Raw genomic sequence first — 121896 nt, forward strand, 5'->3', positions numbered from 1 at the left:
TTTAACACCATCAAACAACAATATCTGCCTATCTCAGGTCCTTGGGAAGAACTCAATAGGTGGATTAAAAAGGCCAAATCCAGTCTAAGCACCTAGCTGACTGTGCAATCCACCATAATAATCAATAGAAGCTATCTCTCAGGTGCATCGAGAGCTAATAAAGCTGCACTCTAGTGAACCTAGAGATAAATACGAGGTTCTGTTGCTGAGATTTCTATAACCTTTAATTCTTTTTTCCTTTTAATCAAATTAGAGAAGCTCCTGGATTTTTAAAAAATTTATACTTAGATAGTGAAAATATAAGTAATTAGAATTGTTTCTTATTAGACATTTCTAAAAATGCTAAGATTTCTTTTGGGGGAAAGTGCCAACTTTCCTAGTGTATGATTTTCTATAAGAACATGTTTGCCCATCTTTTTTCCTCTAAGTCTATTTACACCAGGCATATTATAATATGATTGTCCCATAACAAACACCTTTCAGACACCAATTCCAATTTTCATTTGCTGATCTTTGCTCTATTATAAGCATATGTAGATAACTATAGCTGAGATGCTAAACAGACAGCTTATTCATGCAGATAACTGCTCAAAAGTCTTCTGTGAATAACACAACATACAGTATACTATATGAAATATGAGGTAGTATCTACATGGATAAAAAGTTGGCAAATAACTAGGATACATTCTAAAGGATATACTTAATAGATCCATAGAAATGAATTCTAAATTTGTAAACAGGAGTAAGAGTTCAGTATATCCAATGATTTTAAAATATCCACAATTCAAGAAAACACTTAAAATGGTTTTGTAGAGAAATTAAAAATAAAATTAAAAAAAAAAATAAAAAGCTATAAAGAGCCAATAGCTGCAACTCTTTGTGAAGTGTCAAATATCTGTTGTCTAACCTTAATGTTAACAGCTCCAAGTTCCTTGTGGAAAGAGATGCCCTGTTATGCAGAGACAGCTGTTATTCATGGGTTTGTGATCTTTTGCTTAGCTATTCTCTGCTGGAGTTATTTTGTCTCTTTTATCTACAGCAGTAGGATGTTCTTCCTTAGGAGAATAATAATCCTTCTCCTCCTCCTCTTCCTCCTTCTCTTCTCCTAGCTGCTGAAAACAACTGAAATAGCATTTTCTTCTGTGCTTTTCCATCAATTTCCCATTATTGTGATCCCAATCAGTAGGCATGTAAATATAGTAACAAGATCTGAGCACTGGTATCTATCTGGTCAGTTCCTATATGATTAGATTTAACAGCACAGTCAGCTCTGAGTGCCACTTCCTGCATTTTCTAATGGCTGATCATTGCCTGCCAAGCAACATGTATCCTAGTACAACAGTAGATCAGAATCTGTAGCCCTGTTTGCTCTTCAAACCATAGCAAACATAGCCAGTGATGGAGATATGAGCTGCTTGTTATTTTCAAATTTTACCCTGATCCTAGGGAAAGTGATCTTTGCCAGGTTTATTTCTACATGTGCCATGCCAGTATTACAGCCTATAATGTACAATACCATTTCAGGGCTTGCTACTAAAGGAAGAAAAGAGAGGGTAGTGGATAGATTGAAGATTAGGAATTAACAGATTCAATATGTAGAGAAAAGAGGGGAAATCAGGGGACAAAGGGAAGAGACTTAATCTTATCATATCCTTCAGTATACGGGGAATGGAATCCTAGTGTGATTTGAATAGAATGTTATTTTCTGACATGAATCGGAGCTGGAGAGGGAATAGCTAAACTTAAATCAATTCATTTCAAGCATAAGAAGGCTTAAATATTAAACTATCAAATTATCATTGTGGGGAGGGACGAGATATTGTATGCATATGTTAGTTTTATCTTTTTTCATTTATTTGTTATTTTTGATGGGGCCATTACTATTATAGCAAGTATTCCAATCTTAAACAAGTTGCATATTATTAGAGCCAAATTGTTAAATGATAGTATAGTGGCTAGAGTGAAGGGCTATTCTGAAGCCTGAAAAGATTCAATTTCAAATAATGTTTGGGAAGGCAATCTAAGCAATATTCTCCTGAATTGTTATAGCAACGAATACTATGTCTCAGGAACAAAGAGGTCAGATCTCTTTCAATGTTAATGTGGATAGTTGGATGTCTCACTGTAATAAGGAAGAGAGAACAGTCTGGCTGCAATATCTGTTATAAGTTCTAGACCAGCTTAGTCATGAAAGCTAGCTGGGTGATTGTGGGCCAGTCACATTCTCTCAGCCCAATTCACTTCATAGGATTATTTTTGTAGGGAAAATAGAAGGAGTTTGAAGTATGCTTGCCACTGAGAGTTATTTATAAAAATAATAAAGGCAGGATAACATTTTTAAAAAACAGTTCCTCTGCTAAAATCTCCAAACAGGCTCAAGATCCATTCCATTGTAACAAACTCTTTAGTTTCTGGTATGTCTCAACAGTATCAACTAATACATCTAATCAACAACCTCAGTAGAACAATCCTTTGTATGAAATGGCATAATATTTGAAACGTAATCAGTCACTCCTCTGGGTGCCGTTGGCCAAACAATGTTGACTGGCGGCCCCCAGGGGGAGAGCCTTCTCTGTGGGGGCACCTACTATCTGGAACGAGCTCCCCCCGGAGATACGGAGGATCCCGGATCTGCGCACCTTCCGCCGCGCTCTAAAGACCTTTTTATTTCACCAGGCGGGCCTGGCCTAACTTTCTCCCTCTTTTTAAACTATTTTAATATTTTAATATTTTTAATCCTCAAAGTTTAAATTTGTTTTAAATTGATTGGGGTTTTAATCTGTGTGGGCCAAACTATTTAATTCAATTTTATTTCTGTTTTTTAAATTTTGTATGTATGTATTTTACTGTTGGCTGTTCACCGCCCTGAGTCCTTCGGGAGTAGGGTGGTATACAAATCAAATAAAAGTAAAAAGTAAAGTAAAGTAATATTAATTAATAAATCAATTACAGGATCTTTAAGAAAGTGGGTTCAACTGCCAGATAATTTTCTCATTTTCAAGTTAGGCCCATGACAGCTGGACTTATCGTCAATAGAACCAAGCCATACAAAGTCTTCCAAGGATGTTGCTTTCATATATGTTCTATAAAACCTGAATACAGCTTTGAAGAGAAAAGGGCATACGCAACATCATCCAAACAGAAAACAAGATGATTTCTCTCCTAATTTGTTTCTGCCAAGAACCCTGAGCAGGTGCTGAAAACAAAAAAATTATTGAAGCACCTGATAAACATAATTTAGACTGTATGTGCCTACACATGCCACACATACACACACGTATACATGCATATATGCATGATGGGCTTGTTTGCTTTCATTATTCCATGGAATCTTTCCAAGCCACTGTCTAAGGAAGGGAATACAGTCTGTCAAAGGCCAGAATGAGTGAATTACGTTCTGTTCTACATTAACCTGAAGTTCATGCATGACTGATTTTTCTCCTCTCCTAATTGAAAATCAGCCATTTATACTATTTATAATTAATTAATCTGACAAGGATGCATGCGGTAAACAAAAGGAAGATTAAATTGAATAAAGTGGTTCAACAAATAGTAATTCTTTTATTAAAAAGAAAGTCAAAGCCATTTTTCATATCGTTCAAGATCATTCTGTTTTTTTATTGTTTCTATGACTACAAAGATGGTGGGATGGAAGGAATGCCAGAAAAAACTACTGAGGAATTAAAGCCATCACAGAGTAAGATAAAATAAAACAAGTATGAGAGCAGAATATGGAAGAATATACCCATGTGTCTTATTCCATTTTTAAGGTTACCCTTTATTGATCTTGGAAGCTAAGCAAACTCTGGCATGGATAGTATTAAGCAATTCTCCAGCTAGCAGGAAAGCATCAGTCAGGATGGGGGATACGCCTCCGTCTAGCGTATGACCGAGTCTTGCATTCTTTAAGGCTCTGCCCTTCCGGTTGTCCCAGTTCTTCGACTCGGTCTACGCGTGACTAGACGTGTCTTCCATCGCTGATCGCTTTCGCTGGATTCAGAGACTGGTCCTGAGCCTCAAGGCGCCTCAGTGCAACCTCCACCGCCTCCCCCCCATCCCACTTCTATGACGGATTCCTTGGAGGCTCTCATCGTATGAGCTATTCACCAGAGCCTAGCTGAATGCCTACAACAGGCTCCTTCCACCTCTGCTCAGGCGACTTCCGCCGATCCTCAGAGGAGTTCCAGGGTTGACTCTCGTTTGGATCAGGACCGCATAGATTTTCAGTATTCTACTGATCAGGCTTCGGTCTCAGAGGCTGACGATTATCAGGACCAGGCTTGGTCTGATGACAAAGGATTGGGGCCCGATCAACCCTCGTTTATTGGGCTCTTCAAGCCGCAGGTCTTCCATTCCCTGCTTTATAAGGCGATTGCCATAACCCGCTTGGGGGTTCCTCCTTCCTCTGCTTCAACTTCCGCTTCAGACGATCCGGCAACAGCCATGTTTGCAGAACCCACTATTGATCCGGAGACCATCCCGGCGCCCAAGTTATTCACGGACGTCTTGCAACATCAATGGAATCTTCCCGGGGCGGGTCCCAGCCCAAATGGGTTGGACAAGTGTCTCTATAATTCCACCACTCCTCTCGTGGACCTCTTACAGGTCCCCAAAGTGGATCCTCCCATAGTGGCCTTAATGGATTCGGCTCATCCCACTGGCCCAACAGAAGACTCCCTTCGGCCGGAGGACAAAAGGGTGGAAAAAACACTTCTTAAAGGTCACCAAGCTACCGCTTGGGCCATTCGTGCATCCACCTCAGCTTCCTTTTTTAACAGGGCGGCCTTGCTTTGGCTTAAACAGCTTCAGGCTCGGCTGCCCCTGTCTGATTCTCGGTCCCACCAGGACTTGAATAAGATCGCAGCAGCTCTGGAATATTTGGCGGATGCCACACTGAACTCTACAAGATTTTCGGCCAGGGCATTAGGATCCAATGTGACATCTTGCCGCCTGTTGTGGCTTCGGAACTGGCAGGCCAACATGTGCAGCAAGTGGCAATTCGCTTCATCGCCCTATTCAGCGGGAACCCTGTTTGGGTCGGCCTTGGACCCTCTCCTGGTCGAGACCAGAGATCGTCGAAAGATTCTGCCTCCTGCTACCCGTCGAGGGGAGTCACGGTACCCTTCTTCATCTAGGTACCAGTCCTTTCGAGCCTCCGGTGCTTCCTCCTTCCAACCTCGTTCTCAGCGTCCCTACTCCTCCAGACTACAGCAGGAGTCCCAGGTCAGACAAGGGTCTAGATTCCCCTCCCGTCGTTCCCCCCATGGAGGGAGGGGAGGGCATTTTCCTCATAGGTCAAAATAGGGGGCCTTCTGACACGCCCATTGGTGGCCGTCTCTCATTGTTTCTCTCTCAGTGGGAGTCCTCCACCAACGATCCCTGGGTGCTCAACATAATTTCTTTTGGCCTCACCCTAGAATTTTCTTGTTCCCTGTCCTGTTTCCCAGGACAACTCAAGAGGGACCTTATTTCAGCCGCAATTGAGCACCTCCTGGAAATTGCAGCTATTGAGCGGGTCCCCCCATCTCAACAAGGTCACAGGTTTTACTCCCGTCTCTTTGTCATACAAAAGTCCTCGGGGGGGGGATTGGAGACCCATTTTGGACTTAAAATCCTTGAACTGGCACGTTAAGTACCGTCGGTTCAAGATGCAATCCCTTTCCTCGATTCTAGAATCGGTTCACCCCTCAGATTTTCTGTCGTCAATTGATTTAACGGAGGTTTACCTCCATGTACCCATTTTACCCGCTCACCGTAGGTTCCTCCGTTTTGCCTTCAGAGGCTCTCATTTCCAATATAGAGCACTACCCTTTGGGCTGTCCTTAGCCCCCTGGGTTTTCATGAAGATAATGGCCGCCTTGGTGGGCCACATCCGCTCTACACCCCTGCGCCTCCAATTTTATTTGGACGACATTTTGGTTCTTTCTCCTTCCCTTTGGGAAGCTCGAGCTGATTTGGCCACGGTCCTGAATTCCCTACAGACACATGGGTTCTCTATCAATTGGTCCAAGAGCCACCTATCTTCCTCTACCCGCATCCTCCACTTGGGGGCCCTAATTGACACTGTCTCCTCCATGGTGTCTCTTTCCCCTAAGCGCCAGGCCAGCCTGCAGGCTTTAGCTCACAAGTGTCTAGCTTCTGGCTCCGTTTCCATCTTATCCCTGTCACGTCTATTGGGGATGATGGTGTCCACCTTTGGCATTACTCCATGGTCCCGATTACATAGCAGGGACCTTCAGTGGCTGCTGCTTCCCTTTCAAAGGTCACTACAGGACACTTCTCCTCATCGCATTCAACTGCCATGTCAGGTACTCCGCTCCCTTCGTTGGTGGGCCTCAGATGCATTGTCCCGCGGCTCCTGCTTCCAGGAGCCCCTTCGGGTTCAATTGACTATGGACGCCAGCCTCTTGGGCTGGGGTGCCCATTTGCTTCATCATATGACCCAAGGTGATCCGGAAGCTCCTCGAGGAACGGGCACAACTTCTCTTGATTGCCCCTTATTGGCCCATGCGCCTGTGGTTTGCGGACATGATGACCCTATCGGTCTCTCCGCCATGGCAAATACCAACCTCCAAGGTTCAATTGCCTCAAGGGGCTCTCTTCCACCCAGATCCAGCCTGGCTTCGCTTGACCATCTGGCGGTTGAGCAGTTCCTCCTGACCGCAGCTAAGGTTCCACCTCCGGTCATTTCAACTATTCAAGCCGCTCGCTGTCCTTCTACGGTTCAGATTTATGAAGCCACCTGGCGCGCTTTTGCTTCTTGGTGTGCCTCGGTCCCAGTCTCGCCAACATCGGCCTCCATCATTCATGTACTGTCCTTCCTCCAAAGTGGTCTGGACAAGGGCTTGGCCCCGAATACCCTGCGACGCCAAGTGGCCGCCATTGCATCTGTCCTGGCCTGCGGTTCGACTGATTCCATCACTCGCCTTCCCATCATTCGAAACTTCCTGCGGGGCACAACTAACTTACGGCCCCCAACCATACACCGTTTTCCTTCCTGGAACCTCAACAAGGTCCTTATGCTTTTATGTCTCCTCCCTTTGAGCCTCTCCATTCTGTCTCCCTCCAGTTCCTTTCCTTGAAGGTTGCCTTCCTAGTGGCAATTACCCAGCCTGCCGCATTTCAGAACTGGCGGTGTTGTCCATCCGAGTGGACCTATGCATTTTTCATAACAACAGGGTGGTCCTTTGCCTGGATCCGGCATTTCTACTCAAGGTTAACTCATCTTTCCACAGGGCGCAGGAGCTCGTGCTCCCGGACTTCTGTCCATGTCCTTCACATCGACTAGAACGCTTGTGGCACACACTCGATGTCTGCCGGGCACTTAAGATATACATCAACTGGACGGCAGCTCATCGCAAGTTGGAGGCTCTTTTTGTAGCCTTTCACCCCACGTCCATTGGATCCCGTGTGTTGGCATCCAACTTGGGTCGCTGGATCAGAGCCATGATCGCCTTGGCTTACCGTCACTCAGATGCGGTCCCTCCGTGCAGGATCACGGCTCACTCAACCAGGAGCACTGCAACATCCGCGGCCTGGTCGACACAGGCGTCACTTGAGGAAGTCTGTCGAGCTGCCACCTGGACTACCATCAGTCCTTTCATCATACATTACAGAGTGGACTTGTTTGCTTCGTCCGATGCGGCGTTTGGCAGAAAAGTCCTCCAAGCGGTCCACCTTGCCTGAGTGACACCGGAACCGTTTTCGCCCTTTCTGGTGACATCAAGCTTTGTTATGTCCCCATTTTGACTGACGCTTTCCTGCTAGCTGGAGAATGGATGTTGGACTTACCTGATACGTACGTTCTCAGCATGAAGAAAGCGTCAGTCAGCCCCACCCTTCTGGATCCGGTCCGGTGGTGGCTGGGGAGGTTGGATTTTAATTTTTTGTCATTGTAGGAAGACACATCTCACGAGTCTGCACCTTCGCCCTCGACGAAGAACTGGGGCAACCGGAATGGCGGAGCCTTAAGGAATGCAAGACTCGGTCATACGCTAGATGGAGGCGTATCCCCCATCCTGACTGACGCTTTCTTCATGCTGAGAACAGACGTATCAGGTAAGTCCAATGTCCAGTCTATGAATGTAAGGGAAGATTAGACTGGAAAATTGTAAAAACATCCTTTAAAAAGGAAATATAAAGCTTTTTCATTTTGTTGCTATGAACACTACGTATATTACATATTCATGAAGTCCCCAGGAGTCAAACTCATCCTGAAGAACACTTTACATTTCCATTATTTGAAAGGGTGTTCAAATCACATAAAATTTTAAAGAAAAAGAATCCCCCAAAGTAAGTATGAACATAGGAAGTGTCCAACGGTAGTATTGCACAGAGGGATTTCCATTTCACTTTAGGCAATTTCTAATTATTGTTTGAGGAACTTGATTATTTATTTACTTAAAAGATTTTTTATTGTCACCTATCTTAAAACGCAACTCTGGCCAGCTCAGAACAGTAAATGTATGTATACAGTTAGTCCCCATTTTATGAACACAATTGGGACTAGAATTTCCATTGCTAAGCAAGGCAGTTGTTAAGTGAACTGTGCCTGATTTTATTACCTTTTTTGCCATATCTTGTTAAGCAAATCACTGCAGTTGCTAAGTGAATTATGAGGTCGTTAAGCAAATCGGGCTTCCTCAATTGGCTTTGCTTGTTGGAAACCAGTTGGGAAGGTTTCAAATGGTGATAACATAATGCTAGGACCCTACAATCATCGTGCATACATGCCAATTGCCAAGAACCTGACTTTTGACTGTGGGGATGCTGCATTAGTTGTAAGTGTGAGTAAGTCACTTTTCTCAATGCTCAACATTCAAACTGCTGCTAAATTAATGGTTGTTAGTAAAGGATTACTTGTATTTACTATAGACTGACCATTCCTACTGTCAAACATTGTTTCTACTGGGAGGGAAGTATATCCTGCTCATCACCCACAAAGTATAAGAAAGTTACTGATGGAACAAAGACTCCAGAAATCAGTATTGTCAACTGCTATCATAATCATCATACACTTTATTTCATTTCTTTTATGCATTAAAGGTCCAACAATTTGGTTACCCCATTGTGCTCTCACAGGTGACTCTGGATGGCATGCCTAGCCCTTCTGGCTGTAGTAAAATCTGTCATTTGCGTAGATATTAGAAGGAATGCTTCCCTTTATATCAAATGATTTGATCTCAAAGACTGCATGTCTCATGGAGCAAACTGGACCCAACCCTCCCTCTCCATGTGTGTACCATCAATTCAACACTTCATAAGATAACCCTCTATGGCCTGGGTTCTTCTCTAGCTGGAAAGACACATGTATAAGTTCATATTTCAAATATTATGCTGAATTCAGAATTCGTGAAGATGCAACAATAGCCCATTCTCCCATCACTGTGTTGAACATTATTAACAGTTAACAAAGCCATTAATCATTAATGACTTTAAGCTGGGATGGGCAGTAGTAATAGTAGCAATAGTAAGACTACTACTGTACTTCTAGCATTTTTTAATTGAATCCTTTCAAAATCCCAAGAATTATTTTTTTTAAAAAAATGTCAACCTATACACATTCTTATCAGCAAGAAAAAAAGGAAAAGCTGAGAAGGCTTTCATTAAAAAATTATCCATTTGAGATTCTTGTTAAATTTAATACTGCATTTGAGCAAATAGCAGCTTACAGACAATATAACACAATTTCCTCATTTAGCATTTGGTCTTGAAAAGTATATTGGTATGCTTTTTACATCAAACTCTCTGGATGGCTGAGCACTGACTGATTAGTTACATTACTTTGTCAGAATATTTCAGAAAATTAATATGAGCATGAGAGGACACTCAAACAACAGGAATGCCTGCTGATCTTCTATTAGCATATTAAGTGAAATGTTTATGTAATAAAGTTTAGAAATAGATCTTAATATGGCTCAAAGAGAGAACTACATAAAATGGTAGGACTTTTAAAATTAATTTTAATGTGTAATAGCTTTCTAGAAAGTTATGCAACTCATATACATATATATATACCCCATTGCCCCTTCTTTCTTGTTCTTTCTTAGTTTAGTGACATATTCAATATAAAAGAGCAGTAAATAGAGATTGGTCAAAATTACTATATATAAAGAAGAGGTTACTATATATAAAGAAGAGGGCACATGTCAAATTTCTATGTATACTGTAAGACTATAGCAGCTTTGATAAAAGACAGGCAGTAGATCTCTTCCACTAAGGCTAGAAACTAGAGCAGGAGGACGTTACTCAGATATTATATAATCATGCCAAAAGAATCTGCCAATTATTCTATTGGTCTAAGAAGCTATAACCCAATGGTAATAATTGCCTGACTTTTTCTTTTTTTTTTTTTATTGAAAATGTTTTCAAATACAAATTTTCCCCCCTTTTTTCCTTCCCCCCCTCCTCCCTAACCCCCCCTCGCCACCCATCCCCCCGTGACTTCTTCACACCAAAAACCTAATTCATAACAGATTACATAATATTTTACCATCACCTTACTCCCTCCTCTATATACTGACCCTTACTTACTAAAAATATTATTAATATTGTTACTTTCCCCTTTTACCATACATTTCAAAAAAAAAGCAGTCTGCTATAACATTGTATGATAACTTCTAGTTTAGCATAATATTATTATAACTCCCAATTTAGCAATAATCTGCCCTTTTTGTCCTCCCCAAAATTTATATCTATGTATTATTACAACATTTCAAAGCAACCTTCCACTTTAAGACTGTATAATAGATCCTACTTTAACATTTATTCTTTGTGTATATTAATATAACATTTCAAAGCAGCCTTCCCCATAAATCCTAATTTAACATTTATTCAACTCTATCCATTTCCTCCACTACCCTAAATATATCACTTAAACATCCCTTTTCTTAAGCTAATCCATCAGTAGACTAACATATTTCCACCCACTTTCCTACAAAATTACCATGCACAACAATTCTTAATATCTTCAATCCACTGCCCACTCTGCTAATATATATATATATATATATATGTATATATTCCGTTATTAAAAAAAAAAAGACAATAACTTTAAATTTATAATCCATATAATATCTTCTTTGATGTCTTTCCACTGGATTGTTGAGTCCCTCATCCATAATTGGGTAACGTAGCATCCTGGTGCAACAGTTTGTTCAAAGTCTTCAGTCATCATCTGCCCCCATCAGTAATGAATATCCTCATATATATATAAAAGTAAAAACAACCACCCGAGTGACATTATGATTATATTCCATATAGTTGTAATTGTGGCTTTCATCAGGATTATTAATTCCCATCATCGTAATGGGTAACAACCAGATCTTCTGCATGCCCCAACGTAGCTCTCTTGCCTTGTAGCTCAGAATAGTTATAATATATTTATCAATACAAGAAAGAAATCCAAAATAGATAATTCAAATCCAACAGTTTAAGGCTCTTTTCACATCCCAAAATTACGGCATTGCAGAGGTCTGTCACTGTCCTCAGGATGATATTAACCAATACTTCGCCTCCACTATCTTTTCACATATTCATTCATTTTTTTAAAATCACTGGCTTCACCGTTGCTTAATTTAGAAATTTCTGTTTTTATGAGACCTATTTCCTTTTTTCTTTTCTTTTTGTGGGTTTAATTTCCATCCTGTTTTCCTTTCTACAAGTTGTATATCAACTGATCGGTTTTCATTCTGCTTTATAAGTTGATCTTGTTGGTTTTGTTTTTGTATCTCATATTTCTTTTTTGCCAATTGTATATCAGCTAATTGATTTCCATACTTGTCTTTAACTTGGTGAATCATCACGTTGAAATCAGATGCCGCTTCTCTCATATTTGTAGATAATCCAGCTGGGGTATCGAGAGAATCCAAAGACAATTTGTCTACCGCAACCTCTGTAATTCGATGTTTTCCCTTTATTTCCAACTCCTTCTGCTTATCCTGTATTGTGCCTATAGATGTTAAGTTCATTTTCAAAATTTTTTGATAAAATTCTTCCACTTTTTCAACAGTATCTAATTGGTATCTTTCTCCTTGATATCTCAATATTATGCCAACTGGGGCATCCCACCTAAATGGAATATTTCTGTATTTTAACTCAGTCACCAGAAAACCAAATTTCTTCCTTTCCATTAACATCTTGGGGGGGAGCTCTTTGTAGATCCATATCTTTCTTCCATACAATTGCAAAGTAGAATTGAAGGAATTTTGCACAATATTATTCCTAATTTCTTTATCTGTAAAATAAATCACCACATCTCTAGGCAATTGCCTTTGCTTTGCAATCCAGGAGTTTATTCTGTACACTCTGTCAATCCTACAAAACACTTCCTCAGGTTGAACCTTTAAAATCCCAGCCAGAATTTCAGAAGATATTTTCCTTAAATCATCTCTGTTATTTTCCTGCAAACCTCTGAGTCTGATCGCATATTCTGTAAAATTGTAATGCACCATTAGGACCTCTCTTTCAATCCGTTGTTGTAAATTTTCTGCATTACAAGACTTTTGTTCAACCTCCATTTTAGGTTTTTCTTCTGAGCTATTGTCTTGAATGTTTGTCAAATCATTTTCAATTTTTTGTATTTTATTATCCAAATTGTCCTCAATTTCTTCCACTTTAGACTCTAATAAGTTAGTATTTTCATCCAACTTAATCATAAATCCTACAAAACCATTAGCCATTTTTATAATCTTTCGATCCAGAATATCAAACTTTAATTGCACTAATTCTTTAATTTCCTGCTTAAATTTTTCAAAGTTCTGATTCACAATCTCATCCCTTCTTACAATCTCCTCCAAAAGAAATTCAATTATATTAAAATCAGGTTTCTGAGACTGGAGCTTTAAAACTTGGTCACGTAATTTGTTAATGGGGGAATCCCCCCCCATTGCTTGTTTGTCCGGCTTTAATGCCATGTTTCAACACAGACAAACTATTTTTTTAAAAAAAAAGAAAAGAGAGGCAGCAGAGAAAAAAAAAAACTTCTTTCCAACCAAGATCAATATCAAATCTCCAGGAAGAGAAAAAACACAAAAGTAGAGCTTTATTTTCAAGTGTAGCCAAAAATATTTATTCAGCTACTTTGTATCTCAATAGGAAACGGAAGGACTCTCCCTTTCAGCCCCTTCTCAAGCCTCGGCAATCGCCCTTTTTAAAGATTCTTTTTTCCTTTTCCTTTTCCTTCTTCAATAATTGTTATAAAATAAGTGAGATACTTGCAATTCAGGGTCACAGGTCCAGCTCAAATCCCTTCAAATGTAACCAGGAGCATTTATTCTGCTACTTTGTAACTTAATAAGAAACGGAAGGACTTTCTCTTTTCAGCTTCCCTGCTCCAGTTTCGGCAATCGCCATTTTAAAAGGTCTTTTTTACTTTGTTGAATATCCTTTGCGAAATAAGTATTAATACTTGCAATTTAGGGTCACAGGTCCAGATCCAAATCTCATCATCTTTAGTTAATCTGTTAAATATCTTAAAAAGCTTGTCTTCGTAGCCTTGTTCTGCAAAAAGGCAGAAGTCTCCCAACGCCCGGAGCGGGCGGCGAGTGCCTGACTTTTTCAAATAGAACAATGGAAATAGGTATTCTGAGCCAAAACCATCTATTTAAATCTATTCTCTTTCCTAACATGCCAGTAAGTCTCAGAATATGATCCATCTCCATGTTCTCAAGAACTGGGTATAAAACTGGGACATGTATAATACTTGAATCAAAGAAGTAATCCTACATATTCCAGTTTTTCAACCTAAAATTAAATTTGCCTGGGTTTTGTATCTATCCAGAATACTTTCCCAGACTTCATGGTCAGAAACAGTTTGAATATTAATTATCAGTGATTATTTCAAGCAAAAAGTTTGGAGAATGTGTGCAGAATTATTGTTTCCAGCAGTGATATTCTCAGATGGTCTGCAACTCACCCTCTAGATTTTTATTAGTGCAAGTCATGGTTTAGTTGCCTTGGCACAAAGGTTTTAGCTTCAGCCACCAGTGATCGAGAAAATCCTCAGAGCTTATAGGGGCTTCTAGGCAACACTGATATGGTCGGTCTTGATATTTGAAACCAGATTTGCATATGGTTTATTTAACAATTATTTCAGTTTAATGCATGAGCATCTCTCTCTCTCTCTCTCTCCCCCTCCCTCCCTTTTGTCATTGTCATTTAAAATAACCCTTTTGCCTTATGGATATTGGTTTAAAGTATTATTTCTATAAACTATAAAATAATTTCCTGACAATAAATATACTTATGCAGAATATAATCTTTGAACAGCAATTATGACATATTCTTCTTCCTCTTAGTAATTAGGCATCCCAGAAAATTCTTAGTAAACCTTTCCAGGGTTAGTAAGCAGTTTATCTCTGAAGCATAATCGCTTACTAGCATCTGTTAAAATAAATTCCTATAGCTTCAACCATATTTTCTCCATAGGAAAGTTTGGAGTATGTATGGAACTCTGAATTTTTGCTCTTAAGATTTTTCAGACATCTGTGAAGTGCAGATCTGATTTTTAATACATCTTATATATTGTATAATCATTTCTAATCATGTCTAAAAAATAAACAGTTCTTGACTATCATTTATTATGCTTTTTGATTAATTTGACTGCCTAAACCCATAGTCAAAAGAAGAGTCTTTTGCAAAAGAAAAACGACTAATGATTCTTCTAGCCATCATGTTTCCCAGCAAGTCGAAGAAGAGAAATAGGAGGATTGAATTCCAGACTTTTATTATTAGCTCTTCTGGTCTAGCACAGCAGCAGCAGGTGACATTCAGAAAGGAGGAAAGGGAAGTGACAGGCAGATGTTGTTAGATTAGTTTATATCCCCCCACTTAATAACATTTTCTTTTGATTTGTTACGGTCTGCTTTTCATCTGTTTTGTTCATTTTGTGGCACAGAATTTTTTATTTTTCTGTGACATGCACAAACAGGCAGATTTTGTCTTCTCTTGGTTTTCCATATAAAGCATTTTCTCTAAGTTTGAAGACTAGATGGAGTTTTTAATTTTACCAATGACTCATTTCATCCATCATTGACTAGAACTTTATATCTGAATTTACTCTTAGATTGCACACCTCCTTTCTTATAATGTGGTATATAGCTAATATAGAGCCCTGTACAGTGCTCTTCAGTAGGTTTTAACAAAAGACTGGTTGTACTTCAGAGTCCATTTATTTAGTGGGTGGTAGTTCAGCAATAATTTATTATTTTATTTATTCAATTTATTGGTCACCAATCACCATTTATTGGTCACCAGTAACTCTAAATGGCTAACAATATTAAAAAATAAAACTATATAAATAAAACACTACAAAAGTATAAAAAATAAGAATACAATAAATGATGTAGAGGGAGGGAGTAGGATGAGTGTGTGTGTCTGGGGGGGGGATCTGATATTAATCTATCAACCACCCCCAACAAGAAGCCCCTCCTTTGGAGCCCCAAACCAGTTGGCAGAGCCAGGTCTTTTGGAAGGTCAGGAGGGTTAAAGCAGACCTCACTCTGGTGCCAAGATATTCCAAAGGGCAGGCACAACAGCAGAGATGGCCCTTCTCCTGGACTATGCCAGTCAGAATACCATGACTGATGGGCTAGCAGCATGCTTCCTCTGCTGAAAGTGGATCAGTGGTGGGATTCAGCCAGTTCGCACCACTTCGGGAGAACCGGTTGTTAACTTTCTGAGCAGTTTAACCAACTGGTTGTTGGAAGAAATCATTAAGGCAGAGAACCGGTTGTTAAATTACTTGAATCCCACCACTGGAGTGGACCAATCCTAATGGTATGAGACGATCCCTTATGTAGAGGCTATGAGATGGTCTCCCAAGTAGACATGCCACATAGGGCTTTAAAAAGGATTACCAATACCTTGAATTGCATATGGAAGCAAATTGGCCGCCACTGCAGCTTGTGCAGTAGTGGGGTGATATGGGCCATTCTTGGGGCCCCAAGAACAGCTTGTGCCCAAGAACATTCTGTATCAGTGGTAGCTTTCGAATGTTCTTCAAGAGTAGCCCCATATAAGATGGCATTTAGACCCAAAAAAACTAGCCTGTATGTATCCAAATTTGCAACCTAAGTGCTGGCGATGTGAGTGTGAAGATGCTACATATTTTCATATATGGTGGACATGTAAAAAAATTAAGGCTTTTTGAATAAAAATATGGTGGATTATTCAAAATATTTTAAGGAAAAAAATTAAATTTACACCACAGTTCTTTCTGCTGGGAATAGTTACGGATTGTACTGTAATAGAGATGAAATTGGTTTTGAATTTAATAACAGCTGCCAGGTTACTGGTGGCACAGTACTGGAAGAAGGAAGATCCACCCACCATTGAGGAATGGACACTAAAAGTTGTGCATTTGGCTGAGATGGCAAAAATTTCATCATATCTTAAAGGCCATTCAAATGAAAGATACATATCAGAATGGAGAAGATGGATTGACTATATACAAAAGAAGTATCCAAATAAGAAGATTCATATAGCCTATAAATGAAATATTTTAAGTAGTTTATGCTTATAGTTTTTTGAGTTATAAGGAGTTAAAGATCTAGGGAAAATATGAATGCAATAATTTGTTAGCATATTTTAGTTTTACGTTTGTGAATGTCTATACCCTGTGCTTGTTCTGGGAAGTCTAGGGAGGGGGGTGGGGGGGAGGGGGGGGAAGGGGGGTGGGGAGAAAGTGTTTGCATTTCTTATAAAACTTTTCAATAATAATAATAAAAAAGACTAACCCCATATAAAGTGGATTGCAATAGTCCAAACACAAGACAATTAGGTCTTGAATGACTGACTGCAGGATTCCTGAGCATGGAAAGGCCACAACTGGCACACAACCCAAAGTTATACAAAGGCTCTCCTAGCCATGACTGCCCTCTACCCTTTGAGCAGGAGTTGTGAGTCCAGGAGAACCCCCAAGTTGTGGATCAGATCCCTCCGGGGTAGTGCCACCCCATCTAGCAGTAAATATCTCAAAATTATGGATCTTGGAGCTCCATGCCCCAAAGCCATTCAGTCTTGCCAGGGTTGTTAAAGCACAACCATTATCACCTTACAATAGTTCACCCATGAGGTGACTAGATAATCCCCTTGCTGAGGAACCTCTTATTTTCACACTATTTTTGGATACTCACTGAACAATATTTAAATTGAAGGAATACCCTTTTTGTTGTTTGATTTGGTTTTAATAAAATCTGTACATATTGTTTGCTCCACTGCTTTCTTGCTGTAAACTTCAGAAAACAAAGTCACTGCAGTTATATCTTTATTCCACAGGTAAAAATATATAGGGAGAAAGAAAATAACCATAGAAATTAGGACATCAAAGACTTAAACAGCACACATGTGTCTGAATCATTCTAGTTATCTGGAATCCTCCAGAATTTGGGACAAAGCCTGCCTCTGGCTGGAACATATCCACTGCAAGGTTTTCTGTTATTATGACAGAAAATATACAAAAGAAAAAAATGGAAACAGAATTGTCCTGCTAGTAATTTCAAGAACTGAAAGCTTAATAAAAGACAGAAAAGAACAGATTTTTGACACTTCAATTTTCAAAATCTCACTTTAGTGTATAGCAGTGATGGCTAACCTTTTCTGGGCCGAGTGCCCAAAGCACGTGCATGCCCGAACCCCCAAAATGCAATGCACGTGTGGCCCCTGCACATGAACCCCATCCACCCATGCATGCACGTGCAGCCTGCACACACCTCCAGCCCCCCTGAGCATGCATGCGGGCCCCCTGCATGCACCCCGCCCCTGCACATGCACACGCGGCCCGTTTCCATGTGCTCTGCCGTCCCATGCATGCGCCCCATCCTGTGGCCGGTGGGAAGTGTGCACGCATGCGTGGCGGAGCTGAACTGGGGTGACAGTTCGTGTGCCCACAGAGAGGCGCTGCCTGTCACCTCTGGCACACGTTCCATAGGTTCGCCATCTTGGGTGTATAGCAATCAGAGTAGCTGTAGAAGAATTTACAGGAACATTTTAATCCAAGTTTATATTTACTGCACACCCTGCTTTAGCACCAATGTGGGGTAGCAATGCATACTAGAGGCATGCTTCTGCAGTATCATACTGTCTCTGGTGTCTACACATATTTCACTAAACATTTTCTCTGGCAATATTGCTTGAACCTGATGAAGAACATTTCAGAACAGATCTCTGGTTGTTCTAATATGATCGAAGGCCATAAAATATTACACATGACCAACTGGTTCGTGTTGAGTTTTGTGGTTCACTCAGTAACTTTTCCTCTGTAGTTTTGCTTCTGCATCTGAACTGATTCCACAGTAAGCCAAAGATGGTTGGCACATGTGCCAATAATAGGAGAACTCATACAAGTATTAAATATTTTGTGCATTGCTCAGCAGATATATTTCAATTGAAGGAATCTATGGGAAGTCACTAGCTCTTATAGAACAGACTATTTCACTAGGATCTCCAAGAGGAATTTCCCAAAAGTTGGCATATTCTATAGAAAGAATTAAAATGAAAAGAATTTGTACACAAATGAAGATTAAACCATCAAGCATTTGATGGAACAAAATGTGCTTCATGAAGTTATACCAGCTTTAACAACTCAGGATCTGCCAGCAGAATATAGCCCAATATCCCTGCAAAGCCTTGTTTGGCAATTTCCATTCTCACCCTGTTTTTGTAAGCTGGCAATGAAATCAGGAATATATCAGTCCTATTGAAGCTCTCACACTGTGCCAATGGACTCTATTTAACTTGGCAAATCCATTGAGCTGCATTGTCCCATCCTGATTATTCTTATTTGCTTCACATTTAGCAAATTGTCATTTTTAAAAGAAGCACAGTATGACATCTCTGTGGAAATTTTGCCAGAGACATTAGAAACAAATAACTACATTGACCTGGTTTGTGAAGACCATCTGACTTGACTGCTGTTCCCAAAAACAACTTATGCCATTTCTGTTGTCAAATTAATCCATCTTATTGTTCATGCTTATTATTCCTTAGTTTTCTATGCCATTAGTGTTTCAGGACTTTGAGCCAGCATATGTAGGACATTATCCATTTTATACCTATAACTGGGCTGATATTTGGTGTCAGATGCAGGGTCACCCAATTAGCTTCCGTGGCTCAGTGCCAGTTTGAACCAGGGTCTGCTCAGTTGTAGTCCAACATTGTAAATATAGCATTATACTGTTGACAGAAATTTTGCCATAAAGAAATCCCTAATAATACCTAAAAAGAAAGTAGAACTTTAGGTTCTCAGTAGAGTCAGTAGAGTCCATCCTGACTGTTGGAAGAAGTTATATTGACATGTATTGATAAGAGTGGTTCATGTGATGTGTTAATCTTTCTGAAGTAAATTCATATTTTATATAGAAGCCTTCCTTCAACTTGATGCCATTCAGACTGTTGATCTGCATGTCCCAGAATTACCATTCCACAAGTGTATTGCTGATAAATACTGATTTTGTATGTGTGTGTGTATGCTTATAAAACAGTATTCAATCAAAGCAGGTGATTCAATGCAACTTCTTCAAGCAGCTGATTTCCATTAAAGAATTGCAATACTGCTTCACTGTTTCATTAACTAGTACCCTCTTATATGTATTTTAGACTTTGGTTCCTTAATCGACAGCCAACAAAGTAACTAGCAGTGTTGGATAAGGGTTACAAGAATTAAAATCTACAGTGAAATCTCAAAAGCCAACAGATTAGAGAAAGCTAGTTACTCAGAATATGAGTCAGTGCCTTGGCTTGGATAATAAATTAATCTTCTGACAAACTTGCAGATGGTATTTTGCAAATCTATATATGAAGGACTTAATCATATACTCTGATAAAATGTCTCTTAAAAAAGGAGAGATGGCTGAAGAAAAGAATGATTCTGAGTGGTAAGAGCAGTTGTTATTAATTATAGGTTTCTTGGTACTCAAAATGGTAATTTAAGAAAGCTGTACGGGTGCAATAGAATCCAAATCAAAGTTCTTTTGAACAAAAGCTGTAATGAATACAATATTTGTGCCAGATGAACCATGCTGCAGGTTCCTTGTGCTTCCTGAAAAATATGGTGACATTTGAAGTCACTACCGCAAACCTTAATCTGAAACAGCTTGCTGTTTATAAAATTACGTTTTAGCTAGGAAGTTTTCAATGGATGCTTATAACTGATTCTTTCTGGAATAGATTGTAAAGAACCATTAAAATTTCCCAGATTTTAGTTTTGCTATGTGGGAACATCCTGATCTCTCAGAAGAAGGAAAATACTATACCTTTTTCACTAAAAAAAAATAGGCATATTGTTCATTATTATAATAAAGCATATATACATATAATAGTTTCGCCACTATTGGAAAGACTTGTATCTTTAAATCACATATTTTGACTGTAAATTGTCCCAGCATACACAGCATCTCTAAGTAGGGCTAGGAACAGATGTATTTCTGAAGAATGGTTGACATGTAAGCACAGACAGTATTGAGTTAAATAATTCATAATATGTTGTTTTCCCCAAGAAAAAATCATACTTCTTATTTCAAAAAAGAAATACATTTATTTATTAAATGACAAAGTTTAGCAGTACAATTTTTAAAAATTCAGTTCAGAAGAGGTGCATTAGCTGATTTATTAAAGTAGGCCCATTGTTTGTTCAAGATCAGGCAGTTGCAAAGCTTCCAAAATAGTTGCACAACTTTAGAAAAAATAGTGGCAGTTTTAATAAATCAGCAATGAGTTGCTGTGCTGATTCCCAGCTATCCAAAGATTTCCAAAGCATTTCTTCCAAGCCAAATTCTTTAAAAATATTTTGATTAAAAAATATTACGATTTACTATTCTTTCTAAAAATATTTTATTGAAGATTTTAGTAACAATTATAGAGACATGCAAACTAAATTCAGAGAAAAAAGAGAAATAGAAGGATTAATAAATACAAAGAAAGATGAAAAAAGATATATATATATATATATATATATATATATATATATATATATATATTCTTAATAATAGAAAAACCTGCAGAAAAACCTTGGTTACATAGGGAAAACCTGGCTAGAGAATATATATATATATATATATATATATATATATATATATATATATATATATATATATATATGTTTTCTCAGGTTTTCGCGGGTGTTTGTATGTAGGTCTTTGGTTATTCGGGCCTTCTCCTACGTAAAATCAATTTTACGTGGGAGAAGACCCGAATAACCAAAGACCTACATATATATGTATGTATGTATGTATGTATGTATGTATGTATGTATATATGCATATTCTTTCTAGCCAGGTTTTACCTACGTAAGCTAAGATGTTCTACTGCCCTGGTTCTGTGAAATCTCATTCACAAGTTTCTGGGCTTTTTGTTTCTTGCTGACAAACAGCAACTCTGTGCTGCTATTTGGGAGACTCAGATAGCTATTTTCTGCCTCATAAGGCGTCATCAGTGAGCTACACCCTCTTCTCAGGTATCCTCCCTGTAAAGGTACAATGTTTCTTTTTCTTTTTCGTAGGCTTTTATGTACCTTTACAGGGAGGATACCTGAGAAGAGGGTGTGGCTCACTGATGACGCCTTATGAGGCAGAAATAGCTATCTGAGTCTCCCAAATAGCAGCACAGAGTTGCTGTTTGTCAGCAAGAAACAAAAAGCCCAGAAACTTGTGAATGAGATTTCACAGAACCAGGGCAGTAGAACATCTTAGCTTACGTAGGTAAAACCTGGCTAGAAAGAATATGCACATAAAAGCCTACGAAAAAGATATATATATATATATATATATATATATATATATATATATCACAGCCAGGTAAATTAGCTAATTAGTTAATAACTGAAGTAGATTTATTTGATTGTACAAGATGGTATCTGGAACTGAATCGCAATCAGTATACTTGTTACGTAGCCCATAAACTAAAAAGAAAGTACTATGATCATATTATAAGTGTTCTATGTACAATGTTCTGGATACAATCTAATATGTACACTGGTCATTCAAACAGGAATAGATGTCATTTTTAAAATCCCATATTTATTCTTTTTATGAATAACTCAAAGTGGCAAGCATACCTAATATTCTTTCTTTCTCCTGTTTTCCCCACAACAACGAACCTGTGAAGGGGTTGGGCTGAGAGTGAGTGACTGGCCCAAAGTCACCCACCCAGCTTTTCATGCCTTATGCAGGGCTAGAACTAATAGTCTCTGATCCCAGCCATGTGCTTATTGTTAGATAACTAACATCCAAGGGGTAAGGATTTAGGTGATGGATTAGTGCGCACTGAATGACACTCCACCTGACTATTAATTCTCCTTTACATACTTGCACTTCTTTTTTAGCATTAGCATTATTAGCATTATATGAATGTCCTTTATAGCAAATGGTGTCACCTCAGTAAATCCCAGTCTAAAATATATTTTATTAATGAGTTGTAAATGGAATGCCTCTTGTTCCTAAAAGGTTGAGCTTCCTGTAAATGGTAAAACAGATTTTCCACTTGAACATCTGATTCAGAAATACTTGTAATTTGCCTGCTTTAAAATGATACTCTGAAGACAAAACCACTAAATCATTATACCCAGTTAAGTGTGTAAATGTCAGTGTGGTTGCTTCTCTGTAGCCAATTTCTGCTAAATATTATTTGTGGTTAACTGATCAAAGCAATACAGAAGACCACTTTGAGTCCCCTTAGAACACAATAACCCAATCAATCATTTCTTCACACTCCAAGACCAGCATATATAAAAATCCCACAATCAAGTTAACTACAAAAAGATAAAATATGAATCTAACATTCCAAAAGTCCACACATTTCCATCTATTGTAGAGTTTCGTTGAACATTCTTTCAGTAGCATAAGGTAACTGTGCCCCTCTCCCAAGGAGCATCTAAGGGGATACAGCATCCAACTTATCTTTATCTATGCTTTACTATACTTTTGTCTGATTTGGCATCTAGAGAAAAACATGCTTAATTATCTTTATAGTACATTTTCTTCTGGAAAATGAACAGATATCTGTCTTAATGGTTTTGCTACAGAGGCTAGAATATTTGTATTGTCTGCATAAAAAAACACAGGAATGGATCATCTGCCAATTTTGGAAGCAAAAACTAGGACCAAAACTGTCTGAACCACTGAACATATATACAGTAAAATCTAACAATAAACAAGCCAAAATATACCCGTGGTCAGCCCTCTCTGAGATTAAATCTTAATCATGACAAAATTGCACCTTATTTGTAAATAGCTATTTGTGTGTAATTCTTAAATAAGAAAAACTACTATAACCTGAAATTGGTAGAGGATATATCCACACTTTTTTCTTCAGTCTATCTCTAAGTGCACTGTAGAGTCAAGTGCTAGGTAAAATCAACAAAAGCAGCAAATTTGTCCCTTATGATCTGAAAATACATATTTTAGATTTATGAAAATACATATTTCAGATTTATGTTGTAGAATTAGGCACTGGTTTACAGGAGTGGAAACTTACTGCCTATTCTTCATCTAATTAAGTAATCTTCATCCAATTAACTAATTATGTTCATGTTCCAAACAATCTAATTTCATGCATAAGATGCTTTGAATAAAGTCAATTGCCTCAGCAAACAAACAGGCTCAAAGTTAAGAGTGTTTGTGTGTGGTAGCAAATTGATTAATCTGGGTATAAAAAGAATCAATATGAATCAATAATCAGTAGCTTCAGTGAGTTCTGAAAAGGGAGGATGTGTCTCAAGTGACTCAGCTATTAAAGTAAAAGATCAGAGATAATGAATATTTGCTATGCCAAAACTATCCATGGTGTTCTCCAACTTTTTAAACCATCCCAATTTTATGCATCCTGCTAAGAGGTAAAGAAAGAATTGCTCTCCACTACATGATTTTGTTGGTTCTTGTTTGAACCACCATGGAGAAAGGAGGAAATCACTTTTGTGTAGCGACATAAAGCATAAATCTATGTGAAATTCTATAATAATTTATGACAGTGTTTCTCAACCTTGGCAACTTGAAGATTTGCGGACTTTAACTCCCAGAATTCCCCAGCCAGCCAACCTGGCTGGGGAATTCTGGAAGTTGAAGTCCGCACATCTTCAAACTGCCAAATCTATGGCACTACCCACCAGGATTTGGTTAACTCCCAGAATTATCCCTTCTAAGTTTTCTATTAATCACAGACAAGCATAATGCTGTGGGTAAAGTGTTGGACTGGGACTAGAAAAAGCTAGATTCAAGCCCACCCTCAGCCATAGAAGCTAAGTGGGTATCTTTGGCTAGTCATTCTTTTTTTTTTTTTTACACTTCACTGGCTTATTCTGAGATTAATTGGAAAATAGAATGTTGTGTACTGTATAACTTCTGCTATTGGAGTTATGGGACAAAATGAATGCTGCCAATCAAAATACCACACAGTAATTCACTGTTTTCTTAGACATGATCTACTGAGACTAGTCTTCTAACAACCCATTTCAATGGCCTGCCTCATGGAGCCAGGAAGAAGTGAACTACCAAAACAAACAAACAAAAACCTCCAACAACATCTTTTTCTCCCGGTACAAGGAGTGTGGATATAAATCTGAATCCTGCTTCAGAATAGGAGTGTTTCTGCAAGTGCATTGGCCACTGAAAATGCAGACTATGTGGGAGGACACTTCTATTCAGAACAGAAATAGTTGGTAAAAAAGGTAACTGAGATGAGAGATATGAAATGGACAATGAATTATTCCCCCAGAAAATGTCATGAACTTTTCAGAAAATAGATTAATCAAACAAGATATGGGGGACACTTAGTTGTTAGCAAGAATGCATTTATTTCTTTCCAGATATTTACAAGATACAAACACAAACTGGATATTATTTTGATTTTTTTTTAAAAAAATATATACAAATGAATAGTATATTTACAACCATATTGTAATATATAACCATATTTCTTCTGTTATGCACTGTCACCAGCCTATTACAGAAATTAGAGGTGGGGGGGAAATAGACCATTAATTGGTCTCCTCCAGTTCTGTAAGGAACCACGGTATGCAATTCTGTAATACATCTAATTTCATGGTAATCAGCCTGAATTTTCATTTAATTATGCATCATTATTCCTAATTACACACTGAATATATTCCTACGTTATTCTTCCTTCAAGGTTTATGCCATTTAGTGTGTATCTTCTCTTTTTAGATATGAATATATCAGAATTAGAATATTTGATATGACTGAAATTCTTACCCTAATCCAATTCTTTACAGATAGTCCTCACTTAGCTACCACTTGTTCAGCGACCATTTGAAATTACAGTAGTACTGAACAAAGGGTCCTAACATTGCAGCCATTACAAGTGTCCCTGCAAGAATGGGAATACAATTCAGGGGCTTGGCAACTGGCTTGTACTTGTAACTGTTTTACCATCTCATGGTCATGGAGTCACCATTTGCAACATTCCCTGCTGGCTTCCCACAAGCAAAGTCAATGGAGAAGCCGGCAAGGAAGGTTGTTGGTTGCTCCTATAAGTAGCTCCCATTTCCACCGTTTTTCTTCCTGACAGTCCTGCCCACACAACTGCACTCATGCCATGCTACAGTACCCAATGCCCTGCCTGCTATCATGTCACACTGCAGCACCACTTCCTTGTCTGAATTCACACCATACCACAACACCTAATCTCCAACCTGCACTCTCACTCCACAGCATACCCTGCTCCAGGGGTGGGTTCTAAATTTTTTTACTACCGGTTCTGTGGGTGTGGCTTATTTTGTGGGTGTGGCTTGGAGGTCATGTGACTAGGTGGGCATGGCTAGCTGGTCAGAGTCATTTCTGGAAGTTCCTCGCACTTACGACCAGTCCTCGCACTTACGACCTGACTCATTTGTTTGCTTTTAACACTGATCAGCTGTAGGACGGCCCTTTGAAGCCCCGCAGCAAGAGTTTAAACAGTTTTTTTCCCTCTAGTCATCAGCTGGGACTCAGGAGGCAGCAATAGATTGGGGGTGGGACCAAATAAAAGGTAAGAATAACATGGGTGGGTGGGGGAGTGGGAGGGTGGGAGGGAGAACTGGTTCGGTGATGTCATATCGTCACCACTACCGGCTCGGCCAAACTGGACGGAACTGGGAGGAACCCACCACTGCCCTGCTCCCTGGTTTGTTTGTGAGCTACTTAAAGAAAAGCTTGTCATGGCTGGGACCTGCAACTTCCTCCCAGTTTCCCATTGATTTTGCTTGTTGGAAGCTGGCAGGAAATTTCAAGTTGCAATCACATAAGGTGTTCAATTCTGAGCTGAAGAAGCTTTTTTAAAAAAACCCAAAGAAACTCCAGTTTCCCTTTGAAAAAACACCTTTGGAATAGCATCAGAAGCTTGCTTAACAACTCACAATCTTAATGATGTCAATGAGTACTGCCATGACATCACTCTTCACAACCACATCACTTAGTGACAAAAATTCCATTCCAATTACTAACCTTAAGCAAGGATTAACTAATATGAACTTGAGCCTGACTCTGCAGGGCTTCCCCAAGGTCTAAAACATATTTCAAGGATTCCTCTAAGGCTCAAAAAGTTGGAAAAGGCTGCTGTAAAGGATTTATCCTAAGATATATCCTAAAGGATTCTAGGGCATGGCTATCCTAACTCAGTTCCTCTGTCTCTTATCTAGCTGTGATATCTCTTTTCTCCTTTCCTCTTGGAATGTGCTCCTTTCGTCTTGGGAAACTGCTTCTTCTCTGTAGTCCATCATGTAGTCCCTTCATAGGCACCATTATGAAATTAAACTGTTAACCCATTTAACTGTTTAACTTGATAATGGGAATAGTAGCATTAACAGGTTTATAACAATTTTGACAATTTTAACAAAAATTTTTTTTTGAAAACCAAGATAATAAAAAAATGGATTTACAGTATTTACCAGCCTGATCCACAAATACATAAATGCATAAAAAATAATAATTAAAACAGTAATACTGTAGTGATGATAACAGTATATACCAACATCCTTTCTCAACCCTCGCCAGGCTTGTTCCAGATAGGTTACACTTTGTCATCTATAATGCCAAGCCAGCATGTAGTTATGTTAGTTAAATTCTAAATCCGTGAGGAATTGGGGGAGAGGACCAAGTGTGGTTTATCTAAGAAGTGAAAACTCAGATATAAAACACATGGGAAGAAGAAATTTCAAAGAGATTTTGCCTTAATGATTCACTCCAATTGAAACTGAGATTTAATTACAATTTACAAGGAACTAGCATTGAAGATACCCTACTAAAATCCATGTTAGTCTTACCTCCTTGCATTTGTTAGCTACATAGAACTTGACAATGATTGTTGTAGGGCACTAGATTGAGGAAGGATATTATATATATATTTCAGATATTTGCCATATATGACTATTGCTCAGAGCATATTATAGCATAAAGCTCCTGAGAACTCAACAGCAAACTGATCCATTCACCTATTTCACATATAAATCAAAAATTCTGAATATATGTTCTACATGGATATACATACATACATAAACATACATAAACATACATACATGGGATGATACTTTATTTGTTTGAAGTTCTTGCCTACCAGTGAGGCATAAGCCTCTTTCTTCACTAGTTATTCATCAACTGTTGTTAAAATGTGAATACATGTCCAAAGCTGTTCCAGCCAGCTGGAATAAAGCCCAATAGAGAATCATTCATTAATAGCAATTTCTTCATTGAAGTTTCAAACATTTTTTATTTTATTTTATTTATATGCCGCCCTTCTCCGGAGATTCAGGGCGGCTTACAATGTGTTAAGCAATAGCCTTCATACTTTTGTATATTTTTATACAAAGTCAGCTTATTGCCCCCACAAACTGGGTCCTCATTTAACCTACCTTAAAAAGGATGGAAGGCTGAGTCAACCTTGAGCCTGGTAAGATTCGAACCAGCAGTAATTGCAGGCAGCTGTGTTAATAACAGGGTGCTTTAAACCACTGTACTACCAAGGCTCTTAGCCCTTTCCCTCTTCCCCAGCAATACACTGAAAAGATGGAGAGATTGAAATATCAAGCAATGTCACTGTGCACAGCATGCCATGTTTCACTCTGCAAAATCCTTTCTTTGATGGACCTAGTGCCACGCAAAGACCAATAAAGCCTACATGGCAAGAGATGTACTGCACTGAGCTCTCCAAAGTGCTATTTGGAATGCTTTATAAAGGGACAGGATATTATCCTTTTGGGGAAAATATGTGCAAGTGAAGCAGAACAGATTTATTGTGGTCAAAAGCCTTCACCTTTGTGTATGGGGAGGAGGCAGGGCTAGCTATTGTTATAATCATCTCCTCATTGCTTACATTCCAAGCATTTATGTTGCCACTTAACTCTAATTGAAGGATGCATTCATAGTTAAATTGCTAGACAAGAGCTGGCAATAAGGATTTAATTTTCTTTTGCTCAATACCTTCTGAGCTTAGGCAAGTTATTTAATTGCATTGGCCCTGATCCAGCACTCAGTTGGGAAGACTTCAGCACCTTCTAATCAAAACAGTTTAATGAGCTTAGTTCAACTATCAACAACATTGCTGTGTTCAAACAAATTATCATCATCATCATACCCATCATCCACTGCTAACCTATTGACTCTCTGCATGCAAAAATAGCAAATAAAGGCAGATAATAGGAATCATTACTGGCTTGCTTGTTTTAACAGCACTCTATTATATTGCTGACATTCATGAGTGTTCATATACTTCTCCAGCTGGTAATATTTGGCATTTGCTTACAGGTTATTATCTTGCTTCAAAGTTAAATGAGATGGCAACTATTCATATTCAGGAGAAAACAGATCTGGAACTGCTGGTTTTTGGACATATAGTATGTATGGAAGTTTTATAGCAGAGTGATTAAAGTCCTGGACTTAGACTAAGGAGATCAACTTCAAATCCCTACTGCATGACTTTAGCTAATTATTCTACCCCCTGGTTGTGGGGATATTAGACAGACGGTGCCATGAGAACTTTCACTTTGAGCTCTTTGAGAAAAGGAAAAATATAAACGCTATTGTAATCTTCAGCAACATATTTTCCTTGATTAAATTGCCAGAGATTGCTGAACACTTAAATAAGCCACTTTTTGATATTGCGCATGATCATTTTCTTCTAATTAAACAAAAACAATTTTATCACACAATGTGGTATTTATTTTGTATGATGAAGAAGGTTTTATTTAAATTGGTTCTCTGAGAGCAACAAAATGAGATGGACAAAAACATGTACAGGTAATCCCCGAGTTACAACTGTTCACTTAGCAACTGTTCAAAGTTGCGACACAACACCCACCCACCCTGGCCAAGTACTTCTGACACAGTCCCAAAGTTACAAAAGTTGTAGCACCACGGCAGTCATTCACCCTTACAAATGACCTCACAGACACTGACAACATTTTCCCTGCCTATTCTCATCACTTACCTTGTGAAGATCTAGCAAGCTGTCTCCTCTACAGCGTCTCTGCCACGGTTTCTTTGCCTGTTCCTGGCGCTCCAAAAGTGGAATGGTGAGAGCAGAAGGAAAGCAAGACTTATGCACCCTGCTCAGCTTTTCCAACTCACTGAGGCTGCCCGCCACTTTTGGAGCGGTGGGCAGCCTTGGTGAGTCTCCTCCAAAACTTCCAGTCTCGGTACAGAAAAGCATTTGCATGCAGACGGGAGGTTTTGGGGCAGTGAAATCGCCTTGTTTCAAGCCTCCTGTTGGCATGCAAACACTTTTCACGCACAGATTGTAAGCTTCTGGGTGCCCTGATCTCACACAACTTCAGGCACCCATTCTCTGCAAAAGTGGAGAATTCAGAATTGTAAGGATGCATTTTAACAGCCAGTCAGTCACTAAACTGAAGACTTCAGCTTCACATGAATGAAGCAAATAGTAGCAAACAAGCATCGGGCATTTAGGCTACAATGGTCACTCTGTGGATTGATAGAGAATGGCCCTGCTCCTCAAAGTAAAAGGCACTTTTCTTAAGATATTTAAGTAATCATTGAAATTTATGGAAAACAAATGGTGACAGAAGATAGCTGGGGGAAAAAAAAAAAAACACCCAAAGCCACCAACCACAACAGAAGGAAGAGACAGTGAGTAAACTAGTTCTTTGATCATTCCTCTCCAGACAAGGAGATAGACTTGAGATTGCCCATAAGTGCTGAAGATAATTGTTCCTCATGCTGAAACTGCAAGACAGTGGCCTCTAAATGGGTTTAGAGTAGTGGGCATGAGGGAATAGCCTCATCTGTCAACCATAGTTAGGGCCTTTGAAACTAAAATGAGTTCACATACTTCCTTTTCTGATAATTTTTGCAAATTGTTTTTCAACTACTTTTCAACTATTAGAATATTAGGATAGACAAGTTTTAGAGCACCAGGTGAATTTCCATCAATCCCTAATGAAAGAAGTTTTAAATACAAGTTTAAGAACTTATTTTTTATTTATGCTGGAGTAAAAAGCAAAAGAGTGATTACAATTTTGATTTCGAAAAGTTGCAAACAGATTGAGAAACCAGATAATTTTTTTAAAATTTTTTTAGAATGAATGAATCAATTATAAAGAATCCTTCCCAAAGGAAAATGCTTTTGTTCTGAATTCTTAAAAAATACATAGGACTTTATAAATTAAGCTCTAAGGGAAACTAGGAGCTAAAGTTTACAGTTAAAGGAGAATACTCAAACGCAATTTACAATTACAGAATAAGATGAAATATTTTAATTTTAGACATATTGAAAGATATTTTTGAACAATGGACACATATGCTAATTTTCAGAGTTTCTGTTTCTATAAATAAAATGTGTTTAAAAGATGTTATGGAAGAGGAAACAGGTAAATTTTAAAACCATGGGCTACAAGAATGACATGTTGCATACTGAACATGCAATAGAAACCCACTGATATTTTAATAATGGGTATACAAATAACCAACCAAGAGATTGACCTGTATAATTTTTCTATATTGATTTATAAAAGAGAGTAGTTAAAGCTTTGAAGAATGAGAAGGATTAGGAAAAGAAAATTTTAAGAAAAAATAAAAAGTAATTGAATTCCAGAACATTACTTGAAGAGACTAAAAGTCAAGATTGGAAAAGGTAAAAGGGAAGTTGGTTTATTTAATTAAACTAAGTTAAAATAAATGTGGTGTTATTACTAGTAACCCTTAATGGACTCCGATAAAGGAGAATATTTGTAGCTCAGGACTGAACCAAGAGGTCCTTGATGCTCTCTGATCTTGGTTGTTCTCTTGCAGACATTTCATTATCCATACTGGGTAATATCATCAGTGCACAAATCCTTAATGGACTTTTGCTGCACCATGACTGAAATGACAAGGCTATTTGTTTATAGATGGGATATGGGAAGAAGAGATCATCTGTTGTATTTTAAGAGAAGGTGATAAGTTACTAAAATTGTTTGTACTTGTGAAGAAGAAAGTAATTTCTTTATATATTTCTCTGCTGTTTCTTTCTTTTCTGCATCTTCTATTTTTACTTTGTATTAAAAATTAAATAACCACTCGTTGGTATTATTGTAATTGTAATTTTAATAAAGTTACTATTAAAAGATAAAACATTTAAGTAATTGTTAACTAAAATGGAAATCTTGATTTCATATTGATATATCAAGTGGTTCTCAACCTTTTCTTCACCACATACCCCCTTTAAATACCTTTTGTTTATTTAATAATGGGGGTCCAGACTATGGACATGGACCTCCAAGACTTAACTCAAGATTTAAATCATAACATTTCTTCAAGCCTTCATGCACTTCCTTTTATGACATCATGACCCCCCATGGTTGAGAACCACTGATATAGGCTATTGCATATAAAATGAGTTCCCATTCTAAGTAAGTTTGCTTCTTTTTTCTACTGGGTGGGGGTGGGTGGGGACTGCTTAATTTCCTTCCTGACAGCAATTAATTCACTGGGGAGCTATTTTGCATCTCTAGCTATTTAATAACAGAGCAGTCCATCTGTCTCACGGCAGATCTTATGACAATGCTTGCTTCTGATTCAGCACTGAGCTCAATGAATCTCTCCAGTATTCTAAGTAATGTAGGCTACCTCAGATTTGAAAGAAGTCTGAAGTCATTCCTTTGGTTTCTAACTGTCCATGATGGACAGTGAATTCAGAAGTATTTCTTCAAGACATTCTGGCTTTTCAGAATATTCGATCAGACAACAAACTGGTCTTTTGTTAACATAATTTCACTTTAATTGTTTTTACCCTTTTTATATGTGAAATGTATTATACTGTCAGTAAATAAGGAATGCAAGTAACAAGAAAAGACCAACTCTACTTCACAATTATTATTAATAATAATATTAATAACATGTCTGTATCATGTACTCCAACATTCCTCCTCCTTTTTTAGGAAATCATTTGTGCTGCCAAATGATGTATTTATATTTAAGGCTGACAGGCATAGCAGCTATGTATGCATTGACTAAATAAAGCAATATGCAATTAATGTAACCCTTTCTGTGTAACTGAAGAACCAAGTCCTTCTTAACCAAATAAGGCTATCCTTGCTGAAGCTTCTGCAAAACCAACATATAATTCTTGCTGCAAAAGAGTAACAAATGGGCGGGAAATGTATTAAGACACATCAATTATTTCTGTGTATGGAGGGAGGGAGGGGGGGAGAGAGAGAGAGAAAGAGAGAGAGAGAGAGAGAGAGAGAGAGACAAGGAGAGAAAAAAATCTAACACTAATCTCATTCAAATCCAGCAATAAGAACACTTGACATGCAAATAAATTTCTCTGAGTTGATGATCATTACATTGCTGGAATACAGGAAAATGTAGAATTCTTGAGCATGAATGATATCTTATTCACAAGAGTGAATTTTTCTTAGAAGAAAGCAAATTGTGATTCAGAGCATTGGGGTGGGGAATATGTGCTTGTGTCTATGGTGTTTAACTTCTAACCTGCCTTCTGTTTTTTGCTAATATTCCCTTTACATCTTCTCTATAAAGGCATATGTGCTTTTTCCAGATGTATCTAGTACTCTATAGAGAGAAAAATAGCTGATAGGGCAGCCGTGGGCAACAAGCACTAGGACTTTATAGAACCCTTAGCCTCCATGTGGTTGTTGGCCTAATTTTAAATCCCTCTTCAAGAAAGTAGGTCAAGCCAGATATCAAAAAATATATCTGCCCTTTGCCTGCAGGCTGCTACTCAAAACAGAGAGAGAGGATGCCTTGAAGAAAATGAGAATGGGAAAAAAAGGAGAAAAAAAATATGTTAGAGCAAAAGGGGATATCAGAGAAAATTAATGTTCCAATCCACATTTGACTCTGTCACTTCCCACTAACTGTTTCTCTATCTATCATACAAATACAGATTATCTCTGTGTGAATGCGGCTTCAGAGAGGTGGGGGGGATGCAATAGGAAAGAGGTAAATGAAAGAAAACATTCCCTTATCATGTGTATATATGTGTTTGTGTGTGTTTTTGTGCTGTGCTGTGCTGTATTATACAAGAGACATAGAAAATAAGAATTTTAGTTCTTATTGACTAGGTCCTTTCTTCTCAATTAGTCTGTTTGTGGTGTACATTTTTTTCTTCCTTCCCCTCCCTGTCATTTCCTTCCTTCCTTCCTTCCTTCCTTCCTTCCTTCCTTCCTTCCTTCCTTCCTTCCTTCCTTCCTTCCTTCTGTGGCATATTGCAGCGATAAAGCCAGTTTCGTATACCTTGGTGAAGAAAAATGTAATTAAAACATTTAAAGGCTCTCTTATGAATAATTTTAAATTTTGAAACACTTTCTGCTTGTTTGGTCATACTTATTACAGAGATGAAAAACAACAGTGAATTTGGATTGACTTAATATCCTGTGATTCTTAAAACTGTATGTCTCATGGTTATAATACATGTCCTCACTCTCCCTTGATCCTGCTTAGCATTTTTCTACTTCATCTATAGAGCCCTTTGACTATTTACTACTTAAATTGTGAATTTAAAAGCTGTGCAGGGCAGCTGAATTGGATTGGGCAGTCCTTGTGGCCATGGGGTTGCAAAGGCCCCCAACTTGTCACCTCACAATTTTAGCAGCTGACTTAAAGTTGCCAAGGCTGAAAGAAATGACCTGCCTATTATTGGCAACAGATTGGGATACCTCCTTAGCAGTGGTGAGATTCAGCCAGTTCTCACCACTTCGGGAGAACCAGTTGTTAACTTTCTGAGCAGTTTGGCAAACTGGTTGTTGGAAGAAATCATTAGGGCAGAGAACCGGTTGTTAAAATATTTGAATCCCACCACTGCTCCTTAGCTACCATGTTCTGATTGACCACATGCACTTAGTGTTTTGTCAGCTGTTTTCCAAGCTACTTAAAAAGATGGGTTTAGCACTCTTTTGAAAAAGTGCTAAACTCATTTAGTCTGGTCTTGAGCATAGTTTTGCTGCTCTTTTATAAAAGTGCTGTTAGACAAGGGAATGATTTCTTGTAGTGAGCAAGCTCCTTCACTTGACCTCACAATTATTTCTTCCCACCTTTCTCTGCTTTTTTCAGACTATTTTTAAACAATGGATGTTTAAAAGACTGTAGATCTATATTCAAAAGCAGACCAAACAAACAGTGCTGATCCAGTACTGATTCTAGTTTTACATTCAGAGCTGACTAATCCAAATTAGTTACTGGCCATTTTGAAATGTAAATAGGATAACCCCATGTCAAGAATGGCTAGTGTGAAAGATACTTTTGCATACTTCTTTTAACTCAGTTTTTTACCTCTAAATTCAGCCTGCTCATAGAACCCTTTATGCATCCAGATACAATTTAAACCAGGTATATTCAGCTGGAGGACCCAGGGCTATGTCTACCACCTCCACCAACCTCTCCAAAACTTAGCAACATTTACCTTTTAATATAAAAGATGCAGATAAATTCATGGTTACCCTTCTTAGGGAGAATGATTGGTAGAGTTTTCCAGCCATCAGTGCTTGGTGTAAAAGAAATGAAGTCAGGAGGTCTCCCAGTTGCTTTCCTAGCATGTTCTGCTGTAAAATAATAAGAAGCACCAACTGCTAGCCTTGTAACTAAGGCAGAATATGAGTCATCAATCAGGCAGCAGGTTTTGTACCAGAATAGTTTGAATGAGGCCCTTTAGCTGTGCCATATATTGTACATAGCAGAATGTTGATGGAATTGATGGATTTAAAACAGTATAGTAGATTAAAATATGACATACTTGCCATATTAAAGATTATGCTTCTCCTATAGCACCCATCAAGCTCCTTGCCTACCTGACTTGGCCTACCTTGCCTACCTTTTTTCAGTTTATTAAAAATTATGTAGTAGGTCCAGTCTCTAGCATCCACATTATTAACAATAAATCCCATATTATTTTTAAAATATAAAAGTTATAGGAGCACTTCTGTTTATACTTGCCCAGAGAAGAGGGAAAAAAGACAAAGAAAATACAATGGCAAAATGTCAGGCAGTAATGACATGGATTTCAAAATATGTTACATTAATTGAAAACTATCTGTAATTTTAAAAAAAGTTCTGTGTAATATTTTGTGAAATATTGAAAGCTATGCAAGCAGTAATCTAATCATTGAAGATTATCATTTTTGCAAAGAAAGCTAGCATGGAAAATAAGCTGGTAATTTTATCATTCCAGCTGTAGAACAGACAAAAAAGCTCCATACTATCTTCTTATTGCCTCACACTTATTTATATTGAAAGTCCATAAATGCTCAGTTTTTACTTGATTAGTCTTTACAAGATAGCAGGGAAAGGTTAGAAAGTTAGAAATGCAAGGCTGTTTTCACTCACAGTTCTGTGCAAGGATGCCAAGAAAATATCTTCCACCAGTCATGTCTGAATGGATCCCTATGCTACATCACTGATAGTATGTAGTGATTTAACATATACATTGTCACTTGAGATGCATGTGTAAAAGCAGACTTTAATAGAAAATAATAAAATGTACTTTGCAAAAGGAAACCAGAAGTACAAGTTGCCTAGTTACAAAACACAACACAAACCTGGAAGGAATTTGAGAACAGAAGCTCAAGAAATTACAACAATTAATTGCACCAAAGAGGTGTAAAAGAAATGTGTCTGCACATTGCCAGAACAGACTTTTGGTCACCTTTAGCACATTTTAACTTTGCTTCATGGGTGTTTAAAGAGATGTAAAGCCACTTAATTGTGGTTAATTCCTACAGAATCTTATTTTAGCTTGAGTAGCTTGCCGGTGCAGATACACTTGCAAACCTCTTGTTGCTGATAGAAAAGATAATAAAGGATTAAAATAAATGAAGAAAACCACACTTTTTCAAGATTATTCTTATGGGGTTTTTTTTTTCCAAAACAAAATGAGTGAATCAATAAACAGCAAGTCCAGCTTTTCCAAAGTATAGAGTTGTCTCTGAGAAAACTAGGTATCAAATTTAGTAAATTCACAAGTGCAGATGTTCTTTCTAGACTTCCCCCAAACAAACATGGGGGCACATTTCTTTTCAGAAGCCCATGCTTTATATAACTGCTGATATGTGCTTCATTTTAACGTGCTTTAGTGCCTTTGCAGGGCTAAAGAAGAAATTTAAGTAGTTCCACTTCAAATGTCTTGTACTTGGACAGGTCACCTATTGTAGGCTTCGGTGCTAGTTTGGTAAGCTCCAATGGATTTTCCATCCAAGAATGATGTTTGCAAAGTCACCTGTCAGACATTTTACTTTCTGCTCATTATGGTCTTCATTTTATCTCATCTTTACAAATGACCTATTGACTCATTTGCATAGACACTTCTTTAAGAAAATAAAAGAAAATTGTAATTATTATTGTTGATACTATACTAGGAAGGTATAGTAAAACAGTACAAGGTTTCTAGATTTATTTATTTTTTTGTTTGGACTGTAGGGTCATAACAAATAAACAATACTATAGATATCAATTGTACATCTAAAATTTCCCCTAAAAACAAGCACTTTGAACAGGAAACTCCTAATGTCTGGGCTAACCTGCACATTTCCTCCTCTAAAATATCAGCTCACTCTGTGTTCCAGTAGGAAAAGAAATGGCAAGAGAAACTAAAAACAAGGGGAAAATGTGCTTATGGGTCCTCAGCTATAGTGCCCATAAGTGTGAGTCTGGTAAAATAGCCACACTTGTTTAATTTCTTCTGCCCCATTAAGCTGGAATACATTAAGTGATGGCCAATGGTGACTAGATTTAATTCCCCACTTGTACAATAATCACAATAGGCATTCTACTGATCACGTTTTCCCCACCAAAGGTAGACGTTAAAGTAATTTCTCATTTTTCCACAGAACATTCTCTAATCTTTCACTATGGCTGTTTGGTGGACCATGTGATTTACAATAAAGTTGCTAGTCTTGAATGGCAGGAAAGGACTGAGTTTTCTCTATGTCACAGTAAAATTGATTTACTTAGACAGAAAAGACATGCAAAAGGTGATAGGGAATAGACTGGTTAATAGGAGCATGAATTATTTTATAGCAGCTTTCATCAACCTGATGCCCTCAACAGGCATTTGACCAGGCATCAGAGGACTTATAGTGCAACCACAGCGAAGAGATGAATTGTGGGAAAGGCTATTCAACAATTTATTAATGCACCAGTTATCAAGTATGAATACAAAAGGGTGGGGATATTTGTTTAGTTTTCTAGCACACTTTCTATTTGTATATATGCAAAACTGATGCAACAATTCTCATTTCAATGTGTAAATTGTAGCACTAAGATTGTTAATTTTTTCAGGTATAATTAACTGCAAGCATTCTTTTAGAAATAGAATTTTTAAAAGGACTTGGCAGAATTTTTTCCCCTGTATATTGAAATAGAAAAGCAACAACCTAAAAGTCTATTCCTAAAATTCCTTCACCATCTACTTTGAAGAACATGACTTTCCTGAAGTGAGTGCTATTGATTTCAGTGATTCTTAGAACCAAATAAGACTACTTGTACTTGGATTATCTTTGTAATCTGAAAGAACATCACATTGTGGTAACAAGGTTTATAAATACAAACTGAGAATTGCAAATTAGCGTCAGCTTTTTGTATCAGGGCAGAATGAACTGCCTTTTTTATTTTTGCAGGCCAAACTGTGCTTAGTTTGTTTTTTGTAAAATGAGCACAAGGTGATTCAAACCAGAGTGCCTTTTCTAATTTCCTTTTTTAAAAAGGGAGCATTTGGAAAATGTCAAATATGTTTCCATTGTACCTAAGCAGATTTAGAACCCAGGGTTTTAATAACTGTTGAATCTATGCATCACTGACTTCATTTGTCAAATTTATCAAAATTAACACTGAACAGCCCATTGTCTTCTTAGAAGAGAAAAGCATATAGAGACTACATACTGGTGCAGAATAAAGTCTATAATGCATCAGTTAATAATGGATGCAACTAACACCTTGAAAGAACACTTTGCATGGTAAGATCTAACTTATACAAACTTAGCCATTGTTGTAGAAAGGGAAGCACTATAACCACAAATGCTCCAGTGCCCTTCCTTTTTTCTCTTATATAACAGCACCACCTGTACTAACTCATGGAATATTTCACCATAACCTGTTGCATGGCCCAACAACCTTTCTCAATAATTAATGGTTAGTGCCCCATATTTATTTTGCCTAAAAGATTGCAAATCTGTCTTATATCAGATGATTTGTGAGAACATCTGTGCCAGGTCTTTCATAGACAGTACTGCAAGTCCTGTTCACTGTGAATAGAATGCGTCCCTAAATCTAGGTGTTTTTGTTTAGAGATTTTTGTTTCACTGCAATACATAAATGATTATCATTCAAGGTCTGCATAGGCTAAATTGTGTGAGAGAGAGGGGGGGAGAGAGAGAGTGAAGTCACAGGATCTGTTACGACCAGTCTTCCAGCTTAGGAATCACAGTCCCGAGTGCTCCTTCCACCACTGGGATGACTTTGGCCTTCACTTTCCACATCCTTCAGGTCCTGGTACTTCTCCAGCTTCTCATACTCCTTTTTTTCCTGATATTGTTGTCCCACAGGATCTTAGCCCTCTTATTCTCCATAATAATCTGTGGAATCTCCTGTCTAAACTTGGGAAGGTTTAGGACTCTACCCCATACACTGTGTAGATGTCCCTATACATAATGCCTGTATATGTGTGTGTCTGTGTATAAATGTACATGTGTATACTGTATGTGTATATATGTACATTTAGATATTTTTCATTATAGTAAAACTATACATAACAAAAAAGATAGAAAGTGAGAAAAAGAAAGAAAGCATATAATCATGTCTTTTTTCACCCTTCTTTTGATCGAGTAATCATCATCTTAATCTTTTCCCAATCCTCTTTAGCTCTTTTTAATCCCCAAAACCTGAAATCATCAATTCAATCTCTTTTTTTCTTTCAACAAAAAATCCATATAAAGTTTCCAGTCTTTAAAAAAAAAACCACCCTATCTTTTTTTTCTCTGACCAAACTGGTCAGCTGCATGATTTCTGCAAGTTCACTTAATGTTATAATCCAATCATCCATGTATGTATTTCATTGCTTTTCCAACTTTTTGCATAAACTAAATAAGCTTGCACTTTTGCAAAATATCCTGCTTCTTGTCAAGGAAAGCATTACGAAACTGGTTCTGTTCTTCTTTCTCAACAGAAACAGATCCCACAAGCAACACGTGCTAGGCGAAAGTTTGTCAGTCTTTATTCAACCACCATTCGCTAAAATCCCCACATCCAGCAATTCCCGGTCCGTTCCCCAAAGTCTCTGCCCACAGGGCACACCTACAATCCAAGAGCAAGACTTGGAACCACAGGCCTGCACATGCTTCGTGCAACTTCTCGGCAGTGGAAGTCCACCAATGTCAAGGCAAAGGATTAAACCTCAGTCCACACCAGCAAGGATTCTGGAGCAAAGTTCTTCTAGGAGTCGTGGAGAGTATTGATGCGAAATACAACACTTGTTCCTGACAAAAGCCCCTCCCCACAATGTCTCCTTAAATGCTTCTCTCCAAGTAGTGGGGTCGCCCTGCACTGATTCTGCCTCCTCTCCATTCTCTGCACTCAGGGGTCAGGCAGGGGAAGCATTTGCTCATCTCCGGAGCTCAGCCTTTCCTCTGCTCCACTACCTGCCCTTTCTATCTCCTCCCCTCTTCCTTGGTCAGCCTGTGCCCTCTCTTCCTCCCTACCTCCTCTTCCAAGGCCCAGGTCAGGGTCTTGGACTGCCTCCTCTTCATCCCCAGGTCGTTCCTCAGGGGCCATACGGACTGCGCACCCCTTCTGTCAGCCCTGGCTCCATTTCCTCCTCCTCCTCGGACCTGGGCTCTGATGGGACCATGACAGCTGTCCTGTTAGAACTGTCTCCATCCCAGTCTGGGTGGAGACAGTTCTAACAGGACAGCTGTCATGGTCCTGGGTGGAATATATATGCAGTCGGAGGTACATTGTCGCCTTCAAATAGTCTATGATTGTGATTCAGTTCTTTGAACAGAGACTTTCCTGCACAATATTCCTATTGTGCAGGAACAAAATAAAGTGCAACGAGGTAACCACTTAGTAGAGTACAAACATGTAATTGTAAAACTATTCTAAATGGTTACCAGAGGTGGGTTTCAGCAGGTTCTGACCAGTTCTGGAGAACTGGTAGCAGAAATTTTGAGTAGTTTGGAGAACCAGAAGTAAAAATTCTGACTGGCCATGCCCCCATCTATTCTCTGCCTCCCAAGTCCCAGCTGATTGGGAGAAAATGCGGATTTTGCAGTAACCTTCCCCTGGATTGGGGAGGGAATGGAGATTTTACAGTATCCTTCCCCTGCCATGCCCACCAAGCCACACCCACAGAACCTGTAGTAAAAAAAAATTGAAACCCACCACTGGTGATTACCTTACTGCATTTTATTTTGTTCTTTGATCTCTTTGAGGAAATTTGACTGCATACAGGCATATTTCATTTTTCATGAGCTAAGTGAGAGCATATCTTGAAAAATTAGCTGGTTCCCTCCAGGTATGGTTACCCTGATTGGACCAAATGTCCCTGTGTATGAGGGCCATTGATTTTAAAGGTTTGTCTCATTTGCATAAATCTGTGCTTGTGGATTTAATTTAAACACGCCATCATGTTTTATTGTCACAGGGCATGATGACACTATAAATGTCTTTGTTAGTTGTCATCTCTGTAGTTCTTTTATGCCTTCTGAGTATCTATGACCCATGCCTTTTACCACAAGTGAATGCTTTCATTGTGTTGCCTATTGCTGTGAGTATCACTGCATTTCTTAGCTAATAGGTCTCTAAAAAGTCTTCTGGTAGATGAAGTGCATACCCAGGGTGAGGAGAATTGACATATATTGAAATTAGCTGCATTGGCAATTGAATTTTACTATAACACAGTCAACAGGAGCATCATATTTGTTTAAAAAGACAGAATACTATAGAAAGACAAATGTCCGATATCTAGAGTAGCCAAGGAGTTCTCATCAAGACTTTGTGGTCTCATTCCATGGAAACTTCTATAGCTTCAAGGAAATTCTCCATTTTGCCTACTGGTAGGGCTGACCCTAAAATGTATGCATCAAAAGCAGTGTGCATGTTTTGCCTGGGGATCTAACCTCTAAAGCAGAGGTTTTCAAACTTGGCACCTTTAAGACTTGTGGACTTCAACTCCCAGAATTCTCCAGCCAGCATAGCTTTACAGTACATATCTAAAGTCTATACATAGCATATTTTTAAAAATCTAATAGTTTTATGAAGAGCTTCTTTTTAAACCATGCAAAATAAGTAACCTTTTTAAGAATACAGTAGAACACTAGCACATATTTAATCAACTGGCTAATATACTGTACATAATATGTTCCTGTTATTCCTGAACTGTACAAAAACTTCAACATATTTGTAACTTTTCCATATCTGGCTGTTGAATGATTATGTAATGTACACAATAAATTGTCAATAGTGTCATTTGGATATTTTAAAGCCAGAGAAATTGTCCAAGAATCATCGATGCTGCATAAATCAATTGCTCTCTCTCATCAATCTGTGTCTTGCAAGATTTAGGATTTAGCATCTGTACTTTCACAACTTGCCACAGAAAAAGGACCCATGACGATAATTAATACCTAATGGCATGTAAATGCTGTTGCTTTAGTTGTTGCATGGCAACCGACAAATCATAGACCTGTCAGTGGGCAAGAAAAGAAAGGAAAGAGACATTTAAGCCAGAAGAGGCATTCACCCTGTTCCCCATATCAGCTGATCCATTTTCTTTTTAAGCAGATTTCTTTTTCTCTATTAGAAGTTAGTCCTGATTTTGTGGAATAAAAAACAAAACAGTGAAACAAAGTGGAAAGCCTGAAACATATAATTCAGCGAAACAATTTTTTTAAAAAAAAAAATCTAAAAGCTAGTCAGAATGTTACACAGTTATATTTCTAAAACAAAGATCAGGATATACTTTTGAGTTACTTTGGTAAATTTTAGTTGAAGTGATTAAGTTGTGTAATGGTCTCACAAACTATAGGAGATTCAATACTGCTTGATTGAATGCTTGCTTCTCCCAAGCTTCCTTCCTCAGACAGTTATTTTTAACCTCTCTAGGAAATAACTAGCAATTTCCAGTGTAAATTCTGAAGTGCAATGTAAATGAGAGCAAACAATAGTTCACTTGTCCTCCATCTAAATGAGCAGTGATAATTGCCTTCCATCTGGGTATGAATTCCTGTCGGTTATGTTATAATTAAAGTCAAACTTGGCCCCTGGATTGCCATTCTACTATCACATAATTCCAATGGGTTACAGAAAATAAAATAATTTTCTACTTATTGTACTGTGGGAGGACAGCAGTAGTTATCTGAAACTGGTTGCCTTTTAGATTGGTATATAAGACATAATTTTTGTTTGTCTGGAGAAACAAAAGCATAAGATGAGTATTAGCAAAAAAAGAGAGAAAGAGCAAAAGTCAGGAAAAACACATTTAGAATCAAGTAAGAACATTAAATGAGTACATTATTTGCTTAGTCTATCAGTGGAAAGGGGTGCAGTTTGTGTTGTGGTTCAATCAAAGCAATGAATTTGGAGGTCTGCTGGAGTCCTTCAAGAGACCCTCAACCAGATTTAACCATGAACTTTTCTCCTTTTTTTCTGTGGCAAAAAAATGTTATTCCTTTGTGTCTGTGATAAAACTAACAATCCAGCGAAATAGTTTCATTAGCAAGTAATCTCAAAAGTGCTTCATTACCAAACCTTCTCTCCAGCAGCAAGGTTTAAACTTGGACCTGAGGGAGTTACTTCTTCAATGGTGAAGAGCTCTATTGACAATGGAAGGGATTAACACTGCTGGAGATCTTATTTTCCTAAATAATGGAATTGATTATGGAATAAGGCAGTTTGGGGAGGAATGAAGACCTATTTCTATAGCATCCTGTCATCATCTGCATTACAAGATGGGTACATCTCCCACAGTTGGGGGTACTTCCTGCCTTGAATGGAGCTGTGTCTTTCTTTCTTGTTACAGGAACACCGATTCTCAAAGAAGTTTCACATCACCAATGTCTCTTCCAATGAGGTTAGGCATGAAACTAAATGTAAGTTTAGTTTTACATTAATTAGGTTTGGTTTGGTTTGGTTAATTTGATAACTGAGGTGACCTTCCACAATCTCTGATAAACTAAAATGCTATGTTTCTACATTACTGATACTAACCTACTCCCTTCCATTACCTACTGAGACAGTCACTATGTTTTGAAACCATAACTACTGCAATGCTCTCTACATGGGGCTCCCCTTGAGGAGCACTCGGAAGCTCCAGCTGGTCCAGAACACGGCCGCGTGGGTAATTATGGGAGCGACATGGCGCTCCCATGTGACACCTTGCCTGCGCGAGCTGCACTGGCTTCCGATGGTCTTCCGGGTGCGCTTCAAGGTATTGGTTCTCACCTTTAAAGCGCTCCATGGCTTAGGGCCCGGTTATTTGCGAGACCATCTTCTGCCATCGATAACCTCCCACCGGCCAACTCGGTCCCACAGAGAGGGCCTCCTTAGGGTGCCGTCGGTCAAGCAATGTCGACTGACGACCCCCAGGGGGAGAGCCTTCTCTGTAGGGGCACCCGCCCTCTGGAACGAGCTACCCCCAGGAATACGACTAATCCCGGACCTCCGGAACTTCCATCGAGCTTTGAAGACCTTCCTATTTCAGCAAGCTGGGCTGGCTTAAAATTTTAATGGGTTATTTTAAGGGTAATGGGTTTTAATGTTTTGGGAAGCCAATTCGATTTAATTCTGCTTTTAAATTATTTTAAATTTTGTATTGTATGTATTTTAATTTTGGCTGTGCACCACCCTGAGTCCTTCGGGAGAAGTGCGGTATACAAATTTAAATAATAATAATAATAATAATAATAATAATAATAATAATAATAATAATAATTGTTATACAGCTAATCTCTGTAAAACAAGGTTTAGTGAAATGTGGTAACCCCTTTACTGAGGATGCGAATGTCTTTGATTCTTTCTTTTTAATCTTCCCCAGTTGCTCACTGTTTTCCAATTTTAATTCTTCTATTCAGGCCTTTAGTACTTGGCCCACGAGAACCAGTTCAGAATGACTTGATAAAAAAAAAATCATGGCTAAAGTAAACTATGACTAAACATTTTTATTTTGTTTTTAATTAAGCAGAATAAAAAAGAAAAGAGAAAAAAGAAAACGAATAATGCACAGTATGTGTGTGAGAGAACTGCATTTTGGGGGAGGAGGAGAGTTCACAAAAAAGCAAAGGATTACTAATTAATTTTTTTTTCAAATTCTGAAAAACATTATGTCTCTTAGCAGCAAGAAAGTAGTGGATATTTTTCAACTGTTGTACAGTCCTCAATTTCCATGTAGCAGATACTGTACGAAATTTAAAAGAATATGAGTATCTGAAAATATTAAAACCTTAAAAATTAAATTAACAATATGACTTCTTCCCAGAATATAACAATTATTAAAAATTGCATGTGTTTGAGTGAAACATTATTGGATTTCTAATAACATAATATAATAATAACTTATTAATTTTCTGTGCAATAACTGATGTACAAAAAGTCTGAAATATTTTTCTATTAAGTATTAGTTTAAGATCTACTGAAATATTTGAGACAAATATTAAGACAAACATCATTATTTATATAAAATGGAGATTTCCAATTCCTTTTTCCATTTAGTAAAACAGTGGAAAATATTTATTGCAAACCATGGTTTAACATGAGATGTAACCAAAAACCTTTATTGCTATGTAGAGAATTGCAGCATTATTTTCCTAGATGGAAGGCTAGCTTGATAAATTTCTTCATTAAACACTAAAGCTAGAGAATTTAATTGAGCTCTGAATCAGCTCACAGATTCTACTTAATATGCTTCCTTTTTAAACAGGTACTGGTGTGTTGGCAACTACACATGTGAAATATAGTAACAGACATATCTGTGTAATTTATATATGTAATCAAAATTAAATACCCTTAATTAATGAATTCACTGCTTTCCAGAATCTGCTTTTTTTTTCTTTTCCTATATTTTGCATGTTGCACAAATGGTTAATTTATGGTTCATTTTGTTGCACAAACTGAAAAATGGAATGTATAAATCATGTTTCACTATGTCTCTTTTGAACAAACACAGCCAATTCCTTGGGAACTGACCTAACTAAATTTGATAGGAATTTCTTCTAGAGGCTCAGCATGCGAGACTGTAATTTGTATCATCCCTGACTAACTGATGTAATCCAGATTTTAATAAAAGATGCAGATTCATCATCCATATTCTATACAACCCTACCAAGTGTTTGCATTATCTAAAAAGATCCTATTTAAATAATGCATTGATGAATTTATTGACATAGAAAATTCTCTTGTCTATAGATAATATGCCTTTGATCATTTCTGTCACAAAAACAAGTTAAATAAATTCAAACATTTGGATCATATAGTAGAAGCAGATTTTCTAGGGGTAGCATTTAGCTAAAGTCCTGCTGATTTGTCTAGTCTTTTAATGTTATTTTTAGATAGATTAGAAAATGGCTTTCTCTGGAATAAAAATTTATTTCTCTAAACCTGTCTTCTCACAGAAAGGGAAAAGAACATTTTTGAAATCTTAGTAATGAGCAAAGAAATGAAAGATTCGTTTGGATTATGATAGTTGTCATGCTCTAAGCAATAATGTGAAAGCCTCACCGGAGTAACCCAGGTTGAAGTCCACCCTCAGTCATAGAGGTTTAGTGGATGATGTTATGTCAGTCACTGTCTCTCAACCCAACCTGCCTCAAAGGTTTGTTATGAGAAAAAATGAGAGAACAGTCACATTGTGTCTTTAGCTCCTAAATAAAAGCCAGTATTTAATCACACAAAGAACAATAATAATATACAAACGGCCTGGTAGCTCAGCAGACTAAAAGCATTGTGATTAACACCAGCTGTCTGCAATTACTGTAAGTTCAAATCTCACCAGGCTCAAGGTTGACTCAGCCTTCCATCCTTTCTAAGGTAGGTTAAATGAGGACCCAGTTTGTGGGGGCAATAAACTGACTTTGTATAAATATACAAAAGTATGAAGGCTATTGCTTAACGCATTGTAGGCCACCCTGAGTCTCCGGGGAAGAGCGGCATATAAATCAAATAAAAAAATTATATATATATACATATATATATATATATATATATATATATATATATATATATACACACACACACACATACACACACACACACACACACACACACACACACACACACACACACTAGTATTTCTGTTATGTAATTATTCGTAGAAATCCACAATAAGCTATGGAACTGCATACCTTGGCTCAAACATACCTTTTATTCTGAGATGATATGGTAATGTGAAAAACACTCACAGAACTATAATATGTAAATCAATAATCCAAGTCTGATTGACTGCTTTTCCATGAAATGAACATGAAACCTCAATGCTAATTTTACTCCAAATATCTCCTTAATCTGAAGTTCAAATGAGATGACCCTTTTAGTGGTGGCTTCTTACTTCACTAAGTGATAGCAACCAGCTGATCTAAGTTGATCTCCAAAAGCTAAGTAAAATCAGAACTTCTTACATCTTGGATGGGAAACTACTATTGAATGCTAGGATTATAGCCAAGATTAGTAACAATAGTCTGAGAAAAAATGGCAAAATCAATTCCATATTGCGGCCAAGAAAACTAAATTAATGTATTTGTGAAGTCAGCAAGAACTGAACTCTACTCAAAGTAGACTTTTTTTTTTAACCTCAGTTAAGATGTCTGCCACCTGGTCCGTTCATTAATGTTGTTTGGTATAAAAGACATTTCTGTTCTCCATACCTTTTAACATCACTTCTATATTAATATTTTATTAATACTGATTTGATGATATTTACATTGTGACATAGCAGTCCATTTTGTGATCAGTCTATTTTCATTAGATAAAAGGTTTGCATATGTGATACACTTCTCTTTTAGTCCTGGGGGTAACTTATAACTCTTCCAAACAATGGGGCACACTCCAAACTAGAAGTGGGGAGAAACTAAGACGATATTTGTGTTGCAATAAAGCAATGTATTATCTGTTGTGCTGTGATATGTCCAGTCCTTGGAAAGCAAAGGACCCTCTTCCGTCAGCTGTACTGGAAGGCCAGAAAAGCCCTTGTGCAAAAAGGATGAGTGCTTGTCAGACTGTGAAGATCAAACTATTGACTCATATATTATGCTGTTGTCTCCTACAGAGATAAGGGGAGTGAGCTCTTAATATTCCCCATCAGACCATTCTTGAGACTACCAAATCTGATTTTTATCAGATTCTCCTTCTGGCAGATAGAGATCCTAAGATGACACATACTGTAGTTAATTTTGCATTTGCAGCCTGCAGAATTCATTCTTGTTACTGGGAAATTTATTTTAGATTGGGCTTGGATTATACTTTGTCAAGCAGAGTATTGCACATAGACTGTATTGATTGCTTTTACCTTCTTTTATTGTTATCTTAGTTTGGTCCTTCTGTTCATTGAATAAAATTGTCCTATATTTGATATTATTGTTTTTATTCTGATATATTCAGTTAGTCTGTGGCATACAATGTAGTATTCACAAAGACACTGTGCTTTGTAAGGCATAGTTAAATTTAATGTTTTCCAGTATCACATCTAGATTGAAATTTAGTCCTGGACCTGAATGATATAGAAAAGGCATTGCCCAAATTCCAAACTTTCCAAGGGAAAGCCAGTAATTCTAAAATCAGAAATTTCTACTGTAAGTGAATGTTCCGGTTTGTGTAGTGACTTTGCCAAGTGATTTAGCAGCCTTTGTGCTTCTTGCCTTTGTGGATTTTTTCTCTATAAACGGACACTACACAAATTCCTAAAGCCCAGTTTATTATTAACAACCAAGTGAATTGTTTATGTTACTATGGCTGTTCAGGCCACCTCCAGTTCAGCGGCAGTGAGGAAACTAGTAGAATTTATGGCTACTTAAATGGGTTTAGTGACAATACCTCTAAGTTGGTTACATTGCTTTTCCATGGCACTGACTGTTTTTTAGTGTTTTCTGAACACAAGTGTCAAAACTCTTTTTTTTTTCTTGAGAATCCACTACCTTGGCCTCAAGCAGCAAAATTGTCTGGACCAGCCCTGAGGATTGGAGAGTTAGTATGCGTTCTCATAATATTTCCAAAATCAACTGTTTTGTTACAATCTTCTTTACATAGCTTGGCACTTCGGATGCTAAGATTCTTGAGGGCCAACCAATTTGATTCAAGCTTATAGAAAAATCTGTCTTAATCACCTTGAAAAAGAAAAGAAACTCTCAGAAAAGAAAATGACAGACTGGATCACTAAATCCTTGTGTATCTGTTTGTATATCTAGCTGCTGGGAATCCTCAGAGAGGCAATATGTCATTGGATATTAAGTATCTTTTCTACCTATACCTTAACACGGTACAAATATGTCCTATGAACATCTTCTGTCTGTCACATCTTCATGACTTGGCCTGCAACTCATCCTCACCCAAGACAGGCTTCAATAAAGTAGTGTCTTCCCCTGCCCTTTCCACACCCACCCATCTAACAAGATTTACAAGGTATATAAAATGTCTTCTGTTGGAGGCAAAGTAGAAAGCTCAATCCTGCATGGGATCAGAGACACTTTCTGGATGTTTCAGAGTTCTGTAAGCATGCCCCCTTTAGTCTCTGGTCAGTTTCATCTACCATCATTCTGAAGAGTTGGACAGTGAAACCATGTACTGATTTGTTCAGACGAAATAGCTATATTTTTTTCTAGCACAAATGTTTTCTTTCTATTCCTCAAGCATTTCTACTCTAGCTCCATGTAAACAGTTCCCTGCTATAAACACTCATCCATTCATGTAGGCTGCCTTTTGGAAAAGCACCTTTGGACAACCAAGCAGCTGGTAAATTTATGGGGTGGTCTACAACAGAAACACTAGAGCTCTCAATAGCTTAACCAGATTTACTAAGGTTTAACACTATGGCCCATCCTTCTTTAGCATGAGGCTGAAATAGTATAATCATGGGATCATTATGTTCCAAACAGAAAATGGAGGGCTCTGAATGGCTACACTTGTTGTCTGTATAAGGAAAGGGAAGGGAAGGGAAGGGAAGGGGAAGGCTAAGTAAAAGTGGTGTTTCTGATTTCCATGATATTATGTTAAAAATGTTTTAAGTGTTAAGTACAACAAAACAGGGTGTAAGAAGAGAAACATGACCAAGAAGGAAGCTAGGCACCATTTACTTAGACCCAAATGGTTTCTACTGTGGTGGCTGACCGGCGAATGGTGGTTCATCAGCTTATGAAAGGGAAGCAAAGATACTGGGATAAACAAGTCCCTCGGTTTATGATAGGCTGCACACGCATAATCAGGACAGCAGCCGTTGGCACCCAGTGGTTCTGAATGGATGCACCAGGACACCGGCTGGCAAGTGTTATGTCAGCATTGCTTTGCAGCCACTTAACCATGCCAGCCCCGCAGTCTTCCTTTCCGTAGCTGCTTTTTAAGTCCCTCTGCTCAAGGCGGCATGTAATAGAAGCCCACAACATCCGACATGGGGATAATATTATCCGACATCCAAGAGGCCATTTCGAATGAAAGCAATAGTGAAAAAACACCAGGACGGAAAATACACATCAACGGCTCCACCTCCCGGGCTGCAGCTCGGATCTCGGGGCCGGAGGGAGGCGCTCCGCGCTGGGGCCGAAGGAGTTAAGTGGCGGCGGAGGGTGCCGCTGCTGTTGCTGCTGCGGGGGCCGCCGTTCGCTCGGTTCGGCGCCGTTCTCCACTGCCCGGAGTGGAGGCTCGCTTTGCCAGTGGAAAAATGGCGACGGAGGGAACGAGAGGGGAGTCCAGCTCCAGCGGTTGTGAGGATCCAACGGCAGCGGTAGGCGAAGAAGCGTACGGCGCTGCGGGGGAAGCGAGCCCGCGTCTTTTTTCCCCGGTCCGAAGTGCCGAGGCAGGGCAGGCTTGGAAGAGACGGGAGGCGGTGTCCGGAGCCTTGGCGCCCGGCGTGCGGGGTTGGGGAGGCAGAGCGCAGGGAGCGAGGGAAGGCGCGCGGGGCCCAGAAGGGGCTGAGGGAGACAACGCGCCGGCTTAGCGGGCGTTCTGCCTCCTGCGCTTTGGGGAGGGGAAGCCTCGGAGAACGCTGAGCGGGGGTTTCGCAGTCACAGGACGGCGCCCCCCCCCCGGGCTTCGATCTCAGCAGGATAGAGGATGGGCGCGAGACCCTGCTCAGAGCCGATCCCGGGCGCTGCAACATGCGTGGGGAAGAGATAGCGCGCTTAGGGAAATATGGGCGGGGACCAGAGACCCCTCCAATGACCCTGCTTCGGGTGTCTTTCGATCTAAGGGCGGCCGGTGAGGGTCTCCTCAGAAGAAGAGGTTAGCCGTTAGGCTGTTAGACCCGGAGCTCTTTCTCCCAGGCGGCTCCCCATTGTTTCTCTGCTGCTCTCTAGTCGGTCGGCCAACGCGACCTCGTACTTTCCGTTGGGACCGTCCTGTGGACGTCCACAACCTGCCGTGCCCCCGGGGTGGAGGGGTTATCGGAGTGTCTCAAGGAGCTGACACTACAGTCCTTTCTAGGGTTGATCGCCCTGCCTCCGCTTTCCATTCCAGTTGCCTTTCCCGCCCCGTCAAGCCTGGGGTATTGTGCGAAGATTTTGGAGCGCGGCGTTCCCTTTCCATTCCTAGCTTTCTCGAATGAGGATCGCTCCAAGTTGGAAAGGATATGCTTAATAGGACAGAGGGCGCTTACTGAAGACAGACGGGGAATCAGCCTGCTCGGGCACACATTTCAAAGTGGCAGAGCTGGAATGATCTATCTTTTTCATATCTTTGCTTCAGGCTTTCTCTCACGGGAATACAAGCTCTTTCAAAATCCCCCCAAATATAGATAATTTTAGGCTTTGTCACTTCACCAAATATTCAGCTTGGCAGTCTTTCCCACCCAATACCCCTTCTCCCACCCGCAATGTTATAGGCATGCCCTTAATAATTATATAATTCTTCAATCAATTTCTACTTCACTTGTTTAGCTGATTTAATCTGGTGGTGATTCTGTGGAACTGCAGAGAAAAATCCATGCTTTGATTATTCCCCTGAAAGCTGTAAATCAAAACCCTCTTGTCAGCTGAGTAGCATGTGTTGCTTGTCCATAAGTTGCAAAAGGTATTTCTCACCAGCACTCTTTGAGGGAAAGTAGCAGAAAGTGAGGTTTTATCCCTCCATTAAGGTGGTTCTTTGGAATTATTATTGCATTTGCTCCAGTTGGTTCTTCTCTTTTCAGTAATTACAGCAAAAATAAAAACAAAATAACTCCAGAGCAGCCTTTCACAGTCTGGTTCTCTTCAGATGTGTTGGAGAGCAGATTCCCAGATTCCTGTGTGGTCTGGAAATCTTGCCCTTGTAGCTCAAGACATTTGGGGGAGAGGGAGGGAGAAAGTTGAGGAAATCTGATGAGAAGATGGTTATAGAACTTGACCTTTAGACAAAATCTCTAGGGCAATGAGATGATCAAAAAAGCAGTCAAAAGTAGGTCATGCCAGTATTTCCTGCACAAAGCACAGGAACATCAGAATGTTTATATATTCATTCGTACTGAATTTGAGAAACTAAATTGGAATGTAGAATCCACAATACTGATTGTTTGGAAAAATAATTTCTGGGGATGATGTAAAAGAAATCCCAGTTTTAAGGTTGTTTTAATATAATTCACTATTTATTAGTTTTACAATACACATATTTTGATTAAAATCATTTAAACTATTTGAAATAGTGCTGATCTGCTGAATAGATTCTGGGATGGCAATAGAGTTACCAGCTGAACTGGTAACTCTATTGTTACCAGTTGTAACAACTCTATTGTTACCAGTTGTACTACCTAAAGGGAGACAAGCTTCATAAAATAAACATTCAAGTACTGTATTTAGGAAAAGAGAAAAATGCCATTCAAACCCATGATCCGTCTAGTCCAGTCCACCTGACCTATCACTGCTTTTTGTCTGCAGGATTAAATTTCACATAGAACTATTTCTTTCCGAGTCTTACATGGAAATGCTGGTAATTGAACTTGGGATCAAAGTGTCCTATAATTAAACTAAGGTCCCTTTCCATATTGCAGAATGAATAAAATATATATGTAGATGACATTAGCAATGCGCTATGAAAGTGGAAACATACTTTATATACAGTAAGTCAGGGTATGGAAATGGCTTTCTACATGTACAAGGAAATTTTCCTGCCCCTGCACCCACCCACATCCTCCCAATATAAGTCATCTGATCTGTTCTGGAAAGGCTTACCATCTTCTGGAGCCAAAGAATGGGGAATTTATCAGCAGTAAGGTATCATTAGATCCCATCCCTGGAAAACTATAAGTAATTCCCCTACTAAAAGGTTGCTGCTTTAAGGTTGATCAAGGAAGACTTTTCATTCTTCATTCTTAGTGCCTTTAAATTAACATAAAAAGAGAGCCAGCTCCAGTCATAATGGCATTTAAAAAAAAAACTTGTGGTCCACACAACTTGGACTAAGCCTCAGTGCTATGAGTGGAACTTGTATCTCATTAAATGTGCATAAGGTTGGTTTTTAAAACAGTTACTGGTGTTTTATAATGAAGAAAAACTGATTTCTTTATTAATACCATGTTTCCCCCAAAATAAGATAGGATCTTATTTTCTTTTGACTCCCCAAATAAGGGCTTGGCCTTATTATTGGGGCTTTTATTATTTGGGGGTTGCAGGAGATGGCGAGCGTAGGACTGGATGTCCCGTTGCTGCCATCGCCTTCCCTCCCTGTTCTTTGCGCCGGCTGAGAGGCCCAACACGTCCCGCCTCACCCCAATGGCAACAGCTGCTTCTCTTCCCCACACTCTCTTTATCAAGAGCGGTAGCAGATGGGGTGGGGGAGAAGCGAGACGCATGAAGCGAGACATGGCTCCCCTTGCCGTCTCTTTCCCCCTCCCCCTCGCCGGGCATGACAGGGCTCCTGCCCCTCACTTAGCCACCTGCCCCCTTTTGGGGGTGGCAGGTAGGGCAGGCGAGAAGTGGGACGCGCATCTTACCTTTCCAGCTTTGTCGCGTTCCTCGCTGTTGTGTCCAGGGAAACACGCTGTAAAATAAAACCTTATCACGAGTTCGAGAAGTTTGATTGAACTCGTGAGAAGGTTTTCTTTTACAGCGTGTTTCCCTGGACACAACGGCGAGGAAAGTGATGGAGCTTGAAAGGTAAGACCTGTGTCCCGCTTCTCACCTGCCCCACCTGCCACCCCCAAATTGCATCCCTAAAGGGGGCAGGTGGCTAAGCAAGGGACAGGAGCCCTGCCATGCCCAGCAAGGGGGGGGAGAAGAGATGGCAAGGGAAGCCACGTCTCGCTCCACGCATCTTGCTTCTCCCCCGTCCCACCTGCCACCCCTCTCAATAAAGAGTCTGCGGGGAAGGGAAGCAGCCAGGCTACTGTTGCCATTGGGGTGGGGTGGGACATGTTGGGCTGCTCGGCCAGTGTGTAGAACATGGAGGGGAGGGCATGTCCCCCCTTTTCCCCCGGCCTCGCCTCCTCAACACATTTTGGTTCCGCGGCAAACAACCAGAGGAAATGGCAGGACCAGCTGCACATGCATGTAAGTAGTTGGTGGGAGGGCTTATTTTGCGGTGATGGCTTATATTATCACATGCGCTGAAAAGCCTGATTGGGCTTATTATCCGGACATGTCTTATTTTCGGGAAAACACGGTAGATTTTGCATTGTTGGCCAGGTCTCAAATTAATTTGCAATTTAGCAGTTATCTTTCCACCATTGGGCTATCAACTGAACTGAAATTTGGCTTGGTTTTTACAGACTCCAAAATCTAGCAATATCATGTTATAAATGGAGAACAGCAATTGTTGGACAGCACCCTTCTTTTCTTATTAAAGTTTTAGGATAAGAATGCCGTTTTGAATTTGTCAGCCTTCAATGTTTTATTCTGACTACTTCAGAACATATTAATAAAGGAAAAACAAAACAGAACCCAGTAAGTTTTACCAACATTTAGCAAATGTTGGCAGGCTTTTTCTGGAAAAAATGTATAGAATATTATGAAAAAATAACTCTGCCTTTGAATGTCAGCAGGAAATTTATGACTGGGAGAGGAGTGAAGAGGAAAGCTTTCTAATAGACATATTTGGGAATGAAGCCAAAATTCTTCCCAATCTATGTTTTCCTAAGCAAAGCTTAGTTGGGGGTGGGTGCGAGGGGGGGTTTGCAAACCTTAGTATCTGCTTTGTTGCCATGGTAATACTGACAAGGGAAAAACATGAAGGCATGATTCACCCCTCACACCTACAGGAAGCTCTAAGATACCTTCTCAGAGAAGCCTCCCTAGAAACTGTCCTAAAGGGTTGATGTCCCCATGACATTCAGATAGGCACAGGTTCACATTCCGTCTTCTCAAAAGGAACACAGGTTGGATGCTTTCCTGGTGCCCTTTTACAAGACATTAGGAAATCTGCAGCAGAGCACACCATAAGGAGATACAGTAGTAACTGGATTTCCTACAAGACAGATTCTGATTTTTACATGAGATGAGCAACCTTTGGTGTTTCAGAGGTTTCAGCATCTGCAGCGTCCGTTGGTCCTTGGCCATGCTGGCTGGCACTGATAGGATTTTAAAAGCCTCTGGCGATCCAAGCTGAGTTGCCTGATCAGCAGAGGCATTTTTTCTTTTAAATGCCTCTGACGATCCAAGATGAGTTGCATGATCGGCAGAGGCTTTTAAAAGAAAAAAAGCCTCTGCCGATCAGGCAACTCAGCTGGGATTGTCAGAGCCATTTGAAAGCATTTTTTACAACCTTTTCGCTGAAGAGGTTGTAGAAAAAATGGTTTTACAAGAAAAAAAAATTGGCCATGCCCACCCAGTCACATTACCCCCCCACCACGAAGCCACGCCCACAGAACTGGTAGTAACAAATTTTAGATTTCACCACTGCCTCCATGTGAAATTTCTTTCAAAAAATGTGCATGCAACTATACATATGTAGTGACAGTACTATGTGCTACAGATTTTTCAATAAGCTTGTTTCTCTTGGTTTCTATTTTATATTAAGAATATAATAATATGCCTGAAGCTACTTGTGAGCTATACTCAAGGATTGTTTCAGTCGTGACATTACATAACAGAACTGCTGCTTTCTAGAGTCATCGTCATTGTCAATTGATGCTAATTAGTTTACAGTAAATTAATTCACTTTTTAGTTAATGCAGGTGTTTCTGGATTTTAACTTTTTGGAGACATACAGATCTGTGAACTGCATTTTTTTTTTTTCAAATCTCCACTTGGGGATCCTTATTTTACAGACTCACATGTGGTGCCTTCTCATGGATCTGATTGTATTGCAGTAAATTCTAGACATATTCTAGAATCCCAGAACATGGAGGGGTTTTATGTAGAAACGTAAGAAGGGGATTTCTGGTCCTATGTGCTGGTCTCCTGTTCGTCAGTCCCATGCACTTAGAGCAGTGATGGCTAACCTTTTTGCCATCGCGTGCCAGGAGGGGGGGTGGAGGAGGTTCACGCACGCATGTGCCCACACCCATAATTCTATGCACCCTGCGCATGCGCGTGCAACTCCCCCTCCCCCCCCACTCCTGGCACGTGACGGCCCAATAGGCCCGTTTTTCTTTCTCACTTGGCTCCAGATCCTCTCTATGCATCCTTTCCCACTCCCTCGGAGGCCTTCCGGAGGCCTGAAAAGGCCCATTTCCCAACTCCTGGTGGGACAGGAAGTGATGTTTTTTGCTGTCCCCAGCCTCCAGAGTCTCTCTCTTTCCAACCTTAGCAACTTTAAGACTTGTGGACTTCAACTCCCAGAGTTCCTCAGCCAGCAAAGACAAGATACATTCATCAAGAATCATAAGGTACAACACTTAATGATAGTCATAGGGTACAAATAAGCAATCAAATCATACTAGGAAACAATCAATATCAATATAAATTGTAAGGATACAAGCAACAAAGTTACAGTCATGCAGTCATAAGTGGAAGGAGATGGGTGATAGGAACGATGAGAAGACTAATAGTAATAGTAATGCAGCCTTAGTGAATAGTTTGACAGTGACAGTGTTGAGGGAATTATTTATTTAGCAGAGTGATGGCTTTCGGGAAAAAACTGTTTTTGTATCTAGTTGTTTTGGTGTGCAGTGCTCTATAGCGTCGTATAGCGTAGAATGCACTGAAATGCATTTGGGGCTACAGCAAATGGTTGCATATGCATATACTAGGTTCAGCTATCACAAACTGCGGATGGGAAACATCAGCATCTATCGAAATACTGAGTTTGACAAGACCTGTGATTTGACTGAATGCACAGTGTCTTTTTTGATGTTCTTAAAAAGGACTGTGGTGCAGGAGGGAAACTCCCCCTTTCTACTTAATTGTGAATATAACAAGATAGCAAAAACCTGTTAACAGCCAATCTCAAGTGTTCTCAAGTGACCTTGAGAATGTACCTATTTAATATTATTCATCCTATGGTTTATCAATGTAAATAGAAGCAGCAGAAGTGTAAAAATGTCTAACTGAGCATTTTCATCAGATTTTTCTTCTAAAATCTACTGGATTTATATACAGGATTCTCAGATTTCTTATGAAGATCTTGCTGTGCTAAATGTTTAATATATTTAGCAGTTTCTAGGCAGGCTGATTCTGGCACAGATGTTATCCTTGTATTACATTGGCACAGTGCTTGCTGCAAACATACTTCGATTTTTTTTTCCAGCACAAGTGAGCTTTTAATGATGTTCAAGAGCAGGAACAGACCTTCCCATAGGAAATAAAAGCTATTATAAATACACCTACTTTCCTTTTCAAGAACTTTATCTACCACCTATTCTGACAATTTCAAATCAGCTTCTTTTATTTCAAATCAGCTTCTTTTGAGGTCTTGGAAATGATTTGTCAAAAAACTTGGTGGAAAGCACTAGGAAAAAATAATATCTCCAAAAGAATAAATTTGAATGAAGAAGAAATGGAGAACTTTAGTTATACTTTTGTTCCCTTTAAAATCAGTTGCCTTTAAGCAACTGATATCTACTGTTCTGAAATTCAGAGTAACAGAATAGACTTTGAAGAGAATTTGCAATAATCTTGCCCTACTCTAAATAAACAAGAGGGAAGCAAAAAAACAGGAAAGCTCTCTTTGCTGTTATGCAGTTGTCTGAATTCTAGAGCCCAAATTTGGTAGCTATAAGTATGTAGTTTCTTCTCATGGCTATGCAGACTGTTTGCCCATATGAAATGGCTATGTTGATGCAGATTTCTAATGTGCAATCTGTCATTAATGTAGCATATTAAAGGAGTTGACCCAGACCTCTCTATACTAGTAAACTCTAGATTGCTGTGTAAAGAAAACTCATGTCACCATCCATGTACATGCATAATTGCAATAAACTCCTTGAAGCTAAAGTTGCTACTGAGCAAACATGATTAAACTTCTGAGTAAAAGATTATCAAAGATTATCATAATCTGCCATTTCAGTTATAACCCCTGTCCAATATCAATAGCATGGGTAGGACTTAATTTTCAGGTGAGTGTAGATATATTGTCATAAATTGCTGATGCATTTGTGTATGTCTGTAAGGTTTGGCAGTGGAGTCACCAGGAGGCATCTGGTTATTAATGAAACTATATCTATATCTATATCTATATCTATATCTATATCTATATCTATATCTATATCTATATCTATATCTATATCTATATCTATATCTATCTATCTATCTATCTATCTATCTATCTATCTATCTAGAAAATATTACATAATACTGTAATATAGTACAGAAAATATTACATAATAGTCCTATGTAATATATTTTTATCCAAGGCTGAAATACCTCCAGTATTATAGTAGCTGCAGGACCACAAATCACACAAAAGCTAATATGAAGAGAGAAAAAATGTTAAGGTATGCTGAAAGACAAGAAGAGAAAATGCATGTCCCTGCAAAGAGGAGGCCAGAGAACTTGTGTATTTGTTGATACAGCTGCCTTGGCTCAGAATAAGGCAACCTAGGGCCCTCCAGATGTTGTGGATTGCAAGTCTGATCACTTGAATTGCTAATGTAGTAAAATTCTGGGTAGGTTTGTTCTGAAGTCAATACCCCTGCATTCAACAAAATTTACTTCTGAGTAGACATTAGGTTTCTAGACATTAAGCTTGTGAAATTTTGTCTTTGCAAATGATGAAATAATTTAATCTACATTTTTAGTGCAAATCAGCTTTAAATTATCCATCAACTTTTCCATTTGGTAAATGTTTCAATTGAGTTAAAATGTTTCATTTCATTATAAGTTCCAGTGAAAATAAAAGTTAAAAGATTAAAGTGTATTTAGAAATTTACTTTTTCAAATGAATGTTTTAAAATACACAAATAATGTGAATGCCTTTATTTTCTTCCCAGAATTTTAGAAAATTTGTAGAGTCCATCTTTCTGAAGCACTTTATATTTTAAAAGGATCTGTTTTCAATTATTTCATCACCAACTCCCACACAGCTAAACAATCTTGCTTTTACGTAGGAATGACATTCTAATCTAAACTAATGGCTCATTACAGTGCAAAGATGTTAGAGACAAATATGTTTCCCCTCCCCTCAAGTGATTAAACGCTGGGTTTCCTTCTACTCTTCCAAAAGTCACAAATATTGAATGGATCACTTAATAATCTTGGACGATTGTGATATTTTCACATAATCACCATCTTTACCCTGGAAATTGTTACCCTTTTCTCCCCAAAATAAGACATCCCCTGATGATAATCGCCCCTAGGGGGAGAGACTTCTCTGTGGGGGCACCTACTATCTGGAACGAGCTCCCCCCGGAGATACGGAGGATCCCGGATCTGCGCACCTTCTGCCGCGCTCTTAAGACCTTTTTATTCCACCAGGCGGGCCCGGCCTAATCTTTTCCCTCTTTTTAATTATGCAAATTTTAATCGTTTTTTTAAATGATTGGGGTGTTTTAATCTGTCTGGGCCAAATTGTTTAATTTGATTTTTTTAAAAATTTGATTTATATGCTGCCCTTCTCCAGAGACTCAGGACAGTTTACAGTGCGCTAAGCAATAGCCTTCATCCTTTTGTATATTTATACAAAGTCAGCTTATTGCCCCCACAAACTGGGTCCTCAATTTACCTACCTTAGAAAGGATGGAAGGCTGAGTCAACCTTGAGCCTGGCGAGATTCGAACCTGCAGTAATTGCAGGCAGCTGGTCTTAATAACAGGGTGCTTTAGACCACTGTACTACCAAGGCTCCTTTTACTTTGTTTTTAAATTTTGTATCTATGTATTTTTTCTGTTTGTCTGTTCACCGCCCTGAGTCCTTCAGGAGTAGGGCGGTATATAAATTAAATAAAGTAAAGTAAGTAAAGTAATAAGCCCAATCTGGTTTTTGAGTGCATGGCAATAAAGCCAAGTGCTTATTTCAGGGTTCAAAAAAATATAAGACAGGGTCTTATTTTCGGAGAAACACGATAGCTTTCTCCCAGCCTCTGCTCTCACACTTACTGCATGATCAGCTGAGGAGGGGCTGATAATGCCATGAAATCTAGCAGACTTTTGTAATGCAGAAGTTTGTGACATGCAGATACTTCACGGAAAAAGTGTATGATGATCCGGTATTTTCAGAAATTGTGATGTTTGACCCAGTGTGGTGGCTGGTAAGTGTGCTGCCAAAATTACTAGTAAGAGGATCTGACTGGGTTGTGTGTTTCCCAATCTTAGTAATTTTAAGATATGTGAACTTCAACTTCTAAATTACTCAGCCATGTTGATTGGCCAGCCAGCCATATTGATTGGGGATTCTGGGAGTTACAGTCCACATATCTTAAAGTTGCAAAGGTTAATTAGAAAATGTGTTATAGGAACAAGGCAGGGATGAAATCCAAAAATTTTCCCTACCATTCTGTGGGAGTGGCTTGGTGGGCGTGGCACCAGGAAATAAGAAATATATATCAGGTAAGATGGCAAGAGGAGTCCCATTTTGCTCCACACGCCCCAAAGTAATAAGACATCCCCGAAAATAAGGCCAAGCACTTATTTCGGGGTTCAAGAAAATATAAGACAGGGTCTTATTTTTGGGGAAACATGGTCTATATATGTGTATATGTATATGTATATGTATATGTATATGCATATGTATATGTATATGCATATGCATATGCATATATGTATATAGATATATGAATGAGGCTTATATTTCTAAGTAAAACATTATAATGTGTCTGCATTTCTGTAAAGAAATATGAGCATATGTGAACATATAAATATATATGTGTGTATGTATGTGTATGTGTGCATATGTGTTTGTGTATATAATGCTAATCTAACCAAGATATTACTGTATTTCCACACTTTGTTTAACAATATGCTCACAAGTTTTTTTCTGACAAAGTAGACACAACAGTATGAGACTTTTTATTTTACTTTTGTAATTCAGAATCTGTTAAAAATAGTCCTTTTAAATGTCATTCAGATTCAGCTGTATCCCCCTAAAAGTTAGGCAAAAGACAAATTTCATACATAAAGGACTGCTCAAAGGATGTGTTTGATAAATATGCTTTTAGGCAGGTTTAAAATGTGAACTGCCAAAATTTTACAGCAAATCAGTCCCTGGCTAACAATCTTAAAGTTTGCTCCATACGTTCACCATAAATTTCTCTATCTTTTTGTGCTTGGTAGAAAGCTGATAAAAAAGGAAAAGAGAATTTGATCAACAGATTAAAAAAAACCCAGTGAGCAACAGTGGACATGTGGACAGTTTAAGTCTGAAGATGTGTGATGAAATCAAATAGATAAAATGTAATCTTTATTGTATATGGTGTTTGATCCTAATGTGAACAAGTAACTACCAGGAAATCAATCAATATGAATATGAGATTTAAAAAACTCTACTTCAGAATATTGAATTACAAATATACTTAGTGAGAAAATAAAAATCCATTCAAAGTGTCTTGGAACTGGATTGATTTTATTGTAAATTATAAGTTTATTCTTATTTTAATATGCAAATGGAATAATCTAGCAGTTACAAATCTTATATTCCTCTTGAAAATAAAGTCTTAATCAGGCAAGAATTCTGAATAGATTTGCTAATATAAAGAAGATAGGTCCCATGGAAAATGCACCACCCTACACACAAAGCAGAAGGTTTTCATGAGCAAGATTTCTTTTTTGTTTTGTTTTATTTTCCCAATCACTTATTCAGACAATTCAACAGATAAGTTTAAGACCTGCCTTGAGTGCCTGTATAATTAGAATGGTGTAATTACATATTTAAATAAATATTTCCGGAATAGGCATTTTCAGGGTCTATAAAAACATAAAGTGCCAGCCAGGATGCCTCCTTGCTGTAAGCCAAAATCAGAAACTGTCACATAGAAAGTCTGTAGTAAAAGGTCCAACCTTTTAGCATAGAGATTTTAAAGAGTTGAAATCATGTCTGTCTTCGATGATCAAGCAAAATATATGGCCACAATTCTTGCTGTGTTTTCCCAACATGACATTGTCTTTAATATGTAGAAAAACACCGTGGGTTCTGTTTAGCTTCATATTAGTATGCTGTGGACTGTGTGCTCCAAAATGGTGGGTGAGACCAAAAGAAATGTAAACATGAATTCATTTAATTTATATTTTATTAGTATGACACTATAGTAATATGTGTAATATTTTTCTTCTATTATCATAGTAAAATTATAAATTGGTAATATTTGGCCATTATCATTATCATAAGGGTTTTGAGATCTTCATGTAGCCAGGGAACCTCAAACTGCTTACCTACTTTTTAGAAACAGGGTGACTTGAATTATATATATGCCTTAGACTCTCCTACATGGAAGATGAGCAGAGATTACCGGTAGCTCCTGTATTTACTGAGAGTTTTATTGATGTTTTATTGCAGTGGGATTACTTGCTGTTTCTAGGAGCATTAAAAGCTAGAGATAAAACATGAATCAATCCAAGCCTTCCACTGTGGGGTGGATAGCTGTCAAAGCAAACCCATCATAATATATAACTTTCTCAAATACATCTGCATTTATGTAGCCACACTTATGGGTGGATAAACAAGGAAAAAGTAAAACATTCAAGTTGAGTTGAATCCCTGGTGAATCATTGCAGTTTCTTGATCATTTTGGAATTGTTCAGTTTCTTGCTTGCTGTAGTGCACATGCTTGACTCTTGTGGAAAACATTGTTTTTTTCTTCCTTACTTATAATTGAACCCTGTTGCAGGAATAATTTTATTTTACTATTTCATTAGATGGAACATCTTCATAGAACCTCATTTATTTATTTTTATTTTGCAGAAAAGAGAATTCGATGTGGACAGTCTCAGCAAATCAGAATTGAGGATGCTTCTGAGTATTTTAGAAGGGGAGTTGGAAGCACGAGATCTTGTGATTGAAGCTTTGAGGGTATGTCATTTATTTATTATAGATACATTTTTCAGTCTAGAAAAAAAAAGTATTGCTCAGATGTAGTAATGATTCTACTAATTATAGATGAATAATTAAATTTCAGTATCAGAATGGATGGTACTCGATGAACTCTAGAATTTCTGTTCAGACTCCAGGATTGTTGGTATCACGTTGGGGCAAAATCTTTCAAAAGATTACCCTGCAATGTTTGATTAAGCAATACACTGATAATTAATACAAAAAATACTGGGCGAGTTTTACTATGATCAAGCCCTTTGAGGCTCATAAATTCAAGTACCATTTCTATTTCTTGAAAAATCTAGTAAGCTAATTCATCAAAATCTTGCAGATTACTACCAAAGTAATTTTCATATATAACTAAAATCTTTCTCAGACCCATCCTCCCTCCACTTTACTCCCTCTGGACTCTGGACTCTCTTCTGTAATGGCTTTGTTTCCCACCTGAATTGCCTTAGTGCCTCCTCTGTATTTCCTAAGTCTGTAGGCATTTCATCACAACCAGATGATTTTTGGGACTGGGATGGGGTGGGATAAATCTATTTTTAAATGAATGGATAGAAGCCATACACTTCATAGATGGACAAAGAGTAAAGGTTTACTCTGGTTACTACTAGAATGGCAACTAAAATTCTCAGCACTACTGACAGTTAAGCTGCTTCTGCCTGTCTATATGTGGTTGTTCCATCTTGATTAACTAGTGTAGGCTGTGATTTAATTTATTGTATTGTGTTGTGTTGTATTGTATTATTATATTTTATTGTATTTTATTGTATTATTTGTTGACTCCTGGCAACTGCCTGGACTAGTCCCTTCAAATTTTTTGGCACGATTTCAGAAGTGGTTTGCCTTTGCCTGCTTCCTAGAACTGAGAGATTCTGACTAGCCCCATGTCACCAACTGAGTTTGTGCTTAAATTGTAATCCCGACTCCTGGTTTCTAGCCTAGTGCCATAACCATTTCCCCAGACTGGCTCTCTATTCCGGACTGTGATAGAAACTGCTAAATAAATAGTGAAAATCCTGTGTAATGTTTCTATTTGCAGATGTGGATTTTCTGAACAGAACTGAAGGGGCATTTTCTTTCCATTCTTGCAGTCCATCATTTTTGCATCTCCTTGCATGAAATGGAATGTGTCCCATAGACGCTTTTGCATAAGAAGGTTCTATTAACTACTTGATAAGATTACTCTAATTTAAGTTTTAAGTGACATAATACTTCATTTGCCTCTAATGGCTTTTCATATCTACTGATCTCTGAATTCTCTGCTTCAAGTATCATTATTTCACTTTTCCATACCTATTAGATTCAAAATAAATTTATTATTATTATTATTATTATTATTATTATTATTATTATTATTATTTTATTTCTATACCGCCCTTTTCCTGCGGGACTCAGGGCGGTGTACAGCCAAGATAAAACATTGCATATAAAATTTAAAAACAATTTAAAAAACAATTAAATAATTTTGGCCCAAGATATTAAAAACAACCCAATTAAAACCAAATTCAATTAAAACTGAGAGGATGGGATCAAGCCAGCCCAGCTAGTTGGAATAGGTGTGTTTTCAGGGCCCGACGAAAAGTCCGGAGGTCTGATATCGTGCGTATCTCAGGGGGTAGGTCATTCCAGAGAGCGGGTGCTGCCACAGAGAAGGCTCTCCCCCTGGGGGCGCCAGCCGACACTGTCTGGCCGACGGCACCCTGAGGAGGCCCTCTCTGTGCGAGTGAACCGGTCGGTGGGAGGCTATTGGCAGCAGAAGGCAGTCTCACAGATAACCCGGCCCTAAGCCATGGAGCGCTTTAAAGGTGGTCACCAACACCTTGAAGCGCACCCGGAAGACCACAGGAAGCCAGTGCAGCTCGCGCAGGAGAGGTGTCATATGTGAGTGCCCTGTCGCTCCCATAATCCCCCGCGCGACCGCATTCTAGACTAACTGTAGCCTCCGGGTGCACCCCAAGGGGAGCCCCATGTAGAGGGCGTTGCAGTAGTCCAGGCGGGAAGTGACGAGTGCTTGAGTGACCGTGCGTAGGGAGTCCCGATCCAGAAAGGGGCGCAACTGGCGTATCAGGCGAACCTGATAAAAGGCCCCCCTGGCCACGGCCGTCATGTGCTGTTCTAAAGACAGCCGTGGATCCAGGAGGACGCCTAAGTTGCGAGCCCTCTCCGTGGGGGCCAGTGATTTGCCCCCAATAGCCAGCGATGGCACCAGCTGGCTATATCGGGACGCCGGAAGCCACAGCCACTCGGTCTTGGAAGGGTTGAGTCGGAGCCTGTTTCTCCCCATCCAGGCCCGCACGGCCTCCAGGCACTGGGACATGCAGAAATTTCTTCTAAATTATAATCCCTGTCAGATTGAAAACCCTTCCACATCCTGAATACTTTTGCATAGGAAGCATTCTTACTTAACAGAGGTATTCACTGGCATTATCTGTTCTGTTGTGAGTTTTTATAGGTTTTTTATATTTAATTTTGTGCAACTAAGCAGGCTACACAAACATCACAGTCAATTTAGGAAAAAAATGAATGCTTTTGTCAGTAAGTTATCTGCCAGTGAGAAGAATCATATATGGCAATTGTTTCAGACCTCAGAATACTCAAAATGTGATAATTGGATGTGGCAGTTACCGGTATATGTCATTCTGAATTTACCGGTATAAATGGTGTAATTGTTTTGGAGTTACATACTATATTTGAGATATGTCCCATGGGATGAATGAGATTTCTTTCCAAATTAACCTAGAATTTAATAAGGACTTTCTTAAACAGTTACTTCTATCATCTTCTGTAAAGACAACCACAAAGTATACCCATGTGAATTTCCTTTTCATAGGAAATTCTAGGAGGGGGATGCATCCCAGAGGGGGAGGGTGTTTCACAAGACATGGGCTGCTATGGACTGGCCCTCCCCCTAGATGCAATATTTAAGGATGAACAAAATAACAGAGTTAAAAGGGACCTTGGAGGTCTTCTAGTCCAACCCCCTGCTCAGGCAGAAAATCCTATATACCATTACAGACAAATGGTTGTCCAATTTCTTTTCAAAAACCTCTAGTGTTGGAACACCCACAACTTCTGGAGGCAAGTTGTTCCACTGATTAATTGTTCTCACTGTCAGGAAATTTTTCTTTACTTCTCTCCTTGATTAGTTTCTATCCTTTGCTTCTTATCTTGTCTTCTTGTGCTTTGAAAAATAGGTTGACCCCCTCTTCTTTGTGGCAGCCCCTTAAATATTGGAACACTACTATCATGTCACCCCTAGACCTTCATTAAACTAGAATACACAATTCCTGCAACCCTTCTTCATATGTTTTAGCTTCCAATTCCCTAATCATCTTTGTTGCTCTTCTCTGCACTTTTTCTAGAGTCTCAACATCTTTTTTATATCGTGGCGATCAAAACTGGATGCAATATTCTAAGTGTGGTCTTACCAAGGCATTATAAAGTGGTGCTAACACTTCACATGATCCTGATTCTATCCCAGTTAATGCAGCCTAGGACTGTGTTGGCTTTTTTGTTAGCTGCACACTGCTGGCTCATTTTTAAGTGATTGTCCACTAGGATTCCTTAAGGGAAAGGAACCGGTGTGTGCCCTCCTAGCCTGACCTGGTAGAATGGGAAGATACCCTCAAGAATAGGTAGTCCTGCAAATTGCCTTGACCCATGCTATGCAGGATTTTAAATGTGATAAGCAGCACTTCGTATTGCACCCAGAAATAAACTGAGAACCTATTTGCATTAAAAACAACATTCAAGCAATGCTATTACTTAGGAAGAATTGCACCGCTTAAGTAGATGTACATGGAGAAGCATAGCCATATGATACCATTCTTTGTGTAAATGAAAGAGTGTTTTCAAATCTTCCTCTGCTTGCTAAAATTAATAGGACTATTAATGTCATCAATTGAGTATCAATGAAAATATTAGTGTTTAAAAATACAGAAACCTCTAAAATGGTTTGTGACTGACACTGAAGCCTACAAAACACAAACAACTTGTCAGAAAATCTTTAGTTTTAAATGCTGTTTCTGTGTCAGGCTTGAAGATTAACAGCCCACACAAAATACACTGTGTTCCATAAATGGTAATGTTTCTCTAATGAATCAGCATATGTATAATAACTCCTGAGAATTGCATATACTGTATAAGATGCATTGTGTATACATTGTACATGGTTTTCTGTAGATAGAACATTTCATGCTTTATAAACCAGTTGCATTGTGTTTAGATTTTATCTTGTACAATTAGACAAGAAAAAATGTTTTATGTCTACCAATAAACTGCTTGGTGATGGTAGGAATACAAGAATATTTAGCAATTTTTCTTTTTTTCTTTTTGTTATGATTTTTTGTTCCTTACGATTTATATTGATTGTTTCCTAGTATGATTTGATTGCTTATTTGTACCCTATGACTATCATTAAGTGCTGTATACCTTATGATTCTTGATGAATGTATCTTTTCTTTTATGTACACTGAGAGCATATGCACCAAAGACAAATTCCTTGGGTGTCCAATCACACTAGGCAATAAAGAATTCTATTCTATTCTATTCTATTCCTATTCCTATTCCTATTCCTATTCCTATTCCTATTCTATTCTATTCTATTCTATTCTATTCTATTCTATTCTATTCTATTCTATTCTATTCTATTCTATTCTATTGATTTCATGTGGCCTTTCTTTACATAATATCTTAAGATATTGTTATAAAATCTAGTTATATTCAGAGGCTGCCTTTTGATATGAAATAGAATCTAATATCAAGACCACATTGCAAGGAGTTTCAAATACTTCGACCCTAATCCTGAAATGAAATGCACAATCCTCAGAGACAGTTATGGAACTTTTTTTCTGGGATAATTGGATGTAATTTGATTGACTGCAGCATAGGCAAACTCCAGAACTTTGTCTAATAATAATAGTAAAGTAAAAATGCTAAAGTCTTTGACTTTATAGGTTATGTGCAAATTCTGATTTGTAAACTGGGAAATAATCTCAAAAATACACTATTTTTTGTTTTCTCCCCAGAGAACGATTCTCCTTTTACTTATTTGATTTAATTACACTTCTGCGAGCACGGCTGCTAAGTGTGAAAAATGCTGTTCAGATAATTTCTCAACTCATTATTTAGAATGATTATTTTTTTGCAGTTAGAAGTCCAGGTTGACTTTCTGTGTTCTGCTATTCAAAATACTTAAAAAGGCATTTTGCCAAGAGACACAAAAGAGCAAAGGGCTGATTGAGTAGAAAGAAGAGGGAATGAAATTCAACAGAATGTATAAGAAATGAGCCCAGAAGGTTAAGATTTTAGGGTTGCCGAAATGGCTTCTTATTTTTGAAACACAATTTAAAGAGGATAATTTTTAAAATTTCGTTCACCATTATGAGCTTGTTTGTGAAAATATTTTCAATTTTGAAGCCAAAGTTGTAATCAGACTTTATAATATGCTTCACTTCTTTTGTGAAAAGCTAGAGATGTATATGTTGCAATTAAATATTTTGGTCTGTGAGAAAACAGTTATATATATGAAGAACACTGTTAATTAAATATAGTATCCACTAATACAGTGGCATCAAACAATTTTTCCATGGACCAGCAGCAGCAGGGGCGATGGTATCCCACACATACGCAGATGAAGCTTTGCTCGCTTGCGTGGCCCGATTGCTAATAGGCCACAGAATGGTATCAGCTCACAGACGGGGGGGTGGGGATCCCTGCAATAACATACCTATGTACATGTGTATGTGGGTGCAGATGTGGATGTGTGTGTTAGGCTGAAACTGCATTTATTAAATTGCTTGGAAATTTGAATTTTTTTTTTATGAGAAAGACTAGCTTTTTCATCTGAAAAAAGTTTTGAAGAAAATTGTTTGTTTGTTTGTATTCCACCTTTATTATTTTTACAAATAACTCAAGGCAGGGAACATATTCATACTATTGATCCTTGCATTTATGTAAAAAGTGGAAAATCCTATTCTTATTCTTCATAGCTAAATTTATGATTTAAACCAGACTTATAATTAGAGTCAACTTCATTGTTAATATTTTAGATATGAAAGACCATATGTATTGAATCAGAAAATTAAAGAATGAAAAGTTATTACAATATACAGTAGCACTGCAAAATCATGAACAAAATCTTTAAAAGTAAAATATTGGAATGTGTTGTAGCGCGGGAATAACGAGAGGCACAAGCAAGCTGGTGACAACAGCTCTTTAATTCAGGGTGAGACTTCAGCAAAGAACCACAGGCAACAGCCCTCCTTATATACAGTTCTGAAACACCTGTTAACCAATCACAAGCATTGTTGCATTTGAATTTCCTGCACAAAATAGATATATACATAACACCCCTCCATTCCCAGAAGGCACTTATCCTATCTATTTACATATTTACATACAAAATCACGCAGGTGACCAGGGCATGACTTAACTCTGGTTGACCTGCGCAATTCAGTTGCTGGAGAGGCGTCGAGCCGGTCAGAGGGACCTCCCGTCTCTCCTGACTCCGCCAATGGAACCTCCTGGATTTCTCCAGAGGCATGGCCATCCCCGGCTGGGAGTGTTGACTCGCAGGGGCGGTGCTGGAACTCAGGCTTACCCGATAAGTATTCTGGTTTACTCGGGCTTGAGATAGCTGTTTCGGGGAAACTTTGGAAGTTAGGTTTTACAGTATTGGAGTTTTCACAGGCTTCACAATTCAAACGTTTGCGTAATTGATCTATGTGCCTTCTCCAAATTTTTCCTAGCCCTACGTCCACTGTGTATGATTTTGGACCAGTGATCCCTACAATAATTCCCTCAAGCCATAGTGGGCCATTGGCATAATTCCTAGCGAATACCGTGGCCCCGATTTGAAATTGTCTTAATCCTCCCTCTTCCCCCTTAAAATTATCTGTGGAGTAGTTTGGGTGTAAATTGTCGAGGGTGCACCTGAGTTTACGGCCCATTAAGAGCTCCGCTGGACTGCGCCCCGTGGCAGTGCACGGGGTTGCATGTTGTATTGCTAAGAATTGATCAATCCTAGCTTGCCAGTCTCCCGCATCGAGTTGGGACAGAGCTTCTTTGGTCGTTCATATGAATCTCTCTGCAAGGCCATTCGAAGCCGGATGAAAAGGAGCAGATAATGCGTGTCATTTGCCTAACTCGGCCAGATAGCTCTCGAATTGAGTTGCTGTGAATTGGGGCCCGTTATCAGAGACCAGAGTGTCTGGCAGACCATGGGTTGCGAATAGTTTCCTGAGGACTTTAATTACGGCCTCAGAAGTGGTGGAAGGCATCAAAGCTATTTCCAACCACTTTGAAAAAGCGTCTACAATTATGAGAAAATTCTGGCCGTGGAATGGGCCTGCAAAATCAATATGGATCCTCCCCCATGGTCCCTTAGGCTTTTCCCACTCTCTAACGGGATCTACGGGGGGATCCGGGCGGGACTCCTGACAGGGCCTACACTTCCCCACCCATTCAGTGACGTCTTGGTCAAGATGTGGCCACCACACATAACTCCGAGCCAGATTCTTCATTCTAACTATACCAGGGTGCCCTTTGTGTAGCAACTCTAGCACCTGACACCTTAAACGAGAGGGAATAACCACCCTGTCGCCCCACAGTAAACAGCCCCCCAACATAGACAATTCATTTTTTTTTTATGAAGAACAATTGAAAATCCCCACTATCCACCTTAGTTGGCCAACCCCGCATGACCCAGCCCATTACAGTATGTAAAACAGAGTCTTTGGCAGATGCCCTTGCCACCTCGCCAGACGAGAGGGGCCCCAGGGACACAACATCGATCAACAAAACAGGGGCTTCCGGGGTCGGGTTTTCCAACAGTTTGGGCAAGGGGCATCGGCTGACGGCGTCAGCATGGCCCAGAGTCCGGCCCGGTCGGTGGATTAGTCTATACAAGTAGGCAGCCAGGAAAATAGACCATCTGGTCATCCGGGGGAAGAGAGCGGCCGGGGTCGGCTTGTCGCCAGCCAAAAGTCCCAACAATGGCTGATGGTCCGTTATAAGTTCAAAAGTCCGGCCAAACAAATATTCGTGAAATTTTTTGACCCCCGCTACAGCCGCTAAGGCCTCCCTGTCCAGCTGGCTGTAATTTGCACTAGACAGAATGCGAGAGTAATAGGCAATGGGCGCCTCTAACCCATTCGCCTCTAACCTATGGCTCAACACAGCGCCCACATCAAAAGGGGACGCATTGCAGACAAGTACAAGCGGTAATTCTGAGTTATACTGTATAAGAAAACTGTCCTCAGACAAAAGTTTTTTAACAGCCTTAAACGCGGCCGCTTCAGTCTTGCCCCAAACCCAGGGAATGTTTTTTCCTAGTAGTCTATGCAATGGTTGCACAATGGTGGCTTTGTCTTTGAGGAACATGGTATAAAAGTTCAGAAGTCCCAGGAAGGCCTGCAGTTCAGCCTTCGATTCTGGCATGGGTGCATTTTGGATGGCCCTTACTTTGCTTTCTGTGGGGTGAATGCCTGTGCCGTCGATTTGGTAGCCCAAAAATTCTACGGAGGGTACCGCAATTTTACATTTGGACTTCTTGAGTTTAAGTCCCGCTTCTCTAAACCTTGTTAGTACTTGCCTAACCCTATCTCCGAGCTGTGCCTCATTCTGGCCACTAATGAGGACATCGTCAAAATAGGGGACAACCCCCGGGAGTCCTTGTAGAAGGCGCTCCATAGTGCTCTGGAATAGCCCTGGGGCAATGCTAACCCCAAACTGTAGCCTAGTGCATTTGAACGCACCTCTGTGCGTTACTATAGTTTGTTATTCTGCCGTAACGTCATCTACTGGCAGCTGCTAGTACGCCTGCGCAAGGTCTAACTTAGCGAATATCTTGCCAGGCCCCAGGGAGTGAAGTAGATGGTGGACGATCAGAACTGGATAGGCGCTCTGCTGCAACGCCTTATTGATCGTGCATTTATAGTCAGCGCAGATTCTGATTGATCTGTCTGACTTTACTGGCATGACTATTGGGGTTTCCCACTTAGCGTGATCTACGGGAACTAACACCCCTTGTTTTATTAATTTGTCAAGCTCTGCATCGATTTTTGGTTTGAGGGCAAATTGTACTTGTCTTGCCTTTAACCTAATTTGGGCTACATTAGGGTCTAAATTAAAAGAGATAGGGGTCCCCACATACTTGCCTAGCGTCTCTTCAAAAACGTCCTGGAATTCATGTAGGAGGCTTTCTTTAAGAGATGGTCCATCGATGCTGTGGACACCCGTGAAGCCCATGCCGAGGGCTCGAAACCACGCTAGGCCCAGGAGACTTTGTAGCGGCTTGCTGACGATGGTCAGGGGAAGCTCTTTCTGGAACTCGCCGTAGGTGACCTGGAACGTGCCCACGCCTTCCACAGGAACTCGGTTTCCTTGGTAGTCGAGGAGGCGAACTCGTTGCCGTGACAGCTGTTTTTTCTGGAACTTCGGTAGAAGCGATTTGAGTGTAGCCCAGGATATGATTGACAGGGTAGACCTGGTGTCGATTTCCATTTCGCCTGGTCTTCCTTCAATTTCTACTCTCGTGTAGACTTTTTCCTCTGCAGACGTGCTGGTTTGCCCGATTCTCATGCTGTAGGTCTCTCGTTTTTGAGTCTCGCGCCACCATCTCTGGTTTGAACGTGTTGGTTCTGGTTGGTTGTGATAGTCACGTGACTTGTTATTTCGCGGAAATTGAGCTCTACAGACTCTAGCCAAATGGCCCTTCTTTTCACAGCGCCTGCAAATGGCGTCTCGGTATTTGCAGGACTGTCTCTCGTGATTTCCACTGCAACTCAAGCAGTTCTCGTGGCGGCGACTTTGCTCGTTCTTCTTTTTGTCCGTGTGGAAGACGTCCTCGTCTGACTCTTCCTCTGTACTGGTTCGCACTTCCTCTCTATGGACAGGGACTGACTTCGGGCTATCTTTGCTCGGCTGTGGCCGTTGGAGCACTTCGGAAGCCTTAGTGGATGCTTTGTGTGCTCTGGCTTCGTCGAGCGCACCGGCTAATGTCAAATTTCACTAGTAAGCACCTCTAATCGGGTGTCTCTTACGCCACAAATCAATTGTTCGAGGAGTGCGTCGTCTAGATCCCGGTAGTCTCAATGCGTTGCGGCTTTTCTAAGGGCAGCCACATATGCGCTGACCGGTTCTCCTTCTCTTTGTACTCATTGCCGTAGCTCGTAGCGTTGTACAAACTTCGAAGGAACGGGAGCATAGTGGGCTCTCAGGTTTGCTTGTAGGACGTCCCAGGGGACCGTCTGGACTGGAGTTGGCTCACAGAGGGACTCGGCCATTTCGAAAACGTCTGGTCCGCAGTGGCTCAAGAAGAGGGCTCTTTTCCGATTCGCAGAGAGCCCTTGCATCTCACTTGCTTCCAGGGAACACTCGAACCTGGTCAGATACGACCCCCACTTCTCTTGGGTCGGATCGAAGGGTTTTGGCGGACGTAGGGAGACATTGCAGTATGTCTCCGTAGTCCGCTCGTCACTCTGGCTGGAAGTCAGAGCTCTTTTTGATTTGCTTCTTGTAGCCTCTATCCCACCTTCATCGCCAATGTTGTAGCGTGGGAATAACGAGAGGCACAAGCAAGCTAGTGACAACAGCTCTTTAATTCAGGGTGAGACTTCAGCAAAGAGCCACAGGCAACAGCCCTCCTTATATACAGTTCTGAAACACCCGTTAACCAATCACGAGCATTGTTGCATTTGAATTTCCCGCACAAAATAGATACATACATAACAGATTGATTTCTCTTTAGGAATCTAGTATTATTTTTAAATGTACTAGTTTAGTTTTTGAAATTGTGGGAAGAAAAATCCAGTCCGGTTTCAAGCCAGGAGAAAGATGCTGGAAATAAAATGGAGGCTGATTGGAAATAAATACTCCGTTTATTGGGATGCTGCAGTGTTTGAAGAAACTTCAGTGACAGAAACATGTTTGTTTGTTTATTTGTTTGTTTGTTTGTCAAATATGTACAAGATGACAAGTATAGGTATGAACATAAACATAAACAAAGGAAGTAAATACAAATAAATGGGGACAGTAAGACAGAGACAGTAGGCATGCTGGTGCGCTTATGCATGCCTCCTTTACCCATCCCTTTATGTTCCTACAGTGGCTGACAAAATGGCTGAATGAGTGGATGGATCTTTATAGGTTTCTGGGGCATTGTGTTTGAGATTGTCATGAGTGTTTCCAGGATTGCTGTGGCTATCTGCCTACTCACAAACAGTATGGTTTTAATCAAGCCATCTGCTGTTGGCAATTACCTGCAAGCCTTCCCCGACCTAGTTAATTGCAGGTTAACTCCCTATATAAGCAAGGACCTTTCGCTTGCTACTCGGGCCTAGTTTAATCTAGGCCTAAATGCACTGCTCCTGCAGGAAGCTTGGTGCAACGCCGCAGATGGGAGAAGAATGCAGATAAGGACTCCAGATGTTACAGAGAGACTCCCACGGATGCTTGCCTTTTGCTGTTTTATAGCACGCAAGCTATCATCGGGACTGCTGTTGCTGGATCTTCTTCCTCCCACAAGCTTCAAGCAATGTTTGCTGTTTGAACTGATTTTATTTCAGGTGACTTTCAGCTGTGAAGCTCGTGCTGCTCCCACCATGATGGCCTTGATGATGTATCGACGCCGAAGCTGCTTACCTTCATGCTAGCTTTATTCTTTTGTGAACTGTTTCGATATTGTGGAGAGGGATCTAGGGAGATAGCCTTGCTTCACATACCCAGATAAGACTTTGTTTTTAATGTGTTTTCTTAAAGACATAGTGCTTTTTAAATGTTTTAAAGTAAATTATATTTTTACACAAGACGCCTCTGTCAGAATCATTTCAGTCTCAGTGTGTTTACTCGTGAGCTGGTTCACGGTCCGGGGTACCCCTCAACCCCATTTCGTCACAGTTGGTAGCAGAGGATGGTTTAACGAACTTACGCTCATGTGGTAACGCGCTAGATTGGAATGTCTGCAGTTGAATAGATGTTGACTAGGGCAGCAGCAGCAGCAAAAAGTATGAAGTCACAAACTGGACTGTCTGGGGCTCAGGCCAAAAATGTTTTGGCTGAAAAATCCCAAACTCTAATTGATTTAGAGAATAGTGGAGCTGTAAGTTTTGGAGCAGAGGCCTCAACTTCTGAAGGGCCTAAGATAGTGAGTAAACCATCATCACCTATAGAAGTAGAGACTGGAAGAACGCCACTTCAGGTCTTGAAAACAAATACAGAGGTGGATGATGAGTTTAGGAAGGCAATCCTTCAGTTTTTAGGTTTGCCCACAGTAAGTCAGAACCCGACTGCTGATTCTAGTGAATTATTAAAGAATTCAGCCGTGAAAGGAAAGAAGATCGAAGTCCTACAAAACACCGGATCGGTAAGAGACTTTCAATCTTTTCCTAAAACCCCCACCTCAGACCATAAGTGGAGAATGGGGGATAACAGACTGCCTGATTCGAATGTTCCTGCTTCTTTGTTAAACCAGCATGGCCAAGTTGATGTTGCGCCACCTGCTGTTGAAGCCATCATAGATCAGGCTATAAAGACTTTAGCTCCCTTGATGACATCAGTGACTTCTGCTAAAAGTTTAAGAGACTCTCATGTTGAGCGTAAGGTTGCAAGTGTGATAGAAACTTTGGCAACCATTTTAGGCGATGGTTTGCAGGCACCATCGGCTCAACAAATAGTAGCTGCACATACCAAAGCACCCCTGATGTCTGTGACTAATTCAGCGCACGCCACGAGTGGGATATATCCATCCGTGACGACATCGACATCCAGGACGGTTCCGGAGGCTACCTCAACTGAAGATAGGAATTTGGGAGCGCGTCCAAAAATTCCTAGAGATGTGCATCAGAGAGGACCCTCGAGTTTTTGTGATCAAGCCAGGATGAGTTTTGCATCCGCACAACCTGAAGTTTTAATCCCTTCCATTGGGGAGGAACGATCGTCAGAATGCCTGATGGAAGACACTGTGCTGTGTGCTTCCATTCCAATGCCTTATTGCCCGTTCCAGGATGGACCACATTTTGAACATCAATTAATGTCTGTTTCCATGTTTAATAATGTACAGGTCCTTCCTCCTAATTTTAAAAGTTTAAGTGTGGGTGGAGGAAATTTTAAGGAATGGGTTAAAAGTATTCAAGTAATTTTAATGAAAGAAAATGTTTTATCGTTGCTGTTAAAACCCCCACCTAGACCATGGTCCTTAGAAGTTGATATTTTACACCATAAGGCCTTTTGTATTTTATTGATGTCCATTAACCCTGCACTATATCCCAGTATACCTTGTAACCTGACCATAACAGAAGTTTGGGTGAAACTGCATAAGCTATTTTGTTCAAAAAGCTCCCATGTTACAAACAGAGTTTATAGGGAGTTCTATTCCGCAAGGTTGAAGGCGGGAGTAGATATTAATGAACACTTATGTGAGTTAAACAGGTTAAGGCAGGAATTGATGTTGAGGGGGGAAACAGTGTCTGAACAAACCCTCATTACTGTTATACTCAATTCCCTTGATCCCAGCTGGGATAATTTTATATCGCAATTGGATAATGTTAGTTGTAATAACTTATCTTTAGAAGTGTTATCTGGCAGACTGATTGCTGAAGATAACTTGCAAAAATGCAGGGCGGCTTTTCACAAAAAGGAAAAACCTTTAAGAAGGCCCGATAGTTCAGATAGAGCATATACTATCAGAGAATGCTTCAATTGTGGTTCAAGAGAACATTATAGAAGGGACTGCCCACAAAATGTGAATGTTAGGGCATGTTCAAAGGCACCTTCTGATAATAAATGTAAAAGGAGGCCATTGCCTCCTGGTAGGAAGCCAAGTTTAGATGTTCCTAACCACAGAAGGGGTAAAAAGCCAAATGGAGGCAACAAAGGGAACAATCCCAGGTTTAATGATAGCTCTGTAGGTATAGTGGAAACTACTGAGTCAGAGCTTACAAGGGAACAGCGAGAGCAACTATGGTTAATGGACAGTGGAGCCAGTAACCATGTTGTCAGTGACCGAAGATTGTTTGTTAATATGAGAAGGCATCAATCCATGGTCAAAGTTGCAAACGGTAAAAAGGTGAATGTTGTTGGCATTGGAGATGTTTATATCCCTGGGATAGGGGAGATTCACGGAGCATTGTATGTACCAGAGATAGATCATAATCTGCTAAGCCTGATGAGGATATGTGAGAACCCTAGAATGGAGATTCTGTTCTCAGGAGGAACAGCCGTGATCAAAAACAACAAATGTGTGATTGGGGAGGTTTTGAAGATAGGTGGCTTGCCTTATTATTCCCCCAATACGAATGCTGAGTCCTGCAGTGATAGCAATTATGCTATCTCGTTTGGTAGTAACAATGAATCACAGTTAGAACTAGGTGATGAGGATCAAGACTTTCACCAGAGGAAGCCTTGTAAAGACAAATGTAAAGTTAATAAAAAGTTTTTAAATTTTAACTTAGAGTCAGATAGTAGGAAACCTGAAAATGCTAATGCAATTGCTATAGGTGAGCCGTTGCACAATGAATGTGCTCACTTGATGCATCGCAGGCTAGGTCATGTGAGTTTTCCTATAGTGAAGAAGGTAACCGAACACTCAAGGGGAACCAAGATCAATGACTGTAACACATTCCTAGACTGTTCAATTTGTAGGAGTGCAAAGTTGAAAGCGAAATCTGTGCCCGAGAAGTCTCAGAGGTACTCTGAACACCCGTTTCAGCTCGTCCACATGGATTTGGTGGGTCCATTCGCACCTTCCGTGGGTAAGAGACGGTACTTTCTTACCATAGTAGACAACCATAGCAGATTTGGATTCGTTTTTCCCCTAATGTCCAAGAGTGAAATGTTGACTAAGTTTAAGGAATTTTGTAACTTAGTCCAGAACCAGCACCAGGTCAGAGTTAAGAAGATCTTAACTGACAGGGGGACTGAATTTAATTCCAGGCAGTTCTCCAGCTGGTCAAGGAGTAAGGGCATAGTCCATTTACGCACCGCGCCTTACTCTAAGTTTCAAAATCGCGTTGCAGAACAGCGCAGCGACGTATTACAAACTATGATGCGGTGCGCCCTAGAGGATTCCGGATTAAACTTCGCGTATTGGGTAGAAGCAGTTAGATACGCGAATTACACCCTGAACCGTGTGTGGTCTAGCGTGGTGCAGAAGACCCCATACGAGGTGCTATACGGCCATAAGCCTAGCTTGGCACACCTCCACGTTTTCGGAGCGATGGCCGATGTTCATGTCCCGAAGGAGCTCAGGAGAAAGGGAGACCCAATCTCTGTTAAACTGAGATTTGTTGGTTATGAGCAGGGCTCCAAGGCATTTAGGTTTGCCTACCCTAACGGAAAACTGATGATATCAAGGTCCGCCACCTTTCACGAAGGGGCCAACTGGAGTAAGATCCATGCCAATGAGATTCTTACTCGGAACCCTTCCCGTAGTTGTCATAGGCAATCGGAGGATGTATCGGAAAACCTACCCGAGGATAGGGATACATCTGGTTCTGGGAAGCGTGCATCCCAGGCACCCTTGAAAGGGGTATTGAAGCGTAAGATGGGGGTAGCCAAGAAGGATAGGCACCCAGCTTCTGAGACGCATAGTGATAGTCACGAGGTAGATGACTCATCGGATGACTCTGATGTGAGTGACTCTCCTAAAGGCAGACCAGTTAGGGTTACCAGGGGCAATAAGCCTAAGAGGTACGACGACTTTGTTACCTCAGTCGACCAGGTTTTGGCCACCCCTCAGAGATATGAGGATGTGTTGGCCTTACCTGACCATGAACGACAGAAGTGGCTGGCCGCTATGGATACAGAATTAGATAGCCTGAGAAGGCTCGATGTATTCATGCCAACAAGATTGCCCAAGGACAAGAGGGTGATCGGCACCAGGTGGCTTTTCAAGCAAAAGCCCATTGAAGGTGGGGGCTTTATCTATAAGGCGAGACTAGTGGCGCAGGGATTTTCGCAGAGATTCCCTGACGATTATGAGGACACCTTCTCGCCCACGGTGCGCCCTGAGAGCGTGAGAACAGCTCTCACCATCGCTACCATGCGAGGCGAACATGTATATCAGTTCGATATTCAGACCGCGTACCTGCACGCCCAGTTAGACAAAGAGCTGTACGTGAGGATTCCTCAGGGAGTAAGCCATCGGGAAGACGATGTGTGGTTGTTGAACAAGAGCCTATATGGCTTAAAACAATCTGGTAAGCGATGGTACGAGTGTCTCACTAAAAGCCTGAGAGAGATGGGCTTTTTACCATCGTCGGCTGACGAGTGTGTTTTTGTCAAGGAAGATCAGGGCATTAGGGAAACGGTACTGTTGTACGTCGATGACATACTATATATTTGCAGATCAGAGAACAGGCATAAGAAGTTCTCTGAGGACCTAAGTAAGAGTTTCGCCTTAAAACCATTAGGTCACATTAGCAAATTTTTAGGGGTGCAATTCGTAAAAACCGAGAAGGGGTTTCGGCTCTCTCAGGAAGATAAGATTCAGGAATTGCTTAAAAAGTGTAGCATGGTAGAGGCGAAGCCATGCGATACCCCTATGGCAACAGACTTCCTTAAGAATATGTACACTGAGAGCACGGAGTTTGAAGATAAGACCCTTTACAAGTCCGTGATTGGGTCGTTGTTGTACATTGCAAATTGGACTAGACCGGACATCAGTCTAAGTGTAAATGTGTTATCTAGACATTCTGAACATCCCACACAGTACCATTGGAGCGGAATTAAACGACTCCTGAGATACTTAAAGGGTACTGTGAACTATTCATTGTTATTGGAACCAGAAGCAACTAGAGAATTAAGATTGAGTTGTTTTTCGGATGCCGATTGGGCAGGGGATGTTAGATCTAGAAAAAGTACTTCGGGGTACATTGTATACCTAAATAGTAGCCCCGTGTATTGGTACTCTGGGAAGCAGAAGTTAATTGCAACCTCCACAGCGGAAGCTGAGTATGTGAGTTTGTCCAAAGCTTCCAATAACCTAGTTTGGTTTGACGATCTTCTGGTAAGCTTATGGAGGCAGCCCATGCAACCTATAAAAGTCTATGAGGATAACATGGCTGCCATTAACATATCGGAAGCCGATGCTGTAGGCCAGAGATCGCGCCATATTGATATTAAAATCAAACATGTGAGGCAATTGGTGAAAACAGGTTTCATTAAGACTGTGTATTGTGAAACCAAGGAACAGGTAGCGGACGTGTTTACCAAACCGCTGCCCCGTGACCAGCACCTCTATCTTCTGGGTAAAATGTCGATGGCTATGTGAACGTACTTACCATTGATGTATATATGTACCCAATGTAGAATGTATGTTTGTTAACCAGTCAAATAGCCACAGAGAAGGGGATTGTCACGAGTGTTTCCAGGATTGCTGTGGCTATCTGCCTACTCACAAACAGTATGGTTTTAATCAAGCCATCTGCTGTTGGCAATTACCTGCAAGCCTTCCCCGCCCTAATTAATTGCAGGTTAACTCCCTATATAAGCAAGGACCTTTCGCTTGCTACTCGGGCCTAGTTTAATCTAGGCCTAAATGCACTGCTCCTGCAGGAAGCTTGGTGCAACGCCGCAGATGGGAGAAGAATGCAGATAAGGACTCCAGATGTTACAGAGAGACTCCCACGGATGCTTGCCTTTTGCTGTTTTATAGCACGCAAGCTATCATCGGGACTGCTGTTGCTGGATCTTCTTCCTCCCACAAGCTTCAAGCAATGTTTGCTGTTTGAACTGATTTTATTTCAGGTGACTTTCAGCTGTGAAGCTCGTGCTGCTCCCACCATGATGGCCTTGATGATGTATCGACACCGAAGCTGCTTACCTTCATGCTAGCTTTATTCTTTTGTGAACTGTTTCGGTATTGTGGAGAGGGATCTAGGGAGATAGCCTTGCTTCGCATACCCAGATAAGACTTTGTTTTTAATGTGTTTTCTTAAAGACATAGTGCTTTTTAAATGTTTTAAAGTAAATTATATTTTTACACAAGACGCCTCTGTCAGAATCATTTCAGTCTCAGTGTGTTTACTCGTGAGCTGGTTCACGGTCCGGGGTACCCCTCAACCCCATTTCGTCACAGAGATGCTCCAGGGGGTTGTGCAATGTAGTGAACTTTGTGCCTTACTATTTCAGTGGTAGTGGGTTAATCCTATTATGTCCTAAAGGTCCTGTCCTGTCTTTAATCCCATCAATTGGAGCTGAAGGTGTTTTGGTTATGAATAGATTTACCCAAGTCTTTCTTAATGGGCACAAAATATCCATCTCTGAAGACTTGAGGCTTCTGTTGGAGGCTGTTAAGAAAGACTGCTTTCTGCCTTTAAGAACATGTTTTCTCTATTCCTCCTTTTGGGAAATATTCTATTCTGCCTCTTTTTATATTAAGAATACAGAATATTTTAATCTGGGGAGGGTGGCTTCCTACAAAATAAATAGCAATATTATTGCTTTTGATCTTTGTCCTTGATGTTCTATAAAAGTATTATGTACAGTATGCTTGGACTAGAGCCAATATCTTTGAAGGCTTTGGAAGAAACTAAATAGCAATGTAATAAAAATGGATTTTGAGTATTACTATTGGTGTCAGGAAGAAGAATTGTTTTGTACTTTTATTTCATTGGATTTTTGAAAGTGATTTTCCCTGTTTCATCCTTGTCATTGGGTTAAATATGTAGTTGTTAAATACATATTTATATGTGTTTTGATGAACAATTTATTATATGCTTTTTAGATGCTGTTTTTCCAAATAGGTGTCATTTTTGTTTGCAGATGTCCAGAATGTATTTTTTTAATGTGTGGCATTTCTTGATGGCATAAAAAAAATTAAGAAAAATATTTGTTTTTAAAATGTAGTATTAAATAATTTATCTGTCCTCCTAGTCAGGAGTAATCATTTCATGGTAGCAGTTCCAGTTATTCAGAATTCCCTTAGGCTTATTAATGCTGGGCCCTTCTTTTTTTCCCAGAAGGCAGGTGAACACATAATGGGTTAGAATACTTTTGATTTCCCATGAAAGTCTAATGTTTGCTGATTCTGCATTATTCATCTGAGAATATGGTTTTATTGTATTACATTGGAGTGTTTTAATCTTTTAATGCATTTAATTATTAGAGGACATTTATATATTGTGTGCATGTGTGTATGTGTGTATTGCAACCACGTCCCTTGGCCAATAAACCCTGCCAAGTTTTTGATGTAAATTTTGCTGAATCAACATAACACAGAAGCCAATGACCCTAATTACATATTATGCCAGAATATGGTTTAGCAAAATATAGCCTGCCTTCTCTCTGTCCAGGGTTGTGTTTCCCTCTCCTCCCCTGCAGTCACTATATCAGTTATCAGTAAAATAGGAGCTCCAACATTTTTGTAATGATGAGCATACAGTACTGGAATTTTGAGAGAGGTAATGGAGGCTCTCACAACGTGGCTGCCACAGAAGGAAGAATTTCCCTGTCGTGTTCTAAGTCCTCTCCGGAGCCGTTCCCCTAGTGGAGAGCATGGAAAGTCAAGCAGCGTTCTGATTGGCTCAGCTGTTTGACAGCGAGTATAAAAGGAGCTGTCAAACAGGCGTGGGCGCTTCTGTTGTTGTGATTGTTGTTGAGTTAATAAAAGGTTACCTGTTGTCGAGTTTCACCTCAGTCATTGCGCAGCCCAATTGCTTCAAATACAGCACTGGCGACGAAGGTGGGATTGCCAATCTGAGCGAAATGGAAAAAACAGCGAGATTACTACGGGCAGTGACTAATGAACAGTCAGCGAGCGACGATACGTCTCACAGCTTCAGTCACACAGAGCTGTGGAAGTCCGTTGGTGGGAATGGCTTTTGCCCAAAATTTCGCCCCATTCAATCCGACAACGGAGTCGTGGGAGGTATACATTGCAAGGTTCGAATGTTTCCTTATCGCCAACGACTATACTAATTTATCAAGTGAACAGAAACATGCCTATTTCCTCAGTTTCTGTTTGAAACCACCATGACACTAATGGCTCCTCAGTCCATTCACTCAGGGACCTGGGACGAATTTATGAGTAAATGAAAGAAGCACTATGTCCCAGCTCCATCGAGGATTGCAATGTGCCAGCACTTCTATCACAGAGATCAGGCTGAGGGGGAATCAATCAACGAGTACGTGGCAGCTCTGAGGAAAGCGGCATGGCACTGTCAGTTTGTGAATCTTGATGACTATCTCCTTGATAGACTAATTAGTGGTGTGCGGGATGAACACCTCAAACGGCGATTAATAGCCAAGGCCTCAGACAAGCCTGAACTGTAATTCCAGGAGGCATTACACGAAGCATGCACCGTTGAGCTGGCCACCCTCTCCATAGCTGATATGCCCAGGGGACAGGGGTCGTTGAAGCCTAAGGATGAGGCCATGCACTCCAGTGAAGCTGAGTTCGTTGAGGATGATGAGGAGGATGTGGAGTGGGCTGTTAATTGGTTTAAAGGGATTAGGAAGTCAAACCTCAGCAACAAGCCTATGCCATTGGACTGTAGGGAGTGTGGAGGAAATTACCCAAGAACCGGCTGCCGGTTCAGGGAAGCCACCTGCTGCCGTTGCGGTCGGCGGGGCAACATAGCCAGGGTCTGCCGGTCGGCTCAATCACCAAACCTGCCACGTTATGTGCCGAATACAGAGAGGCAGCTGCTGGCCAAGAATCAAGTTCTCAGAATGAGCATATCGACTATGTCCGAGGCCCCTCAGAAGTGAACGTGGTGGGGCAGCGAGCTGACCAAACAGTCAAGCAGTCCTTGGGTAAAGGGTCAGTGTTTGCCAAGCTGGACTTAGCCCAGGCATACCAGCAGTTGCCTGTCGACGATATGACCGTGGATGCCCAAAAGATTGTCATGCACCAAGGTGCATTCCATTGCCGCTGTCTCCAATTTGGGGTCAGTGTGGCCCCAGGGCTCTTCCAAAGCCTAATGGAACAGATGCTCCGTGGAATCTCCGGGGTTATTCCATATTTTGACGACGTGCTGGTCTCCGCTACCAGCACGCCGGAGTTTATGAATAGACTGTGACGAGTGCTGCAACAATTCCAAAGTGCTGGCCTCAAAGTTAAACGAACGAAATGCCACATCACAGTGCCCCAAGTGGAGTTCCTTGGGTTCCTGGTTGATGGAACTGGAATTCACCCTACGGCAGTGAAATTGGCAGCTATTGTGGACGCCCCATCCCCTCGCAGTAAGTCTGAGCTCCAAGTGTTCCTCGGACTTTTGAATTTCTACGCGGTTTTCCTTCTGCACAAGGCATCGGTGGCTGAGCCGTTGTACCACCTCCTGGACCAGGGAGCCCCGTGGATGTGGGGAGTAAGGGAGGTGGCACCTTTTAAAGCCGTCAAGTGCCTCCTTGTCTCTAATTCTGTCCTGACTCAATATTGTGACCACTTGCCTCTACTGCTGGTGTGCGACACCTCCCCATACGGGGTTGGCGCCGTCCTGAGCCACAGGTTCCCCAATGGATTTGAACATCCAGTGGCATACTTCTCCCGAACGCTGGCCCCGGCGGAGAGGAACTATTCACAGTTGGATAAGAAGGCCTTGGCTCTGGTGGTCAGGGTCAAAAGATTCTATGACTATCTGTACGGTCGGTCCTTTGACTTGATTACTGACCACAAGCCTGCAGCGCTCCTTACCTTACATCAGGGTCACCCGGGGATTGTGAGGATGAAGGCCCTAGGGCGGTGCTATATGTGGTAGCCACACCTTGACAGGGATGTCACAGAGTTGGTTTCAACCTGTCAGAAATGCCAAGAGAATAGATCGCTGCCACCTAAGGACCACCCTAGGGAATGGGAGGAACCCAGAGCCCCCTGGTCCCGCATACATATTGATTTCACAGGGCCCCTGAAAGGACAGCTATTCCTAATGGTGGCCAATGCTTATTCAAAGTGCATGGAAGTAGTCCTAATGCACAAAGCCACTTCAGAGGCTACCATCAGGGCCTTCCAAAGAATATTTGCCATGCATGGGCTGTCCGACATGCTCGTGTCGGACAACGGGCCTCAGTTAACATCGACCATTTTTGAGTCCTTCCTGGCCCGCCTGGGAATCAGGCATTGCCTGATATCCCCGTTCCATCCGGCCAGTAACAGATTTGCAGAGAGGGCCGTGAGATCTACTAAAGAGGCACTAAAGAAAATGGGACCAGGAAGTTGGCAGGAGAGGGTAGATGAGTACCTGTTGGTGCAGCACACCACCCCAAGTCAGAGCACTAATAAGAGTCCGGCTGAGGTCCTGATGGGCCGTAAACTGAGGACCACGTTAGACTGGTTGCACCCCAATACGTCCCTAGTAAGCCCTTAGATTCAGGCAGCACGCACCAGTCATTCCAAGTAGAGGGCATAGTTTATGCCTGGAACTATGAAGGGCACCCCCTATGGTTGCCAGGGAAGATTGTGAGTGTTCATACAAGATGAATATGGGTCAGGGCCGGGTGTGGAGACGCCATAAAGATCAATTGAGAGTTAGGTGGCCTGACTCAAGCCGACAACAAGGGGATGCTGCCAAGTGAGAGGGCCAACAACAACAACGACAACAAGAGCTGAACACCGAGATAGCGAGCACACCAACCCCGACCGAGCCCCACGGCATGGAGGATGGAGAATCTCAGCACTTACCTGCCGTCGACGAAAGGAACCCGGGCAGATCCGATGGAGCAGCCGCAGCCAAGAGCAGCAAGGATCCAATGCCAGGCAAAAGGTCAACTTCACAAGAACGGCTGCAGGCTCCAGGGCCCCGATGATCAGGTTGGATCCGGTGGCAGCCAGAGTATCTCCAGGACTACGCATGCACGAACATGGTGGGGAGGAGTGTCCAATCGTTTCAAATACAGCATTCCCATTCCCATGCAACTGTTAATAGTGGACATTATACACACAAACAACAAAATGCCAGTGACAAAATATGCCCCCTTCTCTGCTCCATTTCTCAGTTAACCCCTTGAGGTTAAAGACAATTAATTTGTTTCAGAATTTGCTCAAGGCAGAACTATAATGGAACTCAGATTCTATGGATCTTATGATCAACCCCAAATTTTTGCTCAGAAGAGAGCTCTGTAATTGAATACCAGATATGGGTTTCCACCCCAAAAACCAAGCAGTATACCTAGCCATGAAAGCACAGAAATAGGTGCAAAATTAATACTTCCCATCAACAGAAAAAAACAGCCAGGTAAAACATACCTATAAACCTACCTACAGTACATAAAATCTAGACAATTTAATTTAATTAATTTTAATTAATTAAATTTATATGCCGCCCCTCTCCGAAGACTCAGGGCGGCTCACAATACATATAAAAAATCATTATAAAAAGACATTAAAAAATTAAAAAACATTAAAAACATTAAAAACTCATTCACACCATTCATGGCCGGATCTCGCCAGATCACAAGAGCGAGATCAACGGCCCCAGGCCTGCCGGAAAAGCCAGGTCTTCACCACTTTTCGGCAGGCCAGTAGGGTGGGGATGGTCCGGACCTCAGGAGGTAACTGGTTCCAGAGAGCTGGGGCAGCCACAGAGAAGGCCCTCCCCCGTGGGCCCGCCAGCCGACATTGTTTAGCTGACGGGACCCAGAGGAGACCAACTCTGTGGGATCTTACCGATCGCTGGGAGCTATGCAGCAGAAGGCGGTCTCGAAGATAACCTGGCAAAACATCCTATCCCATTTTATACCAATACTAAAAAAATTATGGAGCACTTTGAACATTGCATTAAAAAAAAACCATACACATAATGAGAGATGCACAGCACAGGCAAAATTCTTCCTTTGTCCTCCAGTACCCTGAGACTTTTCCCACAATCAGTCTGGACCTCTAGTTCATTGTTTTCTGTCCACCAGCATACCTTTTTAAAGATAGCGGGCAAATTTTGAAAGAGCACACTGGGTTACATTTTTATTTGGGGGATTATAAGAAATCAAAAGTATTCTTTGTAATACAAGTAGCATTTGTAGTATTCTATCCTCCCAAGAAAAATCTTAAAAAGAAATCAGGTGAACTAGAAAGCCATGAAAAGACATTCCTAGAGGCATTCCTAGTTCCTATGTTGGATTCCCAGACTTAGGGAATCACAAAGACTAGATGTTATGAGTTTGTCACAAGAACGTTTCTGCAAATAATAACACACTTTTCTTGGTGGACACATTTAATTGTCAAGCATAAACGCATTGCCAGTTTCAGCCATGGTTATAGAAAAGTAAGGACCATAAATAAATAAATAAATACCTGTGGGTGCCAATTGGCACATTCTAACATAAATTTAATAAAATTGCCCAAAAGTCAGGGGTGTAGCCCTATAATATACTTATGGAAGGTAATTATAAAAATCAACTAAGACATTTTATCCTTTTGGTTAAGTTTATATTAAAAAGTTTTTTCCTCCCATAGCAAAATGGCATAAATTTGCAATTATTTTTGCTTTGGTTGTTTTTAAAAAAGATATCTTTGTTATTAAAAATCACAGTTTGTATATGCAACAAATCATTGCCTAAACTCAAACTAAATAATAGGCTTTCAGGAATTTGCTCAGAATATCACTGTGTTTTAAAGCAGCTCGGGCAGACTGCTAGGGAAATTACTTCAAAACTTGTGATTTGATTTCTAGAGCTGAAAGTTCTTACTTGATAATGGCCTATAACTTAATAGATACTTGAATTTGTTGACCTTGGTTCAGTTTATTTGGTAGCTGGAAATGTGATGCTTCCCATGTAGATTGCTAAAATAATACGTCAGATTGAATTTTTTGAAATAAGAGATGGATCTGTAACTAAGAGTCATATGGCAACCTAACTCTAGGTCAGATCTGGGAAAAGATTTCCAAATAAGTCATCTTTTCAATATAAAAAATATTCCTTTCTACAGTTAATTCCCGAGTTATGACAATTCACTTAGTGACCATTCGAAGTTACGAACTAAATGCCCCAAGTTTATGTTTATGATAGAGTCCCAAAATTACGAATGTTGTAGCACCACAGCAGTCAATCACATTTACAAACAACCACAGAGCCTCTGCAACATTCGCCTTGCCTATTCCCCCATCCCCACCCCCCAGGTCTCTACAGGCACTAGGCCTGCGGATACTCACTTTGCGAAGATCTAGGGAGCCTTCAGTTTTTTGGCCTGTTTGGTGCTTCAGGCCTTCGGTGCGTTTGCAGAGAATGGGGGCCTAAAGTACTGCAAAATCACGCAAGATCAGTAGTGCAAGATCTCCGTTCTCATCGGCAAAGAGTTGAGGAGGCCTTTGCTGACAAGAACAGAGGCCCGAAGAGATGCAAGCAGCCATCCCAGCCGCTGCTCTCAACAGCAAAGGCTTTTTACAAAAATGACCAGAGCCTATAGGGACGCAATCTCTCATCCCTGTAGGCCTGGGCAAGCCTTTGCTCCAAGTGAAAGCATGGCAGAGTGGCTGGAGAGGAGACAGGTCCCTTGATCATTGAGAGCTACATAAGGTAAATGACCCGGTCAGGTAGGATGGGGGGGGGGGGGAAGACTGAGGTATCTCAATGGGTTGGGGAAAGCTCTAGGGCCCCCATGGTTTTCCCTACCCTGAGATACCTTATATGCACTTAACGACCGGCATATTTGATTAGCAAATGCATGGGTGAAAACAGAGTGATCATGTTTGAGTTACGTGATTCACTCCTACGAATCCTTGGGTTATGAATGTAATTGGCAGGCTCCATTACATTTGTAACTTGAGGACTACCTGTATGACATACCCAACCCATCCACCCAACACATGTTATTCAAGCACAGGATTACTAAGGAATAGGAAGAAACTTTTACATCCAACCCAGCACTCAAGCTTTCTTTCTTGCTATTAATAAAGGAGATACTTTTTTTTTTTTTTCTCCTTCCCTCTCTTAGTCATAAAATGTTATCTGAACAACCAAGATTCACAGAGCCTGTAGAAACAGTTTTAATTGGTTCTTCTGTAGCCACCTGGTTTCATGGTCATCCATCAGTCCTGTCAACTGTGGATATTGCTAACCAACAATTGACATTCTCCAGGTATCACTGGCTCCATTGGTAGCTCTTTTCTAGGAATGATGACTACTTCAAAATAAACATAGCAGTGCTGATGATAAAGAGTGAAAATCCCGATTAAAAAGCAGTCTGCAAAACAGGCCTTCAAAGAGCTGCTTGCTAGCTGCAGATTATATAGTTAGCCCTCATTTAGCAACCACAACTGGGTATGGCAACTTGGTCATTAGGTGAAGCAATCACTAAGCAAAACCATGACTGTGTTTATGATAAAAATCAGCTTTCTACTTTTTCATATTTTTCATACCTGTGAATGGTTGCTAAACAAAGCAGTTCTGCATGAGAACTATCCGTACGTCCATCAACAAATTAATCCTGGACAGAAGTAATCCTATCCATTTTGTTTAGTACAATTATAATTTCTTACCAATTGCAGATGAACATACCAAGATCACAAAATGCTCTAACTGAATTTCTATTTTAAGCTGTTCTTTTATGGAGGGCAAGCATTTCAGTCCCTGGCTTTCATTATCAAAATTTAAGAGTAGCGAGTTAGAACATTGCTCAGTCTGCTTAATAGCTCTCACCTTTGCCTGCCAGTATGTTCTGCCATTCTGGCAAGAGATTATGTTTATTGTCTTCTCCTGACAGTTTGGAAAACTGCTTTAGACTGGTAAGGCAGGAACTTGGTGTCGAGACTATGAGGGACAGGAGATACAGCCACTGTTAAGAAAACAGCCTGATAAAAAAAAGACTGAGTCCAGGACAGGAATGTGAGATAAGTAAACATATCAGACAAATGTCTGTGGAGATTCTCAGTCATTCAGGTCACGATTGTCCTAAGATGCTTTTTCAGGAGGCTTTTTCAGGAGGCAACTGGACTTTCTGTTTTTTCTTTGAAGACGTTTTGCTTCTCATCCAAGAAGCTTCTTCAACTTCTGAAAAATCAGAAAGTCCAATTGCCTCTTGAAAAAGCACCTCTGGGAATATCAGACAAATCTTTCCCTAGTTCTCAGGAATATAAAGAGAGGGAAGGGGGAAGTGCATTCAGACTTGCAAGATCTTGATACTATAGCTTTACAATAAAAGTATTGGCTACATGGCATTGGATATCAAGCCTTATCTAGAACTTGAGAACTGATTCTTATATTAGTCTTTCCAACTCCTGTATGAAAATTCCAGAATTATACTGGAGACTGTCTACATATAAAATGTGTGTTCTAATTTAGATGAAGGCCTTCAGTTTAAATTTCAATATAACTTTAATCTATTTTTATGAAATTTACCCACATTGGTAAATGAAAAAGATATATGTTATTTTTGAGATGTGTCCATGAGTAACTTCTGTCTTCATTAGAGATCATACCAAGACTTAGTATGGGATAGAAAAAAGGGTTACCCTTCTTCTGGGGGACCTTTTGTCAGGTTCGCCTGATTCGCCAGTTGCGGCCCTTTCTTGATCGGGATTCCCTGTGCACAGTCACTCACGCCCTTGTCACCTCTCGCCTTGACTACTGCAATGCTCTCTACATGGGGCTCCCCTTGAAGAGCACCCGGAGGCTCCAACTGGTCCAGAATGCAGCAGCGCGGGTAGTGATGGGAGCAACATGGCGCTCCCATGTAACACCGCTCCTGCGCAAGCTGCACTGGCTCCCGGTGGTCTTCCGGGTGCGCTTCAAGGTGTTGGTCATCACCTTTAAAACGCTCCATGGCATAGGGCCTAGCTATCTGCGAGACCGCCTGCTGCTACCGACGACCTCCCATCGACCCGTGCTCTCCCACAGAGAGGGCCTCCTCAGGGTGCCATCAGCCAAACAATGTAGGCTGGTGACCCCCAGGGGGAGGGCCTTCTCTGTGGGGGCTCCTACCCTCTGGAATCAGTTGCCCTCAGAGATAAGGAGAATCCATGACCTCAGTGACTTCCGTCATGCCCTTGAAACCCATTTTTTCCAGCAAGCCGGGCTGGCTTAAGAAGAAATTTTTTAAATTGTTTTAATTGGTTTGTGATTTCTTAATTTCTGGGCCAAGTTTATATATATATTTAATTGCCTTTAATATTTGTATTTTATGTTCTTATTTTGGCTGTACACCGCCCTGAGTCCTCAGGGAGAAGGGCGGTATATAAATTGGAAATAAAATAAAATAAATAAAATAATAATAAAAATAAATTATGCAAAGAAATGTAGCTGTAGTGACCATCAACATTCATATCCATTTTTGTTGTTGTTGCTTGAAAAACTGAGTATCTCTAAATGAATAGTTTAGAAAAACCCTTTCCTCTCTTGAGTGGTTTTGTTTTAAATTTTAAATTGGTCCTTTCTGAAGCATTTCAAAACATATCTGAATAAATTAATGCATGCACACATAGAGGGAGAATGAATATTGATGCCTACACAATAATAATAATAATAATAATAATAATAATAATAATAATAATAATAATAATAATAATAATAATAATAATAATAATAATAATAATTTTATTTCTATACCGCCCTTCTCCTGAAGGACTCAGGGCAGTGTACAGCCTATTAAAAGCACAAGACAAACATCAATTAAAATAATTTAAAATTATTAAATTCAATCCTGGGACCTGTTGGGTCATGCTTTGAGAAGAAGTAGTACAGTCTGATGTAACCATAATTAAAATTAAATGTTAGGCTAACCATATTTTTTTACACTAATGTTGGATGGAACAATAGATCCTGGATTTTTTAAACATATTCTTTAGGTTACCAGATTTTAGATACTTTGATTCAAAAATTGTAGCGGTATAATGCATCATATAGGCTAAGTTGAGGGGGTACAAACAAACATACAAACAAACAAACAAACAGACAGACAGACAAATACAATAAGAGTTTTAGTAGCAGACAGAGCTTTAGAAGACAAGCCATGCATTGATTTTGGGATGCATATAATACAGTTAAGATCTTTGTCAAATGAAGCCAAGAATGAAAAGTCTGTCTAGTTTTTACACTCTTTCAGAGTACAAACATTATATCTTGAATAAGTTATATATGAATATCTTGCGTAATATCAGTTTTACTGATTGAAATCAGAATTATACATTGGATCAGGAAGCCAAGAAGCAGTCAGCTCAGTAGGCCAAAATACTGCTTTAGTCTTTGATTTGAAAAATCATATGATTCTCATATTGAACTAATTAGGGTTTTTTTTTAATTAAACAAGAGTATCCTTTTCTTCCATGGGCTGAATTTTCTGTTGGCTTCAGTCCGTGAATGGTGCCCCGAGTACATATTATTTAATGTCAGGCTTTCTATAGCTGACTTTTTAAGGCACCTGCTGCAATTTAATCTGTCTTCTTCGGCAGCCAAAATTACCCATGAACTTTGCTTTCATTCTCTTCTCATTTCTAACTAGCACCTGCCCTTTGACAGAGGCTACTACATTAGGATGGAGGAAGTGATTTCAGCAAGATATAGGGGTTTATATGCATATAATTGAATATTCTTTTTCCAAGGTAGTTGCTATCTGTCTTTCATGATATACTAAGAAGAATTCATAACTCAAATTAAATTTGACTTAACTGTGAATCTGGCAAATTATGCCTAACCATTTTTAGTGTTATCTGGACCAGGGGTGGAATTTACTTACCTTCCCTACCAGTTCACCAATGTGCGCGCACCGTGCACATACTCGTTCCACTCACGCGCGCCGTCGTCTTTATATACACAAAGCCTTCTGCGAAAGCGCAAAGGCTTAAAATGTTACAAAAATGATGTCATGATGTCTGCATGGGTGGGCGGAGCCTCCCGCAGCCGCCGGTTTTGCCTGAGCCAGATAGAACCGGCTGGATTTCACCCCTGATCTGGATGTAAATAAAGCAATTATCTCTTGTGATAACAAAGATGAAATCTAATGGCAACAGTCAAATGGAACTTGAGAATCCCACTGAAATAAATGATACTTAGGGGGCTTCACTTTTTGTTTATAAATAGTATATCAATTTTAAAATCCAAACTGTCTTCCACAAGTGCTTGCCAGTAATAAAAAAAAAAAGGAAAATATTTACAAAATTAATTATTATTCAAAACACAGTAGAGAATTCTACTGAAAGTTTAGCAATAAAGCATATAATTTACCCTTTTATTCAATTATCCTTTGGAACTAATAAAACTGCTTTAATCTCATAAATGAAACTAAGGAATAAGGGAAAGGCAGATCTCCCTAGAATAATTCTTTTTATTATATACTTTTTATTGCCTCCGTGATAGCAATTGCCTATTCTACAGCACTTGCCATGTTCACTGCTGGAAGAAACAGAGCAGAGTATCAGCAGGTAGCTTGAAATGTCAGTCTTCTTTGTGAAAAAACAAGTTATTCTTGACATACGTGGGCCCCACACTCTTTACACACATAATTGCTTGTACATCTTTAGAATTGAGATAAATGCATTACTTACCTTAAGACAAGGGTGGTCAACTATGGCAACTTTACAACCTGTGGACTTTAACTCTCAGAATTCCTAATCTACCATTAGAGTTATGGTTGGCTCAGGAATTCTAGGAGTTGAAGTCCACGATTCTTCAACTTCCAGAATAGTTGCCCACCATACTTGCCCACCCCTGCTTTAAGAAGTGCACTAAAACAGATACCATCATCATCATCTCATGGACAAAATGGATAAACAATATAAATTTAATAAAGAAATAAATAAAATATTAAATAGATGACAGTTCTGTGTTTGGGACGAAGTTGCTTCATAGTGCTCATCTGGTTTCTCTTCAAATTGTATAATTGTTTTGCAATATTTCAAAATAGATACATTTACTTATTCTCCCCTTGGGATTTGAGAATGGGTGTTCTATATCTCAGCCTCAGCAATAGGCAAACTTGACTGATCCCCAGATTGGTCAAGCAGAGTTTGGGAATTGGGTGAAGGACTACGAGAGATGCCTGGGTCATCTGACAAAAAGGCAATGACAAAGCATTTTGATTTGCTGCCAAGAAAACTATTTGGGCACAAACATGTATTTACCAAGGCTTTGTGTTTGTCTCAAAAAAAGTATTTACCGGTACTTTTTAAGTCATGGAATAAAAATCAACTGGTTGATATAATGAAAAGCCATGTTGCAACCATTTCAGCCATATAGTCAATGATTCCAAATTATCAAATTCATTAGATGCATTGGAAGTTGTTCTATTGAAGTTAAAGAGAAGAAAGTGGTGATATGGTAAATATTTAAAATTTATTCATTATGAGGAGAGGTAATCAAGGAGTATTCTTCCCATAACATCATAGTCCAGTTCATTTAACAGTTCCCAAAGTGTTATCTCTGGATAAATCCTTGATCTGTATTTAATCTTGTACGTGATTTTTCTCCTTTCCTTTGGCTGTCCCAGCAGCTATCTTAGGGTTCTCAGGCAGCCTAGCCACTGGGTGTGAGAGTAGAAGGTTTTAAGTACATGCTTATGAGAAATAGGATTCATCCTGCAGGTTTACTATTGCAATAAGTCGCTCCTGGTATATATTTCTCTGGATACGAAGAAGTATAGCTGGTGACAATATCTCATGAAAGACACTGATTAATGATCTCCTGGATTGGTAGAGGGGAAGATGAACTCTAACTCACATCAGCTCTAACACATTTTGAAGTATGGTTTATTGATGCAGGGGCAGTGGGTTGAAAGAATGTCTGCAATTCAGCTCCTGAAATGTCAAGCACATATGTAAATGTCTCCTGAATACATGTACATTACTCATAGTTTATTTTTGGTTCCTCTGCAGTGCAGCTCTAAATTGCTTTCCAAGAAAACATGATATCAAAGCAGCTCAAAGATTGCTTTAAGGTTGTTATATACATTTTCTCCTCTCAATCTGAACAATGTAAAAACTGAATAGCTAAGAATATTTGACTACTGAATGCCAAACCCTAAGAAATACCAGTTTGTTAAATAGGAAACATAGGATTGTTAAGCGTAATCTGGTAGACAATGGAATACACTGGATACTAATTTGATAGTCTTGTTGTTTTCTGGCAGGGCTCTTTGTACATTTGCTCCAGGTGTATATCACATAGTTTTTCAACAAGATCAATTCTTATATTTTTCCTTTCCTTTCCTTTCCTTTCCTTTCCTTTCCTTTCCTTTCCTTTCCTTTCCTTTCCTTTCCTTTCCTTTCCTTTCTTTTCTTTTCTTTTCTTTTCTTTTCTTTTCTTTTCTTTTCTTTTCCTTTCCTTCCCTTCCCTTCCCTTCGCTTCCCTTCCCTTCCCTTCCCTTCCCTCCCCTCCCCTCCCCTCCCCTCCCCTCCCCTCTCCTTTCCTTTCCTTTCCTTTCCTTTCCTTTCCTTTCCTTTCCCTTCCCCTTTCCCTTTCCCTTTCCCTTTCCCTTTCCCTGCCCTTCCCTCCTCTCCCCTCCTCCCATTCCTGAAACAGCTGGGTGTTTTATGAAAATTAATTCATATATTCCTCATAGTATGGAGACCAAATTATAATATAACAAAGTTTTACTTAGCTATATCATTTAACAGATGTTCCATTCTATTCTGTTCCTTCCTTCTAGTATTTTTCATCCCACCCTCAATGGTCAGTGTTCTGTATCATCTAGGCACATTCAGTCTGCTTAGACTATTCTGGACTCTTCTGTTTTTCTTTCCTAAAGAGGTTTTGTTATTTTGCAAATTTGGTGATTTTTTCCCTAAGCCTGCTGATATTTGCCGATACTATAAGAGCATATGGATTGGCTATTTTGATTATATAGACTTAGATGAATACTGTCATTGAATTTGCAACTGGAAGAATGAATTCGCCATTTGAATATAGAATATAGACTCAGGTTTATAGGAAAGGCAAAGATTTAATAAGTGTCAAAACTGACATTCAAGGATTATGAGGCCATCTGTCAAGAACTCTGAGCAAGATTTCAGGAATTATTGTTCTTTCCCTTTCCTTGCTTTGGTTTGTGTTGTATGAACAGATGTTCAGGCAGTAAGGCCAGTTTGAGTCATTTTTTTTATTCAGAGTCAAGAAAATAACTTATCTCTTGATAAATGTTATTGGTACAGAAAAGGCAAAATGAGAACCTTCTGGATGCTTTACATAAGAAAACAAAATTTTAGAATTTACTTTTCCACTGTGATAATTTATAAGTTTCCTTTCTTCGGTTGGCATCCAAATATATTAGACTTTATTTCCCATTTCCAACCAATTCAGGCGCTGCTGTTAGAATCCACCATACTTGTACAACTTTAGATTGGCAAAACTAAATTTCCATATTGATCTAAGTCATCATATATATTTATGTATTCTGGAAGACTTACATTTTACTTATTAATACAGAATGGAACAAAATATTTTAACATTTGACATATTGAAGGATATTTTTGAATAATGGACCCAAAAGTTAAAGAGTGCCTACTTCTATAGATGGCCTGTAATTTAAAATATGTTATGGAAGAGTAACATGCTTAAGGTGGATATTGATCAGAAAGTGGATTTAAAAATGGCAAGTTACCAGAATATGGAAAAAAAATTGCTATATTGAACATACAAAAGAAAGTGCCTGATGTCTTAATGATTAAAAGGGATATGCTAATAGCAAACCAAGAGATTGTCCTATATACTCTTTTTATATTGGATTTACAAAAGAGCCTTCTTAAAGCATTGAAGAATTTTGTGAGAAGACATAGAGAAAAAAATGAAATGACATCAGGTTCTAGAACATTATTTGAGAGGACTTAAGACCAATATTATAAAAACTAAAAGGAGGGAATTTAGAGTAGGTTTATCTGATCAAGGATAAAATAAATATGTTGTTATCTCTGGTAATCCTTAATAGACTTTTGCTGATCATGAATAAAATCATGACTAAATTTTTTAAGGATATTTTTATAGATAAGTGATGTAGGATAAGGGAAGAAAAGATCTTTTGAAATATTTTAAGAGAAAGTGATAGATTACTAAAATTCTTTGGAGTTATGAAGGGTCATTTATTTATGTATTTCTTTTCTTTATTTTTCTTTGTTTTTCTTTAAAATATTCTTATTTTTTACTTCTATTTTTTCTATTTTCTTTTTCTTTTCTGCACCTTTTCTTTTTCTTAATAAAATTACATTTTTTTTGGATGTAGATATGAATATGTTTGCCTAATAAATGTGAGGAACATATTTTTCTTAGACCGGCTGCATTTGTTGCACAAGCTGCATTGGGCACCAGTTTGCTTCCGGGTCCAGTTCAAAGCATTGATTATGACCTTTAGAGCCCTATGTATCATCGGATTAGCTTACCTAGTACAGGTGTCCTGCGTGTGCAGGGAGTTGGACTAGATGACCTCCAAGGCCCCTTTCAACTCTGTTATTGTTAAATGAATTCCAACTGTCAGTATCCAGGCAGAGAGTCTTCTCTGCTGTTACCCTGTTACCCTATGGAACATTCTCCTCCCATGTGGCACCCCACTCTCCTGATCTTTCAGAAAGGTGTAAAAATATGGCTCTGTGGCCTTACATCAGTGGTGGGTTGCTCCCGGTTCTGTCCGGTTCTATAGAACCGTTAGTAAAACCACCAGGAGGCTCTGCCCACCCGCCCCAATGTCATCAATGCGCAGAAGCTTCCTGTTGCGAACCAGTAGTAAAGGTAAGTAGAACCCACCCCTGCCTTACATGGTGCTCACAGAAGAGCATGCAGCCATGGGGATGATTATCACCTGAAAGCCCTCCTCCCTCCTTTTAATTGACTTTTAATATTAATTTTTAATCCATCCTTGCCTTTGTAAATTGCAAATTTCATATAGTTTTTTATGTTTTAATATATTTGTCTTGTACATTGACCAAAGTCCCTCTGTGACTGGGTGATGGGTGATTTCAAAACTTTGATAAATAAAAAAATAAAATAAAAATAACATTATTAAAACAAACAACTTTTAATAAAACAATATCAATCATTATCAATAAGGTTAATGATTAAAACAATGTCCCAGTGTAATTGTGTACCTGTTTTTATTTATCCATCATTTGTCTTCCTATTAATTGTTATGGAGCTTCTTGTACAGATTTTATATCTGTCACTTGGTATACGGTAATTCAAACATGATATGCAGAATTAGATTAATGGCTTCTCTAGGGCCTACACTATCAATGGTCAGTTTAAATGATAATATTTCTGAGTTAGAGTTTAAGAGTACAGTTTATTTTATGTGGGTTATCAATATGGTTCACTGTATATCAGGCTCTTCCTGATTTTTAAGTGCTGCCATCTATTATTTTTTAATTATTTCTTTTGTTCTACATGTTTTTACTGACCATCGGGAATCTCTTAAATACATTTGACCAATCATGTCATTTTATAGGGTTAATTACTTTATCCATGTCTTCTTGGATGTTAATCTCAAAAACAATTTTCAAATAATGTCTTACATGTATTAATTTAAATGAAAATGTCTATCTGATCTGGCTAAATTGAGAAATATACAGTTGTTAGCTAGTTGTTTTTAAGTATACAATTTTGGTTGCAGGAAATGTTGCTGTGGACTTTTTTTTTTTTTTTTAATTTATATGCCGCCCTTCTCCGGAGACTCAGGGCGGCTTACAATACGTTAAGCAATAGCCTTCATACTTTTGTATATTTATACAAAGTCAGTTTATTGCCCCCACAATCTGGGTCTTCATTTCACCTACCTTTGAAAGGATGGAAGGCTGAGTCAACCTTGAGCCTGGTGAGATTTGAACTTGCAGTAATTGCAAGCAGCAGATGTTAATAACAGTGTTTAGTCCACTGTACTACAGGCTCTTACTTGCAGGGTATAATATTCATTTGAAATGTGTATAGAATATTAGCTGAGGTAATGGACAAAGAAAACAACCTTGGTGCAGCCAAAATAATTTATTGAAAGTTTGACAGATTCTATTAGAAAGTTGGTTGATTAAAGCATACTAGATAATAAAAAATTGCAAGCTTTACTGATTCATGATTGAAATGCTGGTATTACATTTAAAATACATTTTTTAATTTTTGAATCTTGTTATTGATCATTGCTTATTGTGAATTTCTTTAAATACAGTTTCCTTTGGGGAACAGTTGCATTTAAACTAAAATCTAATCTGAGTTGGGACTTTTCATTTCTCTAAGGACAAAGGTTGTGGATGTATGATTTTAAAAATACAAAATCAACATTAAAAAAGAATTTTTAAAGAAGTATAACCTGATTTTTCTTAGTATTTCCATTCTTTAAAAAAGCAAACTTTTTGAATAGAGGAGGTTTCCTTGGCAACCACTATTCCAGCTAATTCTCCAGTGATATCATAATTGTATATGTAGCAATATTCTGTTACTATGGAAACAAATGTGATAAAACATCTGTATTTGTAGAACTGTAGAACAGTGTTGCCAATGAAAGAGGGAAAACAGCTGAAAAGTATGCATTTTTCCTTTTTTCTAATGCTTTTGATGTCATGAAAAATGAATATCCTTGAACAACAAGTAAAAACAGTTTATTCATGATCAAAATTCCTATAAAATCACATATTTCAGAATCAAATATTTAGAGCAAATAAATTGGCATTGTATGTATTTGTATAATATAATCTCTGGAAAATGGTCTCTGGTTTTCAGCTATTACAAAGAGAAATACTGAAATCTAGTATTGGTTCTCTTGGACTCACATTTTCTTCAGAAATTTAGTTCCTAGTCATTCTTCCTTTATAACTATGCCTCATCTGAAATCTCAGTTTGATCCTGAATTGTAGGGCAAGAACAAGATGGAGATGAAGAAGTTTTTCTCATTTTTTTGCCTGTTCAAAGTCTGGATCTTTTCACAGCTTGTTCCTAATAATTTTAAATATGTGTTAGGCTACAATTTCAAAGGAATTTGACTTAAACAATCGATGCTAAAATATTGTTTGTAGAATAGGTAAGTGCAATACTGGTAGCAATAGGAGGGAGGCAGACCTCCATAAAAATAGTCCTTGGTTAGCAACCATTCATTCAGCAACTGCAAAATTATGACAGCATTCAATTAGGAGAATTATGACCAGACCTTGAAGTGGTTGCAGTGTTCCATAGTCACAAGATAGCAATTCTGGCACTTGGGAACCATTGTGCAATTACAATGGTCACAGCATCCCACAGTCATATGATCTGCTGGCTTTTGACAAGCAAAGTCAATGGGGAAGCCAGCAATAATGTAACATAATGCTTAAGGATCACATCTGGAATTGTTGTAAATTGGCATGGTCACGATTATTCACTTTATGATTGTATTGCTTCATGATGGAGTTGTCAATCCCAATCAAGATTATTAATTTATATGTGTGAGGCTGATGAAATGCAAATGTAAGAAGAAATGTAAATTTCTTTGTTTGCAAAATTTCTTTCAAAGATTTTTAAAGATGTTCTGCTCTGAAATGTTTTTCACAAATATGTTTTAGAGCCGTGGTGGCACAGTGGTTAGATTGCAGTACAGCAGGCTACTTCTGCTGACTGCCGGCTGACTGCAATTTGGCAGTTCGAACCTTACCAGGCTCAAGGTTGACTCAGCCTTCCATCCTTCTGAGGTCAGTAACACGAGGGCCCAGATTGTTGGGGACAATAGGCTGACTCTGTAAACCACTTGGAGAGGGCTGTAAAGCACTGTGAAGAGGTATATAAGTCTAAGTGTTATTGCTATTGCTATTGCTCATGTCACAATAGCATGCTACATTTCTGCTAATTTTATATCTATTTTATTTATATGAAAGATTAGATGCAAGATATATGAGTGGGTTAGTCCTGTCTTCAGATTTTGTGGTGAAGGGCAGAGGTTTGTTTTTTTTTTTACTTCATTCCATGGGAAACTATTAGTAATGTTGTTCCTAATGCAAAATGGAGAATAAAAAATAAATGATTGTAGAGCTATTCAGAATAGATGTAGGTCAATTTCTTCCAGAAATACCCAAGAATAAAACTTTTCCAAAATAGTACAATTTTGCATTGAGATTCTTGGATAAATAAGATCAGTGAAGGAGCAAATTAGTAGCTGCTGCCCTGCTCCTCATTTTTTCTTTTTGCTCTAAAGGGCAATTATTTACCAAAACTCATATGAACAATATAATGGAAAAAAATATACATATTCAAGTTTATACATGAATTTATCTTTAAGAACTACTGTATATTCTGCGCAGTAAATTTTGTATGTCAGGAAGAGATTAGTCAAATTTTGATGAGTCTTCTAAATATATAATTCTAACTGTATAATTCAGACTTCAGTAAGAAAAATGTATTTCTAGCTGTTTGCTTATTCCATGACTAAAACAACTCTGAAATAGCCAGACTACATAAACAATATACAGTATGTGCTTGTATAATTATAAATGTCAGGACCTTTTGATATAATACGCTACTGTTCTTTCTCTCTTATAGTATTTTTGTCTATTATGTTAGCAACAACATCAATCTGCTTTCTAGTTGATGGGAAACATTTCAAGGTTTTTGAAACACAAGGTGCTTGTGAGTCATGTAAAACTGATTTTTTTTCTATGGCCAGTCAAAGATACTATTACTATATAAAGACTAACTAAACATGCATTTACTAGAATATGTTCCTTAAGTTGTTTGCAAGGAAAATGTTTAAGGAAGTTTCCAGTGAGTTCTAAATTGGTATGTTGATCTTGAAGGAAGTATTGGATTTAGACCTTGGCTTCCAAAGAAAAAAACATTTGAGTATTTTTAGGAAGGCAATGAGTTTTTAGAAAACAATGACTCCATTTTTTAAAAATGAAATGTGACCTGCTTTTCATTCCCTGTCTCTGATTGTTAGACTTTTATTCTATGTTTCCTTCGGTAGGTTGAGTTGGTGTAAATAACATTACCCCTTCCAGTTTTCCCCATAACAACCTTGTGAGATAGATTGGGTTGAGAGATAATGACCTGCCCAAATAATCCACTTTGGCTCAGGATGGAATTGAATTTGTTTGGCTGGCACAATTCTTTTCATTTTAGGAAATGTCAAAGAAATATTAAATTTTCTACCATATGTAGGAGGCAAGCATTATGGGTACATATTTCATAAATGCAAATGGCAGATTTTCATGTTAGAGTCATAACAAAACGGCATACTACGTGTCTTTTGTTTAGCATTGAAACACTAAACATAATGTTAAGTTGCTTTTCAAGTAAAGGGTAGCTCTTATTTGGTTAATTATACAGTTAATCTTGCAGTAGCCAGAGAAATCCATCTTTGTAGAGTGCGCAGCTCATGATGTTCCTTGCCAGCTATGTCATCATCTTTATGGCCATGCTAAGACCCCATAGGATGATAGAAAAAGTCTGTGGAAAAGAGTTTGAAGCAATAGAAAAGTGGGAATATGGACTGGATCTTAGATACCAGAAATTCACTTTTAAATTGCATTTTTAGTGCTTTCTGAAGATCTGGAGAGATTTCCTAAAAATCCAAATATTGCTTATAAACTTCTGATTTTTATTTAAAATCTCACCACGTACAATTGAATTTATTTTTAAAAACTCAGAAGATTGGATTGTTGCACATGCAATTCTATAGAAGGGAAGTACTTGTGTAAACGTCTTAGATTTAGATCCTAATTACATCTGGTTGAAAATATTAAGAGGATCATATGTATTTTGAATGGTGGAAGCATCTTGGCGGTGGAATGATAGAAGTGAAGATGCCTGCTGCGTAGTAGTAGATAAATGAAATAGTTTCTTCCACTTTCTCAACTCTGTGAGACGGGAGGATGAGGATGGTAGACAAATATTTAAAAAAAACATTTTCAGTTATACCTGATTAGCACTCATTTTAAAAGACTTATTTCCTAAGGTTTTCAGAAACCATATATTTTCAGCCAAATGATTTGTGCTAGCCATGACTTGCAGATAAGGTCACAGGACCAATAAAGATGTGAACTGTACTTGACATAGTTTTCTCGCTATATATTGTTATTGTGCCTCCCATACTTGTCACCTCCACTCTTCCCTGACAATATTTCTAAAATGATTTGTGTCTCATCAATATTTTTTCTTATCTGAAATCTGAAACATATACGTATCTCCAGACTGGTGTATTTATCCACCAAAATTTACTTACATGACTTGGAGTATGATGTTTTACTTGCACCAGAAATTGGAGATCTACTGTAGTACTATGTTTTATGCAGACTGATCTTTATTCTCCCTCCCTTTTTCTCTTTCTCTTTCTCTTTCTCTTTCTCTTTCTCTTTCTCTTTCTCTTTCTCTTTCTCTCTCTCGCTCTCTCTCCCTCCCTCCCTCTCTCTCTCTCACATTAAAAATTGCCCCACTTTGACCTTCTTTGGTATAACAGAGAAATGAAAAACGTTGCCAAGCTTTCAATATTTTCTTATTAAAGCCTTATTAATAGAATTTTGCAGTATTTGCTTGTGACTTCAATTTCCTGACCTGGCCTCCCCTGAAGGGCTCGAATATATTTATATATTGTTTGTTCCACACTGAATGCTACATATCCCAATGGCATTTGATTCCATTTTTTTGAAATTACCAATTTGAGAACAATTATTTTTATATCCATAAGACTGATTAAAAAGCACTGCTGATTCTATTCAACTTAAACATGCCTACCTTGTCTTCATGAATACTCTTAAAAATCTTGGTTCTACAAGGGCACAGGAGTGCAAGTTGTGTAGCACTGACTGGTCAATCTCTCTAATATTAACAAAAAAAATCCTTGATTTGCAAAATTTAAAAATGAAGGAAAATAATAAACATTTTTTTGATGAATACAGTACGCAAAAAAACATGTAAATCTATTTGCCCTAGAAGCTAACTGACTTTCATAAGTAGTACTTTAACAAAATCTTGAGATTTTTGGCACTTTTTATTGATACTCTTTAAAAAACGTTTTATAAAATAGTGAGTTACTCTCTGTTAATACTTACTTTTTGTGTTACTTGCAATGCTTCAAAAGTGACATGTTATAGAGATAACTGCCACAAAACATACATATTCTAAAAAGTGTTGATTTATTATTAAAGACTCTGAAATAATTTCTAGTCATCTAAACATGACGCAGGATGTGGATTGCTTTACAGCAGCAGGTAAATGTGGTTGTTAAGTCTGTGAATATATAATTCAACTACCATTAATTATTTGTGTTTGTCTCTTAATTTAATATTTCAGGCGCGGAGGAAAGAGGTTTTTATCCAGGAACGGTATGGCAGATTTAATCTTAGTGACCCATTTTTGGCTCTGCAGCGAGATTATGAAGCAGGGGCTGGTGTTAAAGAGAAGAAGTCTATCTGTACCAACCCACTCTCTATTTTGGAAGCTGTTATGGCACATTGCAGAAAAATGCAAGAGAGGATGGCAGCTCAGTTGGTTACTGCAGAAAATAGGCAAAAGAAGGTATCCTTTCTATTATTTTCTTTTCTAGATGCTTATTAGGAAAATAGGAATTTTTTTTACTTATGTCGAAATACCACTAAAACAGTAGTATTAAATGTATTTTATTATTGATGGTGAAATGCTAATAGTAGAACGTAAAATAGTAGCGTGGGAAAAGACCTTGGAGGTCTTCTCGTCCAAACCCCTGTTCAACCAGGAGAACCTATATATTCTAGACAAATGGCAGTCTAGTCTCTTCTTTAAAACCTCCACTAATGGATATATTGCCTTTCCTCCCAGCACTTCAAGGCAGCACACACATTCCACCCTCAAATTCCATCCTCAATGGTTTTCCTGAGAGGAATGACTGGCCCAAAATCTCTACAGTTCAGTAACTCCAATTCTAGTCCAACACCATAATCCTGACTCCACACTTTACTTTCACTGCCTTTGGCAAGAAGAATTGTTTCGCCTACTATTTGTGGATAGGCAGAAAACAAAAAACTTTACAGGTAGCCCTTCAGTTATGACACAATTGGGAGCAGAATTTCCATTTCTAATTTACAGCTAGGAAGATCATTCTACTAAGATAGAGAACTACTATCATTCACAACTATAGATTGTATATTACAGGTAGTCCTTGATTTACAACCACAATTGAGCCCAAAATTTATGTTGCTGAATAAGGCAGTTTTTAAGTGAATTTTGCCTCATTTAACAACTTTTCTTGCCACAGTTGCTAAGTGAATCACAGCAGTTGTTAAATTAGAAACATGGTTGTTAAGTAAATCTGGCTTCTCCATTGATTTTGCTTGTCAAAAAATTGCAAAATGTGATCACATGACTCTGGGACACTATAATTGTCATAATATGAATCAGTTGCCAAGCATCCAAATTTTAATCACGTGACCATGGAGATGCTGCAATGGTCGTAAGTGTGAAAAACAGTCATAAATCACTTTTTTCAGTGCAGTTATAACTTTGAACGGTCACTAAATGAATTGTTGTAAATTGAGGATTAGCTGTAGTGTATCCTTGCAAGATTTTTCAGATATAATTTTATTGTACAATTCAGCATCCCTACTTAATAGATATACTTCATGTGAAAGACAAGGAGTATCCTTTTTGTGAATATACAGGTAGTACTTACTTACTGAATACTTTGTTAAGTGACTCTTTGATATCAGAATGGTTGAAAAAAGACACATTTATGTTGTGACCCAGGCCCATGTAGTGAATATTAAATACAAAACAGTTCCAAAAAACAAACAGATTTTATTAAAACAGCTGAGAATTAACTCATTCTCATCTTATTCCAAATTAAATGAAAGCAAAGTTCTCAAAACACCTTCAGTTTATCTCTGACCTTGGGATTATTAGGCAAATTGCCAAAGGCTTTTCTTGGCAACAGTTCAGGAACAGAAGATGCTGACAAGAAAAAAATACATCCAAACATGAAGCAAATCTCTCAACGTTTGTTTTCCGGCAAAGAAGCCAAGAGCTGGTCTTTTAAGCCTCATGGGAGGGGCCGATCATCTCTTGGCCCTACTCCTGAGTCATCCTCTCTGCTTTAGCTGCTCCTGCCTTCTGGCAACTCTTCTCATACGTGCACTAGGAACAGGCTCCTCCTGTTCCTCTGCCTCTCTACTGTCAGCCTCTGGAGGCTCCGAAGTCCGCGCATCACTCCCCGATGGCCCTGGCCCCATCTTTGCCTCCGGTGCAGAGCCCTCATCCGGGCCTTCCCCAGCCTCCAGGTCTGGCCCATGTTCTTCCTCAGCCTCATCACTGTCTGACTCCGCTGCCAGCTCCGCAGGCTGCTGGTGGACCACAACACTTTGTGACAATCCTCACATTTATGACCATTGTAGCTTTGTGGTCATATGGTTGTTATTAGGCACGTCACAACTTTTTTTTTTTTTTAATTTGATTTATATGCTGCCCTTCTCCGGAGACTCAGGGCGGCTTACAATGCGTTAAGCAATAGCCTTCATACTTTTGTATATTTTTACAAAGTCAGCTTATTACCCCCACAAACTGGGTCCTCATTTTACCTATCTTAGAAAGGATGGAAGGCTGAGTCAACAACTGGCGGACATATATGACAATCACAGCCTCTTACAGTTAAGTGATCACAATTTTTTGTGCTTCACAACTGGCTTCTAATAAGCAGAATTAATGGAGAACATGGAAGTGAAACTGCAAGTTATGATCAAGTGACAATTCAATGATGAAAGTGGAAGTGCAATCATAATTTTGTTGTGGTCATGTGATGTTTTTCTTAAGTGACTTAGATCCTTAGCAATGGAATTGCCAGTTCTAATTTTCACTAATTTTTTATTTTTATTTTTATTTTATTATTCATATTTCTATGCCGCCCACTCTCCGAGGACTCTGGGCAGCTTAAACCAAAGACAGTATACTAAATAGCATATTGCCCCCAACAATCTGGGTCCTCATTTTATCCACCTTGGAAGGATGGAAGGCTGAGTCAACCTTGAGCCGATGAGATTTGATTCTGAACTAGCAGTCAGCTGAACTAGCTGCAGTACTGCAGCTAACCACTGCGCCACCTCGGCTCGAAGATTCCCTGTACTTATTGCCTAATATGGGGTGCCGTTCTAGTGCTCTTCAGCTATAAAGGAACAATTCACATTTCCAACTTGTTGCCTTTCAAATGTGTTGGATTACAACTCCAATTAACTTTGATTGATTGTTTATATAATTACCAATAAATTACCAATAAATTACCAATTTATCACTCACAAATCCCAACATCATTCATCATTGACCATTAGTGTAAAGCTGATGGTGATACATTCGGACAACCATCGTTTCATGATTTCTGCTCTAAAGCTTAGAAAAATTATTGTTGTAAATTCCATATCCAGATACCTTTCAACAAAGATGTAGGAAAGCAAAATACCTCAAGGGCAGGGGTGGGTTCTACTTACCTTTACTACCGGTTTGCAACGGGTGCCATGCGCGCGTGCTCTGTGCGTGCGCAGAAGCATTTTGGTGATGTTGGGGTCGGTGGGCGGGGCCTCCCGCTGGTTTTACTACCAGTTCTATAGAACCGGTGCAAACCGGGAGCAATCCACCACTGCTCAAGAGGTTAAGTTCTGAATTAAAGTTTGGCGTTGGATTTATCAATTCCCATTTTCCTTTCAAAGGGAAAATTAATGCATAAACAGGAAGAAGATCCATTATAGTTTGTGACTGTTCATTTAAGAAACTGAACGTTGAAGAAACTAACATTTTTTAATCTAAGTATTAGAGACATTATCCCTTTCTTTATTCTAATTCTAAGATTCTACCATTATCGAGCTGCTGATGGTTGACAACTCAACATAAGCTCGGTTGTGTGACACCTGAAGCCAAAACTTTATTCATGTATATTTTGCCAAGTTTCTAAAGATGAGCATGTTTAACACACTATTTTATATACTTGCAGATAGCTGCATTGCAGTTCTACTAATAAAGCAAACCCTCAGATGGCTAACCAATGAAAAATAACACTTTTTGTGCTTTTTTGAATTAGAGAGACACAGAGAGAGAGAGAGACCATGCATGAGCCAAATAGGGGGTTTCTGAGGTTTGATCTAAACAGGTTAATATTAGGAGTCTTTTATATGAAAGCAGGAAGTTTGAAGATCCTGAGCTAAAAGTTTGATAACGGGTTGATAGGTAAGAAAATGTCCAGAACTTATTAAATCAGTCTTTTCTAACCTGTTTAAAACTGCAACTACTATGTACATTGATATTATGGAACAGTGGGAATTATATCAAAACATCTGGCATTATCCAGGTTGGCAAGAATTGTCCCTGATGGGATCAGATAGCTAATCAAAATTCTCTATGACAAAAAGGAATAGAATTCATTCATTCATTCATTCATTCATTCATTCATTCATTCCCTCCCTCCCTCCCTCCCTCCCTCCTTCCTTCCTTCCTTCCTTCCTTCCTTCCTTCCTTCCTTCCATTGATTTGATTCCACTTCTCATTTCAAAGTGATTGTGGGTAGTTTACAGAATTAAAAGCATAAAACCACAAGATAAATATTTCTCAAATGACAAAAATGGAATTACAATCAAATATAAACTAATCGGGTATAAAGATTGTTTTTTGAGGTGGGAGAAACTTCTAATGTAACCAGATTCCTTACATGGATTGCCCCTGTGGCTATGTAGGACACACAGGGAAGAAGCTAATCACCAGATTACATGAGCGAGTGGTTAGATGAGGAGAAGTGATTGTTAGCCTCACATTGCAATGAATAAAAACATGCATTCAATTGCACAGTTACTAAGATTGTTGGCTGAGTAGTTTGGGAAGAATAAACTCTGGTCCCAGTGACTGACTCAGATTGCATCCTATGTCAAATATTTCTCAATTACCTGCTAGTCTGTAGAATAAACCCTCAGGGCACTTTCCGAATACAGCTGATTTCCATTTTTTTGTACATTTTCAATCAGAATTCTTCCAAATATCTCCCTAGTTATGCTAAACAAACTAAATCCTGATAAAATTGTAGTTAAAAGATGGGGAGGTTGGGAGCTGGATGTATTGGGAGGAATGTGGGATTGCCTCTTAATTCATCAACAATTGTAATTCTCCCCTCCCCCTTGAGGCCTAGAATTTGATCCATAAAATACTGATTCAATCAAACAGAGGATCAAGCAAGTGGCAAGGTTACTTCATGTGTAATGCAAAATATGTATAAGGTAAAATAGAAGAAATGGCCGCTTACCCATTTCACAAACCCACCACTTTCTGTATTGGAATTCACAAATCCACTTTCTGTATTGGAATTTCATTTGTGAACATAAGGTGGTATCATATTACAAACACACATTTGTGATCTGTGATCCTCTGGAATATATGTATTTAGTTTAGGCTCAGTACTAAAGGATAACATTGACCCTTGGTTTATGTCTTGTTATTTTTCATATCATTTTCATTCACAACCCAATTACAAGATACATGTAAAAGTGTGTTCAACTCAATCTGTGACAATTTCACAATATAGTATGTTAAAACAAACCACTGAAAAAAAGCAAAACTAAAGTAGATCGATCTAGGTAGCTTATCCCTACAAAGTACAAACACCTTATTAGGGAGTAAGGAATCTTTCCATTTTTCCTTTTGAATTTCATGTTTAAATACATTATTTAAACATTATCAAAAGCTATCTGTCCTCTTTCTTCTTTACCTTACCCAATGGTCTGAGTTGTGTAGTGCAATATGATTTTAATATATTTAAGTGGCTTGCTAGATGCAGGGTAGAAATTTTTGAAGGGTTAGTTTTCTACACCTGAGAAAGTTCACTTTTATTACTCCTAATTATACTGATGCTGATATCTTTCATCCCATCTTCTGGTTTACAAACATCTGTGAGATGTTGTGAAAATGTCACTCCACAGACCGACCGACAAATCTAGACAGACCCCAGAGATCATGCTGCTGGCACACTGACTGAAAATTTCATTGGAAGGGCATTATCACATTGGGAGGGAAGGTGGGGGAACGGATGACGGGATTCAAAAGGCCTCTTGTTTCCTTCACATGACACCAATAAAAATCTATCCAGTTTCAGTAACTCTCATTTTTTACCTGAAATAATATCCATTGTTCATTAAGAAAAGAATACATATCATTTTTAAGCCCACTTTATAACTTACTATATTATGTATACTCCATTTTTAATTAATTTATGCTATCGAGTTGGTGTTAGCTCTTAGCAACCACATCAATAATTTTTTTACACATGATCTATTCACAGCCACACCTGTCAAGTCTCCTAGCAGTGCATCCATCACTACTCTAATTGAGGTCATCCTCTTAGCTGATTGTCTTCTTTGTTACCTTCCACCTTTTCTTGTATTATAGACTTCTCAAGGGACTCAGGGCTCTTTGCATAATGTGTCCAAAATACAATCATTTGAACCTAGTAATTTGTGTTTCAAGAGAGAATATTGGATTCATTTGTTTTATTATCCATTTTTGGTTGTTAATCCAAATCAGCAGTCTTCTCCAATACCACATACCAAAGCATCAATATTATTTCTATCCTACTTCAAAGTCAAACTTTCTGTTCACCTGGAAACCTAGTGCTAAGAAAATTCTGTTCTTTATAGATACAGACATATGGTATCTGAACAGCTTTTCCAGGGCCTTTATGGCTGCTATACCAAGTGCTAATCTAAGACATCAACCTTTTGTACCTCAGGGACCACTAAATTCATAATTTTAAATCCCACAGACCACTAATATGATTTAAAAAAAAATATAAATAGTATTTAGTGCAATATAAAAATGTAAATAATTTTTGTGTGGACCACCAAAATGTTCTTGTGGACCACCAGTTGGTGACCACTGATCTAAGACATAATGTAAATATATTTTGTCACTCTCTGTGTGTGTTTGTGCGTGCATGCATGCATGCAAACAAATCCCTGCACTTTTCTTGAGATTACAGAAGTGATTTGAGAGAGAGGGAGGGAGGGAGGGAGGGAGGGAGGGAGAGAGAGAGAGAGAGAGAGAGAGAGAGAGAGAGAGAGAGAGAGAGAGAGAGAGAGAGAGAGAGAGAGAAGCAAGTTTACGCAGCTGGTTTCATGCCAATGGCAGAACTAGAATTTAAGATCTTTTGGTTTCTAGCCTGATACCGTAACAACTGCACCAAAATGGTTCTTTTGACATGTGTGTGTGACACATAAAAAGTTGTCTGGAGTGGCAGTTGCACTGCCATGGCTGCTTTCTTTACTTTCTACACCATATGACACTTCTGTTTAAGATCATCTTCTGAAGATCTTCTCTCCACCAACAGAGGGGTGGGAATGACTACCAAGAGATCTTTTCAGTAGTGCTTCCCAGCTGGCTTGCTTTTTCTATATGGAGCAGGAAGCAGATGAGCCAAAATCCTGCCCTTCATCTCTGGTAGCAACATGCTATAAATGCTCCCCCATGCCAGGGCATTTGTGCTGTTTCTGATTTTATTCTGTTCTAAACTTGTACTAGTAAAATGCTGAATATTTTACTACTTGGTAAGTAAACAAATATATTCATACAATGAACGTTATTTTATTACCGGTAATTAAGTATACTTAATGGAAGGTCCTAGATTCTGGAGCATGAAAGTGGAAGAAAACACTGCTGGTTTTAAAATTTCAAACCCAAGGTGTTTCCTATATCTAAGCATTAGACATTCAAATATATCATAATGTCGATAAATGTTCAATAGAAAGCTTTTGTGATTTGTTATCCCAATGGTGAACATTCTATCCTAAAGGCATTGTCTCCTGAGTAAGGACATGGGAGATCTTAAATATGGCTATGTTGAATCTTCAAGTGGTCTCAGATGCACTCTAAAGCATATGCACAGGAAAGTACAGGAATGAGTGTTAAATAATTTAAATACATAAGCCTATGGCTGACAAAACATTGTTGTTTTAATTTGATAGCCCTTTTGAGAGAAGTGTAGGATTTATTTCTCTTTGATTATGTGTTTACTCTTGAAAGTTTATTAGAGTCATATTTGGCATTGAATTGAATTCATTGACTTATTTGCTTGTGGGAACAATTACAATGAAATTCGAAAATATAGGGATTACACTGTGCCAGCCAACAAACATGCCTGCCAACTCTAGTTTGTTAGGAAAGGAGCAAGTAAATGTCCTGATTCAGATGCCCTTAAAAAAAATCACCAAATAAACTTCTATTTTAGAGAAATAATTTATACCAACAAGATAAGCAAACTGAGTATTTGAACAATAGGACACCAATATATTTTTTGACAATTTAAATGTTGCTGCATCTGAAATCTGTGATACTACTTACTGGATTTGAAGGAGAAATAAAACAGTTCTCTAAGGATGGAGATAATGTGGAGCTTTACCTTTATCTACTGTATTTTAGTTCTTTGCAGACCCAGCAGTGGTCATAATAATGCAATTTTCTACTGAGATTCCCAAGCTTCTCAATGTGAAGCATTGATAAAAATCATAAGAAGATTACAGGTACTGTAGTTCTTGAGTTATGACCATTCATTCAGTGCTCACTCAAAGTTACAGCAGTGCTGAATGAATGGTACTTATACCTAGTCCTTTAAGTTTGTTTATTTATATCTCGGTTTTATCCTATTTTCCCCACAACTATGGGGTGGGGTGGGCTGAGAGAAAGTGAGTGGCCCAAAGTCATCCAGCTGGCTTTCATCTCTATGCAGGACTACAACTCACAGTCTGGTGCTTTAACCACTATATCAGATGGCTGCCAAATTAATTAGAAGTCATGGTTGTTGCAGCACCCTTGTGAATGGATATGTGATCAGAATTCAGGTGCACTTATATCCACAGGCACATTTCAACCCCTCTTACTCCCTATCTCCCTCCCCACTTCTGCACTTTTGCCCCCACCCCCCAGTTGCCCCTCATCATCTTCTTGCTCTCATTACTAACCAAATACACCCAGGGCTGACCCTTCACAAAGCAGTTGCTGGCCATGTGAGCCCTTTTTCCTAAGGTCATATTTGAGGGGCCAGACTAGGCACACCTCATCAACAGTAGAAGCAAAAAGACAGCAATGGTCACCTGGGCCCGTGGATGCAGGGCAGCCAAGGCCTCAGAGTGCAGAGTAGCGAGGGTAGCTACAAGTGGGGCTTTACGCCACATTGTAGGCTGGACTGAATTGAGCTGGGCTGGGGCACTGGGGCTTTGGGTTGGAATGGCTTGACTTCACTTGAGGTGGGATGTTGGCTAGCAGCCGGTGGGGTTCATTTAACAATAGCAATGAGGAATGATAAGATTGCCATTACTAAATAAGGTGGTCACATGATCTCAAACTTTTGATGGTCACTGTGACCATTTCACATAGTGGCAAAAATTCCAGTCCCAATTGCTGTCATAATTTAGGACTATCTGTACTTTTGTTTTTGCCCCATCACACTTACTCATATGCTCTCACACTTGCGAAGGATGATACTTCAGAGATTCTGATGCCTAACGTGACAAAGTAAAAGGTAATTGATGTGCCCCTCAAAAAGTATAAGGCTAGAAATCTATTATCGAGTCTCAGTGCTGAGATAGTTGTTAATTGCAGCCAGTTATACAGTACCATGATTCTTATTACGACAATAGCTTTCTGAGAACTGGAGTATTTTATTTATTTATTTTATTTTATTTCCAATTTATATACCGCCCTTCTCCCTGAGGACTCAGGGCAGTGTACAGCCAGAATTAAGAACATGAAATACAAATATTAAAAAACAATTAAAATATATATAAATTTGGCCCAAAAATTAAAAATCACAAACCAATTAAAACATTTAAAATTTCTTCTTAAGCCAGCCCGGCTTGCTGGAAAAAATGGGTTTTAAGGGCACGGTGGAAGGCGCTGAGGTCTTGGATTCTCCTTATCTCTGGGGGCAACTGATTCCAGAGGGTAGGTGCCCCCACAGAGAAGGCCCTCCCCCTGGGGGTCACCAGCCTACATTGTTTGGCTGATGGCACCCTGAGGAGGCCCTCTCTGTGGGAGCGCACGGGTCAATGGGAGGTCGTCGGTAGCAGCAGGCGGTCTCGCAGATAGCTAGGCCCTATGCCATGGAGCGCTTTAAAGGTGATGACCAACACCTTGAAGCGCACCCGGAAGACCACCGGGAGCCAGTGCAGCTCGTGCAGGAGCGGTGTTACATGGGAGCGCCATGCTGCTCCTGTCATTACCCGCGCTGCTGCATTCTGGACCAGTTGGAGCCTCCGAGTGCCCTTCAAGGGGAGCCCCATGTAGAGAGCGTTGCAGTAGTCAAGGTGAGAGGTGACGAGGGCATGAGTGACTGTGCACAGGGAATCCCGATCAAGAAAGGGCCGCAACTGGCGAATCAGGCGAACCTGACAAAAGGTCCCTCTGGTTACAGCTGTCAGATGTTCCTCCAAGGACAGCTGCCTATCCAGGAGGACTCCCAGATTGCGAGCCCTTTCTGTGGGGGCCAAAGACTCACCCCCAATAGTCAGTGATGGAGTCAACTGGCTACATCGGGATGCCAGGAGCCACAGCCACTCAGTCTTGGAAGGGTTGAGCTTGAGCCTGTTCCTCCCCATCCAGATCCGCACAGCCTCCAGGCACTGGGACATCACTTCAAGGGCATCATTGGGGTGGCCTGGGGTGGAGATGTACAGCTGGGTGTCATCAGCGTACTGGTGGTATCTCACCCCGAAGCCACAGATGATCTCGCCCAGCGGCTTCACATAAATGTTGAACAGAAGGGGCGAGAGGACCGATCCCTGCGGCACTCCACATATGAGAGGCCTCGAGGTCGACCTCTGCCCCCCTGCCAACACAAACTGCGACCTGTTGGAGAGAAAGGAGGAGAACCACCACAACATGGTGCCTCCCACCCCCAACTCTTCCAGCCGGTGCAGCATGATACCATGGTCGATGGTATCAAAAGCCGCTGAGTGATCTAACAGGACCAGAACAGAGGAGCAACCCCTGTCCCGAGCCCTCCAGAGATCATCAACCAACGCGACCAATGCCATTTCCGTGCTGTGCCCAGACCTGAAACCCGACTGGAATGGATCTAGATAAGATGTTTCCTCCAGGAATTGTGGAAACTGTCGCACGACCACACTCTCAACAACCTTCGCCATGAAGCGAAGGTTGGAGACAGGATGGTAGTTGGCCAATATTGCCGGATCCAGGGATGGCTTCTTGAGGAGAGGCCTCACCACCGCCTCTTTCAAGGCAGCGGGGAAGTAACCCTCACTCAGCGAAGCGTTGATAACACCCTGGAGCCAGCCTCGTATAACCTCCCGGGAAGCCAGTACCAACCAGGAGGGACACGGGTCCAGTAAACATGTGGCCGCACTAAGTCTCCCCAAAATCCTGTCCACATCGTCGGGAGTCACAGCATCAAACTCCTCCCAGATAACATTCTCAAGATTATTCCTCGTCACCCTGCCCTGATCTACCCAGTCAGAGTCCAAATCCCCCCGGATCTGAGCGATTTTGTCATACAGGTATTGTCCGAAATCCTCCGCCCTGCCTTCCAGGGGATCCTCCCGCACTCCCGGATGGAGCAGGGAGCGGGTCAGCCTAAACAGGGCGGCCGGACGATTCCCTGTTGACGCAATAGAGGCAGAAAAGTAATTAAACTTTGCCGTCTTTATCGCCACTAGGTAGGCCTTAATATGCGACCTTACCAGTGTTCGATCAGATTCAGCGAGACTGGCCCTCCAACCACTCTCCAGGCGTCTTTTCCGGCGCTTCATTTCCCTCAGCTCCTCAATAAACCACCGGGTCGGAGGCTGCAAAGGCACGACTCAGTCCAAGGCCCCACCAGCCGCCCGATCTCAGGCGGCTACCAATTCCTCAGCCGAGTCATGTGCTAGATCCTCAGGAAATGGCCCAAGCTCCATCTGGAACCTATCAGGATCCATCAGGCACCTGGGGCGGATCCATCTAATAGGGTCTGCCTCCCTGCGGTGGGGGGGCAGCGGTTCGAAGATCCAGGCGAAGGAGTGAGTGGTCAGTCCATGACAAGGGTTCCATGTCTATATCCCCTATAACAAGACCACTCAACCACTGGCCGGAGACAAAAATCAAGTCCAGCGTGTGACCTCCCCTGTGAGTAGGGCCATGAATTAACTGGGTCAGGTCCATGGCCGTCATGGAAGCCATGAACTCCCGAGCCACCTCAGACGTTTCACCAATGGATGGCAAGTTGAAATCACCCATGACTAAAAGCCTGGATGTATCTACTGCCACCGTGGCTATCACGTCGAGTAGCTCAGGTAGGGCTGTTGCCACACACCAGGGAGCCAGGTACATAAGCAACAAGCCCATCTGAACCCCACGACCCCACCTCACAAGGAGGGACTCACATCCGGCTATCTGAGGCACAGCGGTCTCCCTCGGACCCAGATCCTCGTTAATAATAACCGCTACCCCCTCCCCTCCCCTGGGCCCTCGGCTGATGGAATGCACATTTCAACCAGAGGGACGCCGCCCTCCGGGCCCAACCAGGTCTCCGTGATACCCACCAGGTCCGCTCCTCCCTCTTGTATAAGATCGTGAATGAGGGGGGCCTTGTTTACCACAGACCTGGCATTGCATAGCATCAGCCGAAGGCCCAGATCCTGAGTATCTACGCCACCTAGTGTCCGAGCAGAGCCTTGGGGACCGGGGCAAGCAATTGCTCTCAGACAGCAAGTGCGAGCCCCCAACACATGATATGGTCCCCTGCTCCCGCCATATCTGCCCCTCCCATTCACCGTGCTGATGGAAAATTCCTCCTCTGGGTGGTTCTCCAGCCCCTCCCCAATCCCTCGACTTGCCCCCTCCAAACCGTCCCCCTGTGCCGGGCTCGGCTCTGATCTTAATGGGTTCGTCCCCCCAAACCCCTTGGTCTTCCTCCCGGTTCCCCTTAAAAAAATCATTATTCCCATCCCTCCTCCCGGGTCCCCTTAAAAATTTCATTAAAAAATTGCGTAGAAAACCCCTCAACCCCCTCTTTGCTGCATGCCATCTCTTGGGGTTCCAAAGCCCGTCATCAAGATAGGCCCTCGATAACATGGAGGGCCAGGCCCGCGAGAGGGGGGAGTCTCGCAGTGTGAAGAGATCAGCGGATGAATACATCTTAAGGTTCCAAAAAGTCTGTCTGGGGAAGATGGAAAGAGTAGCCATGTACATCTATTTTATCTGGAGGTATAACTTGATAGTCCTGGGCAAACTCCACCACTTGAGAGATTTCTGGTAATTCCTAGCAATCCTGAGGTACAGTTACTCCTTAGAGCAGGGATGTCAAACTTGCGGCCCGCAGGCCGGATGTGTCACGTGCTGGCCCTATCCCTGCCCGGTTTAGCGAAGGGGGGAAAAGTCCCGATACATCACGTTATGACACCATGGCGATGCAAGTTTGACACCCCTGCCTTAGAGGGATAGATAAGTATTTTGAGACACTACTGAAAATATACATTCACAGTATTGGTTTGAATAGTACATTTTTTAATATGTATTAAATCAAAATAGTAAGAAAACACACAGAAAGAACTGAGACATGAATGAAGGCAAATATACATGTCCCAGGATAATGTTGCAAGATTTTATCAGGGTCGGTCACCAGGGCCAGAGGTTTACTTTTCTGAGCTTTTGGACTTGTGCTGGAGTCTGCAGCTGAGACCACTTTTATCAGTTTTGTCCTTGCTTATCTCTTTGAACTTTCTGGAAATACAGCAAAACCAAATCTTTCACCCTCATTTAAACTTACATGAAAACTGACTATTGGCAATTGTTATAATAGTTTGACTATTATTCTGCTTCTGAAGCATTACTGCTTCTGAATATGCACTAAAATACTTCGAATATTTCTTGTGGTAATGAGCCTATTCTGCATTTCTTTGTAGTTGGAAATGGAGAAATTACAGCTACAAGCTCTTGAAATGGAACACAAGAAGCTCTGTGCGCGGCTGGAGGAGGAGCGTGGCAAGAATAAACATGTTGTACTGATGCTAGTGAAAGAATGCAAACAACTATCTAGCAAACTGGTAGAAGAGGCCCAGAAGTTGGAAGAAGTCATGGCTAAATTTGAGGAAGAGAAAAAGAAAGCCAGGGAGTTGGAGGAATCTCTTATGGTGGAGAAACAACGGAGCGCACAGATGGAAGCCCAAATGGAAAAGCAGCTTTCTGAGTTTGACACAGAGAGGGAGCAGCTGCATGCCCGCCTCAGCAGAGAAGAAGCTCACACAACTGACCTCAAAGAAGAGAGGGAGAGAATGAGAAAAACAATTGAGCAACTCAGCAAGGAAAGTGATGCGAAACTCCACCTTTCTCTTCCACGAAGGAATAAAGAGAGAGGCTTCGTTTCTGTCTCCACTGGAACAGAGGGACCAATTTTGAGAACACTTTCCTGCCAGACAGATGCAGTATTAATAGACAGTGGAAATGAAAGTGTTAGAAAGTTGCCTTTAACAGTACCCATAAAGCCTTCAACCATCCACCCTTTACTTTCGGGGCACACAAAAGTGAATGTATCCTCCAATGCAGCATTTGTGAAGCCTGTCATTGACAGGCATTCATCCTGTAGTGACCTTCTTCTGTCCCCTGTAACTTCGAATCTATCTCATAGTCAAATGCGAATTGAGGAGAATGGACCAGTGGCTTCACCTGATTTAACAAGCCTGCCTTCCCCATTTCCAGATCACGTTGCATCCTCTCCAGCTCCCAATATAGCATCCCAAAGCTACTTGCATACATCATCTGTCCCTTCCCCACATTCTCCATCTGTTAGCACTATTGGGCATCAAGGTCTGAATCCACGAGTCCAGGCAGCCAGGTTTCGATTTCAATCCAATGCTAATGATCAAGATCAAAATGGAAACACAACTCAAAGCCCTACAACAAGAGACGCCTCACCCACAAGTCGAGACAACCTAGTTGCCAAGCAGCTGGCTCGGAATACGGTCACCCAAGTCCTTTCAAGGTTCACAAGTCCTCAGGGTGTGGCACCTGGACGTCCAGGAATGTCACATTCAATAGATGTTGGCACTTACCCTCCCCCAATTAGCAGAATGAGTTTAAAGACTCCCAGTGTTTCAAGGATTGACAGAGGAAATCCCCCTCCTATTCCTCCCAAAAAGCCAGGTCTTTCACAGACTCCGTCTCCGCCACACCCACAACTTAAAGTAATTATGGATAGTGGTCGCTCCCCTAATGTAGGTGCCAAAACTGAAGGCAAATTCCTGGTATCATCTTCTTCTTGTTCACCTCAAGGAATCAGGGTAGTAAATGAAGAGGTTATGTCTAGGTCCTCACCACAGCTGCCACCAAAACCAACAATAGATTTATCTGTGGCATCTGCAGGCTGTGCCATTCCATCCATGGACATGCCTCAGGTGGGTGCCTGGCCTTCCCCGTCCCCTGGACTGAGCCAATCTGCATGTTCTGACAGCTCCTTTGTCATTCCCACCACCATTGCCTGTAGCTCTTCCATAAACCCTCTTAGTGCTTCATCCTGTAGACCATGTGATTCAGACAGCCTCCTGGTAACAGCCTCAGGTAAAGGGTGATGTACCCACTAAACTCCTTCCTTTTTTTATATTGTCATATAAATATATATATATATATATATTTCTCCATAGATTCCTTTCCCCTAAGATTTTCTTTTGGCTTTTCTCTTCCTTCCCCTTTTCCCTTTTCCTGTATCACATTGCACTTCCACTTAATGCCTTTCTAGGTTTCAGGGATATGGGAAATTCATTTGCTTTCATGAATTCTGGTTATTTTGCACAGACAACCTTTTTCTTTTTTCAAGGGAGTTAAAGAAATATCTTAGAGGATTGTCTTAAAATTAGAAGTATTTTTCACGTGTTGTTTGGTATTGTAGTATGCGGCAAGGAGTCTGTTTGTTTAATCCATCCCTTTGCAGTTCTTTCCTCCCTAAGAATTGAGGGTACATTTTCAAAAGAACTCTCAGTGCAATAATAATAATAATAATAATAATAATAATAATAATAGGCCAAATGAAGAGAAAGATCAGAAAATCCTTTATTGCTTTTGCTGCTCACCAGTCTTTGCTTCATCTTTGTTAACTACTTTATCTGATAAAAGAAAGCTGCCAAGAAACAGAATGATTGAAACATTTATATCCTGCCCTTTTGGAGAAGAAGTGCTGTTCCTAGTCAGTTATAGCATTTAAAAATGACAATTTCATAACAATAACAAAACAAAACAAATTGACCAAAGAAAAAAGGTCAACTGTTCTCTGCTGTCTGCAATAAATCTTCAGCAACTGTTAAAAACAGCAGAGGAAGGGAAGAGCATATCCCCTGAGTGGGATAAGGTGGGGATTTTTTTTTTTTAAATGAAAACACTTTGTTGGTTTTATAGTGTGTTTTCTCTAGTTTTCAGTAATTTATTTCTATAGCATTGTGCTATAGTCATTGTAGTTCCCAAGAGAGATTTGCATTAAGGGAACCAGGTGGAACCAGGCTGCTTTTATGCCATACACCCTTAATGGTTTGAAAGTTTTCTGAAAGATGCTGCGAACACTGGGCATTTGCTTGGTAGCAAGGATCTTATATGTTGAGCTCTTGCTTTGAGCAAGGCACTGATAGAATCTTGTAGCCCTATGTTACATAATATAGGTGGTCCTTGACTTGCAACCACAATTGAGATCAGAAATTCTGTTGCTAAGAGAGGGAATTATTAAGTAAATCACACTTGATTTTAAGACCTTTTTTGCCTTGATCATTAAATGAGTCACCATGGTCATTACATGAATTGCACAGTTATTAAACAAATATGGCTTCTCTGTTGACTTGTCAGAAGCTGGTTGAGAAGGTCACAAATGGGGATGACATGACTTGGGACACTGCAACCATTATTCATATATGCCAGTTGCCAAGCACCCACTTGACCATGGGGGTGCTGAAACAGTCATAAATGCAAAGACCAGTCCTAAGTCACTTTTCTTCAGAACCATCATTGTAACTTTGAATGGTCACCACCTTTGTAACTTTGAATAGTCACTAAACAAATGGTCATAAGTCAAGGGCTTTGAGCTGAAAGTCAAGTTTGCAACAGCTAACTTCCTTATTGTGTGGGCCCAGAAGAGTCCCTTGGGGATTACAATAAAATAGAAACTAGAAAAGAATGCCTAAAATACGCAGAATTGCTCTAATATTTGTCTAATTATATAGGAATAGAACATTTAAGAAAATATTCAATTATAATTACACACTTTTTTCGTGGCGGGGCTTTTAGAAGCAGTGCAGGATTTTTTTTTATAACAATCAGCTTTTTGTTGAATGAAAATGAAGCAGGAAAGCACTTAACTTTATAACAATTTCTAGAGATAATTTAATGTCACGCTTACATTTTCAATAGGGACAGACCATGAGCAGATATGTGCTGTGCTTCCACCTTTCTGGCTGAAGAAGTGCTAATTAATTAATTAATAATATAAAACTGAGTGGATGGCCTGATTCAGTGTATTATAAATTTGGTTTCTTACAGGCTCTTTGGGAAGATAAAGCAATAAACTAAATAGAATTAAGTTAAGGTTTTCTTCTGTGTGATGACATTTTGGGTCCCTGTTAAGATTTGGCATCATTTAGAACAAGTCATAAAAGAAATTGCATTATTTTTAGGAATCACTGTATACAGTTCTTAGATCTATAATTCAGTACTTATAGAAATTTATTAATAGCTCTTCAGAACAATCTGCTATAGTGCAACTGAAAATGGCTATAAATTTTAGCCCTAACTAGGCTTTGCCATTTTATTCACAAAATCCTTACACTTCCCAACATTTTTTAACATGCAATATTCTAAGAAAATACTGTTTTCATTTGCCTGCCAGATATTTCCTGAAAACCAGCTTAACAACTAGATATGTGGTTAGTTTAAAACTGAACAGTTGACTTCAATTAAGTATAATTATTTTTTCAGTCTAAAATGCTTTAAAATGTTTTTTGTTCTAAACTCAGTGTAAAGTCTTAGCATTTCATTAAATGATCTTCAACTGAAGGTAGATTAATCATTCTGAAAGGATTGATTAGATTAATCACCATAGTTGAACTTATTGTGGTTATGCTTAGGTTTAATGTTTTGCCACATTTAATGTTTTGGTAGTTTAATAAGTCAATCCTATTTTTGAGTAATTGCTTCTCTACTTTCAGTGGTAAAAACAG

The 121896-nt window shown here is 39.7% G+C and overlaps 1 protein-coding gene across 1 annotated transcript; it reads left to right on the forward strand.

Annotated features, from left to right (window-relative positions):
- The first annotated feature begins 50304 nt into the window (after nucleotides 1-50304).
- Nucleotides 50305-119271, forward strand: LOC139319630 (cortactin-binding protein 2-like). Its single transcript, XM_070947557.1, has 4 exons — nucleotides 50305-50346; nucleotides 62798-62905; nucleotides 104018-104242; nucleotides 117610-119271. The coding sequence occupies exons 2-4, from the start codon at nucleotides 62843-62845 to the stop codon at nucleotides 119269-119271; spliced, it is 1950 nt and encodes a 649-aa protein (XP_070803658.1). The 5' UTR covers nucleotides 50305-50346; nucleotides 62798-62842.
- The last annotated feature ends 2625 nt before the right edge of the window (nucleotides 119272-121896 follow it).

The sequence above is a fragment of the Pituophis catenifer genome, unplaced genomic scaffold, assembly GCF_029215685.1.
Source record: "Pituophis catenifer annectens isolate HBS135680 unplaced genomic scaffold, rPitCat1.0.hap2 SCAF_7, whole genome shotgun sequence".
NCBI classification, from domain to species: Eukaryota; Metazoa; Chordata; class Lepidosauria; order Squamata; family Colubridae; genus Pituophis; species Pituophis catenifer.

Coding starts and splice junctions, on each gene's coding strand:
- LOC139319630 (XM_070947557.1), top strand. CDS start 62,843: ATGCTTCTGAGTATTTTAGAAGGGGAGTTGGAAGCACGAGATCTTGTG. Junction 62,906..104,017: donor TTGTGATTGAAGCTTTGAGG/GTATGTCATTTA, acceptor TTAATATTTCAG/GCGCGGAGGAAAGAGGTTTT. Junction 104,243..117,609: donor CAGAAAATAGGCAAAAGAAG/GTATCCTTTCTA, acceptor ATTTCTTTGTAG/TTGGAAATGGAGAAATTACA.